This window comes from Chelmon rostratus, chromosome 6 (assembly GCF_017976325.1).
Source record: "Chelmon rostratus isolate fCheRos1 chromosome 6, fCheRos1.pri, whole genome shotgun sequence".
NCBI classification, from domain to species: domain Eukaryota; kingdom Metazoa; phylum Chordata; class Actinopteri; order Chaetodontiformes; family Chaetodontidae; genus Chelmon; species Chelmon rostratus.
This window is the reverse complement of record NC_055663.1, coordinates 27,291,766-27,394,161: the sequence shown is the minus strand read 5'-3', so window position 1 is coordinate 27,394,161 and position 102,396 is coordinate 27,291,766. Positions and strand designations below refer to the sequence as shown.

Below are 102,396 nucleotides of genomic sequence, written 5' to 3'. Positions count from 1 at the left end.
TAATCCTTTGGCTCCAGAACTGGAGATAAACTCCCAAATCCTAATGAAGTGTTATACAATCATTTAGCTCACACGAGTCCCAGGGTCACATTTGAAGGGGTCTAAATCACTCTGTGTGGAGACGGGGGTGAGTGATGGTTGATGATACTAGCCAGATTTTGTTTTTTGATCCACAATCAACACAGCATCGGGCGAGGACTGCGGCCTTTCAGCATGCGATGCCTCCGTGACAGTCGATGACTCACGGCAGCAGAATGTGATGGAGCAGGAAACATCACTTGCAATTACACTGTTAACTTCAGAGGGATAACTATAGTAAACATGCTATTTTCGAAACACGTTTATGGGCCACTTGAGGAACATCCATCTGTTGGAACTGAAGAAGACAATGTGGAAAAAGGCCCCAAAACATCTTGGAAATGTGATCTACATTTGCTCTGCTTGTTGCCTTAGCACAAAAATAAAAAGGATAAACAATTGTAGACAGTAACCAGCGTATCCTCCTATGTGTGTGTATGAGAATATTATTGTTGTTTTATTGCCAAAGGACCAGGAATTACTTTTAGATGCACATGTACACACAGCAAGAATAACTATAAATTAAGAGTAGTCATTACAGTTGTAACAACTAATGGATTAAATAGAAATAGAATAGAAACTGATTATAAAAATAGTTGCCAACAAATGTTGGGTCTATGTTATGATGTACAGCACACATAGCTGTGTACGTAATCAATTCCAGGAAATGACACAGTCTGCTTTGTCCCTCATAAAGCTATTTAAAGCTGATGCTTGATAAAGCTAACTTAACTGATACAGCTAACTCCCCTCATAAAGCTATTTAAAGCTAACGATTGATAAAGCTAACTCCCTCATAAAGCTATTTAAAGCTAATGATTGATTAAGCTAATTTCCCTGATACAGCTAACTCCCCTCATAAAGCTATTTAAAGCTAACGATTGATAAAGCTAACTCCCTCATAAAGCTATTTAAAGCTAATGATTGATTAAGCTAATTTCCCTGACACAGCTAACTCCCCTCATAAAGCTATTTAAAGCTAACGATTGATAAAGCTAACTCCCTCATAAAGCTATTTAAAGCTAATGATTGATTAAGGTAATTTCCCTGATACAGCTAACTCCCCTCATAAAGCTATTTAAAGCTAACGATTGATAAAGCTAACTCCCTCATAAAGCTATTTATAGCTAACGATTGATAAAGCTAACGCTCTCATAAAGCTATTTCAAGTTAACACTTGATAAAGCTAACTCTTCTCATAAAGCTATTTAAAGGCAACAATTGGTATATCTGTCTGTCATTAAAATGACCCTGTAATTGTGTGTTTGTCCACCAAAAGGGATGCAAATCTGCCAGAGACACTACTATCTGCTATTATCCATTAGGTCAGAGACGTTGGGGAATAACGTTATTTTATGGACTTGTTGGAGTATTTCATGCCATCAGGCACAGACAGTCTAAAGTGAATCCTTTATTTCTTCACAACAAAAACTTGAGCAAAATCTGATTAAATATTAATTACATTTCCCTTTTATTCTCAGTGCTGCATCCCCAATGTCCATTCATTTAACATCTTTTTAATCATAGTGGCCTTGTCTGCACTTGCTTACCAAGTTGTCTGAAAGACCATTATATTTTTTGAAACACTAGGAATAATAAACTTGTGTTTTTTTCTTTTTATCCTATTAAAAATTCATAGATTAATCTACGTAATAATTGACAGATCAACTGATCATCAAAATAGTCTTTAGTTGCAGCGCTAGCAGTCATATGACTACACTACAGCTATTACAAGATATTAAAAAAAAGCTGAATTTCATAAGTATAAAAGATATGAAATTGAAACTGTGACACATATCAAACTGTGAAGCTGCTCTATGATCATCATGAGAGTCCCGGTAACAGCAAATATGCTTTTAAAGCTTGTTTGTTACATAAGCATTTTTGTGCGTGCCATCATTTGTTAGCCTTACTCACACAGAGGTGTTTTGAAACCAAGTAAAAGAACAACACCCACACTGAGAAAAGATTGAAAGCGGAGATTCCTATAAATATTCTAAGAAGTAATAAGTAAGGTATTTATTGGCCAACAGCACCAAATGAACAATATATCTGTGATTGGTCGACAGTGTTGTTGATCAATATCAATGACTTCTCTGCCAGGTGCTGAGATATCTGCCTTCCAAAATCCATTTTCCATCCTGCACCCCACCCCACGGAATGTCAGGACTCTCCAAATCGATCCCTGACGTACTCAACGCAACAATGAAAGACAAGTGAGAAACCAATATCACAAGGCACGTCAGCTATAAAACACAAATGTGTGTCAGTTAGAGGTGAAAAACTATATTTGGCATGCTGATATATCACCCCGTTCTTCTGCTGACTTTTTTGGCAAGGGAACATCTCCCCATTATGAAAGTGTGACTTAATGTGTCCAGGGGCTATTAAAGCTGTATCTAATGACTATGAAAAAACACATAACTGTGCTGGACCCTTCATACACACATACCTGTGTTGAAGAGTACATACAGCACTGACAGCACTACAGAGACAAATTCACTGTCCCTACCTACTGTCTGCTTTCAGTGGCAATGTTAAACACATTTCATTTTAATGACATGACCTTTGCAAATTACTAGCAGTTTGTGGATTAATCAACAGAAAATGAATTCGTAAAAATTGCATTAAGCAATTAATGCTTAAGTCTAGACCATGTCATAGATTGTTGAGCAAATCTGACCAAAAAAATCATTAGTTCCAGCTTCTCAAATCACTAAACACAAAGACCAGCTGAGGCTGATGTGAATGTCATTCTTTTTGCAGATATGAGGCCATAAACCAAAATACTCAACAACTGACCTGACTTGACAAACTTGATGGTGCTGGATGAAAGGTCAAGGTATTTAAGTTGTGACAGTTCATTCTCTGGGGAGCATGAACACCTGTAACAAATTTTACAGCATTCCTTATGAAAAAATTTCAACCTCATGGTGGTGCAAGAGGGATGGTCACCAAAGTCATGGGGATACGTTGTCTGGGAACCATGACTGTCTGTTCAAAAATCTCTGCCAATCCGTTTTACAATATTTCACTGAATACGAACGAACCAGATGGTGGATTACAGGAAAAATGTCAGAGGATCACAAAAATCCAAACAAGAATTTACCCACCCAGGACCTTAAATATCAATAGCAGATGTTTCATTAGAAGCCAAAAGGGTCAACCTCATGGTGGCGCTAGAGGAAAAGTCAGGGGAACCAGTAAGTTTCATCCTCTGGAGACAATGAATGTGTGTACAAAATTTCATCAAATCCACCTAATAGTTGTTGATGTATTTTACCCTTGACCAAAGTGGTGGAAAAACATTGCCATTTATTGAGCCATGCATACCTAAAAAGAAATTGGAGTTATGGTTTGAATTTTCATTATTTCTATATTGTTTAATTTTCATTAGCTATTAATAATTTTCCAGTCATTTCAAATGATCTCAAACCAGCATTCATTTCTTAATGTTTTTCTCCTCTGACTTCTGAGAAATGTTTCACGACTTTACGAAACTTCTGAAGTTATCTGAACATCTGGTCTACGATTAAGCCGGAAACTGGAAACTGGAGGTACAGTATCAACCACTGAAATCAAACAAGCCATCTGTGTTGATATCTGTGTAATTCATGAAACATGGGGGAGTCACACCACTGCAACATATAAAAATCACTTTGAGAAATGTTGGCAGCGCTTTTAAGTGGGACATATCAAAACCTGTTATAAAATGGTCTGAATATCAGATTAAATAACATCTGTCATTTAACACTATCTTGAGAATTCTGGCCTTTCTGGTTTGTTTTGGAATAAAATCTCACCCCCATCCCCACTGATACTTTGACACACTACTCACATTTTTTTAACTGCTTAATAATGAAATACTGTGCTACGACAGAGCTACTGGCAAATCATTTTAACCTTGAATGATCTTAGTGTTAAAAACATTAAGCGGTGTCAGCCCTCAGGCATCATTTTCAAAATGTGCACATTGCATGTCATCTTGTGGACAGTCTCAACAAATCAGAAATTCAACACCCAAAGACAATTTTGGTAAACCAAAAAGTCAAGTGAGGTAAGAGTCCAGCTTTTTCTGCAAAGAGCGGATCCTCTGCTATTTATGTGGCAGTTTGGATTTCAAGTTTAATGTTTGGCATCTGGAATCATCTCTCTAACAGCTCAGTTAGTGATGAAGGATGATAAATAGACTTATCTTAAGATAAAAATCTAGAACAGTTTTAAAGTAGTACAGTCACATACCAATCTAATTCAGTAATTGGTCTCATTAGACAGGATAAACAAGACTGATGGTTTGACATTCATTTAATCTGTGGTACGGCATGACCGAGTAATGCTGAAGCCTAAAAGCCATAAAGTCTGTCTAGTTGTCGTATAACTTGCAGCAGTTTCAGGGTGTGAGCAATAATCAGCAAGGTGTACTTTATCACTGGGTGTTCAGAGCAAAAATTGCACTACATTCAAGAAAAAACACAACGGGCTGCACTGGTGGAGCAGGTCACATTTCAGCTACTGGTGAGACAGTGAAACAGGATCCAGGAAGGCCAATTTCAGTAAGAGATCCACTGATTTGAAGGTTTATCAGACACAAAAACACTACACAGCGGTTTATAATGTACGTGACAAGATTCCACAACTGCAAAGTTATCAAGGGGACCATCATTTTATCTTCCAACTACAGTGTTCATGTTGCAATGTACCAGGTCTGTCAATTTACTATATCAGCTAATACACTGCAATGCTAAGTAATGATGCATTGCGGCAAGAGCTGAGTCACCTTAAACCGTCAATAACTGCTGGCCAAACATTGACATATCATATTAACTTTCATGTTGATTTGGCTAACATGGTAGCCAACAGTTCCCACCTCACATATCCAGCAGTTGAATGGAATAACTGTCTTATTATGTGCTAAATGATCCACTATCTTCTTTTTGCTAGACAACCCTGTATGTTTTGCTTGAGCCTTTTGTCAGTGCCCACTTCATCAATAAATTGCCTGAGGCTTTTCCAGACCAAGTGGGATATGAAATCTTTCCATCGTCTTCTGCATCTGCCAAGACCACATGGAGGTAATATAGCTGGTATTCCAATCAGAAGCCTGAACCACCTCAACTGGCTTCTTTCAAAACAAAGGAGCAGCAGCATTATTTCTTATTGGATGCTCCTCACCCTGTCTGATACCCTGCAAAGGAAACTCATTTTGGTCACTTGTGTGCAACCTCATTTTTCAGTCACTATTCAGGGCTCATGAGCAAAAAGGAGGGTATAGATGGGTGGCAAATAAAAGGAAAAACCAACATAAAGTGGCTTGGTAAAGTGCTGAGGCCCCCACAAGCCACAATAAAAACTTCACTGCTTCTTGGTGTAGATTCTCCAAGTCTCTGAGCTGGATGGATGAACACCATTCTTCCAAAGGATGGTCCCTGATTTTGTGTTTTTCATCAGTAGGCAGCCTGACAAATCAAGAGCCTCACCTTCATTGCATCAGTCATGCACCATGTATGCATCACTGCTGACACTACACAGCCCCTTGTGAATAAGTTCCTCTGAACCACAGTTAACAACGGCCCACCAAAATACTTAAACTCCTTTAATTTGCTTCAAAAAGCCCTGAATCCATAACTTAAACAGTAAATGAAGCCAGTAATGTTTCAGATTCCACGGCAGAGGGCTTTATTCTCATTCAAAGCTACTAATCATAAACAACACAATGTGGCCACACTGTAGCAGAACACATCAGACTGTCTTACTGTTCTGCTACTTTGGACATTCCTGCTGTGTGCCATTCAAGACTGAAGAAGTAAGTTACATTGGAGTGACTGAACAATAAAGTGAACGAGACAAGAAAATGTTGGTATTTCCTACCATTCTCACCTTTACAAAAAACAAACATCTTCTGCAGAGTCATAGAACGAACACATTGAATGATGACCTCAGTCACAACAATAACGGCAGAAAACTGGAGTCTCCACATTTCCATCACTTGACACAAGATTTACTTTAGATTCTGACAAAAGGTTCTGTCCTGCCTCATTCGGCTCTGATGGACTAGTCTCTCAGGGCAGCTGCTGAGACACTGCATTCTGAGTTTATGTGCTGGAATTCCCTTGGCAAACTTCTCAGGACTCACAGGTCCCATATGGTGTAAATCTGAAACGCACAGCAATAAGCCAGGCTCTCACTGGGCAGGAACTGTGGATTAACTGTTATGGGTGGAACTCTTTGGCCATCAATTTAATTTTGGTTCTTGGTGTCACAATTAGCCCAGAATAGATCCAAAATGATTCTTGATTCAATAGAAAGGGGGACACAATAATTTTGGCTCTTAGTGTAGTGCATTATGTGCCAAACCATTGACTCCCACCCTTTGCCCACCAAGCTGCAAATCAAACATAAGTGACAGTTAATCTTAAGACTCTTGAGGTCACTGTCTGACAAAACAGAAAACACCAGAGAAAGGTGAATGAGTACTTAATTTTTTTAAAATGGTATTTATCTAGCTGCATCAACTTGGACGTATCTTACGATATTCTTCCTGTATGAAAATAATGAAACGACATCACGGCCAACATCTGTTAACGTTATGTTTCCGAGGAGAAGAGCCTTTCTACTGCAATGCTAGTACTGGCGAAATCAGAAAAATGTTCTGGAGGTGAAAGACTTAAATTGAACAGACCGCGGACCCTGTTTTTTTTTTCTTTGCCACACCAGTTTTGTAAAGTACTACAACTCGTATTCTTCAGTCTTGTTTGTGCTCCAGTTCAGTACTCTGTTTGTCTGTAAGTGACTGGGAACTAATCAACTATTCACAAAACAGTTTAACAAATCTAATTATGAAGTTATTAAATGCAAAATGCACCCAAACGCACTGCATTGTTTGAAAATGAACATTACTCGAGTAGGTGCGTACTGTACACTGTCCAATACTGCACTGTGCCCTCACAGCTAAGTTCCTCGTTTTTTGTTCCATCAACATGTTATTAACCAACATTGTTTTAAAAACTGTTTTTTTTCCCATCACTCCTTCTGACAATTCTAAACCCAAGTACTGGAATAGACCGCTCATTATGTCAGTAAGTAAGCTGAGCTTACATTATCCATAGCATAGCCTGTGCTAGTGAGTTTAATCAAAATATGACATTAAAAAAACAAAAACAAACATACTTGCCATATTTTGCAATGTATTCTGAGGAGGAGCTTAAAGGATAACTTTCGTTTTTTACAACCTGGACCTTATTTGTCGCATTAAATACGACCATTTCAAAAATGTGACTTCACAGAAGTTTGTAAAAGTGGCGAACAGGCAGAGCTGAGTGACATCTGGTGCTGGAGGATGGTCAAAAGTACAAGCATACCAAAAATACACTTGAGGCAGCAGAGCTTAGGATCTTTAGTATTCTGTCCTCATTGTACATATGAGACACATATTTTAAATGTTACCAGTGGAGTTCAACAACAGCCATAAATCACAAATACACTTTGTCCTCTTCTCCAATATATAAATAAATAGTCTTAAAATCTACAGGTCTATCAGCAATAACTGATTGTCTTTTTAATCGTTCCTGGTTAATATGGCCCCCAATTGGTGAAATGTTTAGTCTTTAGTCTCAGTTTGGCACAAGCTTCTCCTCTTTCAATTACCTTTTTGAAAATATTAGTGGATGTAAAGGAGTCTGATACATAAATATATACCAAAGCTAGTGAACATTATTAATATTATTATTATAAATATAGAAGGGAATGTTTTTAACACTGGGCAGTTATTAACCATTAGTTCTATAGGTTTCATCTATAGCATATGCCTACCTCTTAACTGCATAGTGCACAAATGCAAATCATCATTTCTAATTGTGATTTGTTGAATATTGCTTTTTTGGTAACTTTTTGAGTTCTTTCATATCTTGTTTTTATGTAATGTCATTGTCTATTTATACTTTTTTTTGGTTCTTCAAAGAAGAAAAAACAACCACAAATAATAACAGTATTGGCATGGTATTGAAGTTGGTTAACAAAAGGTAAAAAAGACATTAAAGAAAAGAAGAAGAACATTAATAAAACTAAATGGATACAAAGAAACGGTGGTTAAAGTTGAAGGCAATGAGGACTCATGATAGCAAGGGAATTTAAGTCTGACTGGTAATGATTTTTACATTGCACATTTGGTTAAAGGGCATAAATAGCAGTTTAGAGAAGAGCAATTTGGTAAATCAGGAAAGGGGTCAATTTTTCTAAAATTTGCTTATGGAACCCCTCAAAGAAAATTTTATTTTCACTAATCTAATGAAAAACAGCAACTTATGAACCCATTATGTAATGATGGATGTAAAGGTACCTTTTCATTGTAAAGAGATGAAATGTCAGGCAAGAAATAGAAAATAGAAAATACAATCTGCCCCTGCTTTTGAGAGTGTTGGAGACTGGACACCAAAAATGGCCAGCAGGGGGCATAGATGATCTGATTTACAGGGATAGGTGGAAATTAATGAAAAGATTTCGAGACAGAATTCCTTAATTTTGCTGCATTACACAACATTCGGTCAGTTAGTCTGTCTGTCGGTCAGTCCACCACTGTCCAGACTGAAATATTTGCACAGACATTCATGTTTCCCAGATGATGAATCGTACAGACTTTGGTGATCCCCTAAAAGTTTTTTGTTTAGTTTGTAATGAAATGTTTCAACAGCCACCACATGGATTTGAATGAAATTGAATACAGGTGTCTGTGGTCACCAGAAGATGACTCCTACAGACTTTGGTGATCCCCTGACTTTCCTCTAGCAGCACCAGCAGGTCAGAGTTTTCACTTGTCTTGTGAAATATCTCAAGGCACAAGGCATCCTACAGTTTTTGGGGTTCCACTTATCTCCACCTCTGGTGTCACCATGAGGTTGACATCTGTGGTTTTGAGTGAAGTTTCTTGACAACATTTGGATGGATTGCCATTGTGATCTCCTGACTTTTCCCCTCGTGCCATCATCTCTTCAGAATTTTAACCTGTTCAGTACTTTAGTTTGTTACCAAAATTCCTGCAAAATGAATCAACAGCTTCAGCTGTACACTGTGTTTAGTGCTAATTAGAAAACTCAGCTGAGTATGGTTAACATTATACTTGTTTAGCATCAGTATGTTGAAATTGTTTTTGTGAGTATTAGAATGGCAACATTATCCCATAGCATTTCTATGCCTAATAACAGCCTCACAGAGCCACTAGCATGGCTGTAGACTGTAGATTGTTTTTCCTGTTTCCTGTTTGATCAAACCAGAGTTGAATAGATGGGCACATGTAGCATTCTCCAGAAATAAGGGAACTGGGACACAAACTTATTATATCATGAAGTCTTAAAGGATAACTTTCGCTTTTTACAACCTGGACCTTATTTGTAGCATTAAATACGGCCATTTACTCACCCAGACAACTTTGGTGGCATTTGGAGTCGTTTTGAAGAAATTAGCCCCAGAGGAGCGGCGCGTATATCCGTATAATGCGAGTACTCGGGGCATCCATGTGCAGCTTCTATATAACGCATAATCTGCAGAAACTCGTTCATATTCCAATATTTAGTTATGATATGCTGGTGCTATTCCCCTCTGAGCCTGTGGTGGCATGTTATCAACATCCGGCGTCTCTAGACAACTACCTCTGACGTGGATGATGTCATTAGCGAACGCCACGCGCTGTGAGCAGCCAGCTACAACACGGCTGACTCTGCGGCGGTCGGCTACGAATACGCAATAACGAACCATAGCTGTGCCAAACTACAGCTAAACTAGCCGACTTTCCTGATTTACTAAATTGCTCTTCTCTAAACTGCTATTTATGCCCTTTAACCAAATGTGCAATGTAAAAATCATTACCAGTCAGACTTAAATTCCCTTGCTATCATGAGTCCTCACTGCCTTCAACTTTAACCACCATTTCTTTGTATCCATTTAGTTTTATTAATTTCCTTCTTTACTGTCTTTTTTTTACCTTTTGTTAACCAACTCAATACCATGCCAATACTGTTATTATTTGTGGTTGTTTTTTCTTCTTTGAAGAACCAAAAAAAAGTATAAATAGACAATGACATTACATAAAAACAAGATATGAAAGAACTCAAAAAGTTACCAAAAAAGCAATATTCAACAAATCACAATTAGAAATGATGATTTGCATTTGTGCACTATGCAGTTAAGAGGTAGGCATATGCTATAGATGAAACCTATAGAACTAATGGTTTATAACTGCCCAGTGTTAAAAACATTCCCTTCTATATTTATAATAATAATTATAATAATGTTCACTAGCTTTGGTATATATTTATGTATCAGACTCCTTTACATCCACTAATATTTCAAAATTCAAGGTAATTGAAAGAGGAGAAGCTTGTACCAAACTGAGACTAAAGACTAAACATTTCACCAATTGGTGGCCATATTAACCAGGAACGATTAAAAAGACAATCAGTTATTGCTGATAGACCTGTAGATTTTAAGACTATTTATTTATATATTGGAGAAGAGGACAAAGTGTATTTGTGATTTATGGCTGTTGTTGAACTCCACTGGTAACATTTAAAATATGTGTCTCATATGTACAATGAGGACAGAATACTAAAGATCCTAAGCTCTGCTGCCTCAAGTGTATTTTTGTTATGCTTGTACTTTTGACCATCCTCCAGCACCAGATGTCACTCAGCTCTGCCTGTTCGCCACTTTTACAAACTTCTGTGAAGTCACATTTTTGAAAGGGGACGGCTAACTAGACTGAAAAAAGAACACCATGTTAAATCAGCACACGGCACTCTTCATTAACTTCAATTAATCAATGGTGACGTGGGCTGAATGCTGAGATCACACTGTGATCTGCAGGCTGTACTGTGTCTAGTCTCCATTGCTCTTTATGTGCTACATGTGAATAAGAAAGAATGATAAACTCTATTTGTATATCACCTTTCATTCATACAAGGCAACTAAAAGTGCTTTACATCAAGTTGTATTGGGTGTTGTAGCCCTATATATACACACTTTTTGACAGAGTGGTAGTGCAGTGACAGCACTGGTGAGGCTGCCCACAGCAAGATCATACTGGTTATTGGCAAGTGAATACAAAGGCGATGAGATACTCTGAAAATACAGGTGGTTGCCCGATCCTAGTAACACAGATTCAGTTGCAGTTTACATCGTTATGTTATTACTCTTGAACCGTATCAGTCAAGAATAAGTGAAACACTGTCTTTGACATTTTCCACCCGTAAATGGTAAATATCTAAACGTTTTCCTTTCAATTAGAGGGATGTTTAGGCTTCACATTTAGACAAATGCAGAACACTCAGTATTGTGGGAGAGCGCATTCTCTCTCAGAGTCACGAAGAGCACCACGGTATGACACCATGTATTACATACCATGGGAGCAGAGTTAATAAAATCCCTATAATTCTGTCCCTTTTCAAATTAAGTAGTAATAAAGACACAGAATGAAATGGTGAAATAAAAATAGACGCTGAATATCTAATAATATCAAATAATGGGTGGCTGCCAATGTTGAGCTCATGTTGTGTTCTACTGACCCCTGACTGTGAAAATCAATCACAGCTTCATCCATCCCCTTACCAAACACCATATTGTCTTGATTTCTTGTACCTGTAATGAAAAGGCTATTCTTGCAGCAACAATTTGGGGGGGGGGGGGTCAGATCATACATCCTGCTTTAGAATAGAGAAATTCTGCAGCACAAGGCACGCCATGCAAAACAGTCTATTGACTGATTTAAGAGCTGGAAGGGATCATGTTAAAACACAGATCACTGAATCACCCTTTTTGGCCTGTGAAGCGTGCCGTGCTGTTGCCATGACGGCGCTGTGTGTATCTATTCAAGGCATCCAAATGCATGACTCATGTGCTTCTATAGACCGTTAAACCTTTATGTGTCAGTGGGTTTTGTAAGGTCATATCAAAACAGATCTGACATTGGCACCATTTCTTACAGAGATTTAGCCTACAGACATGATGAGGACGATGATTGTGGGGGGGTGGCAGTTGTTGTAATGTGGGCTGGGATTGCATCAGCTGTGCGCAGGTCAACACAAGTTGGAGGCAAAAGATTTTGCGCGAGCTGGGAAGGTCTCCATTACTTTTAATCTGTTAACTGTCACTTCAGAACAGACCAGGATGTTAGCTGCGCTAATTAATTGGCCCAAGGGGAAAAAATGCACACGACAGGCGATGTCAACAAGCTCTTTTAGGCACTGATTGCAACTTTGGAAACATTAGCTCTGAGTTACCCTGAGTGTAGGGCTAGCTAATGTTTTAGGATTCAAATAAGACAGTCTTTATTTTTTGAAACTGTCCATGAGCCAAATTAAGACTGTCCTAACACTACAGACCAGTCTAAAGTATGTTTGTGATACAGGCCCATGGGCAGAGATGTGATCAACCTCTTGAGATGATCTTGGAGGCTAACTGAAGCACTGATTGTTGATAATTTTCAATTATTTATTTATTTTTTTTAATCTTTATAAGTCTAGGAGTACTTTCTAAGTTTGGGAGCCGCTAAGTACTTACGAATGGTCCGTTTTTCAGGGCAACAATCAAACTTCTCATGAAATAAAATATACATTTTCAATACATTTCTAAAATATTTTACACTCTTGATGGCTCTGAATTTCTCATATTCTCATATCTCTGTGAAGATTTTTCTGCAGCTAACAAAACAGACCACAATGCATGCTAATCTTCACACATGCAGAAAACAATGCCCTTGTTCAGAACGCTTGGAGGTAACTACTGGTGGGCGTGATGTGATTAAACTGGTCATCTGGAGGTTTACAAGTTCAGTGTAAAGCACATGTTCCTTCCTTAAATTTTCAGTGCATGCAGTTGCCATAACAACACAGTCCTAATTTAAATATACTTCCCCTTTAGTAGCGATTTAAAATCACAGATGGCTAACTTGGACTGAAACGGAGCCATACAAAAACACACGTCCTTTAGAATTAATGCAGCTATTAACAACATTTACACCCAACTTAACTGCCTTACAGCACGCATGGCCAGTGAACGCACCCGTATAACTTCCCAAAACAACCAGTGACGAGACAAATATTTATTTAAAAAGACCAAATATGTAAATGGACTTGGTGCACATAAGTCTTGTATTTGCACAGCCAAAAATAAACTTTTGAGAGAGGGGAAAAAAATGAAGGGCAATTTCCAAACCTTGAAATGCACAACACCAATTCTTTCAACACTTTCTAAAAGAACAGGGGTGCATTAAATCAGAATTAATGCTTGCATAAACTAATAAGAAATAGTCACGCCATTTTTGGGATTGCTGACTCAATTCTAATCTCTATCTGCATGCTTTTGGTTTGACTGTCTACATGTGGGGTGGACGGGGTTGACATGAACTGTCCCACAGTCCCTCCCACTGGGTCTGGCATTCAGGTACAGCTCCCTCCCTCCCTCTATAAAGCCTCTCATGTTAGCAGTGTAAACTTCAGACTTCAACTCATGGTAAACTCTTTACAGCCTTGGAAATAACGCCCAACTCTTCTAAACAGTACACAACACATTTGGATGTGCACCAGAAATTCTCTACATCACATTACAAGATAGAGCCTGAGGTAAGTCACTTTTTCTACCATTTGGATTTAAGTTCAAGATTATTTTTACAAGACTGCTGAAGGATTCTCAAATATTTAACAATGTAAATTGAAGGACTAGGAGTTCAGTAGGGATTTAAATTTTTATTCAGTGATTTTGGGTATTCTGATGACTAGATATTTCTTCAATAACATGCATTAAAACTTATTTACAATTGATAAATCAACAGAATGTCATTCTTAACCACCCTGTTGTGCAGCTATAAAGGCAATGCAACTGCCTCTATTCAATGCTGTCTTAGACTAATCAATCACCAGTTGAGGAAGCAGTATATAGATAACCTCCTAAATATTATTCCTTTATCTTTACCACTTACAGCTCCCAGCCAAAATGAGATTAACCCTGCACACTGTCATCTGCTGCTGTGTTTTCACCACTGTCCTGCCACTGGTAAAAGGTGCCAAAGGGGACCTCAACACCAGCCTGAAAAAAAGGTGAGCTGCCTGTTCAAAAAGCACTGTGAGAACATTGTGTTCATTCTGGAGAAAAAGCCTCATCCTTCTGCCCTTTAGCATCCAAATCAGGTGCTTGCACTGACTAACACAACAGATATTTGTATCAAGTTATGTCTCTTAGTAAATAAAAATAAGTGACGAAAATAACCCAATAAAGTCCTAAACATGTCTTTGACATTCCTGTGTTGCAGTTTCTTGTCATTGATTAGACATTGACACAACATTTGCTGGTAGCAGTGTATCTTTGGTAACTAATATCAGCCGATATGTCAAAATAATATTTTCTGGAAACAAGTCAAAATTGGCCCTCCTTTGTGATAATGCTAACTGATGCTAGAAAATTCTTGAAACTTCTTGAGCTACACCAGCATCAAAGGAAATCATCTGACATTTTGGATGTGTGATGTTTTATGACTGTACACTACAGTTTGTCTCGGTGAGATAGTGTTACTGATATCACAACCTCTTTTATTCATCACAGGTATAGAGTATGGCTGCAGAGCCGTGTGAAGAGAGACCTGCGCAACAGCTTAGTGACAGCCAATGAGGAGTGCTCTGACACCCATGTTGGACTACAGCAGGACAGTAACGCAAAAGTTGTCTCACCTCCATCAAGGTAACAAAAAAAGCTGCATATATTTTTTGCTTTTATTTAATGGCTGGATAGAGATAGACAGGAAAGCTGGAATCAAACCAGGGGCTGCCCAGTTCAGATTACTGGGATTAACAGAGACCCCCAAAGGCACTGCAATTATTTAGTGTTTGAAGGTGCCAAAGAAGCGGTTTGGAATTCCAAATCAAATGCCCCCCATGTGAGAAAAGACAGATATTTTTAAGATGGGTAACAGAGGACTGCAGATGATCTATCCTCTATTGCACTGCTAAATTTACATGAATTCAGATAAATCCCGATGATAATTTGGATTTAAACCCAATTCAGATTAAACAAGCCTGAAAAACAGTCTGAATATGAACCGTAAATATCTCTTTTGCTTTTCCAGCTTCGAGCTAAATATCAGACCCAGGAGGTCAACATCATCCAAATCATCCGGCTGTGCCCTTGTCACATGTGCATATCAAGACCTGCTCCACCAACTGCACCAGATTAACCAGTGGCAAAAAAAGACCACGGCCCCTGAAAGGAAGATAGGCTCGAAAGGCTACGGCCGCCGACGCCGACGCTCATTCCAAGATGTCACTCAGCTTGCCCTCCAGACAGGAAGGCAAAGACGGAGCACCGAAGCTGGTCAGCGTCTCTGCAGACACAAAAGCACACGCACAGTGGCCTAAGACAGGAATGGAAAGGCAAAGGAGAATCCTTGTTGGGGTTATTTGCTCACAGCAAATGAAGATAAGTCCCCTCACAGGTTTTATTCCATAGATTTACAACTAGATTTGCAGAGAGAACGGCTGATACATCTATACAGTCCTTCAGAGGAAGATTTGCTCAAGTCCATCTGGATGAAAGCGAGATTCCAATGACAGATACTGTTTGTGCATGCTTAGGTGCAGGTTTCAGTGGGTCTGTGTGTGATTTATGGATGAATTCAAGTCAGACCCGTGCGACTTGACAAGAATGTCTATCTCTTCTTCAGCTTCCAAAATGAGCTTGGCAAATGAGACAGAAGACAATCCCCGAAGATCTTCACTGACATGTCCATGAACTGAGGAGGAACCCAGGCCACAGCGGGGGAGGATTTTTTTCAAGAAACTGAAATTGCTGGACTCCAAACTGCACCAAGCAGGATCCTTTCACAAGTGAACTGAATGTAGTAAACGGCCTGTTTAGTGCAATTCATACAGTATGCACTTGGCCTATACATAGTTAAAAATATATAATTATCAGCTTGTATATAAGGATATATTAAGCCGCCTTATATTTAAGCATACAACTATATTTTTATACAGGTAAAATGCATATCAAACATGTCTCTTTCTGGATTTTAACTTCAATGAAGTATGGATCTTAACTGTGTAAATAATTATCCTGTCTTGTATTCTTCATGTGAATTATGTCTCTAACAGAGTTGTGTCTCATACCAATTGCTTAAACATAGTGATCATACCTTACTGGAAATTAATCATATTAGACATGTTTTACAGATATTTGGATGGCGAAAGTCAAACATGGCAACTTAGAACAACTGCAAAGTAGTCATCCAGTTTTTGGCCTGGCTTTGGAAGTTATCGAAAGTGATGGAGAGTCTCTTTTTTTGCTATGAAGTAAAAGAACTGATGAGCTAATAAAAGGGTTGTGCTGCCATCTAGCTTTACAGTAGGTAACATGTAACATATGCAGGCCAAGCTGTTAAAAATCAATGCAGCTTCAACAAAGCACTTTCTGCAGTTATGCTAAATATTTAATCTTACAAGTCTTCATGTGCTTCTTTAATTGAATGTAATAAATCCTAGTTTACTCATAGTTCAGCTAAAATTACCTGAGATGATTTATGTCTTGTTGTGGTGAACATGGCAGGAACGGTAATAGTTCCCAGCTGGCTGTGGTGTCCTTGTATTTGAAATAAATGAATGAATGCAACAATGAAAAGATCTTCAAGCAACTTCGACATTATTTGGTTATCAAATATTCTGCTTGTGCATGCATGTGCTAGTGTTAGGAAACTCATAGGCAACAGCATATGTGCCTCCTCATTTTATGACGGTATGTGTGAGTTAAAAAAACGTGCAAATGTGTGAACCAGTGGTGTACATTCCCTTCTAAAAATAATACATGGTTTATCAGCTGCACTCTGTCAAAGAAACGCATGCACTGAAATTAAATTTGTCTTGGGTCGACATTCCTAAAATTGAGTAAACACAGCTCTTCACAAAATGAATTATCTTTTGGCAAAGACAATCCAAGTTTTGATGGGTTCAGAGAAAAAAGCAGCGTGCTCCTCGTCAAACCAGGAACACTCAAATGAGGACGAAATACAGATATTAATCACTATGGAATTTGACCTCGACTGATAACATGCAGAGCGGTCACACTGTCCTGAAATTACTAACAATTTCACTATAAATCTGGTTACTGTCATTAAAACATCAAATCCTCCCCCCACTGGAATAAGTAGGTTATTGTGTTAAAAAAAAGGAATGTTTTTTAAGTCAAATGCTTGTTTGCAAAGAAATTTTAAATAAAGAGTACCTTACTTAAATCAACCTTTTTTCCAATTTCAGTTCATGTGTAAAATGACACTTTAACAACGTCCTGCACACTAACTAAATGACATTCACGTAGCTCTTTGCAGACCTATTTGGGTCAACTGAACAATTCACCATATGCATATAATTCACAAGGCACCATTTAATGCAATAACATTTCAATGTCAACACTTTGTGTTGTGGGAGGCTCTGTAGTCCTCAGCAATTCCTGACATACTAAACTTGTAATTCATCATAGGCTGATAAATGGGCTATATCACTGTCTCCACTATGTAGTTTGTCCACCAGAGAGCAGTGACAGGTTGCCTGTTCAACTGCAAAATGTCCTGCCAATTGTGTACTTTTCACTTTGTCACAATTCTTTAAAAGAAAAAAACAAATCTAGGGGATCGATGTCAAGATTGTTTATATTAAAAACAAGTACTATCAGCCAATATATCATGTTTTTGTTTTAAACTGTCAAACATTGATATTAGTATTGGCCTCAAAAATCCGTTATCAGTCAGACTAAAGTTATAAGTACAACTGAAAGTGTGACATGTTTTTCTCCGCTCAGTTGTCTGCTCATATGTAAGGTCTGTATGACATGTACTGAGCTCCTAGAGAATACCCTGCTGTGATCTTAAGTAACGCTCTATTACTTTGAAAACTGAACTTCTCTAAAATCGACCCTTTGAGGGAGGAGGAACCACGTGAACGGTGGTCTCTGTGGAACCTCAGAATATTATGCAAATGTAAAACTTTTTGTGCCTTCGTTGGATAGCCAGTAGAAAGCAACAAGACACATTGTGGCACTGTGTGTGTACAATTCGGAACTGTTTTTTGACCATAAAGCCACCAAAACCCTTAAAAATGCAATTACTGTAAATTAGTCACTTAAACATAAACTAATTATATGTAATTTCACCTGTGTCTTAATTCAAATACGATATAAAACACCTTTATATTAAAAACTATTTTTGGAGAAATACTGTAATGGAAAAGCGCAGCCATTGAGGGGCTATGACAGGGATGGTAGATTTTCCTTTACTGTCCAGATGGTGGTGTTGTAAGCCTGAGTCCACCAGTCTGAAACCACCGAGGCCCCAGCATGCATGGGGCACTGTACAAATTTGTAGCAATGAGGGTCATTAACATTCATTACAGTGACAGCAACTTTGCCAAAACAAATTTCAGGAAATTTCCAGTACCCTCGTTAATGATCCTTCTTCTACTCATGCATATCTGCACATGAAAAGCACTTTCATATAAATAATTTTTTGTAGAGATGTAAATAAGCACTGATATACACATACATGCACAAAGATATATATATTTATAGGTCTTTATGTGCATTTCTGAGCAACCACATCCTCTAAAAAGGTGGATTTTGCCTGCACAATGAGGTACACATACATCCTGAATAAACAGGAGGGGTGTGGTCTACAAATGGTCTTCGCATTCTTGAAAAAAAGTGACAGACACACTAGAATGAATACAAGCTTCCTCCAGGACTTCCTCTACTGCGCTAAGCAACATAGATGCAGAATACTTCCTAAAACCTTTTCTGAGTGCCGTAAACTCTTCATTGTAAACTGTGCAACTGTTCAGACTAGCAGTGACGAGAGTAAACCTGCTGTGCCGGAAGAAACTGCTCTGACAAGACTCCTCTTCTGTCCCATGAACACGTAATAAGGGTCTCTACAGTCTCAAGAGGTTTTAACTTTGTGCACAGTTGTGGAAACAGTAAGTACACTGCTGTCTTGATGATTCTTCGCACCTGAATGTTTAACTCTTTCCTCTTCTGACACAGCTGTTCTACCTCTGGTCACATCTTATCATTTTCATCACTCTTGCATTCTTTTTAGCACTTGTTCTACTTTGTATGGTGGTATCTGTCCACAGAAATACCTTAGCTGTATTTCACATAGGAGGTTATTACAGATCAAATATTTTTAAGCAAACACACATTTCTGAAAAGTAGAAAATGATTTTCGGTCCTATATTATTATGTTTTTCCAGATTGGAAAGCATCTAAACATACTAGAATAAAAGAACTTGAATATATTGTAGTTGTTTTACTTCAGAGACTGAAAATTAAAGTTGTACTGTGTTTAGCACGGCTGCCTCACACCAAAAAGATGCTGGGTTTTCATTTCTTAGCCTCAGCTCTTCTTTGGAGTTTGTGCAGAAAATTCTACTTATGTTTGCATTCTTCTTCTGTTCACACAGTCCAGACACAAGCAAAATGAGGTACATTAGAGACTTTTCCATATTTCCCACAGATGTGAAGCAAATGCACATACTAATCTAGTTCCTTCCTAAAACACTTATTTCACACCACAGCTTTTTACCATCAGACTACGGTTTCTACTTGTTGCTGCTTATTATGAACCTTTCATTGCGGAAAAAGCTGTCACTGTGTTAGTCCAGAGGGCCATATATTTGTATTTTCAAAGAATTACAACAAATGACAAACCCTCTCTGTTTCTTACAAGTAGAGGAAGTACATCAATGTTTGCAACTTGTAATCGTCAACGTGTGAAAAGGCCCTTAAAGTATTTGTACACTCAATTATTATACCGTCCACTGTAACATAGTGAGAGCAAAGCACTAAAAGAGGAAGAACGATAATTTCAGTCTAATGCACTTGTGTTTGTTTACGCCAGTTCTGCTCAACAAACAGCACTGAAGGCAATGACTCAGTTGGGTGGATAATGTGACTAAGCTGAGGGGATAAAAGCTGTCTACCTGGAAAGGTAAAACGCACAATCCAAATGCAGACACTGAAATTTCAATTTTCTATTTAGTTTTGTGGACAAACCAATTCCACTTTTTCAGTTAACATGTTGTTTTCAGTTTATTTGTGAATCAACCGGTCACTTGTTACTATGGTCTCGATGGATAAAGTTTACATTTCCATGAGCACGTTTTAATTGCCTTGGACCACAAGCAATCTGGCATCCAGGCAGAGAATAACACTAAAGCTAAGCATGCACTGTATGATTTTTGAAATGTGAAGTTTTGAAGTTTGAAGCCAAAGTTCAAGATTTATGTGCTCACACTACATGGCCTGTCTGACCCTGTACCCATTCTGGCTATTGACAATTGTCAATAAAGATTTGTTAAACAGCTCGTTGTTTAGTCAGAGACGACTGAGTCTCTAGTTTGTCTGCTAGCATGCTATCAAGGCAGAAACGTGCTGCCTTGATAGTGTGTTGATCGTTCCTCGACTCCCTGTGTACACTGCATGGCAAACAACGCCCGACAAAGCTGAAATTCCACTGTAAAATGATTCGTGCGGCTCAAAAATTGGGTCAAAAATAGGCTCAAATCGTACAGTGTATGCCCATCATAACAGTACATCAAGGTAAGAGTCTTCAGCCATGCTAGCGGCTCTGTAAGGCTGTACATAAATTAAATGCTAATGCTAATATGCTTATGCTAACATGGTAATGTTGCAGGTGTAATGTTTAACATTGTTCCCAATTTTAGTCTGGGATGTTAGCATGCTAATTTGTGCCAATTAGTACTAAACACAACTGAGGATGATGGAAATGTCATGAAATTTGAAGGTGGTTGGCCATATTTGACCACCAAAGCGGTGGACAAATAAAAAAATATGACCTGACCTGATAATGGCAACCAAGGATCCAGTAGAGATAGACGTATACAGTATGTTAATTATAGTCATAGACATTTCACACAAAACCGCAAAAGCAAAGCTCATGGTGGTGCTAAAAAGAGTCAGAAAAAAAAAAACAAGGAAGCAACAGCCGTGGTGCTTATCTTAGTGAAAACACTTGCAACAAATAGCCATACACTCAGCTGATTATAAATACATAAATTTAAATAAAGTTCAATTGTTACCAGAAACAAGTACACTCCTTAATTTGAGCTGCCCAGTAAATGTTTGGTCATTAGTCTCATTATATTTTGTATATCTCGGATGTCAGTTGGCAAATGCAATGCATTCCATTATCAGGCCAGAACTTGCTGTGCAGGCACTTCCCTAGAAATGCAACTAGTCTAAACATGCCTTTTAAAGTCCAGTTATACACATGAAAAGAGTGGCCTGAGACTGGCTGTCTGAGCGTCTGCAGCAGGAGTTCTTAAAGTTCAGATCAATGATTGCTAACTTATGTAGCCAGCAAATGATTGAGGGCTGCCTGTCATTGATCTCGTAGAGTTGATCCATTTTTCCTTAAAACTCCTTTTCTCCTACCATAAAGCTTTGTTCCGTGGTGGCTGTGGTATCCCACTTTCACCTTCAATTACCGAGATGTCTAAAACCACTGCTAAAAGCACTAGCATTGAACAAATCACGTACTGAGAATTCTTCTGTCTCGTTTGAAATTTCACCAAAAGTGAATCATCAGGAGGAGGAGCCAGCAGCCAGGAGGAGAACACAAGTGAGATAGTTTATAGAGGCTGTGAAAATTTAAATATCTTAATATGTATAGCATATTGGTGACACTTTTAGGCACAAATATTGTATATAAATATATAGATTGCACTTTTTAAAATGTTTGTAAAGTAAATAATTAGAGATATACAACTGGATTTTTTCCCCCTTTTTTAATCATTTATAGCATTCTTACTTTGTCATACTACACAAAAAACATCTGAGTTATTTCTACCTCTCACCATGATTGTGTCGTTTCCACAGAGTTGCAGAACTTGTATACTGCAGTGAAAACAAGCCCACACTGAATAAGACAGGAGCAAAAAACACCCAGAAACTGCTTACAGATGATTAAAATATAACGGACGTATTTCATGTCATGTTCGGGAGCCACACAAAAGGTTTCAGGGGACCGCCATTGACCCAAAGGTCACACTGTGAGAAAATATGTTCTTTAAATATTCATTAGATTGACTGCTGGCCTACTGACTGGAGAAGTATCACAGGATATGGTTGAAGTAGCATGAGCATAAAGCATCTTCATGTTTACTTTTCATATCTGTGATGTCTTGTGGTCAAAAATGACTCATTCCAAGGCCAAGACAAGCACAACTCCTCATGCAGATCTCATGCGGAGATAGCTACTGCGTTACTTTAAAGCACAAGTTATAGCGCGCTGGTGAGCTTTCTAAACCCTCATACTACTGCAGCTGTGGTTTAACATTTTACATACTGCGCGTGTGGGAAACATTTCAATACCTAAATATACACAAACCTGTTCACACTGATGTTGTTAGTACAGTGATGTTACATGTGTCACGGGCAGAGCCTTTAGACATACAAAAGAGCAGTGTGACTGTTGCAATGGCTGGCGGTGTGTACATTCCTCTGACAGAAAAATACAGGAAACGTCTGTCAACACAGCATTTAAAGAGAAACTTTCTCAACCAACCCCTGGCCTGGATTTCTCTTCTCTACTTGTCTTACTCACTCACAGGTGTTGGTCACTTCAGAGTTGTATATTTGATAAGACAACTAACATCAGCCACTGTTTAGTCACAATTTAGTTGCACTGGTAGTCCAGGGCCAGCACTGTGTGTAGACATGACATGCATTTCTGTATAAAATTAAATGTGAGGCTGCGTACAGATGTCATTTGTTTCAATTGCCATGATTGCTGCAATAATATTGTTGCGGGAGTTGGGGGGGGTGAAACAATTTCTCCAGAGGGCGCTGCAGTGCACACCAACAACCACCAGGTGGCACAACTTTGCAGTCCAGATGCAGTCTCTGTTTCTCCACTAATGGGAAGCCAATAAAAATATAAACTACGAGCTTATGTAATGAGTTATAGAAGTTAAATAATGAGGAAACATAATCCATACATGTGTCCATCAGAGAGCTACAATATGAACATTATGTAATTCTTAACTCAAGCAAATTGTGCGTTTATTATTCACTTTCTGAGCAACAACCAACACACACAAACCAACACAATCATGCCTGGAATAAACAACCAACACTTCCTGCTATATACATCTAAACCTGTTCTTGGCAGACCAACTCTTGTCACCTGACATTCCAGTGGTGAAACAATGGAGGGAGGGAAAAACAAATATGAATGGGTAGAAAAGGTTAAAAAAAAAAAAAGTCTGAGGCCTTGGAACTTTGTTGTCCACCTCATGTCGCAATATAAATCCTTCCTTAATCCTTTAATCCTTAACTTTCTTTCTTTTAAGTGAAAGAATTCAGCCAAAGATCAGAGTATTTCTCACTGCAAGCGCAACAACAAAAATTTAAAAAATGTTTTCAAAACTTTAGGTTCCTATACGAATCAAAAATTTCAAACTGAAGTTTGGATAAATGACTGTGTGGCTGATGTACTTTGCTGCTGATTTTGACTGAGAGTGATGTGTGTTGCGGGGGTACATGAACTGCACTTTAATCTCCTGAACTCCACTGACCCTGCAGACGGTCTGTCATTACAAACACATGTTGTGTGGGCAAGTGCTGTGTAAAGCCTTAAAGCCTTAGACTCATGGCAGTCAAGTTAGCATTTTGGCAACTTATCACTACTGCAACACCAAATATTTAAATCTGCCCTTTTAAAACACTTGACTGCATTCTGCTATTTTTATTTTTTTCTCAATCTTAACCTTTACAGAACCTCAACACCAGCCAAACTTGACCCTAAATAAAGAGCTGAGAATTCACCTTCTTTCTGAAACTAGCATGACAATGCCTTTTTCCACTGATGCTTGCTATTACTGTAATTCCTGAGAAGCTAAAATTTACAGAGGTTTTCTGTGAATGTTCTAAGTTCAGTTTGGGGGCTCGAACAGCAAAAGCTAGGTCACCTTTAGTCACAAACAGTGGAGCTGCATCCATAGATCTCAGAGAAAACTTGGGCACATAGGGAGTCAATAAATTCTTCAAATAATTTGAAGCAAAGGCCATTTACCACTTTAAAAGTGATCAATAAAATTTTAAAATAACAACAGAATAAAGCAGGCAGCCAGTGTAAGTTGGCTAACACTGCCGTAATGTGTTGATATTTCTTCCTGCCTGTTAAAATTCAGCCAGCAGCAACAATCTGACTGACTGTTTTAGGCAAGGTGAAACAAATATTCTATTAATCGCATTCACCAAATGCTGGTAACATCAAGCTGGGACATAGGCACACTATCAAGACTTCAATGGAACATTTGTTGCTCAACTATGAGGGTTGGGGGGGGGGGGGGGTTTCAGAAAAACAGATGAAAGTATCTCACTATGTCAAAATACACTGGCAAACAAAAGCTAGTGGAATGGAGGTTAACCCAGAAGCGGTGCAGGACACTGGCTCTCTGTACATAATGTAAAGTCAACATACTGTACCGCTTTGAAGCCACTTATGTACGACCTTACTTGGTTCTGTGTACTTCAAACTTGACCAACTAACTAACACACCTCTTAATTGCTACTCCGCAACTGAACTATGAATTATTTAATTGTTAATCAAAACTTTGTTTCTCTTGGGTGAATACAGATTAAAATGAAGAGAAGGGACACACCCCTTTGCAAGCAGCAGTCAACACCGAGCTTTGGGAAAGGTGAGTAAATACTCACAGTGTGGTATGAGCATAGTATCCACAGCTGCATACACATTGATACAATGGTCTCACTAATGTAACACAATAACTACTCTCACTTCAACTTATTAAACAGCCGTCACAGTTCACCACACATCTGTTTGCAAATGAAAGAAGCAAACAAATCCACCTCTATCATTGGTGCTGGACAAGAATTTAACTATATAACCCTGCTCAACATTCTTGTTCCATTGTATTATTATAAGATAAGACTTTATTGATCCTACGCTGGGGAAGTTCATTTGTTACAACAGCAAGAATAAAACAAGTAGAACAAATAGAAAATAAAGAGATCTAAAATAAAATCAACAATAGAGGCTTTGTACATTATATACAAAAGAGAAAAATAAAATATTGCCTTGGTTCAATTTCACAGTAGATTTGAATTTCACACAAGCAAAAAAATTAATAATAAAATACAGTGTCTTTGAGTTATTGGACAGTGAAATAAGTATATATATAGAGAGAGAGATATACAGATAAAGATATACAGATATATATATAGCACAAGCTAAGCTACACAGATGTAATGGATATTAGTGTATATATATAGTACTGTAAATGCTGAGCAGGAAAGTGAGCGTCAATAGTTGGCAACATATTTTGAAGAGCTACAATGACTTTGACTTATATATACACTGTCATCTAAAACTACAGTGTCCAACATGACAGTTTCCCCACTGGCCCACTTGGTCAGTGGAACAGAGTTTTACTGGCCCTTTGTATATTTTCACTGGTCTAGGTGCCAAAAAATGAAAATACCTCTTTCTTCTATAATTTAATAGTTTAATTGAATATACAGTCCACTCCACCATACCTATCGATGCTCTATCATGTTCTGCAGAGCCAGTCCTGCCTTAAGCGGCCCTCCTACCCGACCTGTGATCCATGTTAACGACTTGCCACACAGTCACACCTGCACCCAGGAGCACCCACTGCAATCCTCCCTCCTTTAAAACAATTTGCTTTCACTTTTAATCAGACTTTGGATTGCGCTATTTTGGAATACAAGGATACACTGTTATGAGTATTGATAATTCCTTTCTGCACTGCAGTGATATACTCGCTATTCATGCACATGTAAGCATGAATTAACCACTTTCAAAACACCGCTAAGCATTTAGTGGACATGGCTTCAACTGTTTCTCTTAATTCCTTATCAGACTAAGGAAATTTAGTTTCTAGCTAAAGAAATTAGTTTGTTTCTGCAGTAAACACAGTGACTGTAGCTGTATACATCTCTACATACTAGCTTAACCATGCAGAACTGTTGGGATTGTTTTGTTTTAGTAAATAATAGACTAATCCAAATAACTGCCTCAGTGAAAACTGTTTACATTCAGTATTTACTGACTGTCTGTCTTTATGGTCACTGGCCAAAGCTATACTTAACTTTGTCAGCTGGGAAAAAGTGTTTTTCAAATGTAGTTTCCCAGGACCTTAGAACCATAGTTTTAGTCCCTCCTTATTGCCCCATCTCACAGATAGCTGCTCACATGTTGGCAGCCAGTTGTGACATACCAGCTTGTATTAGCAGCCCGTGTTGCCATGACGCTCTCAACACCCTAAAATAGAGCCAGAGAGGGACACTCAAGACAGCAACAACGAGCAGCTGCATTATACATACAAGCACTGGACCACATAAACAGCAGAGCAAAGCCTGACTCACGCAGTCGGAGTAAGAACCCAGAAGAGACGCATCCAATATACGAGAAAGATACAGACACCCCGACCTGAGGACGGCTTTGACAGTGTCAAGGTTTCAGCAACACTTTCAAGTGTTCTCTGAGACACGACAACAAGTGGCAGACATATGAAAATAGTGGAGCCACAGGCTAAGTGCTAGGGAGTCTAGAAGAGGCAGAAGCAGACACATGCAAGCTGAAATACGTGACTCAACAGACAGAGACTGAGTCAAACATGGCCAAAATCACAGCTGAAGGTAAGAGACAGACAGAACATCCTCCACTGATCATGGAGCTGTGATGCTGAGATGCAATGTGATGACAATAACCAGTTATCAAGAGTTTCATTCAATGTCTATTGCTTGATGCACTGAGGAGGTGAGATTTACTGGACGGCTCACTTCCTGAATTTAAGAGAACAGCTTTTAGTCAAATGTGACGAAAGGGGGGAAAAAAAGGGGGTAAATATACTAATGATCTAAGAAGTTGTGTGATATGTTAGACTAGACAAACTGTCAATTTTCATATTAATTGAAAATTTATTACATGTAAACGACATTCCCTCCATACCTAGACTGCTTCATGTGGGTCAGGTTTCTATAATGGGGGGATGTAGGTCAAGGTCATCCTAGACGCTGCTCAGCTGTTCCAACGGGGTACACGTGCTGAGTGGCTCATCAGGAATGACTGCTTCAGAAATGTGCTAGCCAGGGAACAGGCAGAGTATTGTACCGATATGAGGGCAACATGTCAATGGTGCCATCTGTGAATGTGCCAAGATAGTTCACAGCTTTCAGACAGATAGAGTTGCATGTAAACCACTTAGGATGGTGAGTTTGCAGCCGAGTAGCTTGCTACTTGATACTTCGGTACTGCATATTCTGTCCTGTGCTTGTTGATTGAGACTGGAACTGGCCAAGAGGCCGACACTGGCCGCAACATTAATATTATTAATAACAGTGATGACATGGGGATCAGAATAGCCAAACATCTCCACTACTGATGGGATGTTGGATAGCAACAGTACTTTTTACACTAAGGGGATAATTCAAGCAGACAGAGCTGTGGTATCTAAAAACCAACTCTGCTGTCCATCATGCAGTCGGATGAAAACATAAATTCACAGGGTCTCAAGTTTAAAAATAGGACACAAGTTCATGCCATGGGTATGTAAGAGAATCAGCTCAATATAAATAAACATTAATGCTTTCCAACCAAAATGTCTAGGGGAACAAAATGATGGTATGTGAACTGCAGTTCTAACAACAATAAGCTCAGGCATTCCTTTTCCATTTAAAGTAAAAGCTAGAAAAATCTGAATCAATAACTCCACTGCAGATTCTTTGGGAATGTTTACTGTTCCCCAGTTTATCTGGGTTTGAGTTTCTGCAAAAACACTAACTTATACATTGACCTGGAGAGAAAAAAAACATTTTGATTAATTTAAAAGATTATCACGGAAAAATTTAACAATAATGAAAAGCATCAATATAAACTCAACTGGCAATCAATTGTCAACCAAGCTTCTATAAATCACGCTCTTTAATAGAGCAGTCATAAATGCAGATAAATTACAAAATCAAACATCACATAGTATTTTAACTGCATGACAATGTCATGCTATTGAACTCAAAGCCACTACATTAACTTAACTATGCTCTTTGTTCCACATGAAACAAACTAAACACAGTGATGCACCAGCAGACAAATTCCAGGTGGTGGAAGCAAGATGTTTTCTGCTCTCTCCGTGTTGCATACCATTCCCAGTGCTGTGTAATCAAAAAGAGGGAGACACTTAGTCCCCCCCGGGGTTGCGAGGTCACACTACCAGTCTCGGACACCTGGGACAGTGATTGACCGTGTTTACTGTAACTTGCCTCTGACGCATTGGCAAAACAAATAGCCTGCACTGAAACACAAGTCAGCCACTCAAGACATGTTTACTAGAGCGAGTTAAGATGGGGTGTTGCAAAACGTGCCAAGTTCACCCCTTAACCCCACCACCGTCTTCCACAAACTCAAGGTCTCATGTTTATCTTGCTGGTATTTGGAGTTACTGCCACCACTAATGTTATTTCTCCTTTAAGTGCTGCAATATTTCATGACATTTAAAAGATGAAATACAACACACTAGCAAGTTGTTCAAATTCTAAAACAATGTTATGACATCAAAACTGTAATCTCAGTTTTTAGTACACAAACCACCACATACTTCAGTACTACTGTTAATGACTGCTGTAACTAACTCCCTAGTGATCACAATTATTCCACAATATCACAATGGAGCAAGCACGTAATTTCTGCTATTCAATCTTTGCCCGGCACCAGTGAAAGAAAGTTCTCCTTTCAAGTGAATTCCCCACTAAACATTTAACTATATGATGTGGACCAGAAGGAGAATTTACATTGTAACTGTAGGGCAAAGGCTCAAAATTGTCATTTGGCATAAACCAGCATTTACTACAGGCCTACACAAAATTAAGCTTTCTTAATCAGTCTTTAAGAGTGATATCATGGTAAAATATGAACTAATATACACTGTCTTGTGAGATACCTTTTAAAAGCCAACCTTTCTGGTCAAGACAAAAACAGCATTCACTAAACCTCAAATCTTTCTCAACTCCCTCAGAAATGCCTCGGCTTTTCCCTAAAATGTCGATGAGTCAGGTGGATGAGAAGGTACGTGTACTAGCAGAGAAGGTGTTTGCCTCTGCCCTAAAAGAGGAAGACACCAAGGATGCTCTGGCCATGTTCACTGTGCCAGAGGACTGTCCCATCGGGCTGCATGAGGACAGGGAGCGGGCGCTGCAGAAAGAGCTGGCTGAGCAGCAGTCCCAGGAGTCTGCTAAGAGGTAGGAAATGGAAATATGTCTAATGTCATATGTCTGCATGGCATTTGCATCTTAAATCTCCATGCAAAAAAGGAAAATACACTCAATTTTTTGTGGTGGACTTAGGCAGATGTTAACTTTTAGTTTGTCAGAATGTTTATGTTGTCCTTTCTCGTGTGTCACTAGAAAGAAGAATTTCATGTTGAAGCGTTCGCAGTCGGTATCTTTGCAGATACCCGTCAGTGGTGACTGGGCACCATCTGTGGTGTCATCAATGGTCTGCCCGCCCACACCTGAACCTATTCTCCCAGAGGGCATTCCAGAGTTCCAGAGAGTAATCATCAGTGGAGATTACTGTGCAGGGGTAAACAGGATTTACACTCAGCACAACTATGCATAATATGAAAACATACCTTCTCACATCTCTGTGCATTCAAAAACTTGCACCATTATTAAAATAAGTGGCTATACACACCAAAAAAGAGACAAGACAAAGTCTGCAATGGTCATTTCACACCAGAAAACAACATGAGGATGAGGCATTTTAAGATTCTTATCGATATTGGATCAAAAAAGGGTGTCAGAGGAAAGGCCATGTTTTTACCAAAATTTGAAGGGTTTGTTCTCTGAATGCTGGCAACAATATCTACGTTCAAAAAGGCTGAAACTGTCAAAAGAGTAAAAAACAGTTTCATCATAGAAAATAAAAGAAACAAACGTCAATCCAAAATTACTGAGACTGACAATTTTATGGTTGTTGAAATGCAATCTGCTGCTACGAGCCAGTGTTGCTCAAGAGCGGAGGACTTCCAATATGGATTCCAGGTGTTGCCTTTAAGATGACGTAAAGCAGCACCAGAAAGATCTTGCATTTAGTTGTCTACCATAGTTTCAATTAATTATTACAACTCTAAAGGGGCATGTAACGGCAGACTCTCTTTTTAAATTAATTTCTTGGTGAAAAAAAACAAAACTAAAACTTTATATGACTTTTCCAGGTCACAGTTGAGGATTATGAGCAGGCTGCCAAAAGCCTCCTTGGGGCCCTGTTCATCAGAGAGAAATACTCCAGGTTGGCCTACCACCGCTTCCCCAGGACCACTGCCCAGTTCCTCCGCAATGCCGAAAATGAGAAATGGAGGGAGGAGGATGAGATCTTGCCAGGTAGGGGCATTTAAACAACTTCCTCTTTTCCTCATTGGACAAACTCTACGGATTAATCCAATTTTTTGTCTAGTTTTAATTTGTGCATGCCCAATAGAGCTGCAAAGTGTTAGGAGCTATAGGAGCACCTGGTTCCAGGCCCATTGACTTTTCCCAAAGACCAATGATACGCTTGGGTTGACATGAAATACTCCCAGTTAAATCATCAGTACAAAAAATTAAAAACTGCCTTAGTTTATCTGTTTCTTTGAAAAAAAGTTGAAGGTACAAGCCTGTGTGCAAAAAAGCTTAAAGGCAGACGTTAACAACAATTCCCATGGTGCATTTCGGCAAGTCCAGTCACAGATCTTTTGCTATTGTTTTGATCTGACTGGATTGTTCTCCATTTGTGATACCTCAGCAAGTCATTATTATATATGTACTGCATGCCAATGGTTAACCTAAAAGTATATCAACTACTCTATAAGCCTATTTTTAAGAAGAATGACTAGTAAAAAGTGAAGCCACAGCAAGTGTAATTATCTTTAAAATAAACACTTCTGGATAGTTAGCACACAACTGTGTAGCCATTTCAACTATCAAATGAACAAAGCCTAAAGAAACTCAAATTTCAGAATACAAATTTCAACAACATGGTATTTTACTGGCAGGTGAACTCAGAAAAGTGTAGTGAACAAACACTACTGCCTCTTCCCTCAGTGACAAAGACAACAAAATGAATAATGTCTCACAGATTAGGGGACCTCTTCAAAACAACATCACTTGGTTTGTATATATAGATATAGAGATATATTTAAATGCTGCTTGAGGAGTTTAGGTAGCAAACCTAGTTTCAGATATCATCACAAACATGATTAGAACAGTCAAATGTTTGCAGAGCATGTGTCACAGGCTGTTGGGTGTTGCCCACAGGATTTTGTGAGACTTTGGTTTGTGGACTTCAGAACCTTTGGGGGGTCTGGGGCAAGCTCTCGTCGGAAAAAAACTTTGTACATTTAGAAGTTAAATGCATCAATCTAGTGCACTTTGACAGCAAAATTAAAAGTCTAGCTCTAAAAGCTTTGTGCTTTACAAGTCAGTTTAATCAGACATATTGGTTGTATATATATTTATGAATATGAAAAAGCAATACCCACAAAGTTGTTTATGAATGAGTTATGAATGTTTTTGTCCATGTAACTCCCTCTATAAAGCATTCTCTACAGTTTAAATAATCAGTCCTCATTTGCCATTCTATCTATTTACTTCCTTCTTCTGTAGACATCTGGCCTTTCCCTCATGAGGGGGAGGACCCATACTCCATGGAGGGTATTCCTGAGAACCTGAACTACGAGCTGCAGATGAAGGATGGCATAGTTCATGTTTACGACAATGCCGAGGCCCTGAAACTACAGAAGCCTCACAGTCTCCCTTACCCTGACCTTGAGACCTTTGCCATTGACCTGAGTCATGTCCTCGCAATGATAGCTGATGGCCCAACGTGAGTACAAGTCTGTTCCAAATACCCTTAACAACAACAGGTCAAGTTCTTAAGTGATTTCACAAGATAGTTAAAATTTTTTCCTTCCATGAATTGTCGGGACAGTATGCCTGGAGCAGAGAGATAGTCAAAAGGGTGGTGCTAAAAGCTAAAAAAAATGGCACATCTTATTTTCCTGAAATGTTTTGCTGATCGTATGTTGTGTTACCTCACAGGAAAACATACTGTCACAGACGGCTCAACTTCCTGGCCTCTAAATTCTACCTTCATGAAATGCTGAATGAAATGGCAGAGCTAAAGGAGCTAAAGAGTGTTCCACACAGAGACTTCTACAACGTCAGAAAGGTTCGTTCGTATTTTTCTGTCTATTCAGTATGCAAATGATGAACACGAGTGGAAACTGTTTCAAAACAATAATAAAATAAAGTACTAAGTTTCAGCCTGTCAGGCTGTCTCTCTACAGCAGAGGGTATTCTTTCTTCAGTGCCCTCAGTCTAGATTAACTTAAGTTTACTGATCTACTGTAATTTGTCCAATAAAGTCTTGCACATTGTCACCGTTTGCTTCATGTGAAACCCAGGTGGACACACATATTCACGCTGCCGCCTGCATGAACCAGAGGCATCTGCTGAAATTTATACAGACCACATACCAGACAGAGGCAGATCGTGTCGTCTTGGAGAAGGGCAGTCAGAAGATCACACTCAAGGAAGTCTTCGAGAACCTCAACATGGACCCCTACGACCTCACCGTGGACTCTCTGGACGTGCATGCTGTAAGCACAAATTCATAACTATTTAAGTTCTGAAAAACTGAAAAAATTCCAGTAACATTTCTGCCAGAATGCTGAGGCCTACAACACGCTTATCTTGTATTGTTTATCTAAAAAGAAATATCCTTGAGGAAAATACAACAGGTAATCACATAATAACTCCATGTGCCTGCAAAGAATTAATGTGTCATTTTCAAACAGCTACAGCTTCACTAACCTGCGCTTATTGACACAAGGATGCAATTATGGGTGTTCATACATTTCATATGGTGTTATGTAATCTTTTTCTATGTTCCATGCAAGGTTCTCTTAATGTGTAATCTGAAAATAATCAATACAGTCACTTTGTTGGAATGAGAATGTGCTCATCAGGACATAAGATTCACTCTCTCTCACGATTTACTCTCCTAGGGAAGACAAACATTTCATCGGTTTGACAAGTTCAACTCCAAATACAACCCTGTTGGAGCCAGCGAACTGCGAGAGATTTACTTGAAAACAGACAACTATATCAAAGGAGAATACTTTGCACGTCTGATCAAGGTGCAGTATGAGTTAAAGCACTAATATCACTTAAAGGACCTGAACAATGGTATTTCCATTTATCCAGTTTAATTAGATTTCTGCTCAGGTCTAAGTTGGATGCATTCGAACTGGAATTATGAGAAATCAATGAACTTCATGAATGGACAAGGACGATAATGAGGGTCAGGGAGAGATCAATGAAGTACTTTGAATTAGCTGAAATATGCTTTTTTTCCACTGAGGACATTTTGATATGTCACAGTAGAAAAAGGCAAGTACTGTATAAACAATCAAATGAACAATGATTTGAATTGTCATCTAAAGGTTATATGCATAACTTTCAGAAGACCCTTGTTTTAATGACACCAGTGGCCGTTAAGTAAATCAGAGTCAGCACCATCTATCCTGCATAAACAACAGTGGCATGACATACGCAAAACTGAACACTGAAATGAATACTGAATGCTTGGAAAATAAGTTACAATCATATTGATGATAAGGTTATTATCTGTAATGTTCCTATATTTTATTTGGACCATTAGGTTTATGATGCTAACTAGCTTGACATTTGCAAGTGAGTCAATGCCACAACACAACCAAAGCCAGACTCTTGCCACATAGCCAAGTCACAACCAGCTGGCCAGCCCCACCTGATCTGAGGTTACAGTTAGCTAACTGGCTGCCCCTGCCCTGCATTACTCTTGGCTGGTAGAATTTTGTGAAAATATTCCAAACACTTTAATCATATCACAGCTGGTCTTGGGGTAGGTTGTAGATGCCTTGTGCTGGTGGACAAAATGTTTCTAGCGTACATCAAGTTTCTTTCATATCTACGTTTCTTTGGAGCATAAAGTACTCTTGCTTTGTTGGTATTTAGAAATAGCATGGATCTGAATTAGATGCTATGTGTCCTGTGAGCAATTACCAATTAACACTTCTGCTTCATCAAGAAACATCACCAGCTTCCTGTGGTTTGGCATCTGTTTCAGGAAGTGGCCCAAGAGCTGGAGGAGAGTAAGTACCAGCATGCTGAGCCCCGTCTGTCGATTTACGGCCGCTCTGCCAGCGAGTGGGAGAGCCTAGCAACCTGGTTCATCCAGCATAAGGTCCACTCACCCAACATGAGATGGATGATCCAAGTTCCCAGGATCTAGTAAGTGCTCAGTGGAAGCAGTAGAAACCTATGGTAGGCAGGCCATTTCTAACAAAAAAAGAACAACATGGTTCTCTTAACACATAGTCCATTTACATGTTTTTGTAAGAAAGGCATTTAACAAAAAGGAAGATGAACTGTTGCAAAAGTATTGCAGCCACAACTGTACACCATTTATTACATTATTAATAAACCTGTGACTAATAATGACAAATGTAAAATTGTTTCCTTATTTAAATAATGGTTCATGAAATTCAGCTACTTAATTTAGGATTAATGTTCTTTACGGTCATTAAAACCATCATATCTGTGTCCAAGTTTGCATTTCTTCCAGTAGATAAACTGTAATGTCAGCATAAGTTTTGGCTAAACTATTAAACTCCAAGCTCACAATAAAGTTAGGAATAATTACCTTAGTCAATAGGCTGTCCTTAATGAGCAAACAAAGGCTAAAATGTTTGTATGGGAAGATGAGCTGTTTTGATTCCTTCTGTTTTGCAGTGACATCTTCAGGTCAAAGAAATTAATACCACACTACGCAAAGATGCTGGAGAACATTTTCCTCCCCCTCTTTGAGGCTACAGTCAATCCGCAACAGCACAAAGCAACACATGTATTCTTGAAATACGTAAGTACTTTTTACGAAGGGTGGAGTCTGTAACAAACAGGAAACTTTTTAAAGTAAAATAGCAGCTATATCCCAGATTATTCTGTGATATTTAGTAACACTTTGGGAACAAACTGAGCCGACAAAATTAAAAGACAACAGTGAACTATAAATTTGTGCACCGTGGAAGAAACATGCATGGATGCATAATATTTATTCTGCAAATGTGCTGCCATTGTCTATTTCATAATCTTTCTGTAGGTAACAGGATTTGACAGCGTGGATGATGAGTCAAAACACAGTGACCACATGTTTTCTTACAAAAGCCCAAGGCCTGAGGCCTGGACCACGGATGACAACCCTCCCTACACCTACTACCTGTTCTACATGTATGCAAACATCATGGTGCTCAACAACCTGCGAAAGTAAGTCCGACATGTTCATGCATGCAACAAGATTCTCGAGCTGTTTTCTGAAATTAAATGCAAATCCAATTAACACATTGGAGTTATGTTACTTGTCTTTACAAGTCTTCATGGTAATGTGCATGATTTCAGGGGCCAGGCAGTTGTGGGGTTAATCACAGGCCTGTGTTCACATCAACTTTTTAGCAGAAATTCATAGTTTCCAGCCTGAATTGCGTGATTTTTGCATCTGTAACAATTAATAAAATAAAACAATACAACATTTATGTTACACAAATGCTCTCCTTGAGGTGGAAGCACCAATGAAAATACATTTTTTACACAGACACACATTAAGAGTAAGAAAAGAGCATTGTGAAATCCTACATGTTTTACTACTGGTAGTACATTGGATCATTATTTGTCCCTCCACAGGGAGCGAGGACTGAACACCTTTCAGTTCCGTCCTCACTGTGGCGAGGCCGGCTCCATCACCCACCTGGTTTCCGCCTTCCTCACAGCTGACAACATCTCCCATGGACTCAATCTCAAGAAGGTGCAGTTCTGAATTCATAATACTATTTAATACTTTTGAATGGTGATAGTTCAAGGTGCTGATATTTTGCAAAATATGACTATAATCTTCCCTATTGCTTTACTGTCAAAAACATAGATACCAAGAGGCCACCCACGAGGGTTTGCATGTTGCAATTTTTACTTTTCAACTCAGAATCAAGCACTGCTTTGGCATCTCACCATGAACAAAAATCAAAAACACATAGAAACAATACAAAAACTCATCAATTCACAGGACAAAGTTGATATTTTTATAAGAAAGTCAATGTTCTCCAATTTCTCTCTCTAATTTTGAGCTTGAAAGTCATTGCTTTGATTTATAAACATGCTAAAATATGATGTGCATTTCTGTAGGTGGCACTGTTTTATGTGTTCAGCCATGGTGAATAACACTGTTCATACATGTCTCACAGTTCTGCTGTTTGTTCATAACAACTTGCTGTTCTTGCTGACAGAAACCCTGAATTCTATTACTTGCAGTGGATCAGCAATTACAAGAGCATTCATGTGCTGAATACACTGTAGGTTGAATCATTATGCAACTGATCAGTTAGCAGTGCTCTGAGACATTTATATCTCTAAAACAAATGTATATTATTCCTTCAACCTCTGATAGTGAATTTGCTCCTGTAACCCCTCCAGCTGAAAAATAGCATTACTCACATTAGTCTGGTGTACACCTCCTCCTCTTCAGAGTCCAGTGTTGCAGTACCTGTACTACTTGGCCCAGGTACCAATCGCCATGTCCCCACTAAGCAACAACAGCCTGTTCCTGGAGTACTCCAAGAACCCTCTACGAGAGTTTCTGCAGAAAGGCCTGTGTGTGTCACTGTCCACCGATGACCCCATGCAGTTCCACTACACCAAGGTCTGAACCATAGGAATGACAAGATCACATGAGATAAAAATAAGAGTTTGTCTTGGAAACACTAGTCCAGAGATATCTGGGCGACTAATCAAATACTCAGTTCGAATAATATTGTACATAATACTGTGTCTATCAATATTTTGTATAATATATGGTGCAAGAGTAACAGGACCTCACAGTAGAATGAAACACAAACGTATGCATAGTAGCTAATGCTTATTTTTCAGAAATTAATCAGCTGATAATTTCTCCAATTTATCAATTCATTGTTCAAAAGTAGTACAAATATGAAAACATTTATCAGAGCCTAAGGTCACATCTTTATGTGTCTTTTGTCAGCCCAAAAGGTACAAAACCCAAAGATATTCAGTGCACCATGACATATGACACAGAGAAGCAATGAATCCTCCCATTTGAGCAGCTGGAACCAGAGAAATTGTAACATATTTCACGATTTTTCCTTAAGAAATGGCTAATTAATATTGTAGCTGTAACTGTTCTTCACTTATCATTTCAGTTCTAACAGTACGACATACAAATTACTCTTTTTGGCCATACATGTCTACTTTAAAAGTGAAACACATTTTACTGTTTACTGTTCATTTCCTAAAATGAACACTACACCTAAAGTGTTATTGGTAACAATTTATCACAAATGTTCCTCTGAACCCTTTCAGGAGGCCTTGATGGAGGAGTATGCCATCGCAGCCCAGCTGTGGAAGCTGAGCACCTGTGATTTATGTGAGATAGCCAGAAACAGTGTGTTGCAGAGCGGACTCTCGCATCAGGTAAAGTCCAACTTTTTTGCATCACTGGATTTTAAGACTGGAGAAATTTAAAAGGGTGAAGAAAGAGAACACTCTTACACTCCTTACATAATTTTGCAGTTAGCTGACATGACTACCGTTATAAACGTCTGCAGGCTGCCAGGGCCAAACAGTTCAACTCTTGACTGCTGGGCTCCAATGATGATTCAAATATCAGGTTGTCAGTTAAAATGTTGGACTTTTTGGCACCCTAGAAAGTTTACCAAAGCTAGTGAGCGAGCTGGTAATGCCAATACCAATAACATTTGAGAATGAACAATAAATGATAACAGTGAATCAGTTGTTCTTTTCTTTTTAAACATGAGCATATAACATATTTTCTTAAAAAATTGTGACAATGATACTGTATATACTGAGACAGACATTTTTCAGTTGGAAAATAAACTTACCAGTGCTCTCTGGTGGCCAAACTATGCAATGATGGCATTATGTCTAAATGGCATCACTCAGTAAATTGACCGATCCAAATTTATTGGCTTTGATCTACTTCATGTCAATGCAGAACAAAAAACACTACAGGCTACACAACACCTTTCCCTTAATGAGCAAATTACTGGTCCAACTACACTCAGTACATCATATTGGTCCCACCTGCATTATAATAAGAAGCACTTCTCCTGTGCCACAATGCCATCTTTGGTTATTTAAAAAGTCCATAAAACCCTGTGTCTATCCCTTTAACTGTGTCTTGCTATTTCACTATAATAAATTTAACAGTTTATGAAACAGTCCAAAATGAAACCTTCACACTGTTACTGTGTCTTAATTACTGATTATTATTCAGTCATGCCTTTGACCAAGTAGTTGGACAGCACAAAGAGAAAGGTCATGTCCCATGCTGAGGTCAACGAACCCATACCTGAAAAAGAGCTTGCCACGTACTGAAAAGATTTTCACATCTGTGCAATATCTGTTCTACATATTTTTTTTTTTTAACTTTACTTTTTTCACCATTAGGAGAAGAAACACTTCATTGGTTCCAACTACCTACAGGATGGACCGGAGGGAAATGACATTCGGCGGACAAACGTGGCTCATATCCGGATGTCCTACCGCCATGAGACACTGTGCAATGAGCTCCGTTTTCTCGTGGATGCAGTGAAGACAGATGTTGGCATTAACCCAACTGAGTAACTGACCACACCAGCACAAACTGCACCTGAATACATCCTCAAGGATGAAGGGGCATAGGTTGGACAGCACTATTTTTTTGTTTGTTTTTTTTAAATACATATTATTATGAAACGTCCTGACCAAGATTTGAAAAAAATGGGTCTTTACTATTCTATTCTTGATATTGGTGCAGAAATCTGCATGGTCTACTTCTTGTAGAGTGATAAAACTTTTTTTTTGACTGTATTCAATACTGTATCTATGAACTTTGCCAATCACTGTGTGCCTCATGTTATTAGGATAGAGGTTTTATTGTAAAGGGTGTGAAGTGTACTTGTGGATTGGAATATATGAAAGGGCAGTAGCCACAAAGCCAAAGTGAAAACGATTTTTCACTCAAAAAGTTCTTATAATTGTAAACTAGGCACTGCTTGCAGCACAGCAGTATGCATGTTACAAAGGACTTTATCTTGACTATAGGGCAGAAATGAAGTGTAGAAAAAAGAAAATCCTAATTCAATGCTACAGTTGACTTAACACTGAATTCAGAAAATTGCATGATTTTGTCAGATATGAATGGAAATGAAATGAGAGACTGGGAAGCAATAGGTGACCGAGCATTAAATCTAGTTTTGTGACAGCTATGTGGCAGTCACAACTGAGCTGAAAAAACAAAGTGATAAGAATTATTTTCTTTTTTATGTTTATCATTTTTCATTGTTTTTCATAAATAAATAAAGACTGCAGAACAACATTTTTAACACTTACTTTTGTATGTCCATGAAGATATATTTCATATAAATTTAGTCTAAAAGTGACAACCTGTACAGTAAACCTAAAAAAGCTCATAACAGGCCCTCATAAATAAGCAATTCTGCTGTCTGCTGGCAACTTACCAAACAAAACATTTCTACTCTATCCACAAATTTCCTGGACAAACTTTTTATGATCACGGTGACAATCTTAAGTTTCATTACAAGCACCTTGTTCCTACTTCTAAAAAAGGTAATGATTGATGCATCATTTAAATATTTTAATTGTATCTTAGTTGTTTTTTTCATTAAAACTTAAAAAGGTAAGTAGCCAGTGCTTACTTAAATGCTGGGGGACAAATGTCACATTGAGAGGGACATTAATCAAAAAGAGAAATCGAGATTAACTAAAATATTATAGTTAAGTTACATTTAGTGTGTACTTTGGTTCTGGAAGAACAAACCATGGTGAGACATGGAAGAAAAGTATGGCTTTACAATAGTGTGCCTTCAGCATTTGACTGCTCGAATCATACGTTAACGTAACAATTTTGATAAATCACGATAATCGCCGGACAATAACTGATGTTAGCTAGCTAGCTAGCTAGTAATTAATTTGACACAGTCAAAACTCGTCACACTCCCGCCATGATGATGTCAATCGCCCACAGGTGCCAGTGGTATGCTAGCAGTTAGCATAGCCCTGATGCCGAGCCGTTACAGTACGTAACGTTAGCGCTGTCTTTAAGTGCTGCATCAGTAAAGTAACCAGTTTCACGGTTTTAATGCACATAAACTTAAAAAAAGAAACTCACCGGAGGGAAAGTGAACCTGTTAGGGACCATTACGAGGTGAAACCATGTCGACGTGTTTAGTGGAGTAATGTACCGCATTATTTCTTCTTCGTCCACCACAACAGAGCTGCTCAGAGCTGCCACTGATGGCCAAAAGCGGCATTGCAGCATTTTAGCTAAACTGGCCTAACGTTTCTTTGTACTTCTTCTATCATATTAATTAAAAAAGGCCACAATTCATGATTGGCACTACAATTGATTACAATATGAAGAGGTATATGTCTTATTTATCCAGTAAATAATTTGTGGTATTGATTTAGAGTGGCTGGGTCACATTACATGTAGGCTATTGAAAAAAAACTGCTTTTATTTTCTATTACAGTTTTGATTAAGTAAAGGAATTAAACAGCACTAATCAAACTATGTGTGCAACATATGATCAGTTTTGTATACTTTTTAGCATGACAGCATTTACATTTTTACTGCTTAATATTTTCTTTACATGTTAAAACAAGATAAATTCCTTTTGAATTCCTTTGACATTGAAAAGTGATTTCAACCATTTAATCCAACATAACACAAAGTCATAAAGTGCAAAAAGTGAGTATGCTTTTATTAAGGATAATACAGTAAGGATCAAGTCATTTTCAATACACTTCTTTCCATTCAGCAAATTTACATACAATGTGCATAAGGAGGATCAGATGCTTTATACTAATCTATCATGAAAAATGGCTTTGGAACCAAATTTAACATTTTCTTATTAATGGACCATGCAGTAATGTGGCCACTATATCACACTCAGTCTCTGATCCTGTTAAATTCAGTGAAGTTTCCCACCGCCGCACAGTTTTTGTGGTGCCTGTCCTCAACTGATGTCAAAATATTACAGCATCAGATAATATTTTCCACCACAGAGATAAATTAATCTGTTGTGGTGGTACACAAACACCAAGAAAGCTACAGTGAGGTTTCAAAGTGCGATTTTTCAGCATCGAAAACCAAAAATTTCTTTTGGTAAAATTAAAATTCACATGTTTATGGTATATCAAATGAACATAAATCAAAGTCCAAGAAATGATTACTCTGTAAAATGAAAAGGCATATATAACTTTACTGTTGAATAATTGTGGAGTGACTGTCTCATATTTGGAAAAAGCTGTTAACGTAATCTAAATTTGATCAAATGTAAAAAAAAAAAAAATTAACTGGCTGAGTGTCACAAAACAAAATGTTAATTAGCATTCCACATTATTTACTGCTTTAAATAATGCATTAGATTTCAATAAAATGGATTTTTTTCATTAGAGAAAATTTAACTCAACACATTTTTACATTTCATGAAATACTTCAGCATTGATCCAGTACTCATAAATCACAACCACATCCTCTTTAGCTAAAGGTGCAGCCTGCGATTCAGGTGATCTGGAAAGCAAGCCAGAAATACTTATTTAAAAGAAAACCATTCTGTGGTTTTAAATCTCACTTCAATTCTACAAGAGTTCATTTGTAACCAAAAAGCTGCCTATGTCAATAAATCAGTTATCTTCAATCATAAGCATGACAAAGCAGAGCAAAGCAAAGACAAGACTGGTTGTTCTGCAAGTGAAAACTGCAGTACCTCTACAGCAATCAGATTAAAATAACCTTAATAAAATTATAGTAAATTATATATACATATTAAGAAAAAAAGATGAGAACAGCATAAATGACAAGTAGTGGTTATTTCCAACAGTGAGTAAGACACTGCAGCAAGCTACGTCATTCAAATGATATAAAACTATTTAGCACTGTACACCCACGACTGTCCGGTTCTGAGCATCAGTTTTCACATAACATGGCTCATAAGACATGTCATGTGGGACATAAACATGCAGGGTTACATTGCACAGACTACAGAACAGCTTTACAGGTGGAAAATAAATTGAGTTTTACAGGCTGATCAGAAACTCTGTGACTGAAGTTGGATGTTTTAGGAAATACGCTGAAACTGGAAGCAAGGGGAAATGGCTGGCCTGAATCACCTGCCAGCACCTCTCAAGCTCGCTGATTAACCCGTTATACCTTGTTTGTTTGACTATACCAGAGTCAAAATGTACAAACGTAAAAGGTGTTAATTTGTGAGCTTTAGAGGTCCCGGCAGCTGACCACTCTTCATGCTAAGCTAAGCGGCTGGTGGCTGTAACCTTATAATCTACAGGCAGACATGACGAGATGACAAACGAGTGGTACTGAACTTCTCATCTATCTCTCACCCAGAAAACATGTAAGATTATTTTCCCAAAATGTCAAACTATTCATTTAAATATTCCGATTATGAATACATGAGTCACTCTAATCAACCCTCCCTGGATACAAGGGCCGACCTTCGCTCGCCTCCTTTGTCTCCGCTCCGTCGCGTTCATATTAACATGAAAGGCAACTTTAAACTGGATCATCTTCCCTCATGTTGGTTAAATGAACCCAAAAATAAGTGCAAGACCTGTACTTTTGGTTATTCTCTGTGTTAAACTAATAGATTATAATGTATTATAACATATTACATATAACAGTTCCCAAAAAGCACCACATCTACAATACTTGGGTTACAAAGAGCATCCTGGGATTTTTAGGACTCAAAAGAGACCAGGCTTCATTTTCTGATTCTGTCACTAAGAATATAAGGAGGAGGAAACCCTGCTGGTTTCTGCTGCATCATTAGCTTTTAAGAAAAAAAAAATCCTCAGTGAAAGTGACATTTTGTGTTGCAACACATAAAGTCTACTTGGTACAAGTCGATCTCCGCTGCCATCTAATTGACTCAGTGTGCTGTGTGTTAAGGCCTGTGTGGGTGGCCTGCCTCATCAGCCAAGTTGAGGATGTAGCCGGCGATGTCGTCCTCTGTGGGAAAATCAGACATTACCCACGATTCATTGGCTGCCGTCACCTGCAGACGACATATCGGACAGTTTCGGCTCTGCCCGCTCCTGCAGAAACACGAGAGAGAGTGTAACAGTCACTGCTAGTGTTTGTTCAAACCATCCGACAAGAAGAATTACTGAAATGAATTCAAGCTGGATCCGTCATCTTACCATTTATCAATGCACTTCTGACAGAAGCTGTGTGCGCAGGGCAGAATAAGGTCAGCCTTTCCATCCATGCAGATACAGCACTCCTCTTCGTCAGTCAGTTGCTTCACTCTGCATGGGCACACAAAGAGAAATGAGATGAAGTTCTAATTATTTTCTAAGGAGGAAGGAACCGCTTTTTCCAAAAATCTTATTATCTCCACCAAAGAGGTTATGTTTTCAGTCTGATTTGTTTGTCTGTGAGAAGGATTACGTTAAAAACTACTGGCCCAATTTCTATGAAACTCTGTGAAAGGGTGAAGCACGGGGCCAGGAAGAAGAAAATCAATTCTGGAACTGATCCGAATAACCGGGGGGATACACCAATTATTATTCACTTTTGTTAATATTGCGGGATCGGGCATTTGGCTTTAGTGGAATAAATGCTGTGCATCTGAAAACAGTAGATGGGTTTTTTCAGTGGCCGATACTAATATTTAGACAGCAGGGCAGCTGATGGCGGATATATAATGCCAATATCATGTTGTTGTTTTGTTGCATCTGATAAACAATTTAAAAATGATAACATATGAGACACAATTGCAGAACTTAAATGGAAATTTATTTAACACTAATGTTGTCTGCATTGTCTGTTTGCTTAAGTAGATCTGCAATCTGCCTGCAGTGCACTTATTTTACATTAAATGTGTCAACTAAATAAATCTCCAATGGTAATCAAAAAACTAAACTTTGTAAAAAAAAACAAAAACAAATACCCGTATTTTCCGGACTATAAGGCGCACCTAAAAGCCTTTAATTTTCTCAAAAACCGACAGTGCGCCTTATAATCCGATGCGCCTTTTATATGGATCAATATTGGTTAATTATGGCTATCGTAGTCAGGGGGCGTGGCCGAAGTAACAGCGGTATTCCACTCTCTGCGTGCCGTCATCATTTCACTGGCGCGTGCAGTCAGCTGTCAACCTGAATAATAAAATGACTATTTCACTGAACAATGAAAAAATATGAATTTATGCTAAATAATAGGCAATTAAAATATGAATCAAACGTGGTTAATGTGATTTCTGCTCCTGAACCTCAGCGCACAGCGTCTGCACATCAGCGCTGTGCGCCGTCACCTGCATCTTTACGCAGGATCAGCTGTCATCTGTGAGCGAGCGCGATGTTTGTTTCAAAACGAACGAACTAAAATAAAATACATTTTAAATAAATGCTCATTAATTATTTTCAAGAGCCGCATCAGAGGGATGAAAGAGCCGCCGGAGCCGCGGGTGGCCGACCCCTGATCTAGTGGAAGCATAAAGCAACCCGGACACCACAGTACGGTACTTTCTGTCTATCAGCCTTATAATGTGGTGCGCCTTATAGTGCGGAAAATACGGTAATGTGAAATGAAAAATAATGTTTTCGTGCACTAAACAACAGCATTTATCAGCAGATTGCAGCATGTCCTTGTTCTGAGGGAGGATGATCATTTGTAAACTTACATAAACATATGAATGAAAGAAATAAACAATGTCAGTGCACCCAGCACATTACCCGTCGTCCCAATGAACATTTGTTTAGCACTAATGTATCACTCACTTGAACACAGAAAAACATTTGAAAATAAAAAATATGCATCGTCTTTGACGTGTCTGCAGACGTTCTTTGCTCAATCTGCCTCGTGAGCACAGACAGCGGCCAATGTCGACTATCTCAAAATCTAGTAGCAACGCTTTTTCTCAAACTACTTTACTAATTACTCACATTCAAATGTTAATTGTCTGCAAGAAGCTCCACCAGAGATATTCAGGAGAACTGTTCGAACTCTATGCTTTCTTAGAAGCAACAATATCGACGGTGAAGTTTGTACTTGCAGATTTGCATATCATGCTGACTGTTTGCAGAGGTCCGTGCTCTCCGAGTGCCCTTCTAGTTTTGGAATAAAATGCCTGATGTGGGATGAATCTTGATGGTTTGCGATCAAAGGATTTGCCTGTGAAAAATATCCTTCAGTGTAATAAAAATGCATGAAACGCTAAAAATGATTCCCTCAGCCTCCCCAGCTCCTCCTATGGGACTTAATCCGGGGGGATAAACAGCCGTCCTGCTGCTAAATAAGTTGTAAAATCCGTCATTTTAACAGCCTGTGGGACATTTAAAAACCCCTTTTCTACAACTGACACCTGTGGTGAGTAGGAACAAAACCTCAGCACCTTGTGTGATAGCTCGCTGCCATCGTGTGTGGGCGCCTGAATGAGAGGCAGACTGTAAAGTGCTTTGGATAAAAGCCCTATAGAAATGTGGTCTCCTGGAGCGCCTTGGTAGCTGAATGGCTACAGTACATGCTGCATGGTCACAACTGTTGCCGGCTTGTCATACTCCTCTCTCTCCCCATTTCCTGTCTTTACCTGTCACTATCAAATAAAGGCAAAAAGTGCCAAACGTAACGTAGTACAAAATTAATTCATGAAGTGTGCACACAAATGGTGTTTGATTGAAAACATCGACTGTAAATTAAACTGTCTTTCCAATTAAAACTCTTCCTAAATATAAAAAAGACAAGTTAACACACTGGCCGTGAGGTCTTTGACTGCTTGGTGGACCACTTCATGTGCACCTACCTGCCCATCCACATGCTGGCCTGGCAGGAGTCCGTGGAGGGGAGCTGGGCTGACGGGCCCTCGGAGGCGCCCTCTGCACTCAGCACCTCAGCTGCCTGGCTGGTGATGTCGCGGTACAGCTGGATGAACTGGTACAGGTTCATGATGCGTGATGCTTCCACCATGCCATTCTCCTTATTGATCTGGGAGGAGACAAGGCAATCACATGACTCATATGACACACTGGTAGAGGATTTTGTACATTAACCAATGAGGGCTTTCTGGTCTAAACATTCTTGGGGGACCAGTGTCAGTGAAATAATCTGGACCTGGGACAGTAAAGCAAGGTTTTTCTACAGTCAGTGTCATATTAATTATGTGTGGAAAAAACTCATAGTTCAGTTCATCACCCAGTTTTGGCAGTTTAGATTTGGTTATGGGTGTAAATTATTCCTCAAGTGCTGCACAAACTCAACAGTGTGTTTCGATTCAAATTAAAATTCAGAATGACTCAACCACAATAAAGTGCCAACAGAATACTGAGGGAACAAAATGCAATATTTCTGCCTGTGATAACTTCATACCCCTCTTGCCCTCCATGAAGAAAAATACTGAGTCACAAGTCCCACAAACAGAGACAAAGTATTAGATAGGGCTGCTTATCCTTTCATACAAGCAGACGTGCATTCACATTTATACAGGCAAAACCAACTAGGTTTATTGCTGTATTTCCATGTGTATGTATAGTTACTTTATAGATTCCTTGCTTAAAGGTTATGAGAATGAGCCTCTCAGATAACAGACAAAAAAAAGAGATAACGGACGCAATAGATGCTGTCACTGAAGCTTCTCCTTGCTGATAAAACTTTGGTCCCTGTTAATGATGGTGTTACTGTGAGAGGAGAGTGAACCGTGTGGAGAAAGAGAGCAGAGCTGCAGGCCTGGAATTAAGTCATTTTTAGGACAAGGGCACTTTTGGGCATGGCAGCCAACATGTAGGACACCAAGGCCAAAACCAATGGTGCAATAACAATAAGTGATAATACATATTCTGAAGACAATCAACAATTAGGAGTCAGTGTATCAAAAAATACTAAGTTTATTAAAACTGCAACCTGAATGTCTGACTTTTCCACAAAATTCTGTCTCACTGATTTTTAAAATGGTCTGTCTTCCAAGCGATAATACCGCAATCAAGGGACACACATATACCTCGTACTATCCCTGACCACACTTTCTCCTGCACACACACACAACATGTGGGTTCATTTCCTCCACCCCCATGAATCAAAGGTGTGGACAGATGCTCTTCTTGGCATGTGATGTGAGTGGAAAAAGGTCCTATGGTCTCACCTTGGTACAGAGGACCCTGACAACCACCTTCCACAAGGCTGTGGCATCGGATCCTGGCTGCACCTCAAACAGCAGGTGCTTCTGCTGTCCAGCAGCTAGCTTGGCCGTGCTGAGAGAGATCCAAAGGAGAGAGGGAATGTTCAACTCGGGAAAGCAAATTAACACACACACACACACACACACACACACACACACACACACACAGTATACATGTTGAATGATGGCCAAAACTGCTGGATGTTGTTTTTTGTGTGCACTCTGCTGTTTAGATACTGTCCACTCAATGTGAACTAGGCTTTATAGAGTCATGGATCTGTATCCATCAAAGAAACTGATCTGTTCAGATCTCAAACCTGCACTTACTGGCACTGGATATTTACTGGAAATTACAACCATGTACATCATGGTTATAAATAAATAAAACTTTTATACCAATGCTGTCTCCTTTCATTTGACTCTCTTTTGTCTCAACTGAGAGAAACTCAGTTTTACCATGTTATCCTGCCTCTCGGTTAATATCTCTGAGAGGTAGTAAGCTAAAAATAAACAGGCAGAAGAAGGGCCTAATGCCTGGGGAGTACAATGGGCCACAGTGGAATGGTGCTGAAGCTAGCTGTGCAGAGTTTAGGTCTCAATCAGAATAGTCTACTCAAGAAGCCAAAAAGAGAATCACTAAAAAATCAATAACATCCAGGTATTCTTTGTGAGTTAACACAAGTCAGCATTCCTCACAGTCATTTGCTTCAAACTGTCTTGTTCCAAAGCAAAAGTTATTCCACTGTCCTTCCACTACATGAAAGCAACTGGAAAACAGCTGTATGTCTGCGTGATTGAACATCTGTTATTTCTGATGGACAGCTATTTGCTTGATTGAACCGCTACAGAATGTGTCCGGAACAGACTCTGACTTACACGTCGTTAAGTTCAGCCACTCTTGCCAGAAACTCCTCGTAGGTTAGGTTGCCGCTGTCACGTACCAGTCCAGCGTGTTTCACCAGCTTCTCAGGCAGAATGGTCATCACCGCCTGACCTGAGAGCTGCTGGCCCATCCCGGCAGCAGCAGCAGCACTTACAACACAGCACTGGCAGAAGGCTCATTCAGTTCTGCAGAGCCTGGTGGGAAATAAACACTTATAAATTAGGGTTTTTTTGCTTATATGTGACTCTCTCTTTGGGGAAATCTTTACTCATTCGATAGTCTCTTTGAATCACTGAAAACATCTGAGATGTCAGCCGGGACTGAAAGCTTTGGAACCAGTCTGGAACAATCCAGAGCACTGTATCTTAAACCTGACTGTTCTTTGATCAAAAATACTGCGATGTCCTGTAGAAATGGCCTAAATGCCACTAAAGGTCATGAGGGCTCCTCTCACAAAAGTGTCTTTCACAAAGCTCTGAAAGATGGTTAACCAAAATCTGACATAAGAGGCTAATGAACAGCAGGCATGAGACACAGCGTTGTATAAAAATACACAGTGACAATATTTACTGATCATTTGTGAGACCTCAATCTTAAAATGTCAACCTCATATTGATAGATTTGCTAACTTCAATTAACATTTAATTAGCTTAGTAAACTGGAAAACAAATTTAAGAAGCCAAAACAATTATCTATTTCACCATTTTCTGATGGAAGTTAACAAACTGAACTTCCATTACATTACACAGACCCATTGTGTGGCCTCCTAATGTGATAATACACTGCATGAGCAAGGGTATGTGGACACCCATAAGCAATTGTTGAACATGCACCATAATAACCATAGGCATAGGTATGCTGCTGTAATAGCCTCCACTCTCCTGGTAAGCTTTTTCTTTGAGATTTTGGGACCTGGCTGCAGGGATTTCCTCCCATTTGGCCAAAAGAGCTTTATTGAGGCCAACGTCTATGTTGTGCAATAAGCAGCAGTTGCAGTTTGTGTTTAAAATCATCCAAACGGTGCTGGGTATAGTTCAGGTCCCTGTGCAGCCCAGTCCAGTTCTTCCACATCAAACTGGGAAAACTATTTCATTATGGATCTGGCTTGGTCCAAAGGACATTATACTGGGAATGGGATGGACAACGTGGACACACCATGGTAAGCAAACTGAGATATATAGCGAGGTAATGTTACAGACAAACGAGACAGGGACTATCACTGACCTGAGTAAACTCATAAACACATCCTGTCACATCAGCAAACATTAGCCACAGTAATACATCCTGTTGCAGCTGACCGTTGAGCCTCTACAACTATAGAATTAAAGTCTCAAATCTCAGTAAAAACCGACCACAATTTACAATTTAATCTTTAATGAAAACTCACATTAACAACCCAAAGCATAACGCTCACACAAGGGCTGCACCTCAGCTGAATTAGCTATATTAGCATTGTGCGATAGCATCCAACTCAGTAGTGAGATAGCTAACGGTGCAAAGGTTACATATGTGTGAGTGACAGCAATATTCTTGTTTTGAAACCCCTTCAGTAGCTCGTTCAAGACGCCGTGATTTGAGATGGAAGCCAGCAATGAAGCTCGATGCAAAACACGACTTGCTAATCTTAGCAACAGCGTAATACTTCTAAACAGGGCATTGCCAACGAGGGGTAGCATTACTTTGCGCATAACTTCAACAAGCGACCGGCGGAAAAGCCACAAGAAAGATGCGTACGATCCTCTATCTAAGACAAAAAAGGACGCGTCTTTTCTTACCAGATACTCAAAATTAGATGCCGGAGTTGGCGTCCAAACTTCACCACTAGCTACGTTGTTTGCTTCTGTTTGTGTTGACACGACACGGGCGCTGTTTGATGACGTCACTTAACTCGTCACTTTTCGTCTATTTATTTATAGCAATAATAATAATTATTATTATTAAGTACTGAATTCACTTTTCTTTTATTTTGTAAAGATTTAAAGAAATATTTAGTTTATTTTGCTTTCAGTTACAGTTAACCTTGCCTCTGAAAAACATACAGGGTTCATTTAATTTAGTGAGGCTTATTTCAAATACATAAGTGAATTTTCTGCAATTTCTCTTCAAATTACTGTCTGAAGTGCATTACAAATGTTCAACCAGCACTGACCACTTTTTAATTTACTCACACTACTCACCGTTTTTTAATGTATTATCGTGTTCAAATAATAATAATAACTGACGTAATAACAAAGTTGGTCCATGATGCCCCTATCTCAATCCAAAAAACTGAGTTAACAAGATTTAGAGTGGATAATGACTCTTAAGCGTTTGTAATGCAGACATGATAGGATGCATGTAATCTTCATGGCCACCTTAATTATGCTTTTTCAAAAATGTATTTAATGAGACAACATTTACCAAATTAAGACAAATTCATCTTTATATCACACTTACAATTCTTGTACAATCTGCTTCATTGTTAAGACGGGCAACCAGTGAGCTAATATTCACTATATTTTGGTCCTCAGTCATTAACCAATGACTGATTATTCCTTAAAGTACAAACAGATACAGTCAAATCCAATCAATCATCTATGGTGGTTATAGTTTTTACTGCTTAGCTTACAGTAGTAATCTATTGTTTATTGCTTGTTACTATTATCCTTGAGATAAAACTCCTGCTATACTAAGTGGTTTTAAAGAAATACGCACAATTTAAGAGTGAGAACACAAATCAATGTTGTGTTTGTTTTTTAAAGGTTTTGTAATGAGTTGTTTTTCTTCATGCCATTTTGCTCTCTGACTGGAGAGCAGGGAGTTCACCATCCTTTTCCTTTCACTGCAGCAGCGAGATAATGGGAGATTGATTTAGATTACATATGGCTGGAGGAGATCGAGGAGGCAGCAGGTGGTTAAAAAAAACAAGAGGTGGTGGAGAATATAATGAGGAGAGAAATAGGGAGAGGGAAATTGGATTGGACTGGAAGGCAGGAGAGCAGAAGAGACCACCTAGGGACACATATAAGAGGATGATATACAACTCAGGAAGGCATCAGAGAGTAAAAGAGAAAGAAACTCAGAACTATGTGTGGACTGAAATGTGAAGGAAAGTCTAAGAAGATGAGAAGATGATGAGGCTGAGGATGTTAACGTGACGATGTAAAACAGATTAAAGTCTGATGTATCCCAATGAAATGTCATTGTAACAGAGTTAGAGAAGTTGGGTGAACTTATTTCCCTGGTGGAAAGTCTATTTTTCACCAGAAAATTCATTTTGGCTTTGGCTCCATCTGCAGCCAGGCCATCTGTTTTATACTGGCAACCACAACACCTGAAGGGGGCTCACACAGAGAAGAGGCTGCAGCACAAGTGACACCTGTAACTCTCTGAGCCCTGAGGAGAAGAGGAACACAATCAGCTCCAGATTCAGATTTTTCATATACTGCATGTTCGCACTTTGTTTAGTTACCTTATTTTATGTTTCCCCACAGTGTCATTTTACTACAGTTTTTCTGTTTACTCTGCATACACATCTGCGGTATGTTTGTTCACCCTGGAGGAGAATATATCCTTTGCAGCTCAGCTTTCTTTCCTTTTTTTTTTTGCATTAAAGGTTTTGCAGGGACGAGTTTTCTTCCTCATAGTCAAGGGTCTAAGATAGAGGGTGTTGTGTGCTGTACAGATTGCATACCCCTTTGTGAATTTGTGATATTGGCCTTAATAAGTAAAACTGACGATGTGACACAAGAGCAGGATGCCTGAGTAAATGTTACTGCTCCTGTTGCGAAGCTTCTAACTGCTGCCATAAAATGCAATGACTTGTAAAAATATAAGAAGATGTCTTTCTTACAAGATTGAAAGTAGAATAAAAACACAGCTAATGTAATCCTTTTATTTAATGAATTTCATCTAAGTTAGTTAAAGTGCATCTACATGAAATTGCTGCCAGAGATGTAATCATTTGCATAAATGTGATAAGTATGCAAAATCTACTTTACCTCTGCTCTCTGGTTGCATTCAAATACAGTCGTTACAATGCAGGTCACAGGACATTTTAACATTAGCACATTTGCTGCACCTCTTGCTCACACTGAACTTGGCACAAGTGGGTTCAAATACTTTGCTGCATACAAATGGGATGAGCTCCAAAATATATGAATTTCCATTTTTTTTACTTCATTTTAACATTTTGCAAGATTGGATTTATGTATTTACAGTCACACTTGTAATTGTTTTTCCTAATTGTAAAATTGTTGTGTAATGAATTATCTTTGTGGCTGTCTATGCTTAAATTGTATGGGGTTTTTTTTTGTACACAGGTCTCTGTTTAAAAAGAGATCCCGATCTCCACAAGATTACCTACCTGTTTAAATAAAGAATTTGTTATACTACTACTGCTACTACTACTACTACTAAAAATGATAACAATAATAATAAGTTAATTAAAGTTATAGTAAATTTAGTTAATCTTTTCTTTGTCTCCATAAAATGTAATGGAATGTTTCTGTTATTGCATTAATTGTAATAGTGTGATTCTAATCGTCTTTTCAGACAATTTATAGCAATCTATGTGTGAGTTTATTGCACTTTCAAACCAAGAATTGGGACATTTGATCACATTTAAATACATGATTGTTGCTGAGTTCTCTTAGTCTTTTTTTTCTTTTTTAAATGTACCAGCAGATGGCAGCAAAGGTCCCCGATCAGAAGTAAACTGAAGCTGAAGTCAGAGGCAATGATGTGTTAAGAGATAAGATCTTATAATACATTCATGGTCAGAGCCCAAAATAATTCGGCATATATATAAAAGAACACCTCAGCAGATGCGACCTCATGAATAAAAAGAAGTACTTTCTGCAGTAACCTTTTAAAATGATGAAAAATAATATGAAGCTGTTAACAGTGTCAACAGAATCCAGCACTTTTCTCAGCGCATTAAAACATTCAGCTGTTTTGTGACGTGAAAAGCTGCAACCTCCAGGTTCCCTTCAGAAAATAGCGATTTTAGTGGGAAGCTATTTCCTATACAGGTCAATTTACCTTCACTTCTTTAGGAATCAAGTAATTATTGCAAAGATGTCACCTGGTTTTTACTTGATGAAAGTCATGACTCATATTAAATGAAATTTAAATGATATCTGTCTTTCTTTCTTTTTTGCATATTCTCACACTTTCGGATTGGAGATGCAATTACTGCTTTTATATAATCACTAGGTCCTCAGGCTTATTCTGATAGCTGTACCTCAGCTACTCACAAGTCCTGACAGACTATCACATCAAGACAGTCGAATGAGCCATTAAAACTTTCCCTGCTTCATTTTTTTCCTTTCATAATTTTTTCAGCTCGTGTTTAATTTTACATGTAGGAAACAGCTTTTTAGAGCAACACTGAACCCATCCTCATTCATTTTCAGAGAGGGAAACACTGTACGACTGACTGAGTCTGGATGCATGACACCCTAAAAAATGTTAGCCTGATAATGAGACTGAATTGCCATTTCATTTCACTTTATTATTCTATGTTACAAAAGTTTCTGGGCAGCTATTCAAGACATTTGTAACCAAGCTATAAAAATGTCTGTCTGAACTCAGAAAACAGCACATTTACAAGAGTCAAGGTCAACATTTTGAAGCTTCGATTCTGTGGAATGGCCCTCTAGGTGCTATGACAAAAGAAAACAAGATAGCAGTCAAGTATGAACAATTTTATATACAGATTTTAACTTTAGGAAAAATGAAGATAAGTATAAAGGCTCCATACTGTACATACTGTTCATTTTAATACATCACACTGAAAACATTACAGATCTCTGAACAACCCAAGAAAATATGGGTTGCTTTGAATCCCAGAAACACATATTTCCCAGAAGTAGTCCGAAATGAACTTATAGAAACTGCATTTGAAGTAGATACTGTACATACAGACGATCATTTAAAGCCTTCCTCTGTTACTTTTTAAACTGACTTACAGGTTGTGCGGTCCATAAACTGATAGTTCTTATGATGAGCCACTCTTTCTGACTGGCAGTGACGACTATTCGTACGCACTCGATGTCAAAGCCGATCTTGTGGTCCACATTGTTAACCTCAATGCTTCCACCTTTAAACTCTCCTAACGTGATGTAGGATGAGCACTGCCTGCCCTGTTTAGTTTCCACTGACTTCTGTCCTACTTCCAGAGCTCCGTGGTGAAGAACGTCATTTTGCCTGTCCTCTGTGCCCGTCACTATTTTAATTCTGCTGATTTTAGTTGATTTATTGAAGATTATGACAAAGAAATCTCCAGTGCACGGAGGCTTCCCCCAGAAATATTCATCAACGATACTACTGTAAGCCTTGGTGGCGTCATAGTTTTCAAAGACGTTGATGTTTGTGTAAAGGCTGGCAGGAGGGTTGTCAGGGATGTCTATGGAGTCTTCCTCGAAGTCGTCGTCCTTCAGCTTGTTCTCGGCTCCTTTGTAAGAGGAGTAGTAGCCCATGTGCTGGAACAGCGAGGGCTTGAAGCGGATCACGTCCTTCTGGGCCAGCAGGCCCCTGAAGTGGATGAGGAGCCAGTCGCAGGGCATTTCCTGGTAGAACATGAGGAGGAAATGAGCCAGACGCGGCAGGTCTTTGGAGTGGTACAGCTTCCCGATGTAGCCCAGCTTGGAGAACTCCAGCATCACCCAGTAGGAACCTTCTCTGGAGGTGATCACCTTCTTCAGCGCCGTCAGGAAGTTCCTGGAGCAGCGCACGTCGTCCTCTAACATCATGTAGAAGTGAGAGAGGTTTGTGCAGAAGTTGAGGAGGAAAGCGTAGTCCACGTTCTGCTTGGAGCGGAAACGGACCCGGTCCTCCGGGTCGTTGTAGTTCCTTTTCAAGCCGTCCAATGATGGATAGTACTCCTCTGGAGTGTGGATCACCAGGAGGCGTCCGGCTATGATGTGGTGGGCAAACTTCCTGGTGATCTCCTGCACCAGGTTCTCACACCAGACCAGGTCAAAGTCCGCCAGGTGGACCACAACCACAATCTCTTTCAGTTCCTCGTAACTGGACTGATCGAAGATGGATTTGATCGTCTCCAGAAGATAATTCCCCTTTTTCCTCTTGACAGATGACAAGCCGATGGTGAGATACTCTGTGAAGAGAAATCACTTTTGTTACTTCATTAAGGATCTTAAAATACTTCTTGCTGATTGTGATTAAATATGTTCAGACATCAAAAACCAATATTATCACTAACAGCATTGGCTTGGTAGAAATACCTACTTTTGCGCGGCAAAGGAATTCCCGCAAGGTAGCGATACGTCACGTTAATAGTCCCAGAGAAATTCGACAGATCTCTGAATGTGTGGACGTATCTTTCAGAGCTTGCAGGATGCATCAGCGTCTCTCCCAGCTGCCTTTTTTCTGCCTCCTAAAATTACAAAGTGAGTAAAAGCAAAATGGTGAGAGCAGTAATTGGACAGAAGCATTCGAGGATCATCATCACAATGTTTCATTAATCGAGAATCGACCTCTCAGCGACGTGAACTCTTACCAGCACGTATCCATCATCCATATAGAGGTTGAAAAAGAGCAGAAAGGTGATGAGGAAGCCGAGGAAGGGGAACATGGATCGCTTCCTGAAACACCTCATCTTGTCCATGGACTTCCACATTAGCCTCATTATCACGTCTCTCACTGGAGGAAGTCAAAGATAAAACAGAGATTTGGTCATTAAAAGTGAATAAAGATGTACGAGAGTGTGTACACATGGCCTGCTACACTTTCTTTAATCGAATCCTTGTGGACATTTGGGTAATGACATTGATATTAAGGATTAGGCGAAGGCTTCTGTGAATGGAATAAAAAAGAGCTCATCACCTGCTCTAATCAAAAAGCATGAATCAGGAAGGCTTCACTTATCAGAGGTGAACTGATATTTTACTGAAACAAAAAGTGTTGAATCATAATACTGAAACAACTAGTTGATGAATAAATTATTCAATTAAAAGAAAACAAATCAGCGACAAATTTAATAAGAGACTCACTATTTAAGCTGCAGCTCTTCTCTTTTTCGTATCTATGCAACTGAATATCGCTGAGCTTTGGTGGTTGAGCAGAAAAACAAGTAATTGTTTATGCTTTGATTAGACAGTTTGCAGTGTTGACAGGAAACATGAGGAGATAAAGAGGGTCTGACATCCAACAAAGCCCCCCGGCTGGAACTGAACCGAGGACTTGGTGGCTGTGTGCACCGTAACCACACCAGAACCCCCAAAATGTCATCATGGGCTCTCTGGTATTTTATAATCCAAAAGATTAAATGATTAATCAAAAAAAAAAGACAAAAACTCATCATTTCAGCAGCAGTAATGGACATTTCTGGCCACTGGGGGCAGCAGAACTAACTGAAAGCATAGCATTGACCCTATTAACCCTATAATGCCTGACCCAAGAAATAATGGACAGAAAATTCTATTTTTTTGAATTTGAAGACTTTATTTGGCCCTTTAACATTTTTTTTTTTAACCAAGTTTTTACCATATGGTAATGCAAAACGTTTCAGAAATGCATGTATCAAATATGATACCCACGGCATTATAGGGTTAAGTTGTTTTGTTTGCCACCAATGATCCATTTATAGATCGAGCGCACAAGAAAGCTAACATTCATGGACTCTGTTTCTGGCAATGTGATCAGTGTAAATCCAATATTCATTCTCCTTTATTCTGTTTTGGTCATGAGCTATAAGATGCTAAAATGTTAGCATGGCATAGAGAAACTGCAGAGTTGGATAATCATTGCTGGTTTGTCGAGCCATTCCTTTTACATCACACATAGTCATTTGATCCATTGTTAGCATAAAAATATTGATTAGAGCCGCTTTAATTAAAATAATAATTAGCTGCAGCCCTGAAGCATCAGTCACAAAGCTGGATTGGATGTTCATCTTTAATTGGGTTATGATGGGGTACTCAGCATGACAGATGTGGCCAACGGCACTGACACAGAGATACAGAAGGCTGATTTCAAGGTTTATCATTGGATTAAGCAAAATGGATCTAATAATGGATCATTTTGGTCATTAATCTAACCGCTCACAAGGGGGACCGTCAGTCATCTGCTCAGTTTGTGTGCTGCAGATGCTTGAATACTCAGAGACATCTTTTGATAGAAAACAAATGCTTCCAGCCCCGTTCAGAGTGATATTTACTCAGAGTGCTGACAGTCTTTTAAGTAAAAAAGAATTACTCGGCTCACTGTGTGTTCTATTTGGCACCTCATCTAAACAAGTACCGATCCCACGACACCCTTCCTAATTCTGATGTTGCGTAACACAAAAACGCAGCCTTCGATGTGAGACGCCGCGAGCTCCCAGGTGACAGGGACAATTTCAGCATAGGCCCGTGCTGCTGCTGCTGCTGCTGCTGCTGCTGCTGGGCCCAAGAACTCAATAAACAACTAATTATTCATTGTGTTATTCATTTCTCAAGTTCCATTTTAGGGTAAAAAAAAAAAAAATCATCTGCCATCTGCCAGAGAAGTGAGCCATTTTGTGTTTCCGTCACGAAAAAGCTCCACGGCGGCAGCTGAGAGATGCTGCAGCAAGAGTAAGTGGAAACACAATGACAGCTGTGAGTCAATATTATGAAAGTCCTCACAATAAGCATCTCCACACACACACACACTATTATTTGAGATAGCAGCCTGCAAAATCAGATACTGAGACGACAAAAGAATATCTAACAAGGCAAAATAATGGCCACATGCTTTCTCTGCAAGAGAAAATACTGCGAAGAAATTAGATTTTTGTTTGCTCTCTCCGAGTGAATCTAAACAACAAACAAGCCTCCCATAGGTCACGTACATTTATATGGAAATGAAGGTATGTCTATGAATAAATAAGCACCATTTGTTGGGTCTATTTACTTTTGTTTACAATGCTTCTCTGCCAAGTTGTTTTTTTTTTTTCTCCTCAGCAAATTATCAGTATGTGTGCCCGGTGAGCTCATTTCTACGACTGAAGTCATTTTAGATTAGAGCCATTAAAGTAATAACAGGTAGAGGGGAATACCAATGAGTTCAGTATAAAAAATACCTTATCTGTCCCTTTGGAGGGTTTATCTTCACTGGTGCACATTAACAACAGTTTCTGCGGGACAGAAAATGAGAGGAGATTCGTCCTGCCCATTAATCTTTTGTTTTAACATGTAAACTCCACAGAATAGGGGAATTACAGCAGTACTTGATGGTTGTACAAGCTTCGCTCTCTTGGATTACAGATAAATCTTCTGGATGAAAACTAAAGCAAACTGAATTGGATGATTCAAACAAGTAATTTCTCAGTACATTAATATTTCCTGGATGTAAATCCAGGCAGTTTTAGGACAAATTATATTTATAGGTGCAGGTTAAGTTGTCCTTCGACACTGGAGTACTGCAGCAATTAATTGATTAAATTATGGACATCTACTTTTAAATTGCACAAATTCAGGCTGCCAGCGGTCACATGCTCTGTTTCTGATCAGTCTGAAGAGCACAGAGCTGCACGGCCACGTTTCTTTCAATTCCAAAAGGAATTAAGTCCAGTCTGACCTTGCCTGAACCATAGGCTGTTTTCCATAACCAGTGGGGGGCACAGTCGGGAGGACCTGTGAGAGGCTGATTAAAGAAAAATGATGGTGGGAATTGATGCCTGAGCTATCTTGACTTTTATGGCCCGTTCATACATGTAGACCTAACGCTCAAGACGTGGCGGGATGTTATTCGTCGTGAACTGAACCACAAACAGGACAAACAAAACAAGGGTTTAACTTGGGCACGGCTGTGCTGTGAGCTAAATGCTAATGCATGCTCACTCTTAAGTTTTACTCCTGTTAGCATGCAGCATTTTTACTGTGTGAAATGTTCTAACATGTGTCATCTTTTTTTGTGTGCAAAAATTTCCATTACTGCCTGCAGCAACAGACGATAAGGTTTTTGAATCGTGGTCGTTCAGAGATGCTGCGGAGGCTGTCTCAAATCTGCCTCCAAACACAAGTTAATGCAACCAATCAGCTTGCTTGACAGGCAGGTCTGCGTGAAGCAATGTTGAAATTTGGTGTTTGTGTCGGTTCCTTCTGCAACCCACGGTTACCCATAACACCCCTCTTTGCATATGTTTACAGGGACATGTATCTTTGGATAAGCATAATATAAGTCCCAAATATGGGTCAAACCCCCAAAACAGTCTTTCTGTTATTAATTTGTAGTATCCAAGCCCCATCTGACATAACCTTGATAATATCATCAGGGTTATTTTGTAAGACTTTAGCCATATTCATCATACACCTGTTCTCACGAGCTGAGCAGTACTGCTTGTGATGAGTAAACTATAAAATACATGGAGTGCCCCTTTAAAGGCTTCCACATTCGATGTAATCCAGGGTTTTCCAGGATCATCCAATATTAACATTCTCAGCCCGTTATGATAAACGATGCGACGGCAACAAGATGCAACATAGACAAAAATCCCACAGTGGTCAAAACAAGCCGGGCAGCATCTGATGTGTTAGAAAATCTCTGGTGTGATTCTGCACATTCATGGATTTTCCAGTATCTCTGTCAGTTCATATTGGAAACATCCTGCGATGAAGATTAACTGCCAAAGAAGTCTGATTTGAGCAGTAAGTTGGAAAATTGACAGCCTGCAGGCTGATTGAAAGTTAGAGGAGACAAGCGTGTGGCTGGAGGGTTTCAGAGTCAATAACTAGACCGGCTGTGAAAGTCTGATTGTGGAAAATGAACGAGTAATGCTTTAAATTCAACAGCCTCCATCAAGGTGCCCTTCAGCAAGGCACTTAATCCCCATTTGTGTCAGTAGCAGCAGCAAATTCTCCACCAGTAAGGAGACTGTGGTGGTTGTACTGGGAATGCATGTAACTATGAAATGCTGAAAAACAGTCTGCTTTCTCAGCGAAAAAACGCCCCTGAATAAATTGGGAAATAAAAAAGATGGATGTGAGACTTGTTGCTGCGGAGACAAAACGCCGCGTGACTCCACAGTGATGTATCTATATGACAGCTGGCTCGCATCATCGCTCAATGGACTCAGATGATTTGAAGTAGCGTTTTACTTTATTTGCTCCGTAAAGATGGAGTATGTGTGCAAGATGTGTACGCAGCCAATGCAAAAGCATCAGACTGCATTAAAGTGGGATCTTTTTGTAGTGTGCAAAAACAGAATCCGAACCCAAGTGACCATCTTCTCTCTTTGATTGTGAAGCCTCTTCCTCGCTCTCGACCCAGAGAAGGGTGTTATGGGTAACTGTAGGAGGCGTGCACACATCTCAAATCTCGAGTTGCAAGGGCCTGCGCCTCAAACAGAATTTCACTTATACTTAATTAAAAACAGTACAAATACAATATATTTAATGTCTGAGCTCATCAGCTTCATTGATTTTTGTAAATATCTGCTTATTCTGAATTTGATGCAGCAACATGTTTCAAACAAGTTGGGACAGGAGCAACATAAGACTGGGAAAGATGTGGAACGCTCCAAAAACACCTGTTTGGATCATTCCACAGGTAAACAGGTTGATTGGTAACAGGTGAGAGCATCCTGGAAAGACTCAGTCTATCTACAGAGGAATAAGACATATGAGGCTTTGGCCACAAAAACAATATTTATTAGTAGGATCAATTCATTGTTGTGTTGGTCTATTCATGGGATTTATTGACAAGAAGAAAATTACAGAATATAACAGCCTGTCATATCTTTTAACATTTTAAGGCGAATGAATCACTTTATTTGTGCTTTCGTCAAGTCTGTTTTAATAATTTTGTGCCTTTTGACACTCGTGTTTTGCTGCTTTATCTTTTTTTATTCTGTGTAAACACCCTTAAATTGAAGGTCTCGTCTTAGCGCATTACCCCGTTGGAATAAAAGCAGAATAAAATAAATGATGCTCCTTTCGCATTTCTTTAGAGTTCAGAGTCCACTGCAACTTGAACAATCATAATGAAAATGCTTCTGCAGTAACATCCTTTCAGGTCAGGTTTAGAGTTGGGATATGTGCTCTGGAATCTGTGCCGAGGGCTTTTAATGGCTTTTTTTGTAAATCCCCTCTAGTTTATGAACTTCACACAGTCTTGTGGAACTCACTGAATGTAATTTAATATACAATGCGCGTCTTAGACACGATATCCAGCTATTATTCTCCATCTCCATCCTGCCTCAGCGGGCCCCGGGCAGAGAGCTAATGTGGGTCAAAGCACTGACTGCTGAGGAGAGCCATCCTCATTACAGTCGCCACCACTGGGACTGCAAAAGCCTTTCATGTTCGTCTTTGACCTGAAAGGTAAATACACTCCAGATGCAATTTACATGTACTGCAGGCCTGCAGCACACAAAGAGTCACGCTTCAGAAGAACAGAATTATGTCTTCGGGCTAAAGCCTCGTTTAATCACGAGCACTGCGCCGCTGCACTTTGCAGGCGACCGAGATCAGGGATTACAGGTCTGATTATTTTGAATAAAGGTAATATTGCAACTATTTGGAGCTTAGATTTGAGTTTTAAGAGTTTTTTAGCTGACAGGAAATAAAAAGCCTGACTCATATATAAACCACGCTGACATGACCAGCTGAGGTGTTTAAAGGAGTGTTCTACCGATTTTTGATTTTACTCAGATGTCGAATCGATGCAGCAGAAGCAGAGATACCTTCTTTTCTTCCACATATTCTTTCTTGTCAATTCCTGGCACCTGCAGTACCCACAATGCAACACGACCACCGACAGATCAGTCGGGGTTTTGGGTTATTCTAGTAGCAGCTAATGTAGCCCCGAGCCGCAGAGGCCTGATAATCCCACTTCTTTCTTACTCCACACTTCCACATTTTGTTGATCTTCAAACTTGCAGTCTGCAGCTACACATTTGAGAACTTTTTTTCACAAAGACTTGGTGGAATTGCCCTTTATAGCAGCCTCCATCAAAGAGCCATAGCAAGTGTGTTTTTCATCTGCAACGTCCTGCTCAGCACGTTTTGGTCACAACTGCTGAATAATTCAATTCAAAGGTGGAAGAAGGATTGCTGATGTCTCTCATTCTTCTCAATGCCATTACACATTAACACGCCCGATCTCGTCTCCCCTCTCCCCCCTGTCCCCGTGCATGAACGCCACCTGTTGCTGATTGGCTGGGACAGCGTTGAGCCACTGTTTGTTTCCCATTCACAGAGCCAGGGCGGCGTACAAGGACCAGATTTTACCGAGCGAACTCACAGAACGGACAGCTAGCAGACGGCGAGCAGAGCCAACAACAGTCAGCCTCCAGAATGACTCAGCCCTCTTTTAACAAAGTTGTTGTTTATGTTGGATATTTATGGCAGATTCATGTATCATCGCCAGGTTTCTGAAACTCTCAAATATAGATATTAGTCTTAAAAAAATCCAGTAACAGTCAGCCTCTACTAATGAAACCAATAAAAGCGAAAGTCAACAGAAATGCCAGCGTGAACAGAAATCAAAATGTGCAACTTCAACATTTTGTGGGAAGAAAAACTGGAGCTTACTCAAGTGTTTTTCTTCTGCTTGTAATGCTGATGCACTTCAATTATAATCAGAGAAAATATTTATCCTTCCAAAATAGAGCTCAAGTTTTATTTAAGCTTTGATAGTTTGGAATTTAATCTCATTTTGAGTGTTTTGTGTTACTTGTATGTAGCCACGTGTTTTTATTCATTATATGTTTTTAACTCTTTTGATTGACCTCATTTTGTTTGTTTTTATCAGTGTATATTACATTTAGACTCTTTTTTAGTTTGGCTTTTAACTGATTTCTTTTAAACTTTTAATTCTTCTATTATGTTATTTTTATTTCTAATATTTATTTTGACTTGTTCTTAGTTATGCACTTTATCACCACTAGATCTTAAAATCTTATTACTGTTATTTATTATTTGTCTATTTTATCTCTACATTTCTAACTTTCTTAAATCTTTTAACTTTTATGCATTATACCTGCTTTTATTTATTTATTTATTTATTTTTAGTCTTTTAGTTTTTTAGCTTCAGTGTTTCTGGAAAGACTGGAAGCGGGATATTGTCTGTCATACTATGCTTTTATTCTTTCTGTTGTTGTATTCTTTTATTTTGTGAAGCACTTTGCCATTTAAATGGATGAAAAGTGCTATATAAATAAAGCTTGATTGATTGATTGATCCTACAAAAAGCGTGTTTTCACCAGCATGTTGCCAGTACAGATCATTGTTGCACCAAGAGATGTATCTCCTTGTAGGATCAACGGCTTCAGGCTTTGATAATCTTTGACAAGCGCGATCTCTGTTCTTTACCAGTCTTCTACTCTTTTTTCCATCCTGTTCCCAGATTGTAAATGTTATTTTACAGTTTAAAAAGCGGGAAAACATTTAAATGACGAGCTCTCGTCTCCCTGCTGTGAAACTGAGGCGAAGTCACAGCCAGCGGATTAACAGCAGCTTCTGGCTCAACAGCTGGACACGGTGAAAAGTGACAGTGAAGAAGAAATGCTCCAAACTCCACAACTGCTGTGGAGCCTTCGGGCCAAGCACTCAGCCCAGACTGCTCCTGCTCCGGGCAGATGTGGCCATGACAGCGAATTCAGTGGACTCGCAATTCACACAACCGGAGCCTTTTTTAGCAGGTCATTTGTTTTGCAGTCAGATGTTTTAATGAGATCTTAATGACTCATTTTTGTTACATTTTATTTTTTATTAAAGCACTTCAAGCAAAAAAAATCAGGATTAGGGACAGATTTTCTGTGCAGTAAATCATTTTTATTTACTGAATAATTTACAGGAACAAACAGTATTTGGCACACTGATGCGGTTTAGTTGGTCTTTAGTTTGTTTCTAATTATTTTAAGCCAGTACAGCTCAACCCGTCCTTGGTCTCAAAAACTATGTGATGGATTCTGCAGAATATCTCAACAACGTTTGGGTTGACTGCCATGAAATTTGGGAGAGACATTCATGTTGCTTTTGGGATTAATTTTGATAATTTCTTAATTTGTCCTCTGCTGCCATCATCAGGTCAACGGTGTCATTTGTCCATGACTTTGATTTATGATTAAATACCTGAAAAACTGATATTGCCATCAGCCTCAGTGTTTATCACCAATTATCAAATGCTAGCATGCTAATATGCTAAACTGAGGAGGTAAACACACCTGCTAAACATCAACATGTTAGCGTTTTCACTGTGGTGTATGGTATGTTGACGTTAGCATTTAGCTCAAGTACAGCCTCACAGAGCTGCTGGCATCCATCTGTCTGGTTCTGAGTGCAAATATAAGCAGGTGAGACAATCCCAGATCAGTGCTGGGGTTGTATTTCATAAGCGGTGTTGAATCTAATTTTAATTAGACAGGATGCAAAACTGCAGCACTTCACTGAAGAACAAACTGGTTTTGGTTCGACACTTGTTACATATCCTGTACTCATATGAAGTTCATGTGACATGATCGGAAGCTTTCTCAATTGTTGTCTGCAAGGTTAGGAAAGAAGTTTGGACCTCAGCATGTGCAAACTCCAGAGTTTGACTGCATCAGGTCAATGGACAGTGGAAGATATACTGTTGGACATTTCATTAATTTAGCAGGAAACACACTGAGCCTGTTTTACATCCAGAGCTGAAAAGCTTGTGTTTGAAATTCAGCGTCGGTCTGCTCACCAACACGGCTCCGCCTGTTGGCTCATTTCCCAACCGTTTCTAAGCTTCCTGTTATATGAATATGTAGGGCTGTTACGGTCACAGCAAATCCATATGCAACGCAGAATAATAATGAGGAGAAAATGCTTTCAAAAGATGCAATTAATCTCTCATAAAATGGCTACTCAGGGCCTCTAATGAAATGCCATTTTAATAAGGCTGTGTGTCGAACAACAAAGCCATTTGGTAAACACCATTGTTCATTTGCCTGTTGACGCCCGAGCAGTGTACGAATCCACACGGAGGCTGCTGAGCTGGGGCCTCTTTGTGTTTGTGTGTCGGAGTGTGTGGGTGTGGCAGGGAAACCGGCAGCAGGAAAGCTGTTGATGATGTTGATGAAGTGTCGCTGATCAGAACGTTTGGCTGCTGTTGGTTTCAGTGTTTGTCACTAATTTGATTTGAATGAGCTCTTAAAATACGCTTCATTCTGCTGGAACGGACGTGAAAAATATTCACACATTTCTGCGATACATCTTTAACCTTCAGTCTTGATTTTCAGTAAGGTCTGTTTACACTGCAGCCCGAATGATCTGATTAATCTCTCTATATATATAAATGAGGAAGAGATGAAACTGAACAGATGATTAAAGCTCAGAGAAACATACGAGCCTGAGAGTTCATTCTTCACCTGAACAGCAGTTAGACAAAAACACAACTTCAGGTCGAACAGCTTCTCCAGAGCCTTTGGCCACATAACAGCAGGTGGTATGGATCCCCCTCCCATATATGAGCACCTGTCATCACATGACCGAAGGTCTAAGTCTTGTGCTAAAGGCTGAATCAACTCCACAACAACTTAAACACCATTCCTGATGACGGCTGTGAAATGTAGTCTCAAGCTCCGGCACCTTTAGTTAAGACTACACTGTAAATTATTTCCCCGTTAATTTACAGTAAAATACTGGCAGCTACATTTGCCAGCATGATACTGTTATTCTACAGTGTACCTAATGTAGTCTACAACAACAGTTTATTACCGTAAAAGATATGACAGTAGTGTACTGTAGAGAATATATTTACTTTACAGTATGATACTGTAATATTTTTTACGATAATAAACTGTTGTTGCATATTACAGTAGGTACACTGTAAAAAAAAAAAAACAGTATCATGCTGGCAACTGTAGCTGCCAGTAGTTTACCGTAATTTAACAGGTAATTTGTTACCATTATTTTACAGTTCCTACTGTAAACTGTTTGCACACAACCTGCCTTTAGTATCCATAGAATATTCCTTCACTTAAGGTCATGTGCAATAGAAGAATGAAGTGAACAAAGGCTACGGTGGAGAAGGAATTTCCCCATTGAGACAACTGATAAAAGTGAACTGAACAGAACAAAATGCTAAGATGTGCTATCTTAAAATTCAACATGAACATCTGCCTGCTGTATTCAGGTAAACGTTTTACCTGAAATAGTCACACAGAAAAATGCTAAAATATAGCCTAGTCCCTGATTTGATTACAAATACAGAAATACAAAATGTGATGACCGAGCAAGCTAACATCAACAGTGGGATTTCAGTGACTACGGTAGGCTGAATCAGATCATTCATCAGTTCAAATCAGTTCATTGCTTGCAACATGTAGCCTAGCCTAGTTCACAACAAATAACATGAAGCAGTAATTTTTAACTAAATAAAATGTATATTCAACAGGAAAATATCTTGTAAGATTGCATTTACCTTGCTAGTGAGCCACACGGCAGGATCATGGAGCCGGATGTCAGATGGTGCAACGCGATTTTGATTGTGACCAGACTGCTCAAGTTTGACTTGACAAAGAGAAAAATACTGTAGTATGTCGTAAAATTCTACACTTGCCGTTATTTTTTGTTCCTCAAACAGTAATAAACTGTATTTAAAAATAATGTTACATTGCCGTAAAAACCCTGTATTTTTACAGTTATAATTCCCATTGTACTGTATTTTACCGTTAAATCTTACAGTAGTCTACTGTTAATGTCTGTTCTTGGTTGTGGCTCCAAAAGTATATAAATGTACAGTATTTTACCATATTTAGAAATAACGGTACATTACTGTTAGAATTTGGCCATATTTTTAGGGTAATAATTTACAGTGTATATTGTCAAAAACGAAGAAAAAAAAAGGGATAAAAAAGGGAAAACCATGAAAAATGGTGTGAAAGCAACAAAACTTAATTAAAGGCAATCAGAGTTTTGGAGGCCGGACTCAGAACAGGGACGTCCTCTTTCTGAGCCAGAGCCAGAAAAAACACAGCAGCAGAGATACGGGATGTAAAGGATGTTGTCAAAGTCGACTTACATATATAACAACTCTCAAAGAGTAACTTCAGCCAGGCTCCAGTCGAGCTCTTCCTGCCAACTAGTGGAAACAACATATTTTTCCCCCCGCTGTGCAGCAGTGATGTACTCTGGCACTGGCTACTAAGATGCATGACAGCTGGCCAGCCAACAGACCACACCCCGCTGGGATGTTGGCTGGAGTCAAAGGCGCAACAGACCCACAGAGGCCAGTGCCGCTATGCTTTTCTTCTGTCCGAAACATAGTGTGGGCAAAATCTGGCTGTTGAGCTGTTGAATGCTCCACCTGCTATCTGCTAACCTAGTCTGTCTGCTGTTTGGTGCTGATCAGATTGCACACAGTTGGTTTATCTGAGCTTTTCTGCTTAAAACAGCAGCCGGCCGCCCTGAAAAACACAAAAGCACCGGATGAAGGATGCTGTAAAGCTCTGCAGAGCTCAGAGGAACTGCAGAGTTAATGGAAATGCTCTGTGGGTTGGTTACTACAAATGACGCTTTTCACACTACACCCAGACTCATCAGTCATCAGACTCGTGGTTAATATAAAAAATATTGATTAGAGCTGCTTTGAATAATTTTGACTCACAAAGCAACCATCAAAGTAAAAATCAGAAAAAAATTAATCTGTTTAAAATGCAGACTCTCAGCTAATCTGCTTCATCACCCTCCGGTCTCCTTGGCAACATACGCAACAACTGTCATCAGATTCTTTGGTTGTTACGTTCTGATTGGTCCGTGAAAAAAACTGACATCACCATTTGACCAGAGAGCAAATCCAGAAATCTCACATCCAGTCACATACTGTAATAATGTCGCTGAGTAAGACAACAGCTTTCAGGGGTTTCAAACAAAAATTAATTCATGTCTAAAAGATAATTAAAAAGGCGCTTTAGTAAAACCTTTAAACCACAATGTTAACAGCCAGATATCAAAGCTGACGCAAGATTGTTTTTAACTTTAAACAGGGTTGCTGCGAGTTTGATTGAGGCGCTGAAATGCAATCTCCCGGCCAGAATTAAAGTTGATGCACAGATCCAGACTCTGAGGAAAATGTTAATAGAGTTCAGAGGGAGCGAGCTGAGGAATCATCAGCGAATCAACAGCATTTCTTCCAGAAGAAAGCAAATCTTTTGCTTCCAGCTGGGAGTTTTACCGACTGCATCTCTGCCTGGTGCGATGTGTTTACTTATTCATCAAGGTGGAGGGGGCCAGCTAGTTCCTCAGACTCCAGGCTCTCGCATTTACCCTCTTCCTGCTGTTGGACAAGAGGGGCCGACCTGATTAAAAATGCATGGAAACAGGCACGGCTGCAAGTCCTGTGCCAAATATTCATGCACCTGCGCTGCATGTTTGGTTGTCGGCATGCAGAGCTGACGCGTCTCTCTCAGCAGAGGCGGGTTTGAAGTCGATGCAGCATTTCGCCTTTGCTGCAAACGTTCTCCCAAAAACAATGTTTTTTTAAAAAAAACATACCAGTGGTTATACATGCACAAAAGAAAAGGAACCGGTACATTTTCAAAAGGAATGAAATAAAAATAAGTTCAACATATACTACTGTCAGTATGCTAACATGACCACAGCGACAGTGTTAACGTGTTAATGCAGAAGGAATAATGTCCACCATCTTAGTTGGGCATGCTAACATTTGCTAATTAGCACCAAACACAAAGTCCAGCTGGGGCTGAAGAGGAGCTCGCTCATTTTGAAAGCATTTGATCATAAACCAAAGTGTTAAATAAAGAAAAACACAAGAGGAAAAGTGAGTGGGTCACCAAAGTCTGCAGGATTCTTCCTCTAGGGAACATGAATGAGCTGCACGACATTTTTACATCACTGGGATTTCTGAGACTGACAGAAACCAGACTGAGGTGGTTTAAAAAAGGCAATGTTTCCAAAATCTGAGTGTTGATTTCCATCAGTTTCAGGCATCCACTGGTTTCCCATTAATGTCCAAGCAATGTGAACACCAGCTAGCAGATTCTGGACAATTTGCTTGAGTTGTGAACATCAAGTCTTCTTACATTCTTGGTCAGTGGTGACAGAGAACAGTACGAATGAACTGCATTGTAACGACAATACAGACAAGAGTGGTTTGTAGTGAAGGAGCTTAAAGTCAAAGGAACAGACTGGTATGGTCCTTTAAGGAAAGATGAAAGGAGCATTTCCTCTCTCATCAACACTGCTATTATAAAGCAGCAGAGAGCGGCCGTAAGGAGAAGGGAAGAAATCAGTTAATTGAAGTCACGAGTCTTTTCAGCGACGGCATTGATTTCTTTTGTAGCCGGGGGAAGACAGAGAATCACAGCGGGGAGCTATGATGCAAGTTTCAGTTCTAACGTTTGATATCAGTGAAAAGCTGCGATCAAAACAACGCTTGACAACCCGCACGACACAAACGTTGAGCTGCAGGGATCTGATTTGTATAAGAAGGTGGAAAATACATCATAGTGGTGGGAAGCTGCAGCTAGCTCTCAACTCACAATTCACTGCTACCATCCAAAAGAGTTGTTAGCCATCGAGTTTCACCCCCAAAGCTGTGAGGGGCCTTCAGAGGTTCATGGGTGATCCAGCGGGATGCAGAGGTTTAGCCGCTGGAGCAACATGCACTGACAGCTCGTTGATCTTGCTCCTGGGTTTATGAGCTCTTCCAGAAACAGTCTGCAGCATTTTCCTGCTTAGTCTGAGCTCCCATCCATGGTGTGCATAACGCAGCCTTGATTCAGCCTGCAGCTTGTGGAGCTTTTCATTTTGCTGTTATAAACAGCAAAATTTATTTTCTTGGAAAATGCTGAAAACCTTAAAACATCCACCGACCTCATCCACAGAATATAAGACGATGCAGCCCACCAGAACTGCTTTCAGTGGAAGCTCTTCTGGGTCTTCGTGAGCGAACTGCAAAAGTCAAAAACAAGTTTCTCGAGTGCCTTTTAAAGCTTCGTTTTTTTACTACTTAGTGTTTTCGTTTTTACACAAATGAGCTGTGACGCTTTCAGTGCAGAGTCCTTATGAGCGATATGAGGGCGCGTGGCTCTGCAAGGTCCCTGCCGTTTATTTACTTGCTACTGGAGGATTTGTTTACTCGAGCACCCCGTCCTTCAAATGTGGCTCTAATTCAGGCTGTTTTCAGGCTGAAATAATCCTGTTTATTCTAATGCAGGTAAATTGGTTCTTTGAAAGCAGTGTGAGAAAAGATGTGAGATATTACCTGTGAATGTGATTACAAGTGTTTCCAGGTCATCATTTAACAAGTTCAAATGGCAAAGTCCCATTTTCATGTTCTGGCTCTCTTGATCTTTTACTTTACTGTATATTTTATCATGTATAAGTATAGGTAGCTGTTCATTGTGACGATAACATCAACAGATCATAACATCTCAGTAACCTGCATGTTCTCATCTAAAATCATAATTACACTCTCACTCTCTCATTATAAATCTGAAAGAGCGAGTCATTTGCATTAAACGCCACTGAGACGTCTTTGTCATGACCCAAACTGTCAATAAACTGCACTTTCACAGGTTTGGGTTTATTTCCGGCTTAATTTTAAGCAGCTTTGAAGAAGCAAAAAAAATTTCAAAATCATGTCAAAACGTCCACATTTGCACATTTCCTCCTCATTTTAAAACAGATATATTTGACACGTCCTATTGTACATTTCTATTTCTGATTCCTGACTCATGCAGAACTTTTTCCCTCTTCTCTAATTATGTTTATTGTTCCTGTTACGCTCTGAAACACGGAGGGAAATTTTTTTGCACTTCTACTAAAATCTACTCGGCAATAACCCGATTCTTCATTCAGTGAATATTTTAGCCTGAAACTGAGCGGCAGACAGAATTTGCCACTCTTTAGATCCATGCCGCTAACATGGCTAAAAATATATGACAGCAGTGACACATCAGCAGCTACCATCATCCATCTGTGCAACTCAAACAAGCTTTGGCCATAGTGCTGTTCTTTTTTTTCAACTCAATATGAAAATGTAGCTTACAATAAAGAATATACACTGCAGTGTGGTGTCTGTGAGTGTGGATGTTCATAATGTCACCGTCAGCCAGCGTACTGGAATCATTTCATGCAGGAATGTGACTGGTTGATGTGTCGACGCAGACCGCGGCAGCAGTCACATTGTGAGAATTTGATCGAAGCTGTCTGAATTAGGTGAAGCCTGTCTTCCACCACGTTTCTCTCGTGATTTTCCACTTTTCCTCAGGACCGCCCAAAATCACAAAGTGTAAAAGCCTCAAGCGAACTCAAGCGTCTAGACTGTGAAGACTGCAAAACAGTGGTTTGGTTGATTTGATGCAGCCTCTCGTCAGTAACTGTGATAGATGCTCAGCAGCATTGATCAAATCATCACACAGATGAAATATTCATGTTCGTCTGGAAAGTGTTTACACCAGTCAAGTTACTGGAAGCAGAGGTTGTCAGTGTCTGTTTGCACTGCCACGGGCTAAGACTCATTTCACACTCATTATTTTTACATCATTATATCATATTTCAAAGAAATCGTTTGCAGCAACTTTGACTTGTTTTATTCATTGCTGACAAACTGCAACAACATCCGAACATGTGCGTCTAAACCTAGACACGAATGGAGCTCAGACGGGAGGAGAAAGGTTTCCAGATTAATTAATCAGCCTCCTGAAGACATGACACTGGTTTCAACATTGTTGTATCGTTCAAATTTACTGCCGTATATTTGCTTTGATCGCTCATCTGCCAGAACAACGTGGCTTTCAGGTGAGCAGCACAGAAAAGGACATCTGAAATGCGTCTGATAGGATGTGGTTTAAAAGAGTTGCTTATTAGCTGCTTTGTTATTTCCATCTTTCACATGTCAAAGGATACCTGTCAACACTGGGATTTGAAAATGAAGGAAATGATCCCGCACCCTGCCCTGGACCGTCCCACCACCCTTACCACTGTCCACATACCCCTTTCATTTAGACGAGGGGATGCACAGTGAATCCTGAACTCAACACCAGGCTTTAAAACATCAGAGCAACGAGGACTGGGTTTACTAGTTCCTACATGTAAGTGCTTACTATTACTTTAATTTTCAATCCCTGCTGTATGTTTGTTCTGTCAGAGTATGTGATTTCTTTGTTGTTTGAGCTGCAATTTTTGTATGAAAGGTGCTTTACAAATAAAGTTTATTTATCATTATAATCATTATGAAAATGGATGAGTTAATTGGTTGGTCTTGTTCTTACAGCATCATTACTCTGTTGCTCCAGGACCATCAGCACAGCTGACCAATCGCTGTTTTGATGTCAAAGCATTTGCAACTCAGGAAAAAGAAACACAAACATTACAGTTGTGAAAGAGTCTATTTGTTTTAATTGCCTAAACCAAACTAAACTGACAGAAAACTGAAAATTAAAAAATAAGCCGAGTCTAAAATTAACAAAATAAGAGTAAGTTCCACACAGGGCATGAACCCCAGCCTCCTGGGTTAAAGTCCTGTGCTTGACCCATTCACCCACCATACCCTGTTCACTTTGTGGACCTCGCTGAGCATGCTTCTGCACCTCCTGGACGCGCTCATGCTTGGCAGATTTGTCGCTTTTCCCTCTGTGTGATAAACTACAATCTGTGTGGCACATTTTACAAAAAGCATCACTTTGACCGGCGATGCTCTTCATTAAGTGTGGGTCAGCCTTCTCCCATGTGGCGAGATCCACAAACTTTTAGCCTTTTTGGCAGGAACTCCACCCATCTCACATCACTATGGTCCAACTAACGTCCTACAGGCCGCCAGCTGCTGAACATCAAACAGGCGGCTACGCCTCCCGTTAACGTTACAGCCAATCATTTTTAGTTTTCATAGGAGGCTAAAAATACGGGAGACTGGTCTGCATTAAAGATAATATATTAAAGATACTCACAAGCTGAAAATGATGCAGAAAGTGGCTCGACTGTCACAGCGTTTGACTTCAAGTGTCGCTCTGTCTATTTGAGGCACCTCGTCTGATCATTTGTAGTGTTCGGGATCAGTGGTAGGCAAAGATGACTAACTCCGTCAGCTTTTTTTGTCCCGCTGTGTGACGTATGGTGGAAAAATGACTGGTTTGGTTGAGAAGCGTTGGACAGGAGGTGGGTGGTGTTATAGTGGTGAGGGGGACATTTTGAGAATCACCTCAGAAACGTTAATAACCTTAAATAACTTTGATTTTCATCTTGTCTTGACTCATCCGGGGAAAGTTGGCTGGCACGCAGTTTTCATTAACATCCGGCTACAGACGTATTCTGAGAGCCGCTCAAAACGACCAGCAGCTTGAATCAGGTGCCTTGAGAGATGGCGAGAAAAAAAACGAGTTGTTTCTCTCTGTGGCTTCACACAGAGGCTTCGGCTCCATTAAGCTTTGTGGTGCTGGTTTCACTTGGCGTGCGCTGACAGTTGGTAAAAGGCTGTTGGTGTGTCAGACACACTGCATGCAATGGAAGAAGGATCCTTTACTTAAAGTCCGAATTATAGACGTTATAGTGGTAAAATGTCAAAAATATATGTACTGATAATGAAGAATCATGCTAGAGTGTTAAATTATTGCCACATTAATACGTACATAGTGCAGTGAAATACTGAAAATACCCAAAACTAGAGATAAGAACTGAAAATAAAATCATCAGCATTGATTTTATTTTTTCAGAAAAGTTAAAGTAGAAAGGAATAGAAGGAAACAAATGAAGGAAACAAGGCAGCACAGAAAAGGGGACGGAAGAGGAGGAAGAACAGGAGGGAAAACAATTAAAAAGAAATACTGGGGATGTTTTTGCTTATCATGAATCAGTAGTGCAGTAAACGCAATGAAGTAAAAGGAAGAAGTCTCCTTAAATACTCACCAAAGCTTTAAACTGCGCTTAAGAGCAGAATTCGAGTAAATATGTACTGATATGACATGATATGCCTGAGCTGGTATAGTGCAGTGGCTCGCTGCTTAACGTCACTGTCAGGTCTTTTACTATTGGCCCCTGACTCATTCACCAGGGTAGGTGTGAGGTCTTTGTGCTAGGTTCAAGGACTGGAGGGTTTATCTGTTCCACCGCTGCAGAAAGACTCCTCATTCTGTTCTAGCTACATCACGCAGACCTTCTTCTTACACTGCAGCATAAGCAGAAATAATGAATCTGATCTCTTAGGTCCTACATGCATCCTGATCTGTGACTGCAGGCCCGACCTGTCTGACTGGACATTGTGTGGTTTTTATGTCACTCTCCACCAGCTGACCAAAGAACGAGGAGGACGAAGACGATTCCAGTCTAATTTTAACTCACAGATTCTACCAGCTGTGACCTCTCCGGTTGCTTTCGCATGTTTCATATGTACAACACGTATCTGCGTTGATTAGCTTTACTGAGCAAAACCTTGATTGTAAATTATTAATCAGCTACACCAATAAGTTTAAATTGAGCTCACTGCGAGTAATTTAAGGTTCGATATACGACGTTCGCTGCCACGAGATGTCAGACTCAATCCTGCAAACATAAGTTGCCGCTTTTCCCTTTTTGCTGCCAAAGAATTGACACGCTGCTGATCTACCTGGGTGGAAATTTGTTTGTGAGGCCAGTTATGGAAGCACTCTGACTCATTAATCATTCATCGGGCAGAGGAGCGTCTGCTGAGAGCTGATTCTTGGCATTTAGACGAGAGTGAGACTACAGTAAACACATTTTCTGAGTGCTGCTCTGTGGTCCACATATAATCAATTCTCCTGTTATTGCGTTTCGCTCGCTGCGGGGCAATAGGGCCAAGGGATATGATATCACCCAGGACTTGCCAATAATAAAACTCTATCAGCAAGAAAGCACCAGGGGGTACTGGGAAGTGTCAGGCTAGTCTGAACCACATTTTCAATAACAAACAGCCCTCCTGTGAGAAGTCAACAATGCCCCCAAGGTGAGACGCGTGCTATTTGTCACTTTGGACGCATGACATTGTGTGCTGCATAAATGCAAAATATGTGCTATCCGCCCGCAGGGGGAACGGAGATTTCACATCTGAAATGAAACTGCCTGAGAGGGAAATATAGAAGTCATTAAGAATTCTCAAAGCCCGTCACTTTCTCTCAGCTCTGCAGGGGAGATCCATGTTCGAAGCAGGCAGCGCTAAGAAGGGCACAGTCTCGTTGCCACTGGTTTGGGAGGTACATATACGGGGAAGAGAGGGATTTACTGTTGAGATGCAATGGAATATGGGGGAGAAGATGTTGTCTCCATGGCGACGAGTGTAATGGAAACATCAGTGTGAGCTCAGTTGCAGAGTGGCATTGAGACACCCAGAATCTTTGTGACTCTGAAGCGATACCGCTCGCTGTAAAATCATCCCACGGCTCAGCTCTGGAGAGAGGAGGAGGAGGAGGAGGAGGGAGAGGTGTCAGAGCGCACAAAGCTCTGCTCTGAAGCTCAATCAGCCGCTTAAAATTTCCTCAATTTCTTCCGTGAGATGATGATTCAGAGATACGATAATTAAGTAAAGCAGAGATTCACACCACAGCTCAGCGTGTCCCGATTCAGATTTTCATTCCCCTGATCAGTGTTAAAGAAAGTGATGATTTGAGACAGCACGTGACTCAACCCCGATTCCAAAAAAGTTGGGACGCTGCGTCACACAGAATGTGATCGTTTGCTCACCCTTGTTGACATAAACTCAACTGAAAACAGCACAAAGTCAATATATTTAATGTTTGAGCTCATCAGATTCATTGATTTTTGTAAATATCTGCTTATTCTGAATCTGATGCAGCAACACGTTTCAAACGAGTCGGGACAGGAGCCACAAAAGACTGGGAAAGAAGTGGAACGCTCCAAAAACACCTGTTTGGATCATTCCACAGGTAAACAGGTTGATTGGTAACAGGTGATAGCATCATGATTGGGTGTGAAAGGAGCATCCTGGAAAGGCTCAGTGGCTCACAGCGAGGATTAATGCATCAGGAACACTTTGTGAACCGTTGGCTGTAAACACAGTTTGTTTGTGAATGATGATATTTACATTTCCACAGCGTCCCAGCTTTTCTGGAATCTGGGTTGTAGAAAGAAACATGTCGTCTACATGTGACAAGTATGTTCAGAGGAGGGAAGTCTGGTGGCCCACTGAGATTACACGTGGCCAATTTTCATGCAGTGGGTTTAAGCACAAAAAGCATGTGGTTAAAGTTATGGAGGGATCATGGGAACCAGCATTGTTACAAGTCAGAACTTGAGCAGAGAGACACCGACTGACGACTAGACAGGTTGTATACACCGCATAAAACCAAAAGTAAACATGTAAAATGTCAGTAATAACCCTAACTGCCCAGGAAAACTGTTAGCGTGCAGGACTACAGTAAGATGAACCAGGGACTCAGTCTGTAAACTGTGATGGATGTTAATAACGGACAGTTTGGATGATATTTTACTGTTAATTGGTTAATTGGTTTGTCAGATTATCTTCCTCTGTTTCTTGCCCTGTCAGACTTTTCAGTTTAGAAGAAATAATTCCTCTATATTAAGTGTTGCAGAGTTAAGTTTTATAATATCATTACTCCAATAGCAATATTTCACTATCAGGACTTTAACTAATGTTATTGTTTATGTCTAACCTTTAAGCTGCTCAGTTATGTCCCCCTGCCTCAGAGTAATTAGACAGCATGTTACCATCTTTCCATGTTAATGTTGATTAAAGGAGAATATTCAAAGAGAAACTAGCCCACTTATTACCCACAGCCCAGAGTGACTGCACAGCGCACACGATAAACTTCACGGTTAGCAAAATAAACTTTTCCAGAAGACAAAACAGGTGAAAACTGTCGACAGCGTGAAAAATGCAGTTCTCTAACATCGACACAGAGAGCTCCAGAAAAAGAGTTGGCTCATGCTTTGCTGCAGACTTCATCCAGCAGCACATGTGCAAGCGCATATTCCTGGTAACTGCTAACTTCATAGCCTGAACGGCGTAAGTCTGCTGTCTACTTTGGCAACGTCAGAGGATAAAAATGACTGCAGCTGGAATAACTTTCCAGAGCTCAAATACAGCCAGTCGCATAGTATTAATAAATCACAGTGCAGTATTTTGGTGTTTGATGAAACTTCGCCCGAACTGTGTTTAAAAACGCAGCCACAACATGTCGTCTGCACTCCAGAGTTCACGTTCATTTCACTCCGTTACTCATCCACCTCTCACTCGACACGCCGTCAGCATTTTGGTTATCGCCAACTTGGGTGTAAATTTGGGCAGCAAGTGAAAGTCTGGAGGCTTTTCTTGCTCTCTGCACGCTCCCTGGCACTGCCGTCAGCTCATATTGACATAAGATTATTTCATTACATCCAAGCAGAGACGTGAACAGCGATCCAACAAAAAAAAAAAGAAAAGAAAGAAAAATCACGCAGGAGCAAAAATTTGGAAGTGAGCCTGAAAAGCGATGCTGTGAATGTAGCCCGAGAGTGCAGAGCAACTAAACCATCATTACTCAGGTGGCTGCCAAGAGTGTACCAGAGAAGCTGCTAATGTAAGATGAACATAATAGGATGCTAATAAATCCTCTGGAGATCACCAGGAGTTGAAATGATGTTTCCCAGAATACTCATCAATCAGACGAGCGAGAGGCTGACTCGCTCTTGGATGGCGTCCTGCTTCAGCACGGCTTCGCTTCGTCTCGTGTACAACCCACGCTCCTGTTTTCCTCTAATATCTCAGTTTGATGTAAATAATCGTCATTTGATGACTGACGCTACAGTGTTTTGCCGCTTCACTGGTACTCAAAGTAGCAGCACTTCTTGTCCCCAACATGTCTCTGACTGAGCTGATTCTGCCTTGTCTTGTTGTGCCTGAGAAGTACAGGTTTGGGTTTTCAGAGCTATTCTTGCACATCTTTAATTGGTCAATTCAAGCCATAATTGGCTCTAAGGCTGTCACCGTCAATTAATCAGTCAGTGATTGGACCTATAAGAAGTTTCGTAAAGATCTTCTTTGGTTTTTAGTGAAATTCATCGACAACCGTTGGATGGATCGTCACGACATTTGGTGTCCACAGTAACGCCCCCCTCGGGAATAATTGCAATAACTGTGATCACGCCTTAACTTTTCATTGAGCGCCATCATCAGGCACAAATTGATTTTGTTTTGTATTTTGTTTTTTGAATTTCTCTATTTCCGTGGCTACTTTCTTTCCAACTGCTGCTGTAATACCCAAATTTCCCTGGCTGGGGATTAATAAAGTTTATCTTATCTTATCTTATCTTAGCCCTTAAACACCCAGAAAACGAATGACATTCTCATCAACCTCAGCTGCGCTTTGTGTGTACGCTAATTAGCGAATGTTAACATGCTAACGTGCTAAACTTAGATAAACAAGGTAAACATTATTCCTGCTAAACATCAGCATTTTAGCATGGTAGCTCTGAGCTTGTTAGCATGCTGATGTTAGCACTTAGCTCAAATCGTGTTACGAATTACCTTTTTCTCGATGATTGCCTGTTGTCTCCATTTTTACACACTTTTTCTCTGGTTTGAGGAGCAAATCAGAGGCAATTCCCTTTTGCAAAAACGTATTAGTTTAAATTGACCATGAAAGTCTGCAGAAATCTTAACTAGGTTCACTCACTGGCTTTTTCCGAAGCTTTTGAACACATTTCTCTGTATTTCTCAGCAGGTGGAGTTTGCTAAGTTGTCAGTGAGTTAAAGGCCCTGAAAAACGCTTGTAAGGTGACACTGAGTTGACATTTTCTGAGGTCAACAATGATTCATTCTGAATTTAACATTTTGCTTTATGAAACCATTAAGTCCCATTGTACCTGACATTTTCCTGCCTCCCTGTAGAAATAATGTCATGGTTTCGAACTGTCATCATGAGGCCCTCTCATTATAATGACATGAAAATCATCAGTAAACAAGGATTCCACTGAGTTAAACGATGAATACCATTTCAAATTATGCTATATAATGTCGCAACTTGTGAAAAATGGGACAAAATGAGCCTGAACATTGAAAATGTCACATAAAGGATTTGGTCAGAAATTGACTGACTTGTATTGGAGTGAATTGGGTTACATTGCATTTGATAGAACTGGAGCGGATTGGACTGGATTAGATTGCACTAGACTAAATTAGGTTAAATTAGATTCTAAAAAAGAAACAATATGATTTAAACCTAAAGAGACAAAAGGAAAATCAGATTTAATCCGAGGGGATAAAACTGGAAATCTTCCATTCTTTTCACTTTGGTCTTCAAAGACAAAAACAACGCGACATGCTGCACCAAACACTGTAAAAAGATCACAGCACATTCGAGGCGCTGGCTAAATTAATTAACAGGCAGATAACGTAAAACACCATCAAGGAATTAATAACGTATTAGTAATGAGGCGGTGTTCAATTATCTGGAGTGTACTCTATTCACACTGCAGCAAACTATTTAAAGGAACATTTCAATTTGTGCAACTTATTACATCACCTCTGAGTTAACACGTCGCCTGCCTGCTGCGGAATACAAAATGACGCCGTTAAAGAATTTCATCTACATTAAAACTGCATTTTTCTGGATGGGATTTTGTTTTTGTGTTTTTAAAGGATTAACTGAGGACAGCGCTCAGTCTCACAGTGCATCCTTCAGCCTTTAAAGTAGAGATACGGATGTGTTGGAAGAAAGCGTTTTCTTTTTTGTTTGTTGGATCTCTCTCTTGACTGAGATGCAGCAGCAGCAGCAGCAGCAGCAGTTCTCTCCGTGACTGTTTTTCTTTACCGAGAAGCTTTTCTGCTGAGGAGAGACGGCGGGACCGGAGGAGGACCTCCACATCAACCTCAGCTTCATCAGTTAAGATTTTGAAGTCGCTTTCAATCCCAATCTGAGGACCGCACGTCTGTCTGGAAGAGTAATGAGAGGCTGAGTCCGCCAGAGGTTTACACCGACTACCAGCATAACAATCCACTGCAGGAAGTGTAAACAATCTTCCCTGTGCTCACAAGATCAATTCTAATTTCGCTCCTTAAAGTCAATACCCTTCTCATATCCCTTATTCTTCAGTTATAGTATTTACTGAAGCTTGCGTGCATGTAGAAGGTCAGACCGAATCCCATTTTCTGACTGAGATCAGAATGTCTGATGTGCACTGTTTCACAAAAGAAGCTTTTCACTTCCATTGTGGGACTGGAGCCGACACATCTCCTGTTCAAAGACAGTCAGCTGACTGTGGACGCACTTGTTGAAGGTCTGGTCCACTGTGATACTATCTGTAGAGAAATCTCATACTTAGTTAACAAACCCCAGCAGAAAAATACTCCCTGCTAAATACTTCAAAAACTTTTTGGTCCAGGTGGAAAAGTTGGTGCATCGATCGAAAGAAAATGCTACAAAGTGCGACGGAAACCGATTTAGCGACTAAATCACGATGTAAATGAAATACTTAAACGTCCGATCTGTGTGGAGCGATGAAGAGACTCTAACCTTCCTCAGATCAATACATTAATCCCTCACTGGCTTCCCACCCAGTTCAGACGTGGGTCTTTGCAGGAGCAGGAAGTGTTTTATTCCAGTACTTCATCAAACAAAGTGACAGCAACAGCCAGTTAAACATCAATAAGACATCAATAGAAAAGCCTAATCAGAAATATGCACGTAGCGACTGATACTATGATATCAAAATCAATAAAGAAAACAACAGTTGAAGCGTAATGGGCTATATTATGCATATAATGTCAGGTCGAATTACATTTTCAACACAAGTTGATTAATATTTTTGAAGCCATCAGCTGGTCCGAAGCACTCACAGCAGACAATTCAGAGCTATGTGCTGTTTGTTTGGCGTCTACGCTGGTGGAAAAGACGCTTTTTGTCGCACGTTGCCGCCTTCCAAGATGATCAAAAAGGTTCTGTCAGGAAACGATGAAACCGGGTCCTCCAAAGGTGGGGACGCCTGGCACGCCTGCCGCCGTCGGAGGAGACAAGCCCGGCTTATTAAGACTTGAGTGGCTGTGTGCTGTGCGTAGCTGCCTGCCGGGACGTTCTGAACGTAGCAGCAGCTCGTAACTCGCGTCGTCTTACACAGAATAACTCAAAGAGATGTTGAACAAAGCTCGCAAAAAGTCACTGAGCAATTACCAAACCTACAGTCCCTGTCAATTTCAGTATAATCTACTTTATATTACGCATGGCTGCTTAAGCCATGTCTACTTGGAACTTTATCGTACTGTTTACTTGTATTTGTACCTTTTTTATGCGATGGAGTGATGGGAAATCTCAGCATGTTTAGTCCAATTTCAAAGGCTGCTGTGAAGAATGTCATCACCACACTGAAACTGTACAGAGAAAAATGTATGAGTCCTCAGAAGGACACAGCCCTTGAAAGCTGTATATATATATATATATATATATATATATATATATATTATTATTACTTTTTTTTTGTGGAAACTGAAGGCCAAATTCCAAGTTCCAAAGGCTTCAAAGAAAACAAAACTAAAATGTCTTAAAGCTCCCCTCAAAGACTTGCAACAGCAAACATTTCCACATTCATGATCAGAAAGGGGCCCTGAAGCAGTCTCACAGTACCTGAGGAGGCTGTGATGGTTCACTGCAACATGTCGGTAAACTTTTAAACAGAGTACAGTGTGTCCTTACAGCCTCTACTGAACGACAGGACCAGATTCACTTTGTACATATGTTTATGTTCAAGTGCCCTTTTGCCCTGTTGGCAAAGGAGGAAGTCAGGTGATGTTATGTCCACGTAGAGGAGGTCGGGATGGATGGATCAACAAAGCATCATGGGACTTTAACATGGGAGACTGCTGCCGAAAGTCAACATTGTTTTTTCTCACTGTGACCATAATCGTTCCCTAACCGTGAATCCTTCCTAAGATCCCCGAATCTTAGCAAAGCAGTCGCTCTAAACCAACCCAAACTAAACCAACCCAAAGACACAGATAAATGATCCTGCCGTCAGGAGGCGTCAGATCAGAAAACACTTCTCTGTATCGTTCGGGAGGGCGTGGACAAAAAAACGTCATTTGATGAGCACTTGATTTCCGAGCTGGTAACAAGAAGAAAGTTGGAGTCAATGACTGTTTTCTGTTGTTTAAATCCCAATCAGCCATGACAGCAGTCTGTTGCACACAATGTCAGGACCACGAAACTGAGGCAGCTAAATGGAATTCAGCCTTCGTTAGTCTTAAATGTCAAAACGTCTTCCCTGAATTCGGTAAACAAGGTCAGCTGCTTGCAATTTAGCTTGTTGTTCGAGAGGTACGAGAGTTTTCTACACTATACTACTGTATACAGTCCACTAATCTACCATATACTGTATATAGTATATAATATACAATAATAACATGATATTAACTGTGTTGATCCACAAAAGAGCAATGGTTGGCAGACAGTCGTGAAGAAGAAGAAACGTGGGTACAAATATGACTTTTGAACAAACTGTGTGACGTTATTTTTCCGTTAGCGACTGACCAAAGCTAACAGGCTACCGCTAACCCTAACCCTAACCCTAACCTCCACTGCTGTAGCGCAGTGTATACCTCTGGACCGGTATCCAGAGGTATCCACTGCGCTACAGCTACATCACAGCTGAAGAGCAGGCACGGAGATGAGGCCCATGTTATTCTGCTCAGTATTGTAATGAAGACAAAAGCCAGAGGACACCACAATCACAGCAGGACCAACGCTGCTGCGGTGCAACTGCAGGGTGGAAATGGAAAGGAAGAAAATTGAATTTGAGAGCTCGCTATGCAGACGTCTGTGATGAAATCCTCTCCGGGATTTGCAAAACAAGGTAAAAGCGAGCTCTGAATGTCAAGCACTTATCTGATCCAATCACCGACGGGCTTCAGTTTGTGTCAAAGAAGAGGAGCACATCCCCGCTAATTAGCGCAATAATCCCTGATCTGAGTCGCTGCCATGAGCGCGGCACACGGCATGTGTTGGGAATTTGACTCGTGTGCTCTTCATGGTTCACCAGTTTGCTGATATAAGTGGAAGATTGATAAGCTCCCATCTGATTGTCCTTCTGGCTCCAAATTGATGACACACTTAGTGATTACTGAACTGTTCAGCATCTGATTTGGTTATTGCTCATTATGTACCATGATATTACTGCTTATTATTTATTCATATGGATTTGTGTTGGTGCAATTTGACTGTTACTTTGCTTTGTGGGGATTTTTTTTTCTGGAAGCTGTGAATGGCTTCTTGAACTAGACTAAGATTATGAGGTAATGATGATTATCATTTTTATTAGTACTACTTTTTTAAGTACAATTTTGTGGTACTTGTGTGTCACATTAGTATTTCCATTTTCTGCTTCTGTATATTTCTAATTCACTACATTTCAAAGGAACATATTGTGCTTTTAACTCCAGCTACTACTTTATTTGAATGCTATAGTGAAATAATAATAATACTTAATAATACCAGCTGCAACTTTAAGATGCAAACTAATGCATGCAACTTTAATAATAATCTATTATAACATTGATGTTGACCATCCTGCCTTCATTAATGAGTACTTTTACTTTTTATCCTTTTGACTTTTGCTGCTATAAGTCTGTACTTTTACTTAAGTAGTATTTTAATGCAGTTTCACATTGTGTTATTGGAACTTTTTATATTATCTATGCAATATTGCAAGTTGTTAAAGTGATACTGAGACTTTCTGCCATTTCCAAACAGAATATACGATTTAGACAAAGTGGGCCAGAAATATGTTTTTCTGCAGATTTCCCCATCTAACCAATATGCCATCAGTTTACACGGTTAAATGATCGTCCTGTGCTGTTCCCACGTTCTGTTTCAGCAGCATCAGCCAGTCAGGACGCTCTACACCACCATTTTATTTCGACATTAAACATCACTGATTGTCATAATAATAAAAAGATCTCCTCAGTCAGATGGATGGTGCGTTTCTTACTCGTCCTCCTCCAGCCCCACATGACTTTGTCATAATTACTTTCGCCAACAGAGGTGAAAGTGGATATTTGAGTCATTAGACACGGACACTCAGCTCACCTCTTCTCATACCTGATATCATCATACATCATCATTTGGTATCGTCTCTAAAAGTTAACCTTCAGCGTGGAGGTGGATCACGGCATGAAAACGACTGTTTCTTCTGGTGCGAACCCATTCAACAATAGACTCTCATCCGAACACGAGGAATATCAGCGATGACAATATAATAACTGAGGATCATCACTATTTGATAATAACACAAAACTTTAAGTGGATTTCTTTTTGGGAACAGATTAGTGCTGTCAAGTGCACGACCACGTAGCTGCTTTTTCTGTCTGTTAAGCCGCTTAGCATGATGACATCTCTGTTAAAGGACACGGTTGCTGTTTTTCAGGCCAGACCTTGTAGTGTTGTGATATTTCCTCTGCTTTCTAAGTCTGCAACCAGCATCACAGAGTTTGAAGCACTTTGCTTGTAGAGTAGAAGAGTCAGATATGACCATTAGGCCTTTAAAGACACTAAAACATCTACATGTTCTAGCCAAAAAAACAGGATGCAAACCACATTTTCTATTCTTGGCTACATCTGTGCAGAACCAGAAAAAACAGCCAATAGGACCTGATGGGGAGCATAGTTTGTGATCTTATTTCCGACAGAGGGTATAAAGACATGTTTGATTGCACAGTGAGCTTCCCATTTTTTTGCGAGCAGGATGTATTATCGGGGAAGAAGGGTTCGTGATTGGCCCCGTTGGACCTTCAACAAGGTGTAGGAGTCCTCATCGTTGACGATGTGTCTGCTCCTCTCTGAATATACAATATGTCTCTTTCTCATTCATCTTTTTTGGTGACACAGAGATAAAATAGAAAATCTGAATTAATTTTATCCAAAAGAAGAAAACGTGATGTTTTGCTAAATCAATACACCAGTTTCTTTGAAAAACGACTAGATATCATGATTTTGGATGTTATATTGGACAAGTCGTTAGTTTAACACTCTAAAAAAAATGTTCTAAATTTCTGGCATAGGTTTGTCTTACAAGCACTTCTCTCTTTGATGCAAAATGTTAAAATGTCCTTCAGCAAATACCTGAATAACAATCCGGGGAACTTTGAGCTGCACTTCAGAGGAGAAAAAGATATGATGGTGAAAGAGGAAAATCTGTCCAGGATGGCTGCCTCTGTGGACCATCCACAGAGATTATCACTAAAATGCAGCAAATGTAAGAATGGACTCGGTTATTAAAATGCAAAAACAAAACATAAATGTAACACTGCTGCAAAAATGTGAGGTTGGCACTCTGACCTGTGCTATTTGATGAAAGCTTTAATGTGATTCACGCCTTCAGATATGTATTTACAGTCGGATGAGTGTTCCCGTTGGGAGCAGGCCGGTCAGGGATGTCTTGCTCTGGCCACTGAGCTACACAGCACCAGTGGTTTTTGGCTTCGACGGGAGAAATCGAGAGGATTATGTACTCCGCCTGCCAACACAGTCTTTTGATCAGAGGCCAGGTAATATCAGGCAATCTACATTAATCCTACCATCTCTATCTCCTCTTAGTTCCTGTCCTATTCTCGGCCTCCATTCTTACCAGGTTGTTATCAGTCTGAGGGATAATTAAGCCTTGTGGGACTGCTGTAGGCTTTCCTCCTCTAAGTTGTCAAAAGTTAGAAGGAGGCAGATCAAACGCCTTTGAAACACAAGAGAAAATAAAAAGCTAATCTAGCAGAGACAACAGACGCATCGCCGAGGATGCGCCGCTCTCCTTTGACTCTCATCTTGCACTTCAAGATCAAAGTTCACTCAAACTCCGGGCAGAGTTTGAAATCGCAGCCTTCTAAACAAATTTACACCAAACAGGAGGACACATTAGAGTTTGATGCTGACACACAATTTAAAAAGACACCTACTGCAGCGGGAACGACCACAGAGGCACTTCTGCGTTCCCTGCCCGCCGTTTATATGTTATTTTGTCAGTGTGATGGCGTCACAGAGTCATGAAACCTCACAGGTGTGTAGTCCAGATCAAAATTAAGGTTGAGTTTGAAGATGGATGTGATCCGGTGTAGGAATTAGGGAAGGGGCTGTTGGCTGCCGACTTTGTGCCCCTCGCCCGCATTCATTTTAAGATGTGGCTCGCTGTATCCCAGTTTCAATCATTCACGTCCACTCTGAGACATCAGGTGAAGCTACAGAAACTTTTAATCATCAGTTGCACTGACATATTTACATTAAAAACCATGAGCTGTTTGAATGTCTGACTGAAAACTGTTCACGTGTCCCGAGGAGCCGTCGCTGCTGTCAGAGCAATAGGTGTCCACAACAACATCTGTGAGGACTTCAGGACACGCTCTGTCGTGATGGATGCGATCAATGAGAGCTCCACTGTTGCTTCTTTGATGCACTGATCAAAGCCAAGCCGCTTCATAGCTCGGGCTATTTCCACGTGTGTGGTTGAGATCAAAGCAGCCGAGATCGAAGATGGCCGCGGCCCGACCGATGAGCACCATGAGTGTTCATGGGTCAGAACGTCACCGTGCTGAGCGTTGATGATGATCCCATCACAACACGGGCCCTAGTTAGTCAATTAATCCTGTTCTTAACGACAGGAAATCAATTAAGTGCAATTTTGCTGACTGAGCGATTGTTGACTCAGTCATGTGAGGATGTGATTGTGTGATTTCTCAGCTTTATATCCTGTTTGACTGACAACACGAGCAATTCAAAGACATCAGCTGTCTCTAGGAAAGTGTGATGGCTACTTTTCACTGTTTTCTCTCATTTTGCAGACTAAACAATTCATACGCATCTCTGATATAAAGTTGATCCCACAGGTCAGAGATTGGATTTACAGCACCAGAAACAAAACTACAACAGGCTGGAATCCGTGAATATCAGCAGCAGCAGCAGCATCATATTTGACCATCTCAGGATCAATTTGAGTTTACTGATGTTCAGATTTCTCCCCTTTCTCGCAGTGAGAATAGCCAGGCGTGTTTCTGAACACATGCTGTCCTGATCCAGGAGCAGCTGTTTAGATGAATCTTTAATGCGCGGGTACGCTGGGGTCTTTCCACAGATCAGTGTACCCCAACCATGGGAAACTTTTTCATTGTTAAAGCTGCTGCCTTCTGAACTAATGTTCAACTTCCTCCTGTGACGTCTGAATCACATGTGAAAGTTTCGATCGAGCAGCCGAACCAGTAAATAGATCCCTGCTGTTCTTTCGCGTGAATCACAAAGGGTGTTTGTAGATTTTGCATGCAATTAAAGCTGAGAACTAACATCTGGATGACACACAGGCTGATGTGCCGCTGCTGTTGTTCTGGTGACCGGAGTCGCATGCATGGCGACAATTAAAATGTGCCATCACAATTAATATGAAAACAACGTGAGGGAATGCTTCACAATCTGAACCTGCGACTTCCTGAAACTCTTACCTGCCTGCCGATGGAGTCAGGTTGTATGTTGTCTCTGGGAGGCTTCTGTGGACCGGCATGGATCCTTAATGGTAAAACGAGACAGCCTGCGAAAGAAAAGACGCAGAAAGAGAAAGAGAAAAACAAAATGCGGTGACACACTCTGCTTCATAACTCAAAGGACTGTAATGCATTTTCACCCACACACCCTCTAATGAACTATGTGGCCATTCGATCCAGAGGAGTGCATGTTCAGTCAGACTTCAGCGGCAGACTCTCATAAACAGAGCGTCCTCCGCTGAAAGCGCTCTTTTCCAAAACACCACATCTGTGTTTAGACAGAAAAAACACAGGCTCATTATCGACCATCTCCGTGACAGCTTGGTTTTGTTGGCTGCAAATCTGAGCCACTTTCTATCATCTAAAAACATGGACGTTTCTGTGTTTGCACTCAGAACTCAAAATGTTATGGTATAGTTTGTTATTTTTGTGCACTGCCCTCCTCAACATTTTAATACTTCATTACGTATATTTTGAATTTTTATCCATTTATATGACCTTGTGTAATTCAACTTTTCAGTCTTGTTCTAATTGTCCGTGTTTATTGTCTTCTTAGCCTGCAGTTTCACCCTGCATTTCACTGCACAGGTTGTACAAGCATTCGCCAAGTTTGAGAGACTTTGGTGCTGTCAGTCATTGCCCTTTAATAAAGTGTGAGTCCAATATTTCATTCTGAAGACTTTAAATAACTCTGCTTCTGCTTCAGAAATGTCTCTTTCATCAAAAAGCATAAGAAAAGCAGCTGCACAGTACAGCAAGTCCGGAAAAACACTCAAAAATCTTTGACTTTTACATCATTTCTGCACATTTCCAAAGACAAAAAGTGTAATAGTAATTTCACTCTTTTAATGCACAAACCCTTCTTTTGTAATTCAGTAACGTCTAACCACCCTCTTTGCGACAAAGTTAGAGAAATTCTAATAATAAAAGAGGAAATAAGTCGCTCGGGAAGCGCCGACACTAAACAACCTGCAGCAAATCTCAGCCTAATTTGCCAAACACGGCATCTGTTTAAGGCACCGGAGCCACGGTCGGATTTCGGCTTGGATTTGATGCACCTAACATGTTATGCTGCGGGTTCTGCTCGCTCTCAGTACAAGATGCTAAACTGGAAGAGTGAGAGGGAGAGACTGGTTCTTGTGAGGCTGCAGCCTTGATTAAAAACGAGATTCTGGTGCGAGCAGATGGCTGCGTAGACTTTGCTTGCTTGTTTAAAAGTAGGCAGCCCACCCACCTTCCACATTTTTCACACTTCACTTTGTCGAAGGGAAAGCTGAAAAGGGGGGACAGACTACTGAAGGCCGAGAAAACAAGCAAACACACTCTCCATTGTTCCAACGTGGAGCGACGCCGCTGAGCTGTGAGGCTGTTTTTGGCTATTTTCATATTAAACTTGACCTTTGAATGTTGGTTTCTTCTTGTTTTTTTGGGTTGTGTGAGTGATGAGAAGCATCGCTAACTAGGAGGTGCATAATGGCTTTGCCAGATGGAAAGTAAATTTGTTGATATTAAATGAGTCAGACCTGAATCATAATTTGTCTGGAGGTTCACTAACAACATAGTCAATAAGCACTCGATGTGCAACCCTGTCTCCTCATAAGAATATATCTTACTAATTTGTTTTTGCTAGAGAAACAGAACCGCTGCCTGACATTTGTTTACTGGCAGCGATTTTTCCGATACAGGCGTGCAAATATATTTGAGAACATCCGTGGAGAGCTGGTGGAGGTGGACGCTGGGCCTGCAAAGCTCTGGACACCAAAGGGCGAAGTTCAGAGTTTTGGCAAAAGATTAGAATTGTGGCTAAAATGTGAAAAAGTAAACACATCCTGCTTCGTGCTTCCTCTCCATTTTGACATCGATTGAAAAGCTTGCTTTTGTTGACCCCCACTGGTTTGACGTGTCACCTTGCTGCAGCGATGTGGACGTGTACTCTGGGGTGTGTTGGCACAGTGTGACACCATCGTTGGATGTGGTTGCAGGTGCAACAAAGCACGAGGTTTGAAAACGCACAGGGGGCATCTGAGAGCATGTGAGGCCGGACTCCTGTTCGCAATGCAGATTTAGCCCCCACGAGAGGATTTACGGCCCCGTATCTGAGCGAGTAACACGGCTTCTCTCTGGTCTATGGAGAAAACAGTGAGAGCAGGTTTTAGGGTGAGTGCTGAAGAAACCAGAACTGCACACTCAGAATTAGTTTGGGTCTTAAAAACGGTCCCAGCACGCTCCGAAATCTCTCTTCCTCCAATTTAGTTTTGTGCTCCTTCTATAGTTTTGACATTAACAAAATGGCACAGATTTGTAAGTCTACCTGCCTCGGCACAAGTTGTTAAATTTGTTTACAAGCCGCATTGCTTCGCCCTCACATTGCTGCTGCCTGTTTATCGATCCTTGAGCGTGAGCTATTTCACCCAGCTGCGATGCTGAAACTTTAATTTGATGTCTCGGATTTAAAGGGAGGCGGTTAAAGCTTTGAAAAGTCCAAGGCAGCTCACACAGAGCGAGAAAAACATCTAAATCTAAAAACACGTCAGGGACGCTCTTTCTTTCCACAAAGCACACGAATGAGGTCAGTCCAGGTAAGAGCTGTGTTCCTTTATTGATTCCCCGTATAAAATCTATACCAATCACAACAGCAGGGATGCAGGTGAGGAGAAGCAGCCAAATCAATGACGAGGATTTTTACGCTACAGGATAACAGGGATGTGGACGAAGGGTCTGAAGAGCGATACGCGGGAGACGACCCTCATTTTTTTGCACATTCAATCATGGCCTGTGTTGAGGGCTGTTTTGTGGGCCAGCCAGCAAAGATAAAAATATCCTCTGGAGTTGTCCTTTATGGAGAGAGTGATGGAGGTCCTCGCTGACGGTAAATCCAGCCCGCAATAAATGTAATTTCTAATTTTAAGAGGTCCATTAATTCTTGTCCAGCACCTCTGCCAGTAGTAGTTTTGATGGGGGTCACGAGGAGAGCTAACATTAATAACATCTGCCATATTACAACTAGATGTGGCTGGCGACAGTGTCCCGTTTGACAGTGTCCTCTCAGGAATAACATATGATGCCATTAGGCACCATTATAGGTCAAATCCCACACAAACACACCCGGGCTGGCGGGGAGCAACAGTAAATCACTCTAATCCAACCATGAGATGATGGCAGGTTATTCCCACATCGCTGAGGGGACGCGGATTTGTGTCACAAGCTGAGCTGCAGTTTACCAGCTCGAGTCACCACGAAAGCCGTGACAGAGCCCGGCTGTCGTTCAGGAGGGCCGAGCCACACATCACCTGCTCTCCCCACCTCCGAAAACGCCTCGGCCAGCGTGGACGCCGCGGGGCGCCCGGGGAAGCATCCAGCTCTTGGGCCAGTGTGGTTTTTCCATCACACACAGAATCCAGACACACACATTTTTACATCGGCTGCGTTACGGAACCGAAAAAATAAAACCAACAAAAAAAAGAAGCAGTGTAAAATTTGACAAGCAGCCAGGGCTTATGTGCGAAGGATTATCTTTTTTTTTTTTTCTTTCTCTGCTCTCGAACAGATCAGGATGATCATCGCTGATGCTGCTCCTCTCCTGGTCCCTCCAGCAGAGATTTGACTCATCTCCCTCTCATCCTCTTCCAACCCTCAGTCCCACAGAGCCGCCTGTCAATACAGAGGCACTAAATGCTGCTCAGGCTGTCAGAGAGAAACTGCAGCATGCCTTTCACACTTTACACAGTCCCACTGCACAGCCTGCACAGGCACAAAACAAGCTTCAGCCGAGAGGAGAAATTTAGATAAAGAGGTCTATTAGAGGGGTCGAGAGAGGAAAACTGAGGACCAAACTCTGCAGAAGTTGTTTGCTCCCCGTCGCAGGGAGGACAGGAAAGGAAAAGCAGATAACGGGAGGAAACAGTGGAAATCACAGGCGGAGAGAGCCGCAGAGCGAGCTTACCTGCCCACGGCGCAGACACACAAACTGATCTGAGGCTTTCCGCTGCCGCCCGGCAACGCTCCACTCACCTAAATCACTTCCATGACTCACGCAGAGGGAAGATAACCGGCTCTCAGCAAAAGTGGAGTAAACAGCAAAGGCAGGCAGGGCGCTCGCTCTCGCTGCAGCGCTGCTATCTCTCATCCTCATTTCTCCTCCTCTGTCTCTTTCTTTGCTTTGATCTCTCTCTCTCTCTCTCTCTCTATCCAGTGGTGCCCCCCTCTCTCTCCATCTCTGCCACCCCCACACTCTCCACCACAAGGTGTCACAAACAGAGTGTGTCTGCACCCGCTGCCTCTTATTGGCTCTCACTTCTCTCTCTCTCTCTCTTCCTCTCTCTATCCCCAACACCCCCACCACCACCACCACCACCACCACCACCACCACCTCCTCTCCCTCACTCTCTCTCTCTCTTTGGATTGTCTGCCTTAAAGAGGCAATGCATCACACCACAGCTGCACAATTCAGACTACGTCCAGAGCAGGTTGCATTTAAAAACAGTGGTCATGTAGGGAAAACGACACATGAGGAACAGGAATCTGCTCTTCTTCTTCCTCAAACTCACAATTTAGACATGTTCCTGTTGACACACTGAATGTGATCCAGCTGCAGGTCATATATGCGACCTGCTAACCTCTGATTTTGTCAAGTTCTGCTGATCAAAACCAAAGCCGGGCAGCGCTCGCAACTTTATCAGCAATTAATGAGCGGCAACCGTTTGTGAAACAGGATCCGTCCAGCATCCGTGCAGGCAGAGCTCGCAGATCACGTCTGTGAAACACGATAAGATCACTACTACATGATCACAACACAACAAACATGAATACAGTTTAATGGAGCGATAACAGAAAACTGCGCTCTGAACCTCAACCTGGTCACGGTACACTTTATTTTCACTGCTATTTGCTTTTGATATTCTTATTTTGATATTCATTTGCATTTGATATTCTTTTTGTGCAATACTTTTTACTACTGTTTACTATTTGGCTATTTTATTATTATTGTTATGTATATAATCTTTTTACTGCTCGCTATTTTTATATTTTATTATGTATAGTTTGTTCTTTATAGTCTTATTTTCACTTATTTCACTGTGTGTAATGCTGCTGCTGCACTGCAATTTCCCAGCTTGGGATAAATAAAGTATATCTCTCTATCTATCTGGTCTGAGCAGGCTTCATTTCCCCCGAAGTTCAGTTTTCCCATCCACTCTGAAACACGAGGAATTCACATTTACTCACTCTGGGGAAAGTTGTCCTGTTTCCATTTTGGTGTTTGGGTGTGAAAAAACTACCAGCGTGCTGTAAAAAAGTGTTTAAGCGGAAACGACAATCTGACGAGAACGCTCACTTTAAGCAGCGATCAGTCGGGCGTGCAGAGGTGAGAACATCGACGGGATTTCAGTTTCTCTCTCTCAATTGTTTTTTTGTTCATTCTTCACATTTACTTCCATCAGTTTTGACGAGCGACTGGTCAAAAGTGTCTTCCAGTAATCCCTTTGTGCAGTTATCATGACCAGCCCCTCGCTACGGCGCCGGCTTTGCACCCCACATTGCTAACTGCTATACTCCCATGGACGTGGTCAGACATGTTAACATTAACTAGTTTGTTTCAGGCAGCATGCAGCAGCCTTAACTCCAGCCAGGGGAAAGAGGAGATTTTAACCCCGAAATGTATTTTAGAGCAGCTCTTCCAGATGCAATTTCAGAAGGCTTTGAGGGAATGGCTGTTACAAATCGCACCGGTGGCGGCTATAACGTATACTGAATCAAGTGTTTGAAACCTGACCCTCCAAAAGTCTTGTGATGCGAGGGTCCAAGCAACATAGAGGTAAAAAAAAAAGGCCTGTGATGACCCTGTTTCTTGCCTATTATCACCACAATGTCATATAACTTTGGGATGTATGAAATGTAAATGATAATCAATATAAATTTGGACAGCAGAACATCTGCTCTTGTGAATTTTGAGTGGATGCAGCCTTTAATGAGCAGTTCAAACCGGGTCTGCGCCGAAAGAGGGCCAGGAGTCAAGTTGCCAATTTGCAATTATAATTAGCTTGCAAGCCCCTTCAAATGTAGATTACATATATTCTCCATGCTGCCATGTCCTCGTGTGATATCCGTCCTAATTCGGCGTGAAAAACAGATTAATGGCAGCATCGCAGATGTGCGAGCGTGAAGTGCTCTCCATGTTGTCCTGTTTGTGTATCTGAAAATGCGCTGCAGCTGTTTTGAAATGTAAGCGTCCTAAATCATTTAGATCACACCATGTAACACCACGCGCCAACACAGAGTCCCCGCTGTTACAATACTCCTGTCAGCGTTGGACTAATTCAAGCGCAGCAGCTTTCAAATGAACAGGAAATTGAAGAGGGATGCTGGAACATCTGCCCTGCTCTTATTGGAAACTAGAGCGTCTGTCGTAATCAGGAGTCATGTTATTGTCCTTCTTGTTAGTTTTTATTTGTGGGTTTTATACGGCTCTCTGTCTGCCGGTCTGATTAACAGCCTCAAGAACATACAGTTGAACTTGGTTGAGATTTGGTGCACAGACTTCCCTGCTGGAGACTCAGAGTTGGCTCGAGGAGTTGTGTGTTTTTCAGTCGTGAGATGCATTCACGCTCTGGTGGAACGGTTCGGCATGCAGGGCTTCTTTGTTGTTCTTTGAGGTTTTTATCCGTGCACCACTTTTTCTCTGCAAATAAAACCTGGAGGACAGACGTCAGATATCAAATAAACATCGTCAGTGTCGGAGGAAGCTGATGTTGTAATGAAAACATTATTGTACAGTTATTTTTGAGGTCACGTTGGAACTCATCACATTCATTACTGCATCCAGCCTTTACGTTTCTTTCCCAAAGGACACTTTGTGTTTTTAGATGTATTTCCTACCTTCTAAGCAGCCACTTGCTTCTATTAATTTGCAGTACTAACAATCAGTCCCTGTTAGGTCTTTTCTTTTTGATAACTCTGACCTATTTGAAAACTGTAATCCAGTCAAGGACACACCGCCATCTAATATTTGAGTTACTAGCAGCAGTTGCATTGCATTCCTGGGCTGTCGTGTTACAAATTCAAACCTATAAGATAGATGCTGTGAAAAGCACAGTGTAAATGCAGTCATTTCCCATGCACGTTAAAAATAATGCTGTTTAGCAGCTGCCGACTCAAATCTCAGGTGGGACAGGGTTCTGTGAGATGTCAACATGGAGAGTTTTTAGATCATCCTCCTCCACACAATTAGTCTGCAAGAATGTGTAACTTCGACAACAAATGAGGCCCGTAAATGTTCACTGAGATGGATTATGTATCTAAAGCACATTCTGGTCACTGCTAGTTGATTTTCATACAGCTGTGAAATGAGCTGTGTCTGTCTGGCAGTGATAAAAATCAATGAGCAACGGTATGTATGGAAAAATGTTTGTAGTTAATGAGCTAAATGCTCTTCATGGCCCTTTAACACATTATTAAACAGTAGTTTTTAACTGTGATGTGATATAGTCAGAACCTGTGAAGTGAAAATGCCTCAGCAAGTTAATAACGTTTTAAAAATATCCTATATTACATATTTTGCATTCACACAAGCCCGAATGCTTTGAAATGTTCTGATGTGGAAAAAAAACATTAAAGTGTTATAATTTTAATGACTCCTAATGCATGAAATATATATATTTTATACATATTTCCATTATTATTATTATTATTCTGCTATAGATCTGCTAACTTGTCCGGTGCACTACATCTGTTGCCAGGTCTGTTTTGCATGGCTTGGGTATGTATGGGTGCATTTACTCATATATATAGATTTTTTTAATGTGGTATTATTATATTTATACAATTGTGTCTTATCACCTCATTGTTTTCAGAGCATCTTGCCAAATGACTGCAGGTGAAAATTAGCCGGCTGGCTAACACTGGCACGCTCACAGAAGCGACGTGTTTCTCAAAAATAAAGAAAAATGAAACGACAAGAAGGGGGACTTTGCAGTGCGACAGGTTTCTCTTGAAGGTAAGTTCAGGTATAAATGAGTCTTCTTTAGGCAGCGCTGTAACATTACAGCGAGAGTCAACGTGGTGGTGACAGCAGGCGCCTTGAAGCAACTGTCAGCATTAAGTCCAGTCAAACAGAAAACAGGCTTCAGCGCCCAGCAGACCCGTCAGCGCCTCCGCATCCTCCACACGCCTGATTAAAGACGTTATTTGCCGTATTTTGTCTTGGGAACTTATCTGTTAATTCTAATTTCAACAATCTTCTCTTGGGGGCGACTTCATTAAGTGAAAAAGTTCCTCGTCAGCCTCTCTGAGCGGCAAACAAGCTGGAACCATTAGCGGCCATGATGATGAGTGACAGTCAGCTGACTATTGATACAACAAGGGAATGCAATTACACATCAGGGGCCTGGTGTGTACTTTAGATATTCATGTGTGCTTTGGAGACAAGCTAAGCTAATTCATGAATAGATGAATAAATCAATTAAAAATTGATGAGGCGATGCAAAGTCCTGCTCAAAGACATCTACGGGTGACTGGTCTCTTGGCGTTGTGCTGCATGACCTTCTTCTCTCTGATATATGAATATGGATTTCCTGCCCGAGAAATCAACACCGAATGTGTCAGAACAAGTCTTAATTAACTGTTTTAAAAGTTCAAGTCGCTCTGAGAGCGTTTTAGGTCGACAGATGACACTTCAGACCATCGCAAACACAGGAGTGGGGGAGGAGGGCGAGGAGAGAGAGAGAGATTGAATTTTCTCAAGCCGTTTGACACGGCCTCGACTCGTCTCGCTGATAACGGATGCAAATTACTATTTCCTCCATCTGGAATGCATTAAACAGAAGATCTTATCATGTTTAGCTGCCAAACAAAGTTAGAACTATGACAACTTGGTGCACAGCGAAGCCTCGCAGCCAGATAGAGAATGAGTAACAGCCACAGTTACAGACACACAAGCGACAAAGTCTAATGTTGTTGTAATGTTTCCGTCTGATTCGTGTCATCGCTGACTGAAGTTCAGAGTTTTTGAGCCTCATTTCCGAAGCATTTTGTTCCCAGTTTGCTCTCTTTCTTTCACATGTAAAAACAGCCAGAGGTGGGAAGTAAGTATGTGCATTTATTCATGTGCTGCACTGCAGTTCAATTTTGAGCTACTTGTGCTTTACTTAAGTATTTTTATGCAGCTTGCACTATTGCATATTTTCATTCTGGTATATTTTTAATTGCATTTACGAATATTTTTATTGCATGTTGGTTTATTTTATTCTAGTTATCTTTTATTCTTTCTAATCTTTCTTATTATCTTGTTTCTAACATGGGGGTTGCAATGCAAATTTCATTGACATGTCATGCTCAATGACAATAAAGAATCTTGAATGTTGAATCTATTAAAGATTCAACCAGTGATTCCTGATTGTTTTTAGCTTGTGTGACCCCTCACCAAAAACTAGTAACTGTTAAACATGCTATTATATAGATTATCAAAACAAAATGTTCAAAGAAATAAATACAGATTTGTGCATCAGAACTGAAGAAACCAGCAGTTTTTTTCTTCAGTACAACCTCGCTCTTCATCTCCCCACCCCTCAGATTTTCCCTGTGATCTTCGGAGGGGCTCGACCACCAGCGAGAGCCACTGACTGAACTACAAAGCAGCTAAAAGCAGCTCAACCTTGACCAGCTACAACAGTAAATGTGCTGCTTACACATTGTTGCATCAGGATTCACAATCTACTACAGTAATATGAAGTAATACATCAGCTACAGAGGACAGTTTTTTGCAGAATGAGTACTTTCTCTTTTAATATTTGAAGTACATTTAGCAAATACCTCTTGTCAAATACTTCTTGTTGTTCTTCTTTCTCTACAGTGTGCTATTGTTTAAGTAGAGGATGTGAGCACTTCTTCCACCTCTGAAAATAGCATTAATTCCTGATGCAATGAATGATTAATATGGGACCTTGAGGTATGCAATGACAGCGATGATTGTGCGAGGTAAAAAAGTCAATACTTTCCCTCCATCTCCTCCATATATCATCAGATTTCCAATCACAGAGGGAATGTAGTGGATCATAGCGGCAGCGTTGAGAATTTCCCTTCATCTCCGGCCGGCAGCACTTTACATCACCAGCGTGGCCGAACTTGAACTCCATCCATTAGCTTGTCAGAAACTTTGAATTGGAATTGATTCCCCTTGCCGTAATTATTCATCTGTCTCGGTTATTTATTGTTGTGACACTAGAGTTGGTGGTTTTGTGGAGGGTGTTTGGTTTGATTTTTGGGAGCCGAATTAGGATTCAGACAAAGACGTGCAAGGCCACCAAACCGCTGAATACAGATCTGTCCGGAGCAACAGCTGGGGAACAGTCAGCCAGTTAAAAATGCATTTATATCAGTGATTTACTGTGTCTGGGTTTGCATTTCCCCAAACTGATTCACAATGCGCTAGATTTTATTAGATATTTAGTTTGTCACTGTTGCAGCTGTTCCAGCTAAGAAAGACAACTTAAATAAAACAAGGATGTGAAAAGAGAAGTTTTAAGGCGGCATGTTGATACTGTGCTCATGTACTCAGCACTGTAATCATAAAACTACTCCAACACAAAGGCACCTGATACCACTTCAAGACAACATGGCGTCAACCTCTCATCAGCTGAGCAGAGAGGAGGAGGAGGAGGAACAATGTCAGCAGCATGGAGGTATTTCAGGATAAGTGATGGTGACAAAAGTGGAGCAGACTGCGATTTCTGCTCTGCTAAACTGTCAACAGGAGGGCTGAAAAGTAGCTCCTTTAACAGCCAGTTTGATAAAACATCTAAAGAAACAACACAGCGCAGAGTTTAAGGAGTTTGCTCGTGTTATCAGCGGGAAACAGCAGCAACCAAGACTGCAGCAAACGCTGGAGACGCGACAGGAGAAGGCGGTAAAAGTAGGAGAAGCTCTGGCCCAGTGCGTCGCTCCTGATGACCGCCTGCTGTCACCTGATAACACGTCGTCCTCTCAGCGTACTGGAGCCGAGGTACGAGCCTCCCAGCCGTCACGTCGCACAAACCGTGTCACCAGACATCGAGCCGAAGCTGCTCTGGGAATATCTCAGCGCTCACCAGTGGACACTTCTGCAAGAGATTCTCTGTTCTGGCTCCGTTTGAGGAGTAAATCCACAAAGCGCGAGCTCCTCAGACGCTGCAGCATCAGATTCCTGTGACTGAACTTCAGTTATTAGACTTCTGACCAAAGAATCAGATGAAGTCGGAAAGGAAAAAACAGTCGTTGCAAATGCATTTGATCAGAGTTCAAATGTGTGTGTGTGTGTGTGTGTGTGTGCTGAGCATGTTAGAATAATGGTATTACTGACAACATGTATCGGTATCAGCAAGCACCCAAATGTAGGTATTTGTGGTGTCGGTGCACATCTCAGTCTTGAGGCGTTAGTTCCTGGAGGAGACTCGCGGTTGCTCATGTGGGCGACAGGTGATTAACAGGGAATAAAATGCAGCGCTGATTATGAAAACACTCACCAAAAAATTGATGAAAACACAAAGTCCAACCAAAACAGCACATGTTTACTCTGATGGATTATGTCGCTCAGGGGAAGTATGAGTGGCGGCAAACGGCTGCTTCTGAATGGAGGATAATGAGCTTTAATATCTCACGCTAAGCAAAAAATCTAAAAGGCACAAAAGCAAACAAGGACACGGTGTCTGGAGGTGAAGCATCTGACAGCACTGCAGCAGAGGAGGAGGAGAAGTGAATGATGCTGGATGAATGATGTCTGCAGACAATGCCACAGCAGGTATCCTAACCCGTCTGCCTCCTCACTGCGACTCCCTGACTGAACGAACGGGTGGATAAATGAATGAATGAGAATCTCGGCGAGCTACTCGTTGGATGCAAGAGATGCTTTGGCGTCCAAAACACACAAGGATGTTATTTTAAATGCTGGCAACCCGACTGCTCCCTCTTTCCAACGTTAGCAGGCCGCGCTGACAGCCAAAGCTCTCGACTACTGCTGCAGTGAAAGCAAACCAAAAACCCTGCTGGAAGTCCGGAAACCAGGAAGTCCAGAGAGATGCTCGTAGGCGGGCTCGAAACCGTCAGGGTCGCACCCACCTTTGCGTCAATTTGACTGCAATGTAACGTGCTGGTTTCGGGTCAGAAACAAGCCGAGAGAAATGTGCATAACGTGCAGGCCTTCACGATCACTGCGATGCCACCTCAGTCATCACCTCTCATGCACAAGCTCGGTTTAATGAACACCGCGAAAGCTGTTGCAGAGATTCTTCTCGTATCAGATCGGCCTGTTAAAAAACATTTCCCCTTGCAGGTGCGACTGGGGCAGAATAAGCTGAGAAGCACCTGAGACGACCCGCAGTAATGATCTGACTAACCGGCTCTACGAGGATGAATAAATGAATATCCAGCAAAACATTTACATACATCATGAGAGCAAACACGGAATTAAAAGCATCGTCGCTCTTTTTAATGTGCTGAGTGAAGCACACTAACGACAAAATGTCAGATACATGCAGTGTTATGTCTGAAACAGGCTTTAGGAAGCCTGTTTCCTTCTTTGTTTTAGCCTTCAGGCCTCACTAAAAGGGAATTTTCACAGTCTAAACTAATGCAACAGATTGGATGTTGTTAACTGTCACTGCTCTGCCTGACTCCAGCATTACGTTGCTAATTATACATATTTAAATTCAATATGAGCATGCAGTAAATGTGAAGCTACGCTACATGTCGGTCTGCGTGGTAATTTGATAAAGACGGCTCTGTTGTCCAGGTGGACAGGCAGCGTTGTGCTGATGTTCACCGAGAGCCACATTTACAAGCGACAGTCGCTGTTAATTGCTTTGTTTGAATTAAAACACAGTGCAGATAGAGGATGTCAGCTGTGGTTAAGTGCGTGCACGCAGTTTGTGATTCTGTTTAAAAAAAAGAAAAAGAATCAATCTGTCGGCGGCTTTGTTTACACGAGAGTCGCGAGATGAGTCTGAGGGTTTCGGCGAGGAAATTACCAGGATAGGAGAGCAGAAAGAAATATTCTCCAAAGGAATATATTTAATTTTCATGTTTTCCTCCAATATTTGCTTTGCTCCCTGGTGAATTCACGGATGGGCTTGCTAATTCAGGCCTCTGAAAACTAAAAATGAAGCGGAAAATAGAAAAGCAGGGGAAAGCGTCACTCCTAGGTTGACAGTACGGTGACAGTAGCTGTAAATGGACGCTGTTTAAGGGGGTGCAAGCCAAAACGTGTGATCTGATCTTGTTGCAGAGTCGGATGATATGAGAAAACCCCAAACCGGTTTCGAGCTTTCTGCACACTGAGACTGGAGCCGTGTGCTCCTGCTTCAGGGGCTAAAGTGGGTTAAGAACGTCACAAAGAACCGACTTTGTATTTACACGTCGAACTCCCCTCAAAAAGTGTCGAATTTAACGGCTGTTTGTATGTTTAATTATAGATCACTAACAACATTTGATGTCTTAACAGCAGTGCTGAGCTGCTAAGATTCGCTTCGCGGCTGGCAAAGCTGCTGCTCTGTGTGCTTTATTTATCTTTTTGAAATGTTCAATCCCCACTCGTTGCTTTTAAAAACAAATCTAAAAGATGAAGAAAGCAGAGGCTGACATTCAGACATCATGAATAACTCCAATTTGATTAAAAGGTCAGATAGAGCCGTGTAATTCAAGCTCCCAGTCATTCCCATGTTATTTTTCATCGCAGGTAATGGATAACAGTTCACTCAGTTACAATGCTCCCCCCTCTCTAAACTACTAATTGCTCTATTTTCTGACTGCCTGCACCATAATTACATGCTTGAAAGGCGTGAAGGGTATCCATTAATGTCAGCTTGCTGGTATAAAAGGTGAATGCAGAGTTGCAGCGAGCCAAAGGGAAACTCTGTCACCCAATCAGCTGTCGGCGCTCCCGCTGTGTTTCTGCTTCGTCCCCATGGAGAAGGAGTCTGAATATTTCATAACCGATCATTTGAAGGGTTGCAGGAGCTCCCAGTGTGACTAAATATTCAGTGAACGGCTACTCACATTTTAACCCGGCGGAGCAGGATGAAAGGCGGCGTGGAGACGTGAGCCGCTCCTCATCACCTGGAGGCCCGAGCTCCCTCTCCGCTCATTCCCAGGGTCAGAGTTTCTGAAACCAGATCAATTATTCAGCAATGAATCTAAAATATTAGAAATGGATGCTAATAGCAGCGGTCAACATTTTATTTAAGTCGCTACACATTCGGGGAAGGTGAACTTGATATGCAGCGTTTTGCAGAAGAGAGAAGATTTTCTTTGCTTTAATGCTGAGACACTTTAATCAATGGATCAGTTGGTCAATGCAGCATTAATTAATCTTTTAAGTCATTTATCAAGCCGTGCTTCTGCTTTATAACATCTGCTGTCAATATGAAAGCATCAACCTGAGCTCAGGGAAGCAGCGAAGTGCATGTTCTCACTGTTTGAACATCGTTTAAGATGAGACCACCTGTTGATCGAAGTCATTCATTTGAACCACAATCCATATTTGTTTGCTACACATTTAATACAATCAGTTCAATAAACTCAACATGGAGCTCCTGACTGTCCCTGTTTTGAAAGCAGGATATAAAATCCAAATAAAACCCCGAGCACAAAGCCAAACACACATGACTAAGGCGTAGGTTTGGTTTTTGGATTCAAATCAATTGAGCAAATAACAAGTTCTGATATAATTGG

At 40.3% G+C, this 102,396-nt stretch overlaps 4 protein-coding genes across 5 annotated transcripts; 2 read left to right on the top strand and 2 right to left on the bottom strand.

Moving 5' to 3' along the window:
- Positions 1–13,556: 13,556 nt before the first annotated feature.
- admb (adrenomedullin b) lies at positions 13,557–17,329 on the top strand. The gene is made up of 5 exons (XM_041939448.1): positions 13,557–13,685; positions 14,044–14,159; positions 14,662–14,796; positions 15,182–15,426; positions 15,776–17,329. Exons 2-5 carry the CDS (start codon positions 14,056–14,058, stop codon positions 15,841–15,843), a joined length of 552 nt encoding a protein of 183 aa, XP_041795382.1. The 5' UTR covers positions 13,557–13,685; positions 14,044–14,055; the 3' UTR covers positions 15,844–17,329.
- Positions 17,330–18,799: 1,470 nt separating this feature from the next.
- Positions 18,800–39,644, top strand: ampd3b (adenosine monophosphate deaminase 3b). Of its 2 annotated transcripts, XM_041939079.1 has the most exons (17): positions 18,800–19,070; positions 19,994–20,083; positions 24,758–24,821; positions 29,175–29,397; positions 29,563–29,740; positions 30,375–30,540; positions 31,801–32,020; positions 32,236–32,365; positions 32,601–32,795; positions 33,204–33,335; positions 34,307–34,470; positions 34,972–35,098; positions 35,339–35,502; positions 35,917–36,037; positions 36,752–36,925; positions 37,603–37,713; positions 38,710–39,644. In XM_041939079.1, the coding sequence occupies exons 3-17, from the start codon at positions 24,764–24,766 to the stop codon at positions 38,884–38,886; spliced, it is 2,340 nt and encodes a 779-aa protein (XP_041795013.1). In that variant the 5' UTR covers positions 18,800–19,070; positions 19,994–20,083; positions 24,758–24,763; the 3' UTR covers positions 38,887–39,644. The 2 variants fall into 2 exon arrangements, with proteins under 2 accessions (XP_041795013.1, XP_041795012.1); XM_041939078.1 differs by lacking the exon at positions 19,994–20,083.
- Positions 39,645–41,003: 1,359 nt separating this feature from the next.
- On the bottom strand, positions 41,004–50,208 carry rnf141 (ring finger protein 141). The gene is made up of 6 exons (XM_041939227.1): positions 50,112–50,208; positions 48,330–48,530; positions 47,418–47,526; positions 46,086–46,267; positions 43,483–43,590; positions 41,004–43,377 (listed from the first exon to the last, which is right to left on the bottom strand). Exons 2-6 carry the CDS (start codon positions 48,464–48,466, stop codon positions 43,227–43,229), a joined length of 687 nt encoding a protein of 228 aa, XP_041795161.1. The 5' UTR covers positions 48,467–48,530; positions 50,112–50,208; the 3' UTR covers positions 41,004–43,226.
- A 4,058-nt stretch (positions 50,209–54,266) lies between these two features.
- On the bottom strand, positions 54,267–55,966 carry LOC121608412 (alpha-1,3-mannosyl-glycoprotein 4-beta-N-acetylglucosaminyltransferase C-like). Its single transcript, XM_041939676.1, has 3 exons — positions 55,838–55,966; positions 55,567–55,714; positions 54,267–55,435 (listed from the first exon to the last, which is right to left on the bottom strand). The coding sequence occupies exons 1-3, from the start codon at positions 55,964–55,966 to the stop codon at positions 54,267–54,269; spliced, it is 1,446 nt and encodes a 481-aa protein (XP_041795610.1).
- Positions 55,967–102,396: the final 46,430 nt, after the last annotated feature.

Bases quoted from the DNA above. Each gene is read 5' to 3' on its own strand.
- ampd3b (XM_041939078.1), top strand. From the start codon at position 24,764: ATGAAGAGAAGGGACACACCCCTTTGCAAGCAGCAGTCAACACCGAGC. The intron at 36,038-36,751 runs GTGCAGTTCTGA...CCTCCTCTTCAG, and splicing joins ATGGACTCAATCTCAAGAAG to AGTCCAGTGTTGCAGTACCT. The intron at 36,926-37,602 runs GTCTGAACCATA...GAACCCTTTCAG, and splicing joins TGCAGTTCCACTACACCAAG to GAGGCCTTGATGGAGGAGTA.
- LOC121608412 (XM_041939676.1), bottom strand. From the start codon at position 55,966: ATGAGGCTAATGTGGAAGTCCATGGACAAGATGAGGTGTTTCAGGAAG. The intron at 55,715-55,837 runs GTAAGAGTTCAC...TTGTAATTTTAG, and splicing joins TGGATGATGGATACGTGCTG to GAGGCAGAAAAAAGGCAGCT. The intron at 55,436-55,566 runs GTAGGTATTTCT...TTCTCTTCACAG, and splicing joins AATTCCTTTGCCGCGCAAAA to AGTATCTCACCATCGGCTTG.
- rnf141 (XM_041939227.1), bottom strand. From the start codon at position 48,466: ATGGGCCAGCAGCTCTCAGGTCAGGCGGTGATGACCATTCTGCCTGAG. The intron at 46,268-47,417 runs GTGAGACCATAG...GTCTCCTCCCAG, and splicing joins TCAGGGTCCTCTGTACCAAG to ATCAATAAGGAGAATGGCAT. The intron at 43,378-43,482 runs GTAAGATGACGG...GTGTTTCTGCAG, and splicing joins CAGAAGTGCATTGATAAATG to GAGCGGGCAGAGCCGAAACT.
- admb (XM_041939448.1), top strand. From the start codon at position 14,056: ATGAGATTAACCCTGCACACTGTCATCTGCTGCTGTGTTTTCACCACT. The intron at 14,160-14,661 runs GTGAGCTGCCTG...TATTCATCACAG, and splicing joins AACACCAGCCTGAAAAAAAG to GTATAGAGTATGGCTGCAGA. The intron at 14,797-15,181 runs GTAACAAAAAAA...TTGCTTTTCCAG, and splicing joins GTTGTCTCACCTCCATCAAG to CTTCGAGCTAAATATCAGAC.